The sequence below is a fragment of the Euprymna scolopes genome, chromosome 3 (genome assembly GCF_053919585.1).
Source record: "Euprymna scolopes isolate OS-2025 chromosome 3, ASM5391958v1, whole genome shotgun sequence".
NCBI lineage: Eukaryota > Metazoa > Mollusca > Cephalopoda > Sepiida > Sepiolidae > Euprymna > Euprymna scolopes.
The window spans coordinates 56,324,337-56,468,515 of NC_136484.1; the positions used below are offsets into that span (position 1 = coordinate 56,324,337).

At 33.6% G+C, this 144,179-nt stretch overlaps 1 protein-coding gene and 1 pseudogene across 2 annotated transcripts; one reads left to right on the top strand and one right to left on the bottom strand.

The window, feature by feature from the left end:
- Positions 1–42,951: 42,951 nt before the first annotated feature.
- Positions 42,952–116,702, bottom strand: LOC145255568 (transitional endoplasmic reticulum ATPase). 2 transcript variants are annotated; one of them, XM_080114025.1, is made up of 18 exons: positions 116,364–116,702; positions 106,621–106,723; positions 87,157–87,329; positions 86,230–86,310; positions 83,433–83,625; positions 82,998–83,129; positions 78,998–79,100; positions 78,139–78,408; positions 68,593–68,705; positions 68,298–68,462; positions 65,512–65,634; positions 65,205–65,417; positions 64,968–65,052; positions 45,627–45,720; positions 45,289–45,418; positions 45,032–45,190; positions 43,980–44,140; positions 42,952–43,665 (listed from the first exon to the last, which is right to left on the bottom strand). In XM_080114025.1, the coding sequence occupies exons 1-18, from the start codon at positions 116,378–116,380 to the stop codon at positions 43,554–43,556; spliced, it is 2,427 nt and encodes an 808-aa protein (XP_079970151.1). In that variant the 5' UTR covers positions 116,381–116,702; the 3' UTR covers positions 42,952–43,553. The 2 variants fall into 2 exon arrangements, with proteins under 2 accessions (XP_079970151.1, XP_079970155.1); XM_080114029.1 differs by lacking the exons at positions 42,952–43,665; positions 43,980–44,140 and adding an exon at positions 44,655–44,756 and having other exon boundaries at positions 116,364–116,520.
- LOC145265171 (U2 spliceosomal RNA) lies at positions 75,177–75,310 on the top strand (annotated as a pseudogene).
- Positions 116,703–144,179: the final 27,477 nt, after the last annotated feature.

Here is a 144,179-nt window from a genome sequence, read left to right on the forward strand (position 1 = left end):
CATCGTCTTTCTGTTTATTCATGAACCACGTCCCAGCTGACTTACTAGCATTTATTAATCTTACTTTTTCAGTTAATTTACCTTATATCTTCTTTCATTTTTTGTAGAAAGTGTATTAAAGTTTTCCTCTATAATATCTTCACAAATATAAAACATTAAAGTTCTCTGCCACTATCTCTTTCTCTGTATCTATCTATCAATCTATCTATCTATCTATCAATATATATATATATATATATATATATATATATAGAGAGAGAGAGAGAGAGAGAGAGAGAGAGATATAGATATAATGTATATATATATAATGCATATATATAATGTATATATAATGTATATATAAAATGTAAATATATAATGCATATATATATATATATTATATATATATATAAGATTGTCGATTTAGTTATTTTTTTTATAGGCGATTCTGTGGTATTTTTTCATTCTCTGGGTGCTATAAAAGGAGAGGTTATCTGCCCTTTGTTAATATTCTAGTCGCCCCACATTTTTGGGACGTATATATAATTTTATGCACATAAAAATATTTAATAGATATTTAAATTATATATATATATATATATATATATATATATATATATATATATATATATTATTGATGGGACGATTCCAATATTTTCCCCATTCCGATACAATTACTGATTCCGATTCTATTTAAATTCTGAAATATAAAGTTGTTTTTGTTGGAGAAGTGTGGGATTATCGCAAGAATCTATGTAAAAGTTCATATATTTTCTCACATATAAAAATACACTTATGATTGCGACATATATTAGGTTGGTGCCCAAATAATATCGTTTTTGGCATAAACGACATTATTTTTGCACCAACCTAATGTGTTTTATTTTTGCTGAGAGTATAAATCTATAAATATTTATCATTTCATCATTAATCCAAGACACGGAGAATTAAACAAAAGCAAATAAATAATAACGATAAAAAATAGTTTGGGGCATCGGAAAACAAGTATAACATGTTCTGATAAATCAAAAAAGTTTTTTTTTCGATTCCCGATCCTGAATAATTGTCTCAACATTAATATATATGAGTTGGGTATGTTTCGGCGTTGCTGTTTCGGCTTGGCCGATCCTGCGTAGCAGGAGGTGGGGGGCGATTTGATTATATTAGCAGGGGCGCCCGGCGTTGCCTGGTCGTAAAATACGTTTAAATATGATATTTTCATTTAAACAGATTTCGTATTTATTATTATAGTCAATTCTCTATCGACTATTTCATTTTGTATTGTATCCAATACATAATTATTTCAAAAAATAAAAAAGAACGTATGACTTGAATGCCATCAGCTAGAATCGAAATCGAAACCAAAACTCAACAAAACATAGTTTTGTTGAGTTTTTCTTTTTTTATGTTATGCCTACAAGTTAAGCAAAGTCTGAAGTTTATTTATACTCGATATGGTTGGACTGTGGAAAGGAGTGTGAATTTTATTAAATGCAAGCTGGTTTCCATGACAACAATGTTTTTGATAGACAAGATGCAAGCAAGGGCGGTCGGACGGTCCACGGGGTTTTATAATTATATAGATATAAAATAATTTCGGGTTTTCCTGTATTAATAAACTTACATTAGTTTTTATTTGATCATCTTATTCTGATTGTTTTCGAAACTCCCATAAGATTTCTAGAAAGGAGCCCATCATCTTTTGAGTTATGCACATATCTGTTTCGTATGCTCTTCTTGTCTAGAGCTCAAAATGGCCGCTTTATATTCGTATTAAACCTTAATTTATGTTTAGGAAATTGAATAGCATTTCAGAAAGAAACCAATTAGATTGGCCATTTTGTCGATTATGCGAATTCATTTGTGTTATTTAAAACTAGTCAGGGGTGATGGCGTGTGTGCAGGCTGTGAGCTCGGCATGCTAAGTTCGAGTCCTATCAGGACTACTGCATCATTTATTTTAACACCCTTAGTAAAGGTATGAATTCATATATCCTCTGCCATCTATAGATTAAATAGTAGCGTAAACTAGACTCTCAAGTCTTTTCTCTGATTATTCTGGCATTATGTTTTAAGTCGGCCTGGACTTCTTCTTGGCACTGGACTCAACTAACACCGATTCGGGAGAGGTGAGCTTGGGAATATTCCACAACCTCTGCTTCAAGTTGAGATAACTTTTGACGAACAGGAGCTCCTATAAAATTACCATTCTTTTTTTTTTTTTTAATACATAGTCTGCACGTTTTGGCGCCATTCATTTAATGTGTAGATTTCTCTAAAAATACTCCATTCAAATATATATATATATATATATATATATATATATATATATATATATATATATATATATATATATAGATTATTCAATTTTCACTCCAAACAAGGTACAGTGCCACTTTTAAGTAGGGGGCTACTATTGGGGATATAAGTTGAAGGGAGATGAGTAGCAAGATGTCTGTTCATATTACATTTGAACTTCTGCATGTCAGTACAGTTGGGAAAGCAGAATCCCAGAAGGGAGTTCCAAAGTCTAGCAGTTATATGAGTAGAAGGATGAGGAAGGATAGAAGAGATATTCTAGGTTTTAAAAGACCAGACCCGATGTTATGAATTTCAAAACATAACAGAGCTGCATCCAATTCTTAAAGTTATAATTTATCCCACAAATTCAAATATTACTACGGGTTGTATACCCCCCCCCCCATCCCAAGAATACAAGCACAAGTCACGTCTGAAGAACTAACTGACAATTGTCTTTCAAAGAGCATGACATCCTGTGTAATTGGGTGACGTGTAGGGATGAATTCTATATTATAATACATCTTTTTAGTATTATATTTACGTTATTAATAGGGTTTTCGTCGATAAATCGGACTGAACATTGAATTAGCATTTTCGTCTGTCTGTTACATGAGTTTGAAAAAGCATTTTGTTAGTCTGTAATACTCATGTTTGAAATAGAATTTTCGTTGGTCTGTCATAATTAAATTTGAAATCGTATTTTCGTTGGTATGTCATAATTAAATTTGGAATAGTAATTTCCTTGGTCTGTCATAATTAAATTCGAAATAGTATTTTCGTTGGTCTGTCAGACTTAAATTTGAAATAGTATTTCGTTGATCTGTTAAACTTCGGCTTTAAATATCATTTTCGTTAGTCAGTGGTACTTTGGTAGGTCTGTCATATTTAAGTCTGAAATAACATTTTCGTTAGTCTGTCATAATCAAGATTAAATTAGAATTTTCGTCGTTAAACGCACAGATTAAATGGATGCATGTTAATTATATTCGTTTTTATTTATTTATTTATTTATTTATTAGGGGTATTTGATCTATCTGTCAATTTTACGACAAATAAACCCTATTAGGGTGTTCTTATACATCGGAACACAATATTATTTTCAACAATCATTGTATACGATTAACTGAACATAAGTTGCTATTTTATTGGTAGCCGGGAAAATTGCAATTTCAGACCTTTACCAACAATATTCCTACATACACAACTGCAATTGATCCAACTGTATTTGAAGTTGTCATCGTCCATGACGGTATCTATAAGATGAATTACGCATCCTAACCACCCAGGTCGGTTATTGTTAAACCATAGTGGAGATATGTACCCCCTACCCACAAGTAATCTCGTTTCTTCTGTTTTTCTTCGTTTCGTTTTAATTCCATTTATTAATCACACAAAAGAAAAGGGTACGTCAGGCATCGGCGGTCCATATAGATGACTTGGACTGGAAAGGAACACAATAACAAGACGAAACCTACGAGAGTTTTGGTTGGGGAATCAAAGAAATTATCAAAGATGAAATCTAACCGAAATCAAAAATGTATTCATGATAATTGGTGGCCAGGGAAATGTCCACAAATCTGTTTTCAGAATAGAGAAACAAACAGAAATAGCAGGTCAGCTAGAAACGAATTGAAACACTGTATTAATCACGATAAGTTGTGAGAGTTCGTGGATGGCAGTGCTTGCTTTATAAATAAACTAAATTGGGTCGCACAAATATATCAATGCAAACATTTATTTATGAAAATCAAACGGTTTTAGAGGCTTAAAAGGAAGACCCTGTCCTATTATATAAAGGACAGTCGTTTGTGTGTATGTGTAAACAAAAAATAATTAAAAATAAATCATTACAACTTTTGTTTCAATAAAAATAGCAGCGAATGCTCGTGCGATCGCAAAAATTATCTACCAAAAATTAATTCCAAAAACAATTAAATGAAATTTTTCGTCATTTTATATTTCTAATATAAAAACAATTTAATTTTTCATATTTTGGGGTTCGTTTTGTTTATAAAATTGTTGGATGAAAGTAAAGAATGGTCTCATAAAAAATAATTGTTATTTTATGATTTAAATGTAATTCCCGCCCCACCACCAAAACAAAAACAAAAAAATGTATTTGTCATGTTTTGCCTTCCCCCCCCCCCCCCCCCATCGATCGATAAACTTGAAAAAATGCCAGAGATGACATGTCTCGTTGAACACTTTGTAGCCAAAAAGTGGGTGCTTACGTTAAATTTATAGAGAAACGCTAAAACGTTAATTTGCTTCTTCTTTTTTTTTTCAAAATTTCTTCTTTCATATCATTTATAAAGACTGTTTAAACAAATTAGGCCCCAAAAAAGTAGGTCTTAATTTTTTTATGTGGTAAACGACGCTGGGTCACGTCGTAAAAAGTGACCATTTTTAATTTAAGGTATTAAATAAATTATTTTTAAAAATCTCTTTCGCAGGCTATTAAACACACTTGCTATGGTATAATTATTATAATAAATCCTGGGCAATGATTGATATAATAATTAAGTGATTGATTTTGCGCTATGAAACAGATACTGTCAAGAATTGTAAATGTCAACTGAAGTAAAGGAATAAATAATAAGATGGTCAACATCATGAATTTTGGAATATAGTTTTTTGTCATTTATTCACTATATTGTTCTGTAATTACATTGAGCTTCTTAAATAAGAATTGGTATATATTATAAGAATATATATATATATATATATATATTTCTGTAGAAATATATTTTCTTATAATATACATCAATCCTTATTTAAGAAGCTCAATGTAATTACAGAGCAATATAGAGAATAAATGACAGAAAGTTATATTGCGTAATGGAAAAAGGTATTTACAGTCTCTCTTCCAATTTTCGGATTTTAATCATGTCAAATCACACTTTTGACGGATTGATTGTTGCTATTTTTTCTGATGAGTTAAGGGCATAATAGATTCACTGATTGATATAATAATTAAGTGATTGATTTTGCGCTACAAAAAAGATACTGTCAAGAATTGTATCAGTCAATTTAATTAAAGAAATAAATTATAACATGGTCAACATGATGAATTTTGTCATTCATTCTCTCTCTCTCTTTCTCTCTCTCTCTCTCTCTCTCTCTCTCTCTCTCTCTCTCTCTCTCTCTCTCTATATATATATATATATATATATATATATATATATATATATATATATATATATATATATATATATATATTATACTCATAGTCAAATTGAATATTGAAATGCTCATATCTTTGGTTCTATGGGACAAAACTACATGAAAAGTTGCAGGCTTTTTGAAGATTATAATACTTTTCTATGGTTAAAATTTTATGACAATTAATAAAAAAAAAACAACCTATATTTTCAAACAAATAAAATACGCCCAAATTTGCCTGCAGAAAAAGATTATAAAAAAAGAAACACGTGGCTCAATAAAGACAGAAATAGACGTGTTAATACACACGTGACACGACAGCGACGGAGAAAGACGTGTCCTAAACATAACAGGACAAAGACAGAGTACCACATATATAGTGTCCTGGCTGACCAGCTTTCGTTTTGCTGCTTCTGTTGTCTCCCCTGTGGCCTTGCCATGCCACTAATATATATATATATATATATATATATATATATATATATATATATATGTATATATATGTATGTATATATATGTATATATATGTATGTATATATATATGTATATATATGTATATATATGTATATATATGTGTGTGTATATATATATATATATATATATATATATATATATATATATATATATATATATATATATATATAGGCAAGTAAGCTACACAGAACTGTTTGTTCTTTATTCGGCGAAGGAATTCGTCCGGTTAACTGATTCGTTATGGAAAAGTAGTTCTTTGAACGAAAGAAAATCTTATATTTATGTTTTTGATAACTGTGATGAATTCAGATTAAAACAATAAAGCGATTCTTTTTTTTTCTTCGAATATTTACAATTCAAAATTCCTAATAACATTTCAGCTGATTTAATTTCTCGCGTGATTGTCTTGCAGAATGCCTCACATTCGAAAACTCAGCATGTAGCAGATACACGATATGTCCATTTCTTTATCACTTTTTTTCGTATTGCAAATATTACTCGCCCGCCTTTACAACGATTTTCTGCCCTCTATATGTCTACTAGCTGAATTACTCGTCTTTTATATAGATATACATTGTTTTAGTAGTTCATTTATTTTATTTGTTTATATCTTTGTGTGTGTGTGTGTGTGTGTGTGTGTGTGTGTGTGTGTGTGTGTGTGTGTGTGTGTGTGTGTGTGTGTGTGTGTGTGTGTGTGTGTGTGTGTGTGTGCACGTAATATCAAAAAGAATCATCTATTATGCTTATTTGCTTGACAGAGTTCAATACAATTGCAACAGAGCGTGGACGCGCCTATGGCAGCAGCAGCAGCAGCAGTAGCTGTACGACAGCCAACATATGCAAATGACCGAGCTGTGTACGCGGTGACGTTATACCGAGGAAGAAAGAAAATAAAAAGATTATAAAAAACTAAACACGTGGCTCAATAAAGACAGAAATAGACGTGTTAATACACACGTGAAACGACAGCGACAGAGACGTGTCCTAAACATGACAGGACAGAGACAGAGAAAGACGTGTCCTAAACATGACAGGACAGAGACAGAGAGTACCACATGTTCGATACGGAAGAATCTTGTTAAGCACACTGGAGTGCGAGAAGACTTTTGAACAAAGAGACATTGCATTATTCTGGGAATACCTGTAAATAAATGCCTATTGATTCAACAGAATAAGAGTGAGTCGAATTCTTTTCTTGTTTTTGTTTCCTTGCGACTATCTGCATACAACTTGTGGGTCCAGAATGTTGACATGTTACGACGACGTTGCATAATGTTATCATTGCAGTAATTATAGGAGCCACCGGATTTATAAAAAAGAATTCCCAAAACTATCTATCAAATATACCCAGTGAACCAAGTGCAAGAGAGATAAAAAAAACAGTTGCACTTAAAGAGACGGTTAAGCTCTTTAACAGATCTGTCGGTTAGAATGTATGAGATAGCGGGTGAATGCCTGGCATCTGGGATGCCCGCAAGTCAGCTAGAACCAAATAATGAGATCATTTTTTTTTTTTATGTTTTAATGCGTAGAAAATTCAGCTCCTGTAAAAGGGGAGCTCTAGATCGATACAAAAATATAAATTGTTTTAAGCTGTAATGATTTTTCTCTTGCCAAGTAAGGATCAAAAAAGAAGTGCAGCATCAGAACAGATACTACACATTGCTCCCAGCTAAAATATTAAGGAATTAAAAGATTAGATTGTTACAAATTCAATAATTAAGTATCACTGTCTGCGGTTTAATATAGCAAGTAAAATTTACTATTAAATATTTTTATGTTAATTCATTTTGTTAATTCATGTTACCGATCACATATTTTTGTCCTCTTACTGCCTATATAATTTATAGTTGCACTTTTACAAAATGTATACCAAAGTATATACACTCTGCTAACTGGGTTTTGTAATCAAACAACTCGTTAAATCAACAAAGTTTTATTTACATTACAGTGGTAATATAACAAGCGAGAAAGTTCGGATCAGTGTGTGGCGGCGACGGCAGAAGAGTGTCGACTCTCTCTCTCTCTCTCTATCTCTCTCTCTCTCTCTCTCTCTCTCTCTCTCTCTCTCTCTCTCTCTCTCTCCTGTATGAGTGACTGCTTTTATTTTGACATCGTTTAAATCGTCCCACATTACTAGATTGGAATCTAATTGTTCGCTTATTTTGACCTTCGATTTAAAATTTCGAATTGTTTTGCCTTTTAGCGATTTCAATCCAGTTAAAATACTTTCTCTCGTTGTTTCGTGATTTTGATTCTCAGATCGGAATGTAGGGTCGACATTATTGACAGCAATCCGATGTACATATTGTTTTGACCGGCTCCGATATTTTCCAGTATTGTTAGTCACCTATGCAACACTTTCAAATCTAAAAGTATTGTGGGGTAAAAATACCCCCCTATTTTAGTACTAAGTGGAATCAACCAGTCCTATGAATAACACTGGTTACAGAGACTAAATGGAGACATTCATTTCATGTCTAACCGCATGTTGTGAATTCTTTCCCGGCAATTTTCTAATTTGCTACAAATTTGTAAAAGTCATACCCACTTGACCACTCGTTGGCCATTTAAGGGCTTTTCTTGTTTGGCTATAGGGACCGACCCCTTTTTTGGGTGAGTGGTCCCTTAAGCACTGTTTTTGTTTACTTGTACCCAATTGGGTTTGTTGTTGTTTTTACTTATTGTTGTTTTCCATTCTTTGCAGATAGTCCAGTGTCTGGACCCAACTTAAGCAGCCGGCAAGGCTAGGGGAAACCGACGTGCCTTTTTAGGCGAAGGTCCCCCTTGTTTCCAAATCGGCGGGTTGGGAAAGGGCACTGGGCCAACACTTACGAGGGGAAGACCTCTGCCTCTTCACCATGGGGGACGCCCCTGGTGTAGCGATCGTGAAGGGTTTGGGGGAGGTGCCGCTCCGAAGGGCACCCCCAGTTCGAGAAGGGATACCGGGATCACCGCCCCATCCGTGAGTTCGGTTGGTGCGTGTTCAGAGGTCGCCACAACATTTGGAGGAGCGCTTCACCCAACTACCGAGACTCCGCGGCCAGGAGTTTGGCAGCTATTTAGCTGGCTTGCCCCGCCTTATTGTGGCCCAAGCAGCTAGCTGCAAGGGGATGGTTACGGAGCATGAGATCATTACTGCATTAAAGCAGGTTGGCTATAGCAAATCTCCAGGGCTCTATGGTCTGCCCTACGAACTGTTCTTGAGGCTGTCGCCCATGTTTATGCCCCTTCTGAAGGGCGTGTTTAACCACTGGTTTGCGGAGAGCTCGATCCCTGGGCAGGTTACCAAAGGAATGGTCACGCTTCTGAAGAAGGGAGAACGGCATGGTGGGGGGAATCTAGATGACATCACTTTGCTAAACACAGAGTTAAAGATTTTGTCCCGCGTTCTTGCAAACCGACTGCAGGTTGTTATTGGTGACTTGGTCGAGCCGGATCAGAACTACGATGTGAAGGGTCCATCGATTCAAAACAACTTGCACTAGGTGCGCACAATCATAGAGGGTTTATAAGCTGACACAGAAGCCGCGCTGATCAATTTAGATCAGTCCAAGGCGTTTGGTAGGGTCGACCATAGTTTCTTGGAATCTGTTATAGAGACCGTCGGCTTTGGTCCGGACTTCCGCAAGTGGGTCTCTGTTCTGTATCGTGATCCCGCGGTAGTGGTGCAAGTAAATGGTAGGTTGTCGGAGCCCTTTGGGGTCTCTCGGTCGGTGCGCCAGGGTTGTCCACTGTCGCCTGGCGTTGAAGCCCTTCCTTCTCAAATTAAGGGACGAGGCGACGAGACCAGTCCTGCACAGCATAGCTCTACCTGGCGGCAAATTTGCCAGGGTGTCCGTGTACGCTGATGATGTCACCGTTTTCACTGCACAACGAAGCAATATTAGAGCGCTGATGGAGGCGATCGCTGAGTATAAAGTTGTCACAGGGTCCGTAGTCAATCGCAGCAAGTCCGTTGGCCTGCGGTTGGGCGGCTGGACTGGGGTAAACTCGCTTCCAGGTGTGTTCGGCTGGACGGATGGCCTGGTTAAGATCCTCGGGGTGGGGTGCAGGCCTGGACTCCAGCTGGACAAGAATTGGTCGGAGGTACAGACGAAGGTCGAGTCGTCGGTAGGGACTTGGATTCAGAGGAAATTGTCCTTGAAGGGTCGTGTGGAGGCATGTGCTACTTATGTGTTTCCGCTGATTCTTTACCGCTTGTCTGCCTGTAAGGCTTTAGAGGGCCTCCTGTTTAAACTTCTGTGGAAGGGAGTAAAGCCATATGTCTGTAGACAGGTCTGTATGCATAAACTTGGTAAGGGAGGCTTAGGAATGCCTGACCTGCAAAGTCATAAGCACGCTGAAAGATTGGCGTTCCTGTGTCGGACACTGTTAGAGGAAACACACTGGGTACCAACCGTGGAGCAAGCCTTTCCACGGCTCATATCCACCTCTGCCACTGAAGATCGCAGAAGATCGGTGGGGGAATCGTGTTTCCTCACTGAATGCCGAGCCGCCCTTTGAGCATTGCCAGGGTCCAGTGACCTTGCGCGGTTTAGGAAAAGGCTATATGAGGGTTTAGTGATGGCAACCGCAAACGATCTGCTGGTGGAGCGGCTACATCTGTCGAGGGGGGAAGTTCTCTCGCTGGGGAGTTGGGCACCAGCCAGTAGTCATATCAACAATTCAGAGTTTTCCATCACATGCCTGGGACGCGCTGCTACTCTTTGGCAGACTAGCCAGGGACTGCAGGGATAAAGAATATTATTATCCCCCCTGCCCACGCGGGAATGATGAAGAGGAGAAGGGGACGAGAGAACATGCGTTCTTTCATTGCAGCAGAGTTCGGAGTCTCTGGGAGTATGTCAGAGATCTCACAGCTCGCATCGACCCCGAACGGTCGGTGCCACTTGGTTTAGCATACGTAGTCGACAATGTGGACCCGCCGTTTGGTGGGGAGAAACGGTCGGTGTTTCTAGCGGTCCTAGCCATAGCTAGGTTAGTGACGTGGGTTTCACGCCGAGGCATTGTCTATGAGGGGCAATCTGTTTCGGATCACGATCTGGTTGTTTATTTTAAGCATCAACTTAAAATAAAGATCAGATGTGATTGGGAAAGATTGCACTGCATAGACTTTGATAGGAGATGGGTGCACAACACTAGTTTGTGCATCCAACGAGGCGCTAGGTTTGAGTTCATTTTCCCACCCTAGTAGTCATTGGTTGGATGGTGCTGGAGTCCCTATTTTTTCGGAACCCAGCCCCTTGATGGACAAAAGTCCCTCGGGTAGAGAGTAGTTAGGCAGAGTAACCACCCAGAGTGGAAAACAAATTCTTTATTAGGGCCTAGACTAGGGTAAGAATGAGTGTTGATCCTGTTCTCAACCGTTATTTTTCATCAGCACTAGGAGAGCTTCCAAAGATGCCCAGTCCACTTGTTTGTTTTGTCCCCGGTCTATTTTAACCCCTTACGTATTATATCTTGGAAGACGCCGTCCATCCCCGACGACCCCAACCCTATGTTATTTTCGCGGAAGTGCTGTCCCTTAGGTCCCTCACTCCCCATTAGGGAACGGCTTGCTTGCTGGAAGACAGTGGGCGTTCCATTTGATGATTAGCGAGTAGGTAGGCAGAGACCCCTTACTAACCCGCCCCCATAGGCATTTTGTTTAATTGTTTTATTTTTCTTTCTTTTTGGGTGTTTGCTAGTTTTGCCCCCCCTCCCCTTCATCTCACCCCATATATATAAATAAAAATAAAAAAAAAAATTAAATATATCCCTTTGTTTTGTAAATATTAATTTTTTTTTTTTTTTTTTGTAAATATCTTTGTCTTTTTCAACAGTATGAATGTCGCCTGCCATCCCGTAAGCTGGGGAGTTATACTGCTTTTAAATAGGTCCATGGTAAGAATGAAGGTGTTTTAGTATGATAGTGATTCTAGTGTATGAATAAACTAATAAAGTACTTGTTTTCATGCAAGTCTAGCCTAGCTTAGCAAAGACCCACGCACACCCCACTTCTCCCTACTGGCCCTGGTGCCTAAGCTGCGTCGGACCCCAAATGAGGCCTTGGTAGCAGATAATGCCAAGGCCGGGGCCGACGGGCTAAATAAACATACCATGTTTAACCGCATGCTACGAACACGTTCCTCTATACAACTTTAGTGGCTCCTGTATTTTTTATGATAAATACATATTATATTTTATACACTTTACACTACTTGTGGTTTCTTTCATTTGTAACCCCTAGCATGGGTCTACAACAAAAATATATTATAATTAAGAAAGAACAAAAGAATACTTCTCTTTTTCACGTTCGTAATGGAATTTTGCAATTGTCATTATTATTATTTATTTGATGTTACGTCAGATGTTTATTTCTTTCTATTGTTGCGTTGCATTCTTTTGATGAAACGAAATATATGTGTGGCGTCGTATGCAAATCAAATAATCATAAACAGTTCAATCAAGCCTTGTGGCTTCAGCGCTCAACCATAACCGTCCTCTAAGATTAAGGACACTTCATCTAATATCGTCTCTCGTCGTCATCTTATTGCTATCTGCATTCTCGCCTTGGAACCAAAGTCGAGACAACAATGTAACGTTACACACGTAGACTCAACACGTTGTAGCAGAATACATCGCAAGGAACATAAGACAAGTAATAACTTGACTCTTATTTCTTTTAATTATTTATTATAACAACGACATTTATTATTCAATTAACTGAGATGAGTAATTTGTATTATTTATCCATTTATTTATTGCAGACTATCATCCTCATTTCTAGTTGTTGTTTCACGACGTTTCTGCCAACTATTCCATGCCCGTGACGCAGGGGATAGAAACGTTGAATCTCTACGATTTCAGGTGAGCATTGTCTGAAAATAGCGGTTTCAATCATACCCAAAGCTGGACAGAGGTTTAATTGGCCAAAACGTGGTGAGATGACAACAACTATGGAAGGCAGTAATTGCTGAGAATGCAGTTAGGAGATTCAGCGTTCCTATCCCGTAGCGGTAAACCACCTGATGATGGCCAGATAAATAGTTGGCCGAAACGTCCTGAAACAACTACTAGAAGATAAGGATAATAGTCTACAAATAAATAAATGAATTAATAACATTTATTTCCGAATACTTTCGCCGAACAAAACGTAATCGTACCCCACCTCTCTGACCTCTGTCCTCTCGAACGTCAGTTAGAACACGCTCTCGAACGTTCTCTTCTATCTTTGCACACGTTCTTTTTTTAACGTTTTTTTTTTATTTTTCTCTACCGTGACGTAATTTCACACACGTCTCTGAATTTTCATACACGCGTCCCCACTCTGTCACAACAACACAATAAAAAAAATAAACCTCAAATCTAGACAACGATTATTTAATTAGGCTGTTGACGCTGCCTTCGTCTCTACTAGTGGCTGGAAGAAAGAATTTCTGGTGTTTGGCCTTTTCGTTCATAATCGATTCTTAAGTGATGTCTTATCACGTCTCGTCATTTAAAACTTTCAATTCAGAGTCATTACTTTTCGTGCCTATCCTATCTTATGTGGCGTTATTTTATTAAGAATTATGAAAAATGATGAAATGTGGGTTATTTGATTGGTGTGTTTGTAATGAAATTAACAGTCTGGCAATGTCTCAAAGTTATTATTTTAGTAAGAGGGTGGTGATAATGTAGGTTAAATCATAAAAATTGATTGTCGGAATTAGTAACATATCCAAGAATTATGAAAATTGATGAAATGTGAGTTATTTGATTGGTGTGTTTGTAATGAAACTAACAGCCCAGACAATGTATCAAAGTTATTATTTTCGTAAGAGAGGAGCGATAATGTGGGTTAATTCATGAAAAATGATTGTCGAAATTAATAAGATATACAAGAATTATGAAAATGATAGAAATGTGAGTTATTTGATTGGTGTGCTTGTAATGAAATAAACAGCCCAGACAATATCTCAAATTTATTATTTTAGTAAGAGGGTGGTGATAATGTAGGTTAAATCATAAAAATTGATTGTCGAAATTAGTAACATATCCAAGAATTATGTAAAATGATGAAATGTGAGTTATTTGATCGGTGTGTTTGTAATGAAACTACAGCCCAGACAATGTATCAAAGTTATTATTTTAGTAAGAGGGGGGTGGCGATAATTTGGGTTAAATCATAAAAATGATTGTCGAAATTAGTTACATATCCAAGAATTATGAAAATTGATGAAATGTGAGTTATTTGAATGGTGCATTTGTAATGAAATAAACAGCCCAGACAATGTATCATAGTTATTATTTTAGTAAGAGGGGGGCGATAATGTAGGTTAAATCATGAAAAATAATTGTTGAAATTAGTAACATATCCAAGAAGTATGGGATTCAACGAGATAGGTCCAAATATATACTAGTAGAATACCCAGAGTCACCCGGGATTGAATGAGATACATGCAAATGTATGCTAGCAGAATACATGGGCGCCTGGGATCGAATGTGATAGATGCAAGTATATACTAGCAGAATACCTTGCGTCGCCCAGGATTTAATGAGATTGATGGAGATATATACTAGCTGAATACCCGTCGTCGGCCTGGATTGGATTAAATAGGTGAGAATATATACTAGCAAAATATCAGGCGTCGCTTGGGATTGAATAAGATAGGTGGAAATATATATTAGAAGAATACCCTGCATCGCCTCGAATTGAACGAGATAGGTGGAAATATATAGAAGCAGATTACCAGGCATTACCCGGGATTTAATAAGGCAAGTGCAAATAAATACTAATAGAATACCTGTCATAGCCTGGGATTTAATGAGATAGGTACAAATACAGAATAGATAAATACTTGGTGTCGCCCTGGATTGTTGCACATATACGCTGACATAATACCCGGCGTTGCTCAAGATTGAATGAGATAGGTAAGAATATATACTAGTAATATCCCCGGCATCGCCCGGGATTGAAGAAGATTGATGGAAATATATACAGGGTGACCCAAATAAAACTGGCCCCAACTCTAATTAGGCCCCGTTTCTTAGTGTTTTGTCCGAATGAAATGAAACTTTGGTCATAACTAGTTTATTATATTCAAAACATCGCATCAAAACACTAGGGTCTTTGGCCTTTTTGTCTCCGTTGTCTGTAAAATGCTCAGAAAAACAATTGAATGTCCTCTGTTTTTGGGGGGTCACCCTGTATTAGCAGAATTCCTGGTGTTGCCCGTGATTGAATGAGATAGGGGCAAATATATACTAGCAGATTAACCAGCGTCGCTCTGGATTAAATGAGGGTGGTAGAAATAAAGTCTGTACCGGAAAAAGCTTAAACAATTTTCTATCTCAAAATTACTTTATTTTTTTAAGTCGGTTCCGGATATGGCTTAAACAGTTTACGATCTCAAAATTAGATTAATACATATATATTGTTTGTTTTCTTTGAAAGTTTACAATTTCTGTAAGGGGTGATCTATATATTTTTTTTATTTTTTATGTTATCATCCGGGAATGATGTGATTTATGTTAATTTTAAACGTGCTCTTGAGTTCTCTTTTTGGGGGTTGGGTTGGAGAGTGTAATGTCCGTTTTGGGGTCAAAAAGTATGTGAAAGTGTTTCATATATGTATTTAAATTACCTTGCTTAGTGTACGTAAAATTATTTTAAATATGTGTTGTATATTACCCGTCCTTGCAAAGGTAAAATTATTTCATATACATGCTGTAAATTACCTACCCTAGGTAAGATACAATTATTTCATACGTGTAATACCCGTCCTAGGTAGGTAAAATATTCTTTTGCTCGAAATAGGAAATGATGTATAGACATTAAAAATTCCTCTCTCCTAAGAATAACAAATATATTCAAAATCAAATTCAATTTTCTCATTGTTCATACGGTCTCGAGCAACGCCGGGTAGCCCTACTAGTCTATATATATAAAAGGCAAAGTGTGTGCGTGTGTGTGTGTGTGTATGTGTGTGTGTCTGTGTGTGTGTGTGTTTCTGTGTGTGCGTGTGTGCGTGCGTGCGTGCGTGCGCGCGCACGCGCGCGCGCGCGCGCGTGTGTGTGTGTGTGTGTGTGTGTGTGTGTGTGTGTGTGTGTGTGTGTGTGTGCGTGCTTGTATGTGTGTGCGTGCGTGTGTGTGTCTGTATGTCTCACAAAAACGTTCCACGCAGGCGACGGATTTTTACGCGATCTGTATCATTTTCAAGATCGAACCTTCGGACGACAAATATCGAAAAATTGGCTAAAAACATTAATTCTTTCACACTCAACGAGACACTTTTCTGCAGGAAGGGATAGTAAAAAATGGTTCCTTCATGACAATCTAGCCAAATACGCATACACAAAAGACGTTGCTCCTTGAATTAGTTTAAATATTATAAAAAGCAGCCTAAATGCGCTCACGCGATCATGGCACAATGGTCAAAGTGGCAGCGTTGTTATCTTTATATTGCAGGTTCGATCTGAGGTATCAGATAAATATTTTTTTCGATTTTTAAAGTTTTAATATTGAAACAGGGATATTTATGGGATTTTTTCTCTGTTTTTTTTGTTTGTTTTTTTTTTTTGCTTTTGTTTTCCCGATTCTTTTAAGAAGTTTAACATCGTTTTTTTTTTTATAATATGTAAACAGTGTTATTACTTCGCTTATTCTTCAGTTTCCATTTTGTTTTGATTTACCCTCTCCCCCCCCCACACACACACCTCAAAACACCCGGGCAACGCCGGAGACACCTTAATCTATAATATAAATCTCACGTGTCTGTTTAAAATGTATGTATTATGTTTGTATGTCTCGCAAAACTTTCGACAGAAGCGACAGATTTTCATGATATCGGTATCATTTTGAAACGCGGCCCTTCGGACGACAACAATAGAAAAATTGGCTAAAAACATTAATTATTTCGCCCTTAACTGGGCACTTTTCTACAGGGAGGGGTCGCTTTTTTTGCTGATTTTTTCGAAAGTCATCGCCTCTTTTCGATTGTCTAGCCTTAATTTAAAGCTACGTCACTTCCGGTTTGGCGACTGGTGCAACAACTAACGCTTATATATATATATATATATATATATATATATATATATATATATATATATATATATATATATATTCGTTGGCTGTCATGGCTCTATTGAGCTGCGACGTTGTTTGGTTGTGGAAATTATTATATAATCTCTCACATTCTTAATATTCTATCACTAATTGCTCGCTAGGTTAGCATTGTTGGATGGCATTGTCCTTGTGAGTTAAAATTCCTATTTTTGAGACATCGGATTGAGGTTTTTAGCTGGTTGGATGACCGCGTTCGTTTGTCGAGACAAAATAGGTTCATTTCACATTCGGATTTCGACGCGGTTTGCTTGACCTCTGTTAGTTAATAGAATTTATTGTGTACGGGGCGTTTGCCCATTTGGCAGGGCGCTTGCCTCGAATGAGCCCAAATGAGGGCGAAACTCGAGTCTTGGACTTCCGGTTCGTTGGCTGTCATGACGTTTGTGGTCTGCGGCGTTGTTTGGCTGTGGGAATTATATATATATATATATATATATATATATATATATAGTTCAGAATTTAAGGAATAGGGATGGAGAGATGTATGTTTTGGCTTCGATTCTAGCTGATGGCACTCGTCATATATATATATTATATTTTAGTTTTGATCATATAAGGTTTAATATAATAATAAATAGAGAATAGTTCTTATAATAATAAATACGTAATTTGCATGAATTAAAATATCATATTTAAGCGTATCTCACGGCCGAGCAACGATGGGAAGCTTGCTAGTATTTTTATATTTCTAAAATCTGACACATTCCAAGAGCGGAGAAAATCTTTTGGGGCTAAGAAAGTTTGTTTAACTTTCTGTTTTTTTTTTTTTGTTTTTGTTGTTTTTTTATTTATTTATTTTCATTTTTTTTTTTTTTTTTGGTTTTGTTTTTTTTTTTTACTTGAGCCTTTCATTACATCATATTGTTGTTTTATTGGTATAAATATTCCACTTGTTTACATACGAAAAGCAGATTTTTTATGGAAAAACGATTATAATTCTATTTTGCAACAATAAAGAAAGAAGAATAGAAGGTTCGAACTATTTTTTGTTGTTGTTTGTTTTTTGTTTGCTTTTTTTTTTGCACAGGTATTCAGAGTAAAGAAGAATAAACGTTTAAATTTTAATTGTTTTTCCCCCTTTGTTTTTTGTTTTTTTGTTTTTTGTTTGTTTTACTTCGTGTATGTTAGTCTCCCTAATAAACAGGAAATACTTTCTTATTTGAAATGATTTAACATCCGTTCTCATTACCAACGAGCAGAGAGAATGCATAAAACATAAAAGAAAACGATCGAGAGAAATAGAAGACAGGGGGGGGGGGACAGACGTCAGTTATCTGAAAAATGGTTTTGCTTCCTCAGTGCCGTTTACTCGTTATTAGTTCCGTAATGAGACTGGAACTGGACGTGACACAAGTACGAGCGCAAAGATCCATTAGAATAAGGGGAAAAAGCTACTACTACTACTACTACTACTATTATTACTACTATTACTACTACTACTACTACCACCAATAATAATAATAATAATAATACGCTGTTTTTCTTTGTGTGGGTTTCTCTATCTTCTCTTTGTAGAAGAATTCACCTGTTTTTTCACTTGGGAGTCCTGTCTTGTTTTATTTCTGGTATTCACTCAAAAAAAAAAAAAAAACGGCAGACGAGAATAGCGGTAAAGAAACGTACACAGAAAAATGCAACCTTCATTTATTTATAACATCTTTATTCTCGGTATTCGGTATCAGCCCCGTGGTTACAACTCTGGAATCGGGATTAAGGCTCGGATTAAAAGTTGCAGTCTTGATAATCCGTTCCTTATTTGAGAACGCAATCGCTTTGAATGATTTCATTTCTTAACCAAACTCTCTTTCAGAGCAGGTCGTTTAATCAACTTTAGTGGTGTATTGATTTTCCTCCCACCATGGGAAGATGCATCATAAAGCCGGAAAGTAGAGATCTAAAGGCTAACACTAGATCTCCTAGAAAAAGAATAGCCCCGTTGGTATTGTAATAGTTACAAATAAAGATCTACTTTCTCTTGTGAATCAATGGCCTCTTCCCGCTGAGTGATTCGGACAAATGCTGATCAATCAGCTGGGAGAGCGCATTGATTCGTTTGTCCCATAAGGAACTCTTTTAGTCCCTTTGGAAACCTCGGTCAGTGAACAGAAAGAACCCGGCAAGCAACAAAGATAGACTCTCTCCGTTATCTTCTAATCTTTTTCAAAACGCCTAAGCAGGGGGTGATGTAGCAGTCACAAATAAAGATCTATTTTCTCTTGTGAATTAATGCCCTCGCCCCCCCCCCTCCCACTGGGTGATACGGACGCACACTGACCAATTAGCTGGTAGAGCATATTGATTCATATATTCCCATGAGGAACTTTTTTAGTCTCTTTGGAAACCTCGGTCAGTAAGCAAAGTGAACCCGGCAAGCAAGAAAGACCGATTGTCTCCCTTCTTTTCTCGTTTCCGTCCACTGGACATTCCAGCATTTGCGATTTTCACTAAAGATAACTGTTGGTCAACTTGGGACTCCACGAAATAACTGTTACCTGACCGACACACCCATATAACTTTCTATTCCTTCTTTTTTCAACCCGCAGAGTCCAACCTTCGACTTTCTGCTGTCTAAATAATCTTTTCGTTGTTTCCCTTTTAAAAGAGGTTTTATTATTTATCCCGTGCTTCGTGTTCATCCATTAATTATTTTATTAGATGTGCTAACAAGCAATCGCCTAAAGTATTCTCTTGTAGAGGCACTTCAGGTGACTAGCAATTGATTAACCACTTCTGAAAGCGAAAAATTAAAACTGTTGAGGGTGTAACTCCTAAGACAACATAGAATCATACCTCGGCTCGTTAGAGCGAGACAACTGGTACAGCAGCGGCCCATCCTGTCGCTCTAGTTCGAAATGTGAAAAACAAACTTTTGAATCCGATAATCGACTCTGATAATCGTAAGATTATAAAAAAGTAAAGTATAAAGTAACTCCAGCCTAGAATGTGCTTCGATGAACTATTATCATTTGTGCTCACCCGACGTACATACTCCCGACTAACTCGACAAGCAGCAAAATCACACCCCTTCACTGTTGAGGTCCCCAAATATCGGAAAGCATCCTACTCTAATAGTTTCTTCCCCCAGACTGCTAGACCTTTGAATTCTCTCTCTGTTTCTTGTTTCCGTTGACTATATTAACAGGCAAGAGTTTAAATGTAACGCAAACAGACATCTTGCCAACCCCCCCCCCACATAATCCCCTGTTAGTTGCCAAATATTAGCTCCTCATGTTCAAGTGACAATATGCCTTGATTGGGGTGAAAAGGAGCAACAAAAAATATTTTCTACCAATAAACAATCACTTACACCATATAAAAAAAAGTCTCATGTTCTAAATAATCCATTGTGTGTGTGCATGAGAAAGAGAGAGGGAGGAGAGTATTCAAATATCCTTAAACCCTTTATAGGGTATTTGAATATAGTTTTATTTCAAATAAAAAAATTTTATTTTACTCATATTCTAGTTAATACGATTACAAGACGCATTTATATTTGTTAAACTGTAGCCGACAAAAGTACGAAAAACACGCACATTTGAAGCTTTTGCTGCTAGCTCCGAACGCTGTACAGTGAACATATATCGTTTTGATTTCGTTTTCTTTCCACAGCTTGCTTCAACCCGTTCTAGGAAAGTGAATATATACTAATCCTATCTATCCATGTTGGGGGTGGCAGTGATTCAGTGGTTAACGATACCGAATGACAATCTGCGTGTCCCAAGTTCAAATCCGGCTCGTTCCACAAAAGTCACTTTAAGCTAGGATGTTGGCAACCTTCACCTGTAAGTATCTGATGGCTGTTTTTTTTTTTTTGTTTTTTTTTTTTTTAGAAATAATCATGACTAGACGAATGCCAACATTATAATCTTCGGATTCATACGATATGATCCTGATGATGATCTATCCATGTGCATACGCCAGAGATCTTCGCCATATGCTTGAGAGCAAAACTTAGAGGAGACGATTATTTTGTTGTGTCATCAGATCTCGGCTTATCAGTTTATGCTGAATTACTTACGAAAGACATCTTCAGGATTGGATGAGTATTCGACTTACCAAACTTGTGCGCTTTAGACTTTTTACACTGGAGAAGTGTACTTTCCTGACATATGAATGGTCTTCCCTGAAGTTGCGATTGTTATCGAAGCATACGTTTGTCGATGGTCACTCCAAGAACTACAACTACCCATCAAGAATATGATTTTTGTTTAAAGTTTACTCCTGTAGATCCGCCGTGTTCTGCCTATGCACATGCATAACTTGGTAAAGGCGATCATTCACTATGAATATACTATATTTTGTGCACCACATAGTGCTGTGATAATAAAATAATTAAGGATGTGGCAGATGCCTTCTTCTCTTCCCTGTGGCTTTTTTTCTCAAGAGAGGTTGCCAACCTTTTTCTGCTCTTTCCTTGTTTGCATAGAAAGTGCTCGACTGAGCTCTGAATCATGGTTTTTCCTGTATATTTTACGGTTATCTACTCACTGGAACAGTACATCTTCACGTTACTATAAAAATGGTTTTCCATGAAGCTTTCATGTCCTCTCTGTCAAAGTATACGTTTATCGATAGTCGCTACAGGAACTACAACTGCCGGTAAGAATAAAAGGAGTTTTGTTTAAGGTTTACTCCTCTAGATCAGCCATGTTCTCTACGCCGATGCATATTAACAGGCTAACCTCGTGAACTATTTCCTGCTGCCTAATCAAACACACGATGTTGAGTTTTCTATTAATTTTTTTCTTCTCGCAGCATAATATTGTGATGCAGTTTTTCTATCTAAGCAAATAATTTCTAATTTTTCTGAGGAGTATATGTACGAAAAGAGACAATATTGACATGATATCCTTATCATAATTCTGCATAACGAAACGGATCTGTAAAAATATACCGAAATTTTAACATGCTAGAGAAGCTGTTTTGCATGAAAAAAATATTTGGATCTTGGAATGTAATTATACTGTTATTCTTTAATATATATATATATATATATATATATATATATATATATATATATATATATATATATATATATATATATTACTACTATTATACTATTATATTACTACTATTATATAAAAGGAACTTTGTCTGTGTGTGAGAAAGAGGGTTCCCTATGGACTTGAAAATAGCTGAGTCAGTTTTTATGAAATTTTACACGAAGGTACTTTATGCGGCTGGTAATGTTCTTAGATAAGTTTTGTATCGGAATGCCTTGGATAAGTATCGATAATCGATTTTGACCAAAGTTACCTTACACAGCCTAACATCACAAGTGCATTTGAGAAGTTTTATTACCACATAAGCCGAAAGGCCCGATATATAAATTCAATAGTAGGTTCTTTGATATGACAGGGGCGCGTTCGAAATAGATGTTTCTGTTTAAAGCACAATTGACGTACGATACTTGACGTTTTCCTTTTAAAATATAAATTCAAACTATTATCACTGCACAACCAGTAAAGCCAGACATAAAATCAACGATAGGTTATTTCATATGACAGGTGCGCGTTTGAATTCAATTGAAGCATGATACTTGACTTTTGCATTTGAGATTTTAATTCTAAGCTATTATATATAAAAATAATTTTATAAAATCATCAGTAGGTTCTCTACACCGTCACTGCGATGATGCATGTGAAGCTTCATCGCGGTGCACCGCGGTGGGTCCCCAATTAGAACAAGCAATCAACCGATTCGATTGAAAAATTGGCAATTTCACCGATTTCGATGACAATAAAGATATGGGAGTGTGAAACATTCGTTGATCATTATTCAATACCGGGAAATATCTGTTCTCCCTACTAGTATATATATATATATATATATATATATATATATATATATATATATATATATATATATATATATATATTTGGTAAAACTGGTAATTAGTAAAAAAACTGAAGAGAGTGCTCAATACTATTGCAGAGCAAATATGTGTTTTATTTTTTTATTACCGTTTTATCTGTTTGGTTACATATATATATATATACATATATATATATATATATATATATATATATATATATATATATATATATATATATATAAAGCTGAATGTGTGTGTGTTTCTCGCTCCATTAATCCCATTATACACCTGTACATCTCTCACGCACATAAAACGTTATTGTTCCTATTGTTAAACATGCTTCATAATTTCTGTCTCTTTTCACAAATTTCTAATATCCGTTTTATTCTGCGCTAATACATACTAAAAGGCTAACCTCGTGAACGATATGACTTTTCACCACGCAGCGACGGCCTTTCACTACGGATAAGCTGTATTTTGCCCATAGTGTTGGAATACATGGATGCCACAAATAGTCTATATTGGAAAATTATACAAACTCTTCAGCTCATATATATATATATATATATATATATATATATATATATATATATATATATATATATATATATATATATATATATAATTATTTTTTTACTATAATAATTAAATATCAGACACTTTAGGATATTGTTTGGTAGGCATTTAAGTTCTCTCCAGTAGATATTCAAGCTGGTGTATGTATGAGTGTACATATATTGATGCTAACGCATGAGATTTTTCTCTATTTCTTCTCTTTTGTCACTTTTTAAATCTGAACATAACATAAAATCCTTTCACTTTCTTCGTTTTCCTGTCTTTTATCCCTTTCCTTTTGCTTCTGCATTTTTTTTCCTCCATTTAGCTATCAATTATTGTGGCTAAAGTTTAAATGAGACCGGTCGCGATTGGTGGGGTCGGGGGAGTCTGAGTTTTCTTATATCTAAATCAAAATGGATGGAGAAACGGACCCACCCGTGTGCCCGACACTAATGGAGAGTATGCAATTCTCGTAGACCTTTTATTTACAACTTACCCGGAACTGTGCTCGTCCTCCATTCTGTCTCCACCGAGATCTTCCGATCACTCGGTTGTCTCAATTAAGATAAAAATAAAATGTTATAAGTCCTCGGATGTACCTCTCCGTCCTACAGTATATCATTGATATACTCTATGGCTGACTGAGATAACATCCGAATATTTATATCAGATATATCTTTGTGTTCCATGTTTAAAAAGAACATGTTCTCTAGAGTATCAAACCTGAATCACTGGTTAATTGTTGGCATAAAACGTTTCATGCCCTCCAAGAAATTCCAACAAAACTAAACAACCAGCCATGGTTTACTCGAGAATGTGCCGCTGCTATTGCGTACGGAAACCGCTATTTCCATTGCTTTCTTCGAAATATGTATCTTTTAGGACCGCCAGCAACCACAGCAAAAGAGTAATGAAGAACGCGAGAGTTTCGTATACTTAGTCCATCAAGTCTAAAGTAGCTGAGCAGCAGCTTGATTCCCACGAGTTTGTGCGAATGACAAACAGAGTCATGAACAGAGGTGTGTCCTCTATCCCAACCATCATCAATGGACTTGGAGTAATTTTATCAACATCTAAGTCAAACACTTTCCTAAGAACGTTACAACAAATTGTACTCTTTGAGATCAGGGTTGCTTACCTCCCGTATTTTCTTCTGTTACTGAAAACACGCTATGCGACCTACATATATCTATGAGTGATGTTGCCAAACTTATCAAAAACCTTGATTTCAATAAATCAACTGGCCCTGACGGAATTCCAATCACCTTCAACCGGAACTAACTCCCATACTTACAAGTCTACTTAAACGTTGCTTTAAGGAGAAATGCTTCCTAACAACTTGGAAAACTTCATCGGCCTGCCCTCTATTTAAAAATTCAGATCTGTCATCTGTCTCTTAGTACAGACCAATCAGTCTCCTATGCGTCATGAGTAAGTTGCTGAAATTTGTGATAAACAAAGAAGTGCTCAACCATCTCAGCAAAAATAACCTGCTCAGTGACATGCAGTATGGTTTCCGTTCTGTTAGATCTACAACTAATGTGTTAACTGTAATATCACACAGGATTAGTGAATCTCTTGACGAGGGCTTCGTTTCAAAGGCAATTGATTTTGATAGGGTATAGCATAACTGAAACTGTCCTCTCCATTATTAAATCCATTCTCTTTGATAAGACTATAAGAGTAACCGTTGATGAGCTGAAATTAGAAGCTCATAGTATCAACGCTAGCGTCCCTCAAGGTTCCATCCTTCCGGATCTTCATCAATGATCTTCCAAGCAACATTCTTAGATCATTTATAGGTATTTACGCAAACGATGGCAGTACTTCAAAGGCCAGCAATGACTAAGATCTTTTCTGACTCTGATTTCTCTCTCTCTCTCTCTCTCTCTCTCTCTCTCTCTCTCTCTCTCTCTCTCTCTCTCTCTCTCTCTCTCTCTCTCTCTACCTTGACCTTGAGCACGTGGTGCAAAAGGTGACTGGTTAATTTTAATGCATCTAAAACCAAATTTCTCTGTTTCCATCATCAACGCTCTGCCCCCCACCTGACCCCACATGAAATGAATGGCCCTCGTCTTCGGAAAGCAACATGTTCTGACAAGCTCCTACGACTGACCTTCACTCCTGATCTGAAATAGAACAGATACATCAATTACGTTGCCATTCTACGGCTCCAGTAGATATCTTACTGCCGATGCAATCCTCTACCTGCATAAAAGTCGACTACACGCTAAGATGAAGTACTGTTGCCACATCTGGAGAGAAGATGCTCAGAGCATCTTTTCTTGCTACAGCTACAAAATCTTTTCTCCTCTCTGCTGCTTCTTTCTCATAAAGAGACGTTGTGAGCGTCTCTCTGCGCTATCGTTATTTTCATGAGAGGTGCTTGACTGAGCTCCACTTTATGGTTCCTCGATTGTAAGTCTTTCGCGGAAAGCACTCGACTAGCTACAACAACTATCAACAATTTCCCTTACTCTCTGTCTGCGCCTAAATTTAAGCAAACATTCCATGAGCAAAGTTTTTTTTTACAACTGTTCGTCTGTGAGACACAATACCACAGAGCTGCTTCACAGCTGACTATAACACGGTTGTTTTCGAGTTCAACGTGAACAGGTTTTTGAAGAGCCATCCTCTAAAATAAAACAAAGTAACAAATTTCCATTACGGTATACCCATTAACCCTTATTCTTGAGTGGCTGCAAGCCTTCATGAGCGGTGACTATATGAGGTAAAAAATAAATAAATAAATAAAACTAAAGAAGCTCTTAACTTGAGAACTGAAAATATTGAAAGATATAAGAGGTCGATCTATCTAAGCGAACAAATAACAGTTATACAATAAGGCCATTATTCGAATAGAATTATGTAATAAAGTAAGAAGCGCATTGAAACATGTGCACTCTACGCCGCAGACGTCGACAAATATCTTTCGTATGAAGCAAAATACTTGCATTTGTTTATCGGAAAGCAAATCTGTCAGGTTTCTTTATCGTCCTATTTGGTGACTAACTCTTCTAACCGGTTTCTAGCTTTCAGATGTTATCGGCGTGTAGTGGGAGGAAGAGTGGAGGAGGGAGGCAGAGATTCGGATTTCGAAATATTTCCTCCTTCTCGGGGTTATACTCTAGAAATTTTTGTACCTATTAACACGTATTGGCTTTATAAAGTAAACAGTCCAAGAATGCAAAGACGCTTTTAGGTTGTTTTCCATCTTGATACACGATTCCTTTGGATTGAAGTTTACCAATGTGGACTCTTGTTTCATACCAGCGCGTTCATTATCAGAATTAAGATACAGCAATTCAAATTTAGACGATTTACATCTGGGCTAAGGGTGAGTTCATTTGAGAAAATCTATGTTAATATAGCGTATTCAAAATGCTTACCGGTGTGGGAGTCTATGATCGCAACGAATAACATTTAATCTTCTTCAATCCATCCATCCATCTATCTATATGTCTATCTATCTATCTATCTAAGTTCAGTTTTTTTCGCTCTGACATTGATATTAAAAGCCTACTTTTTCTATTTAAAATTATTAAAACGAATTTAATATACTCAGTCAGAGATATGTGAGCGACTACATAAAGGTTAACTAATTTGCTTATTCCTTTGAAAAACAGGCGTTGATTAATTACTAAATCTTATTTATGGTTTCTTATTAGATAACTGGTTCCATTTCACTATTACGCTGAATTCTATTCATGCATAGTTTCTACATTCTGCATAATTATGTGGAATTTAAGATGAAAACACGATAGCACACGGATATATATATATATATATATATATATATATATATATAGAGAGAGAGAGAGAGAGAGAGAGAGAGAGAGAGAGAGAGAGAGAGAGAAGCTTGTGAGGAGGAATTTACTAATCAAGAAAAAGCAAATTCCAAACCCAATATAAATATAGTTATTCATATTTTAATCCCAACCAAATGACTATTTCATCGCTAACAATTTTTTGCCTCTGATGACAAGAAAGAGCATTCTTTGAAACTCCGCGGATTAAGGAGCACCCAGCTTTGGAGTATTCTGCCGAATAATAAAAACATCTTGTAAAATTCTACTTTACAATTCTGTTCTTATTATATATATATATATATATATATATATATATACATATATATATATATATATATATATATATATGAACAAATGATTAATAAAACATGTTAAAAAAACATCTTGAAAAAGAGTTAAAAACATATTTAATTTTAAAAAGAAAGCACAAGATAAGTGGATAGTCCTTAATCCGCGCAGTTTCGAACAACTACTCTACTTCTCATTAGAGAGCAGGAATTAGCAAAATGCGGGATCGGATTTTGCATGTAAAAGTATTTAATGAAACCACAAGTAAGTCACAGATCTTACTTGGTTAAAAAAAAAGTTGAGGTACGGGGAATCGGAGGTAAAAGAAAAAATGATAAAAAGATTTCACATGAATGGATAGTCCGGTGAAGGGTAAAAAATCCAAGAATGGTAAAATCCAAACACGGTCGAATTAAAAACTTCCAATCCAACAGGTAAGTTCCAAAGGAATCGCGTAACTGGAAGATGGTCCAAAATGATCCAAAAGGCAGAATTCACTTTACTTGTAAATATTAACTCTTTAATATTTATAATATATTTTAAGTTTACCATTTTGATTACCTTGGTAAACTTATTGTAATTTTATTTACACACACACACACACACACACACATATATATATGTTTGTATTTGTTTTTGTTAGCGATACTTTCTTGATTGAATTCAAGTATTTATACGAAAGTGCATTTTTACCTAAATGCTTGTTTGGAATAATTTTCCCATTGACCAATCTGGTACCCCCTTTAATGAGGAGCGGCATATATATTATTTTTAAAATATAATTATCCACTGACACGTGTTTCGTCGTCCACGACTCATCAGAGTCATTATTATTATTATTATTCATTTTTATGGTTTCATCAGAGTCATTATTATTATTCATTTTTATGGCTTCTTGTTGAATGATTATATTTTAAAAATAATATATATATATATATATATATATATATATATATATATATATATATATATATACTATCAAAAGTACCCGTCGTTGGCTGGGTTCAAAAACAGCCTACAGAAAATGGACTCTGATTTATTAAAGTATGATAGGTTATGAAAAGGAAGGGTTTTAAATAGATAGCTTCGAATTTAGGGGTATCAAAACCAAAGCAAAATATGATGAAAGTAAAAATAAGATAACTTAATGAAACTACTCAAGCTCAGGCTGTCTGAAGATACCGGCTTCATGTAAAAAATGAAGAAAACATTGATGTTGTTTTTTTTTTCCTTTGCAAAGCTCAATCATGTTTTGCAAACTCTAGAAAAACAAAACAATTTTCCTCTACAAAGCAACCAAATTAAATTTTCTTCTACAAAGCAACCAAATTAAATTTTCCTCTAGTTGTGGACCGGAGTGTTGTCCTGCAAGAGGAGGGTACCTTTGCTGATCTTGCCCCGCCTCTTGATTTTGATAGCTTCCCTTAATTTCCTCAAAAGTGAAGCATAATAGGCTCCTGTAATTGTGGTACCCTTTGCTAGGAAATCTATCATCACTACTCCGTCCTGGTCCCAGAAGACTGTGAGCAGGACCTTGCCAGTGGAGGGCTGCGCCCTTGCCTTCTTTGGAGGTGGTGAGTCCAAGTGCTTCCACTGCATTGATTGGGCTTTGGTCTCTGGATCATAGTGATGGTCCCAGGTTTTATCCTGTGTAATCAGTCTTTTGAAAAACTTTCGCTCATCTTCTTGGCACATCTCCAAATTCATCCTCGAGCACTTAATGCGTTCTCGCTTCTGAAATGGTGTGAGCAACCTGGTAATTCACCTGGCAGACACCTTATGCATATGCAAATGGTTATGAATGATAGTTTCCACCAGACCCTGTACTAATCTTGACATCTTGGGCTATTTGGCGAATAGTAACGTGCCGATCTTCCAAAATGGTAGCCTCAACTTGACGGACAGATGCCTCATCAATGGCAGAAGGGGGGCGACCAGGTCTGGGAGCTGTTTCCACAGACTTCCGGCCATGTTTGAATTCACGATGCCAGCGTTTTACAAGGTCATATGATGGGGCATTATCACCATAAGTTTCTTTCATTTCATCAAAAGTCTCCTGTAGTGTGCGTCCTTTCAAATACAAAAACTGGATCACTGCTCAACATTCAACAGGCTCCATTTCACACCTGACTCAGTTCAAACACTTGTAAAATAGAAACCACAATTAGTTCAGAGCTGTAATTTGCCACATAACCTGTAGAGATATAAATCATTGCACATGCAAAATTTCAGCTAGATCAGACAACTGGAAATGGATCAGGGGCATTACTTATTGCACGCCCCACGGATATAAAAACGACATTATTTTTGCACCAACCTAATAAAAGTCACGAAGCAGCGATAGGGACCTTAAATGAGTGGATTTTTTACGGGCCGTCCTTTTATGGGTCTTTAGCGGTTTAAAACTGTTTTTAAGGGGTTAAAAAATCGTTAAACATTTTGTACATTCATGTTAGTTTATTTTTAATTTTTAATCAGTTTATATACGTGTCACATTGGTACAGTGGTAACGTCACCAGCTTTAAATACTACAGTTTCGGTTTTGATTCTAGCTGATGATACCTAAATATTTTTTTTTACTTTTGAAATCACGACTTTATAATACTACTAGCGGTTCAGCCCGGCTTTGCTCGGGCCCTATATACTGTTCATAACTTTATGTGCATAGGTATATAAACATTAAAACGTTTGAATCATGTCCAAGTAACCTACATCTAAAATTACAAGTGTTTAGACACAAAATTAGTGGAGGAGTTTTGTAGAGTCTGTAAAGGTCAACTCTTTCAACTTTGACCTCTTGGTAGGCAAATTTTCGCCCAAAAACTGATAAAAAAGCTTGTTGCATTTCTGAATACCCTTTATGTAAAATTTCAAATGTTTAGACCAAACATTGGCTGAATAGTTTGCTAGAGACCACAAATGTCAAATCTTTTTAACTTTGACCTCTTGGCAGACAAATTTTCGGCCAAAAACCGATTAAAAAGCTTGCCCTATATCTGAATACACTTTATGTAAAATTTCAAATGTTTAGATCAAAAATTGGCTGAGTAATTTGGTAGAGACCGCAGAGATTAAATTTTTTAACTTTCACCCCAATTTTGACCCCTTAACATTTATTGTTTTGGGCTTAAATCAAATTAAAAAGTTTGATCCATGTCCAAGTAACCTACATCTAAATATTCAACTGTTTAGACTCAAAATTGGTAGAGGAGTTTGGTAGAGTTTTTAAAGGTCAAATCGCTGAACTTTGACTCTTTGACAGCCAAATTTCTGGCCAAAAAACGATTAAAAAGATTTTCATAAATCTCAATACTCCTTATGTTAAATTTCGAGTCTGTAGACTGAAAATTGACAGAGTAGTTTGGTAAGGAAATGTATACACATACACACACAATTTTACTTTTATAGATATACTAGCATGGGTGGCCAGCGTTGCTCGGGTGTTAGGGGTGTGTGTTGAGCAAAAAAAAAAAAAAAAAAAAAAAGTGGTAGTAGGAAGGCAGGCTCGAACCCGTACCGCGAAGGAGGAAAAGAACGGGGAAAAAAGTGACGTCTTTGCTGTTACGACCACTGGCAAACTGGAAGTGATGTAGGTTTAAATTAAGGCTAGACAATCGAAAAGAGGGGATGACTTTCAAAAATATTGGTGAAAAAAGCAACTCCTCTCGGTAGAAAAGTGTTCAGTTGAGGATGAAGAAATTAATGTTTTTAGCCAATTTTTTCAGTATTTGTCGTCTGAAGGGTCGAGCTTCAAAACGATACTGATCTTATGAAAATCCGTCGCCTCTGTCGAAAGTTTTAGGCAGACATGCAAACATACATACATTTATATATTGGTATTTCAACCCAAACCGATTAAAAAGCTTGCCCTATCTCTGAATACCCTTTATGTAAAATTTCAAATGTTTAGACCAGAAATTGTCTGAGTAATTTGGTAGAGACCGCAGAGGTCAAATTTTTTTTAACTTTGACCCCTATTATGACCCCTTAACATTTATTGTTTTGTAGGAAGAGTTTGGTAGAGTTCTCAAAGGTCAAATCGTTGAACTTTGACCCCTTAACAGCCAAATTTCTGGCCAAAAACAGATTACAAAGATTTTCCCTAATCCCTGTATATCAAATTTCGAGTCTGTAGACTGAAAATTGACAGAGTTATTGCGTAGGGAAATGTACACAGACAGACAGACACACACACACACACACACACACACTTTCACTTTTATAGATATATAGATAAATATACAAAATCTGGAGAAATTAGAATATCATATTTAAGCATATTTTACACCCATGGAAAGCAGGGCGGCCCCCTACCCCGCTAGTATAACAATATATTTTTATTATAAATACAAGTCAACAACTTTGTTGTGTTTCCTTCTTTAGTTATTAATCTGTGGATTTCACGTGTGCTCATTCACTAGCCAAGATCGCCTTTCACGTTGTGCCAGGCCAAAGTTGCTCATCGATCCATCTGAAAACGCTGCAATGAAGGAGTCCTCACACCAAGCAAAACCAAAAGTCCGGTTTATAAACAAATAATAAATGTTTATTTATTTATACTTTTTTTTTTTTTTTTTTTTTTTTTTTTTTTTAAGTTTACAAATGGTACCCGTCTACCTTGGTGAATGACAGATTTGCAGCACTGAATCTTTGCTTGGCCAGATCAAAACACAAGTCCCATCAACAAAGAGCCGCAAAAGGACCCAACCTGCTTGGTCGAACTGTCTTGTAGGTTCAACTCTCACTCTCCCCCCCCCTTTCTGGGGGGGGGGCTGGCTATAACCGCCTCTCTTTCTATTCTCTTGAGATCTCTTCACCTTGACTAATTCTGGCCCTTTGGTCAGTGTTCATTTTCGCTAGGGTTAGCGGATCTAGATATGTACTTGAGATAATAAGACAACCTCCATTCTTACTTCTTGGCTTACCTGCAAATAACTGTGGATATTGTTTGTCACACAAAGGCGATTCTAATCAGACGTTTTCCCATTCATTGAAGTACTTATTTTCCAAAGAGAATATCTTTCGAGTGATCTTGCTGGTCAGAGACGTTTTCAGTTCTCTGAATACCCCCTCTTCCAATCATTGCAAGGTGTGTCATTAGCATACACTAACAAAAGAAAATGTCAGATTGCATATTTTTACATGTGCATCTTTTTATCTCTACATATAAACACCCTCGTATAGTTAATGCTTTCCTGAAAATTGGCGAGACATATTTCATTACTAGAAAAATCATCGCCACATGGATTGGTATATAGTCCCAATGTACAAAGAACATCAATATGCTGTCCTGTTATGACCAACTACATAACAACTAGAATGACATGTCCGCTCACAAGAGTGAACAGATATATGTTAGTGCCAGGGTTGATACGGACTAGGAAGGTGCATTGTTTATACATGGTGTCTATTATTATTTTATCTTCATCTGAAAATGTTTCAAAATCAAAAGAATGGTACTATTATTTATATATTGAGCTACAAATTTAATAAAAGTATTGTGTGTGTGTGTGTGTGTGTGTGTGTGTGTGTGTGTAAGGCTATATTCGGCGCTTCTACAGAATTAGGATGAGATTTTTGGAAATCGTAATACTGAATTTCACATGAAAACAAAGGTATCTACATATTCCTTGTATTTTTTAAGATGATTATATCAAAAAAATTGCGAAAATTGATAAGGTAGAAAATTATTTATTAAAGAAAATAAAAAAATAGAATTTGATGAAAAACGATCGTAAAACACGGAAGAGTTCAACAAAAAAAAAATTGCCGGAGATAATTTTCCGTTCAAATTAAACAAAGATGGTGGCAATTTTTCACCTGCTAACACGATTAAAGTTGTTTTATTTAATAATTCAGTAATATTGACAAAAACAAATATCAGTAGGATCATAAGACACAGGAGAATTCAAAAGGGAAGTAATTTTCCGTTTTGATTTAGAACAAGATGGCAGCAATTTTTCATCTGCTAACACGATTAAAGTTGTTTTTTTTTCATAATTCAGTAATATTCATGTAATTTCGACTGCATAATTTGGAAGCTACCATGGTAATTTATTTGAATTGACAAAAAAATCAGTTGAAATCATTATTTTTTATCTGAAAACTCCATCTATCGACTACAAAATTTTGTCCCAATAATGTAGAAGCACCCTTTATTCTGTTCAACAACTGCATATCTAAAATGGTCCAGATGTGCCAAGTGGACATTGTACAAAACATTAACATCGAGTTCCTCATATCCTTGAAACATGCTCAAATATACAGATAGTATAATCTGACAGTGAAACCCTAAACCTTTCATAACTTTAACTGATGTAGGTCGTATAGTTTCTATAGAAATACACAAACCCCATTAGAATATGTCACTAGTTTCAGAAGAAAATTTGTGTGCCAAACAGTAGATCCGGTTTCTGTTAATATCCCTGGCTTTCAAATACATAGGTCTTGGGATTTGAAAATTATCAGTGATCGTTATCGGCCCTGTTGCTATTTACTTGTCTCCTTACAAGAGAAGTGTTTAACATAGTCGGTTTTTAATGTAGAGAAAATCTAACCTCCCCAAAAAGGGATCCCCTGGGTTGAGGGGAAAAAAAATTGCTTTAATTTAAAAGAATTTCTCTTTCACTGACCCAAAGATATAAATGATGAAATACAAGATTGGAACAGATACTACACTTTGCTCCTATGCGAAGGATTTGAATTATAATCTTCGTCATTGTTTGATGAGAATTTAAGTTTCTGTTCTTTTCATGCAATATTTTTTCTTCCAAAATGTTGAAGTGCGAGTAGTAGTGCTTATTTGAGTAGTTTGTTTTTTTTAGTTTTTTTTAGTTTTTTTATTAAATTCTGCTGCTATGTTGCTATTGACCATTTCGTTTTTATCTGTAATTTTTTCTCCATGTGGTTTAGTAAAATGAGCAATAATAATTTTTATAAGATTTTTCCCATTAATTTTTTTTTTTCAATAATTTCCTTGCTTTTATTTATTGATGTTTTATTTATTAGTTTCATAATGTAGTTTTTCAAAGTTCCCCCCCCCCTTTCTTGCTTCAGCTTGTTGGTATATTTGTTTGTGGTTCATGTTTAAATCTATTGGGCATCTTTTTCTTGACTTTTACTGATTGTCTGCCGTTTTGTTTTGGGATGTGATTTAAGGATGAGGATGTCTAGAAAATGTTTGTTTTTCCAGCGTGTTTGTAAAAGTCGTTGGTTTTATTTTAAGTATTTCTTTGTTGATTTAACGATAAGCAAAAATTCCATTGAATTTAGTCCTGTCAGCTTTATCAAGTTGCTATGTTTTTTGTTTTTTTTAATCAAGAAAATTGGTGAATTTTTGCTGCCACAGTGATCATTGTGAACTTCTCAGTATAAAGATTAACGGTTAAGTCAACGTTTTACCACAACTTGAATGCAGATGTGGGTGTTTTGTTATCAATGATTCAGAGTTCAATAATTCCAGCAAAGATTCTATGATTTTCTCAGTTTCATCGAGGTTGTTACAATGCGATATTTTGCTGCAAACATTGAAATCTCCATTAATCAAAATGCAAAATCAAGTTGATCAGTTTTAATTTCTATTTTATTTCAGCTATATTTTTGGTGATAGAAATTAAATTGTTTATCGTTGAGTAAAATGTGAAACTCACTGTTATGACTTGAAAATCAGTGTGCAATTGTAATGTATCATGAGGTATTAGTTTTTGTTTGCTTTTTAAACTATTATTAGAGTGTCGCTGATGGGCCTATGGTCTGTTGCTGATTTATTGTTTTTTTATTGGTGGCATGTATCTATATATCTATAAAAGTTAAATTGTCTGTGTGTGTATATGTGTGTACACTTCCCTACCAAAATACTCTGTCAATTTTCAGTCTACAGTCTCGAGATTTGACATAAGAGGTATTGAGATTTTGGAAAATCTTTTTAATCGGTTTTTGGCCAGAAATTTGGCTGTCAAAGAGTCAAAGTTCAGCAATTTGACCTTTGAAAACTCTACCAAACTCCTCCACCAATTTTGAGTTTTAAACACCTGAAATTTTAGATGTAGGTTACTTGGACATAAATCAAATTAAAAAGTTTGATCTAAGCCCAATACAATAAATGTTAAGAAATCAAAATTGGCGTTAAATTTTTTTTAATTTGATCTGTGCGGTCTCTACCAAATTACTCAGCCAATTTTTGATCTAAGCATTTGAAATTTTACAGCAAGTGTATTCAAACATAGAGCAAGCTTTTTAATCGATTTTTGGTCGAAAATTTGGCTGCCGAGAGGTCAAAGTTAAAAAGATTTGACCTTTGTGGTCTCTAGCAAACTATTCAGCCAATTTTGGGTCTAAAAATTTGAAATTTTACATAAAGGGTATTCAGACATGCAACAAGCTTTTTAATCAGTTTTTGGGTGAAAATTTGCCTGCCAAGAGGTGAAAGTTGAATGAGTTGACCTTTGCAGATTTTACCAAACTCCTCCACTAATTTTGTGTCTAAACACTTGAAATTTTAGATGTAGGTTACCTGGACAAGAGTCCAACTTTTTTATAATATATATATACACTTATGCACATAAGGTTATGAACAGTACATAGGGCGTCAGCAAAACTGGGCTGAACTACTAGTATATTTTAAAAGTCATGTTGCCAATCTTTTAAAAATATTTCTTGCAGGTTTGGGTTGCATTCTGTCAGAAAACGTTTAATTTCTTCAGGGTTTAGTTTTCTGCCTTTTTAATTCATTATTTTTGTCAATTTGTTAGTTTCTATTGTTTATTTTCAGTAATTTAAGTTGAATTCAATTGTGGATGCATTCATGCTTCAGATATTTCTCATTTGTTTTTAACTTCTTGATTGTTTGAGGGATGAGGTGTTTGACTTGAAATCTTTGTAATCTTTTGTTTAGTTTCCAGGTTTCGTTTTGGGGTTATTTTACTTTCATTCTCATCTTTTGTTTACATATTTTCAAGCGTTTCAAATTTATCAGAATTTCAGATCTTGATTGCGTGATTTCACATTTGCTGGACGATCCTCTTAAATCATTCATTTTGTTTTATTAGTCTTGGATTTGAATGGAGAGTTTGAGGATTCAAAGAGGTTTAATCTTAAATTTTCATAGGAGGTTTTTGTTAAGTTTTTGATTTCATTTTGGCTACCGGAATCTGTTTTAAACCCAGTCATGGATTTTAGTTTCTCCAAAAAAATCTTCCAAGTTGAGTTTTTTTAATTCTTTTTGTTGGTTTTCATTGTTTTATCTGTTTTTGTTGGCATATAATCATTTTTCGTTGCCGTCTTTCATATTTCTGAGGACTTGTTTTATTTAATTTCAATCTAATTTTTGCTTTTCTTGCTTATATGCAATTTTTGTAATGGGCAGATTGTGTTCAAATTGCCTAAAGAAACAATCTCATTTATATAGCTTGAAGTAGCACATTTTTCACATTCATTTTTACAGTTGTCTTTTTGTGCTGAAATATTTGGTTCAGTATGTATTTAATTTATCTAACCTTAGTTCTTATTCAGTCTTTATAACTTTTTTCATATTTGGAAATTGTTCAAAGTAGATGTTGATATTTATTTATCCTTCATTTTTCCTTGAGTTTTCTGACTATAGAGATAGTTTAAATTTTCAAATTCAGATTTTTTTTTTTCCTAAACAAATTTAGTTTTAACTAAATCAAAATTAAGAGCGACACAGAATGCACATGTAGGAGAAATGGTAAGATCAGAAGAAATTCTTTGATAAACAAGGTTATCCAACTCAATACTTCATGAATTGTTTGAAATCTTACATTTTACGGAAAAAATAACATTTGTTTTCAGAGAAAAAAGGAAGGCAAGAGGAGATGGAAGAAAAAAGAAAGAAAGTAATAAAATTTAGCCTAATAACAATGAAAAATAAGGAAGAAAGTCTATCAATTTAGCATAAATCAGATTATATATATATATATATATATTATATATTATACACACATACCTATAAAGTTAAAGTTTTTGTTGCACTTACATTGATATTAAAAGTCCACTTTTTCTATTTAAAAACTATTAAACAAACTTCTTAATATACTCAGTCATGGATATGCGAGCAATATAATAAAGGTTAACTAATTTGCATATTCCTTTGAAAAACGAGCGTTCATTAATTTATTTATTTTTTATGGTTTCTTATTAGACATTAGTTTAATTTCACTATTATACTGAATTTTATTTATAGTCTACTTCTGAATTTAAGAAAAACGTTTTAGCACACAGAAATATATATAAGTGAGCTTGTCAGAGAGTATGCGAAAACTCTACCAAATTCCTCTCTGAATATTTAATCTACAGAGTCAGCTCTAGTCGACCACCTCACAGCTGCTAAAATTCTGTCTGACATACAGTATGGGTTTAGACAAGCCCATTCTACTGCAGATATCCTAATTGTAATCTCTGAATGTATATACCATGCAATGGAAAAAGCAAGGGAGGCTAGAGCAGTAGCATTAGATATATCTAAGGCCTTTGACAGGGTATGGTATGAAGATCAGATCCTTTGGTATTACTGGACAAATACTTAACATAATTAAATTCTTGAGTAAGAGAAGAATCTAGGTTGTCAATAATATAAATCCGGATGTAACTCAGGGGTCGATCCTTGGACGTTTATTATTCCTGATATTCAAGAATGACCTCCCTGATAAAATTGTCTTAGAGATGGGTAGATTTGTTGATGCCACCACGCTCTATAACAGATACAAAGGAAAAAAAAACGAATGAACATGTATCCAAGGTAATGGTGTAGACCATAGAGGAAGACCTCCAGTCTGTGGTGGAATGGAGAGGGAAAAAAAAAAAAAAAAAAAAAAAAAAAAAAATGGATGGTCACATTCATTGCTGCCAAGACTAAGCGCCTTTCCTTTAATAACTACAAGAAACCTTCTTAACCACCAATAGCCATGGCTAATGATACATTATCTGAAAGTACTTCGTTCAAACTCAGCTTAACGTTCACAGGATACATTGCAGCAGCCTTGCCAATGCACTCAAAGAAAGTGGACTCTCTACCGTGCTAGAAAGTTGCTTACGCTTGAGAGTATCCTGTACCTTTATAAGGCCACTATTTGCCCATGTATAGAGTATTGTTGGCACATTTAGGCTGGTGCCTCTGCTACTAGTTTTTCCCTCTTAGACAAAGTTCAAAACAGAGTCGCCAATCTAATAGGTCCCGCACTATCAGCTAGGCTTCAACTGCTGTCCATCAGAAAAATTCTGCATCCCTCTGCCTGTTTTACAAATACTTTAATGGTGGATGTTCCAACGAACTACAAGCCCTTGTAGCCCCCTCCCCCGACGTAAATACCCCGACAAACTCATCAAGCAGCAAAATCCCACTCCTACACGGTAGAAATCCCTAGCCTTCTACTCTAATAGTTTCTTCCCTAGGACTGTTAGATCTTGAAATTCTCTTCCAGGTTCCTGTTTCCCCTGACTGTACTCACAAAATGTGATGTAAACAGACATGTTGCTGCTCCTACATAGTACGTCTTTAAATTATGTCCCAAATGGTAGCCCTCTACATCAAAGTGTCACTGTGCCTTGTTTGGGGTGAAAATACAATTAAAAAATTTGAACCTGTAGCACACTTTTGATTTGGTTTTTAGCCGGCGAAAATTGCTGCTAAGGGATCAAAATTAAAATAGAGTTTACCTTGGCAGGGTAAGTTAAATAAATCATTACTTCTGTTACTTTTAAGCACATGCCTAAAATTAAACATTATAAGTCGCTTAACATTTTAATTTCCATATCCATCTGGCGGTAGCTCAGACGGTAACGACACTGGAGAGATATATAACAACTAAGGCCAGAGTGCTAAACGTTCTAGTTCAAATTCTAGCGGATGGTACCTAAGCCAAACTGTTTTATAACTTTTGAAATCATTACTATATATTGAATAATAATCAATAAAGAACTGGCTCTATAATAATTAGTAAAAGATCTGCATGAATTAAAATATAATGTTTATGTGTATTTCACAACTGGGCAACCTGCTAGTATCTATATAAAAGTGACGTGTCTGTGTATGCAAAAAGTCTACCAAAATCCTCTCAGAGCTTTTGGTCTCCAGACTTGAAACTTTATATATTGGGGAGTTGGACCCATGAAACAAATTTGATTTTAGTCTGTAAAAACATCTGCTAAACAGTAAAAGGCCAAAAAGAAAAACAGTTGACCTTGGTGGAAGCAAGTCAAATAAAGCTGATATTTATGCTATTACTTCTGCACATGCATAAACATTCATAGCTTACTGTCGCTTTATTTTAACCTTTCGAATGCATCTGTTGGTAGCTTAGACAATATTGATGCTAGAACACTAAATAACGACCAAGGCTGGAGCACTTTATTTTCAGTTCTAATGGATGGTCCCCATGCCATATTGTTTTTATAATTTGAAATCATTACTATATATATTGGATAATAATCAATAGAGAATTGTATGAATTAAAATATATTTATGCGTATTTTACGACAGGGTAACGCCAAGGATATAAAAATGATTTCAGCAGAAAGTTTAAAAAGCTGAATTCTGGAGAACTAAGCTCCTGTTCTTGTGCAATAACCAAAACCTAAAAACGAGTCAATTACAATAACTATTAGGTCAGCTTGACACAATCTTTAAGAAAATGTTTTCAAACCTACTTATTAACATAATGTGAACGATTCACGTAAGCGCAATCATGAAGCAGTTGACAAACAGGTAAAAATCCGATAACTCCCAAGTACCAATTTTTCGATTTTTTCCTCCTTGGCAGCTCCTTTTTTTTCAGATGAAAACCAATTAAAATATTTTCCACATGTCTGAATACCCTATATACCAAATTTCAAGTCTGTAGATCAAAAATTTGTTGAGTATATAGGTTGAGAATTGTCCTCATACACACACACACACTTTTATAGATCAGGGAAAATGGATTTGATAAATGCAAAGATATTGCCAAATTATTCCATTAGCTAGCATGTGAAACAACTGTCAGACGCTGTCAACGGTCTTAAATGTCAAGAGCTATTACCCTAGAAGCGATTCTATTCAATGAGTCAGCAGTTGATTTTACAGAATGAAATTCATATGGTTTGCCATTAAGTAGATTTTGTTTGAATTTGTAAGTTTTTAATAAGCTTGGCAAACAATTTGCTCATGATGCAGATGAGACTCAGTCTATACTTAGATACAAAAGACCGACTTCCAATTTGTTTTGTTTTTTTTCTTACATCCAATAAAATTTTTAATAAGATAGAAAGCATTTCTCTTTCACGCAAAAACTGGAATTACTTTATAAGGATAGGGGCAGGTTCTTAAGTAAAATGATTGGAATATTGTCAGAACCTACTTGCTAGTATGAAGGTTAATTATAAGTTTCGCAACATCTCAAACAGATATAAAATATTTTAAGCCATAGAGGAAAATATTGGAAGTAGGTGTTCCTGATCACAAAGGATAAAATTTAAAGCAAAGTTCTTTACAAAAATATTTGGCTTCATCAGATGCTGTGGAAAGTTTTTTTGGTCCAATAATAGTTGTGATAGAAGTACTAGATCTGTTTGTTTTCCAAAACCCAATTCAAAGCTTGAGTTTCCAGACATCTATTTTGATTTCTATTAATTAAATGTTGCATGTGGAATTCGCAAATATTCGCTTATTCTTAAAAGTTTGGGAAGGTTCCAGAAGCTTACGTCTACATAAATCTCCTTCAAGATACTCTTTTCAGCCAGTGTTCGCTCTAGCAGACATGCACTACAAATGCTTCTAATGTGCATCAGCAAACTGTAGGAAAGGATCTATTTCACCATTCTTTTTTTGGTAGGATTTTGAATGCCTTACACATTCTGATGGTTTTACCATATTACAGCATACAATCCTTGTATAAAGTACATAACATATCTGGATACTCAAAGTATTTAAAAAAAAAAAAAAAAAAAATGGTAGATCAGGGAAAACTGGCCAGAGTGTGTAACAAATTGATTTAACTGCATGCAACATGATTGATATCAATGCTTTGGATCTGACCACACTGTAAGCAGATGTGAGACATCTAGTGTTGCCCACTATATTCTTGGACACGTGTATCTTAAATATCAAAACCAGTGCTAGATTCAATTAAAATTAAATCTGCAAACCCAATACATATATAGCTATCCATATAAAAATATATACTTTTATTTTATTATTTAATCCTTAAAGTTTCAGGCTGGAGAGAAAACATATCACCGTTTTTCAGATATGCAAGAAAATCATTTTATTAGGTGGAGCAGGTAGCAACGCAGCAGTTTAGGATTGGTGCCATAGCAACTCAAGCAAATAGCAGTGTCATCTAAGAATATGTTTCACTTTGTAGGATATATTTTGCTAAGCAATCTTTTGTATTTTTTTTTTTTTGTTACTTTGATTAGAAACTAAAAAGAAAAATTAATGGAAATTTTAACATCAAAATGACAAGTCACAAATATGTATTTTCAAAGGGAGAGAATTGTAAACTTCATTTTTTTGCATATATGCATATTGTTCTTTTGTTTATTCATTTTTTATGGTTTCTTATTGGACGATTGGTTTCATTTCACTATTATACTGAATTTTATTTATAGTGTCTACTTCTGAATTTTAATTTTGTTTATTCCCTGCATTTCAGAAGTAGGTGGAAGTAATTTCTACTTTCATTCCAATCTTTTTCATGGAGCGGTTGTATCCTACGAAAACAATTTCCACATTATATCTATTACTTACTGGTGATATAACTTGCCACAGAACAGACCTTCATATTTGTGTCACTGATTAGAAATAATTGAAATATGGAAATATTTTAAACACATCAAAAATACATTTGTCCACAATAGCTTCCAACTTTTTTTTTATATAATGCATAGTAAATGTTTGCCATTTTAATGAATTACTTCATGAAGTGCTTTTTTTCTTGCTCCAAGTTACTTTGCTATATCTTATATTAGTAATACATTCACTTCCAGGCTATATTGGATAGGAACAGCTAGTATATAAGATGTTTTTAGAATTACACAATTCAGTCTGTTGATGAAACTAATTCAAAATAACCAGTAAACAATAATATATAGTATTTGATTCAAAATCAAAAATTTAACATGTATTCTTTAGAATTTGAGATATTAAAAACACTATTCTACAAGTGTTAAAAAATGAGCATTAAGTTTTATTTTAATAATGGCTATTAATTACTAGTCAACTTTTATCAAATAAAAAAAAATTTTAAATAAAAATAAAATCACTGGTAGTAGGTTGGTAAAATGATTTTGATGACACAACCAAATAGAATTCTGAACTCATCTAAATTCAGTCATGACAAAAAATAACAGCCGTTCTGAACAATTGAAATTCAGATGAAAAATAGAAATTCAAGTGTCATGAAAAATAAAATAAAAATAAAGATTCCTTATGAACAAAAATATATACACTTCATACAATACACAATGGAGGTTTTGGGTGTCATTTTTATACATATTTTATTTAAACGCAACCAAATCCTGTGAGAGCATCAGCTCCCACAATAACATTGCAGTTAACAGTTCCGCACTGAGAATATTTAGATTTTTTTTCTTGCCTCAATTTACTTTGTTTCTGGCATTTTAAATTTTAATAATTTTGAATTGTGCTTTTTCTCCTCAATCACAGAAGAAAAAAAAAAAAATAAGAGTCAGAGTGAAAGTTTCAATATTAATAACTTTAAATGGAAGCATATGTTTAAAAAGAAAGTCAAATAAAAAAAAAAAAATGAAATTTTTTTTTTTCCTCCCAGATGACATGTTTCCAGGATATTTGCTTAACGTACTGTGGCACGAAGTAGTCCCTGTTGTAATGAACATGACATAGCATTGAAGTGTGATATGATAGCCAATATTTAATAAGTGAGGCAGAAAAGTAGCTCTACATTAGTAACTCTAGTGAAATGGGAGATTGCTTAAGGAGGAAGGGAATGTGATACCATCAAATTCAACTGCAAATCTGTTTTTTTTTTTTTTTTTAGGTGGTTGACATTAATAAGTAATTAGGATGATTAAGGAATATATTTAGTCTTGTGGCAGCACTCTAATCATAAAGATCTTCCTCGGCGTCATCAGCAAATGCACTGGCACTATTCGGATTGGAACCAGCTGGTTGACTTGGACCGCCAGTTGAGCCACCAGTCGGACCTGGGAATCTAGAAGAAATAAAACAATTTTTTGAATTACAGCAGAGAAGCACAAGTGATAGGGTTGTTTATCTGTATTAAATACAATAACATTCAGTATTAGATATCTAAATTTACAAAGTAAATAGACAAATTTTAAAATATGCAAATTTAGCTCTAGTTTTTAATACTTTTGCTTTCTTAACCTTTACAAATTCAGGATTCAAAAAAAGACCGAATTCTAAAGAATTTCTTAAAATTCAAACAAACTGACAAGATCGCTAGCTGTTTTTGTGTCCCTAACAGAAAACATAGTAATGGTTGCAGAAAACATTCTAACTTACCTGAAATCATTTCCAAATCCTCTGCTCTGTTGCAATGTTTTCCCAAACATTTCATATTTCCTGACATCATTTTCATTTACTGAACGACGAGCAAATTTCATGGCTTCTTCAAAATGGTCTCTACGAATTTCAGGCACCGGATCAACATCATCTTCCACTTCCTAACATTATAAAAAAGTATGCAAATTAAATATTGATCAACATCATCTTCCACTTCCTAACATTATAAAAAAGTATGCAAATTAAATATTGATCAACATCATCTTCCACTTCCTAACATTATAAAAAAGTATGCAAATTAAATATTGATCAACATCATCTTCCACTTCCTAACATTATAAAAAAGTATGCAAATTAAATATTGATCAACATCATCTTCCACTTCCTAACATTATAAAAAAGTATGCAAATTAAATATTGATCAACATCATCTTCCACTTCCTAACATTATAAAAAAGTATGCAAATTAAATATTGATCAACATCATCTTCCACTTCCTAACATTATAAAAAAGTATGCAAATTAAATATTGATCAACATCATCTTCCACTTCCTAACATTATAAAAAAGTATGCAAATTAAATATTGATCAACATCATCTTCCACTTCCTAACATTATAAAAAAGTATGCAAATTAAATATTGATCAACATCATCTTCCACTTCCTAACATTATAAAAAAGTATGCAAATTAAATATTGATCAACATCATCTTCCACTTCCTAACATTATAAAAAAGTATGCAAATTAAATATTGATCAACATCATCTTCCACTTCCTAACATTATAAAAAAGTATGCAAATTAAATATTGATCAACATCATCTTCCACTTCATAATAAAAAAGTATACAAGTTAAATATTATACCAAAAATAATCTTTATTATATAGAATAAATTAATTTCTGTAATAAATTCACCATCAAACAGCAGATATATGAAAAATAAATACCTAAATGTACAGTATATCAAATTATTTTTAAAATTTTAATTTAAAAAATTAAAAAACTATTAGGACAAGAATTCAACAAGAAATATTAATGATTATATTTTACCATGTCATTATCAGGGTTCTGGTTACGTTCCTTTTCTAATCTAATTTCAGCCTCAATGGATTGTCTAATGGCCAACTTGCAAGCACGTTGACAAATCTCAGTCAAATCTGCTCCACTGTAACCATTTGTCTTTTTTGCCAGAAAATCAACATCAACATCCTATAAAGACAAGAAAGATTTTTTTTTTATTTTGTTTTTAAATAAAGAGAAATGGCAAATCTTTAAAAATAAGTATGTTTTAGTTTTTAAATAATTACCTTGGCTACTGGCGATTTTCGAAGAGTAGCTTTCAAAATCTGAACCCTGGATTTGTCATCAGGCAATGGAATATATATCAACTGATCAAGACGACCCGGTCGCAATATGGCAGTATCAATAATGTCGGGTCTACAGAATATAAAAAAAAATGTTTTAAATAAAAATTTAGAGATTTTCAAGGCCAATTAAGATCTATTAATTTATCATTAGACAAATATTTTCAAAAGAAAACATTAAAAATTTCATTTACATTAAATGTTAAATATCATAAAATCCTTAAATCTTTTAAAATATGTTTAATAGAAGTTGTATATTAAGTACTATTAAAATTGCTCACCTGTTGGTAGCGCCTATGATAAATACATTTTTCTTGGCATTCATACCATCCATTTCTGTAAGCAACTGGTTTATAACACGGTCTGAAGCTCCGCCTAAAATAAGAAAAAGAAATAAAAAAGTTTCACTCAAGCATTTTTCTAAGTATGAAAGAAAAAAAAAAAAAAATGGGGTATAAAGTTTTGATTTAAATTTAAACTTACAAAGAGGCACATTGATAAAATAAATAATTACACATAAATAATTCCCACTTCTGCAAGCAACTTTTAATGAAAAACATTTGATGAAGTCTGAAATGGAATTCATAGAAAATAGATAAATTTTATATCCTTCATAACATTCTTCCCAAAAAATCTTTTCAGGTTTCATAAGTTCACAATTTGTATGTGCTCCATTAATTGCAGAGCTTTTACCACAATCACAAAAACTGGAGTCAATTCTTCTCTAATAAAAAGGAGCTCATTTATCTCCACCCTTCATAATATAACTAATTTTAAAAAATGACTTAAAAAAAATAAATAAATAAATAAATAAATAAATAAAAAATAACCTTTTTCAAATAAGACACTGCATGATTTCCAAATGAATGATCATAAAAGGTGAAAAACTTCAAGGGGACAATGTTTTATAGACTAGCAAAATTATATGACCAAAGGCAGCAGATTTTTGCCAGTATACATATAATTTTAAATGTTTATATAATATAACAAAGTTAAACTAACGTAAATTTGTTTAATAAAAAAAAAAAAAAGTTAAATTGAAAGAAAAACACTTTCTTTTACTCAAACATTTTGTTAGAAAGAAAAGAATGTTTTTCTCATAGAATGTTTTATATTGACATTTCTTACAACATTAAATTGTTTTTAATGTCATTAAGTAGCTAAACCAAAATAAGTGGTTTTGGACTATTAAAATAATTTTCAATGCTATTGATAATGTTTATGCATTCATTTGTTTGAATCAATGTTTTGAAACATGGCATAACAAATGTATGGCATTATACCAAAGCTATAGTTATTTGCTAAGGAAGGTAATGTTTTAAGCTTTTTATTTCCAAATAGATCTGTTATAACGTTAGATTGAAGACCAAGGTTTTGGTTTCAATTTCCAGTCATGGCATCCCTCTATTTGTTGGTAATTTATTATTTACTATGAATAGAATATTCTCCATAAAAGTAGTTAATATCTGATATTTCAAAAGGAGAAACTCTGCAATGTATTAAGTTTTCAAAATTGTGACAGACAAACCAACAAAATTTTTACATATAATAGAATCTAAAATCATCTCTTTATTTTTTATTTTAAAGTAAAATACAAAATTTGAATATCTAAATCCATACTTGACATCAAAAAAATCTGAATGAAGCAAAATAAATAAAATAAAAAATAATTTAAGAAGCATTAAGGTAGCACTTCAACAATCACTCCTTGCCAGACACCTTTGTTGATTTGGCAATGAAAACCCCAGGTGAAGCCATTGACCTAGCACCATCGTCAGGCTGAAAGAAGTGCCGCGGTGGCCAACTCAAAACCTGGCTTATGAATGGCTTACGCTCATAACGGAAACAGCCTCAGACCATTGCACTTGGTCATACGGGATGCGATGAACTTGTTGATTAGAGCCAGCTCAACCGATCCACGGTGAACGCCACAACATATGCAAGTAAGGTAACACTAGATTTACTTCAAAATGAGAAGGAAATTGCATGAGAGCAAATTCATAAACTTTTAATAAAAACTGCTATAAATGTATTCCTATCAGATAAACCATTAGAGTTAATTTTTATTTGTAAACATAAAACTTTTATTTAAGACTAGCCGGGTGACCCAACGTTGCTCGGGATTGAATGATGATCAATGAATATTTCACACTCCCATATTTTTATTGTCATCAAAAGCGGTGAAATCTATTTTTCAATCAAATCGATTGTCTGCTTTAGTTGGAGACCAGGAGAAAGCTCACATGCCTCTTGTAGTGACAGTCCACAATAGATTTTAGTCTACATTGCACTGTAGATTGTTTAAAATTATTTTTCTATATTAATGGCTTAAATTAAAGTTTAAAATGCAGAAGTCAAATATACTTTAATTGTGCTCTAAACAGGAACATTCATTTCGAACAGGCCTATCATATAAAAGAACCTACTATTGATTTTATATGGCAAGCCTTTCAACTTGTGTAATAATAAAACTTCCCAGATGTTAGAGTGTGTAAAGTGTTAACTTTGGTCAAAATTGCTTGTTCCTTCTTTTATCAGATTATTTTGATTATCGATACTTGTCAAAGACATTTTGATACAAAACATATCTAAGAACACTACCAGACACAAAGTACCTTTGTACAAAATTTCATAGAAATTTGTCCAGCTGTTTCTGGGTCCATAAGGAATGAACTCACAGAGATAAAGTTTCTTTTATATAATAGAAAATAAAATAAGATCATAACTTATCTTTAAATGGTTTATAAAAAATTAAAATTCAAAAAAACAGGGTTTATACAATTTTTTATGTCCATTTTTTAGAAATTTTTCAAGGTTTTGTTCAGACAAAAATTCAAGTTTTCAAAACAAAACTTGATATATAAAGAATACAACCGAAAACTTAGTAATTGAAAGAAAAGGCCACTTTCATTTATTTCATGAAGTAGTTTTAAAGGAAGTTCTCTACAATAATGCACAACTCAACTATTTACAATGTAAGCTCACCACTACACTATCATGTTTGAAGCTTTTCTTTAAGCTTAACCAGTTTTTTTCACATGTTAACTTATTGAATGTATTTGACTCTCAACACAGAATTCTCTGCTTCCAGGTCAAGGTCATCTGCTAACGAAGTCAATGACATCACTTTCCAGTCTCATTTTCTTATTATACAATTCTACCTGTTAAAGGTCTTTCTCTTGAGTTTTTGTTTCTGTCTCCTCTCTTTGCTTTTCCAGGTATATTTCATACCTCTGTCTAGCCATGGAGCATGAAACAATAAAGGGGTTGGTTACTGGCACTATACACCCTTCTGTACCACTAGAGTCTAATCCTTCATGTTCTCCACTATTTTCTTGTTTATTGAGTATCCTCTCAATACTGGCCTGGCCATGAGAGAGTACCAAAACAGTTCTCAAAACTTAGAGCAGCTTGCTATAACAGGGAATAGCTATGTCGGTTGTAAACAGTTGGTCAAGCCGGTCATCTTCACTAATAACATCAAAATTTATATATAAGAAAAAAAATTTTTAAAATAATTTACTGATAGAAATTTTTATCAGATACATGCATGTTTTTATATATAACTTTATAATTAAAGTTCTACAAAATTTTTATTTAATAAATTTGCTTTTCTTTATAACGAACTGATAATTTTATTATAAAGGATTTATCACGGGTCATGTGATAATCTTAGTTCTTCAACCTTTTTCTCCTCCCATTTATTTTGTTGATTAACTAGACATTTTCTTCCCTTTCTTTAAAACTTCTTCCTGAATGTGCTTTAACGATAAACCCTAAACTTTCATGCAAATAACAAAAAAAATGGCTTCACAGTTTATAACATTGTTAACAAAAAATAATTAAGTTAACTACTCATTATTGCCATCACAACCAAATATAAACTTCCCTATTAAAAAAAAGTAATAAAGCGAACAATGTGACGCAAATTGTTGAAGAATTGTAAAAAGTAAAAGTTTTATTTTGTTTCGTAATGATGCAAGTGTTAAAACAAAAACAGTTTACAAAATAAGTTTATTTTTTATTGCTAAAAAAAAAAAAAAAAATTTAAAGAAATGTAAAAATTAAAGTTTATTATTTCTTTAATAACACAAGTAATGTCAAAACAAAACGATTTCTTGAAACAAAACACCTCTACATCGTTACACTTTGCACAAAAAAAATGGAGTCTTTCAATATATTACGAGGGGCATGTAATAAGTAATGACCCTGACCCATTTTCAGTTTTTTTATCTAGCTGAAATTTTGCATGTGCAATGATTTATATCTCTAAGGGTTATGTGGCAAATTATAGCTCTGAACTAATTGTGGTTTCTGTTTTACAGGTGTTTGAACTGAGTCATGTGTGAAATGGAGTCTGTTGAATGTCGAGCAGTGATCAGACTTTTTTATTTGAAAGGACGCACACTACAGGAGACTTGATGAAATGAAAGAAACTTATGGTGATAATGCCCCAACATATGACCTTGTAAAACATGGCAGGAAGTCTGTGGAAACAGCTCCCAAACCTGGTCGCTCCCCGCCCCTTCTGCCATTGATGATGCATCTGTCCGTCAAGTTGAGGCTGCCATTTTGGAAGATCAATGCATTACTATTCACCAAATAGTCCAAGATGTCAAGATTAGTACAGGGTCTGGTGGAAACTATCATTCATGACCATTTGCATATGGGTTATTCCAGCCCAATTCATCCAGCCCCGACACACCCCCTCTTGGATTTTTTTCATATTTACACCATACAAACTTTGGGTTAAAACTAAGAGAAATCTGCAATTTCAGCCCAGTTGGATTTGAGGAACATATTTTTTTTCACAGTCGGTTTCGCCCTGGAAATCAAAAATTGCTATCTCATGACGTAGAATTTTCGACCCCCAGCGTTTTACAAAATTTGCATTTTTGTTGCAAAGAATAAAGCTCTGGAGCTAAATATTCACACAGATAAGGTTTTGAGGGCAAGGAATCCAGAAATCATGGTTAGAAAGATGGCAAATGAGAGGAAGTACCTTATTTTTACCATTTTAGGTGGTACCGCAGCACTTTTTTAGAGCTTGTTTGGGGCGATATTTTGTTGAGAAAAAAACATAACTGTGGTGCTTTGCCAGACTTCTCCTTTGGATTTTTAAAGTGACTTTGGGTTGGAAATTACAAAAATCAAATAAAACCTTTCGGCATATTTGACATTTCCAGACACTAAAGCCTCAAAATTGGCATTTTTATAAAAAGTTAAGGACTTTTTGGTGAATTTGGCAACAATCTAATCTTAAGCTATGATCAATATCTAGAGCTGAAAAAAGACTTGGATCGACCCATTAGAGCCCATTTTCATAATAGAATGTCAAATTACATCATATAAAAGGATATGGACAAAAAATAGTCGAAAATAAAAGACTGATGCATAATCTAGTTTATCGTAAGAAAAACTGTCAAACGAATATAAAACAGACATTTGTTATAACTCCAACTATCGACTTAATCTGTCAAAATAGTCCTGAGTCTTATTTTTCTCCTCCTCGGTGATGAAATATGTTCTACCATTCACTGAAATACTTGGGGTCTGCACTCTCATAACGACCTTGCTCAGTGGAATATAGCCTCGATCCCTATTAGTTGGCCAGTGGAATTTATGTGATGGTCCATGTGGATGCAGGAAGTTGCAAGTAAAATCTTTCTCTTCCCTGTTGTCACTCTCAATCAATGCTAACCACCAATATCCATCAAAAATGCAAGTAATGTAGTCATTGCATTTGAGCAACTCCAGAGTTTCATCTAGCGGCGTAGGCATGTCCAGGAAAGAATGATCGATAAAGATCGTTGTGTCAGCACTCAATTGCTTGCCCTGAATATTAAACTGAGAAGCTGGTTTGAAATAGTGACAGCTCCTTGTACCAGGCACAGTATCTCCCAGTTTATATCTCATTTGAAGTTTCTCTCAAACTGAAACCATGTCTTCTTTGCCGATCTTTAGAAACATGATACCAGTGATCGATGATCTGCAAAAATCTGCAACAGCATGAAAGGTGAGTATTTGGTCTTTTATTGACCTTTGCAAGCTGGCACGGAGAACTTTGCGTTTGACAGCCCCACCAATTCCATCACAGGGTGATTTGCCATGGCTAGTTGCAAATAATGCCCAAGTTGCATCAATTCCAAAATCTGATGAGTGATGGCAAAGGTTAAGAAATGCTTTGAAGTTTTTATATTGGCCAGCGCAGCCATCGCTGAAGTACTCTACACTCTTGATCCAGGGAAATTTCTCTTTGATGTACAACATCACCATTCTTTGCAGTTCATGCACAAAACAGGTGTCATGCTCAAGGTCATCTGAAATGATGCATAATGAGATCTGTTGAAGTTTCCCATTGTTATCTTAGTAATAAATTACCACTGGATGCATGGTACACTGGTTTTTGTTCTAGTGATATCCCTGGATCTCATCTTGCACCACGTAGTGATAATTTTCTGCAAAGTCCAGGAGAAGGATACATTCAGTCTCAGTTATTTCTTCTCTTTTTTAGATACTGAGCTTGGCGTTTTGCTGTGAAGGAATGGGTCGTTAGATTATCAACATTGTATACCAATATCTCTATGAAGTCATCTACATCAGCCATCTGTGTCCATAGCATTGTTCTATCCACACTCTCCCACCGATTATATGACATCTCACTGTCAATTTCCAATTCAGGGAGACCTGGGCATTTAGGACAACGGTGGACCATACATTCAAGACTATCGGTGTCGCAAACTACCAAGGCCATCAAATCTTTGTAAGTGATATTAAAATTGGGACTTTCAGTTGGTACATTAGCAGCACTCATCTCTGGATTCTTCAGCTTTCCTTCTGAGCTGAGTCTTGACAGTTAAAACAAAGCAGTCAACAAGCAATTTGCTGTTTTGATGGTGGGTGCAAACACAAACTGAATGAGAACCTGATGTCAAGATGGTGACACACCATTTTAGACGGAGCTCACAGAACTTTGAAAGACCTATTTTGTGTTCAGGATAGCTTTCTTTGTAAACTACATAAAGCTCTTTAAGATTGCATAATAGGAGCTGTTTCTGGACATGAACTTTGTTACCGATGCTCACAAAATCTTTCCCTCGAGGCATTAACCATGAAAATTCATCGTCCTCATAGAAAGCCAAGACAGAATTGATAACCTCTTTTGAGAGACCTCTCCCCTTCTTCTGTGGCAATGAAAGAATACCTCGATCCTTTTTCAGTTGCCGTGCTTCACGTACTATATATTCAGAGACATTGAAATATTCAGACACCTTTTTTCGAGACCAACTTTCCGGAGCTAAAGTCATCAACTGGATCCTCTCACTGGTTTTCATTTCTTTATTCTCAAGTTTGGCCTTCATTGCATCCAACGATCATCATCCTTTGCCTTTGCCACTAAATCCATTTGACTCGTTTGGCTGCTAATAGGGCTTCCTAATTCAGGGCTAGAGATGTTAAGGACTTTGGCAGCTGCCTCTACTTGCATTTCATAGCTTCTTTCTAATTTCTCTCTGACAATATTGATTTTTGTGTGCTTCTGCATTCTACCGGTTTTTATAGGGGATATATCAAACATCATTAGACTGTCATTCAGTTCCTCTCTCTTTTGCTCAATTTGTGACTTATTTTCAAGGTCTTGATTGTCACTTTCTTCTGTTTCACTTGGATCTTCTAACTTCTTGGCAGCTGCTTCACAGTGACGGCAAAGCTTCCAGCCAGGAACAACATGGTAGCCCTTCTGCTTTAGCATCTCAGCCATGTCTAACTTGATAGCACGATCACCCTCTATCTTCTTTTTGTGCTTCAAAAAGATGTTGCAGCACTTTGTATATTTTTTCTCAAAGTAATGCCCCAAATGAGGTTCGTGATACCTGCAAATGTTAGCAACAGTTTCATCAGTGAGTGTGACACCAGCTCTTAATTTGAGCACAGTTCCTACATCATGCTCTAATGCAGTTATTGGTGTTGAAAATGGCTTCAGATTGTGGTGACATGCACTCTTCATTAGTAATCCAAACGAACATTGAGGAGCACTTGTCATGGATGATGTATATCCTCCCTCTCGTTTCCTTGATTCAGAAGACATTCTTAATTTATTGCTCTGGAATAATTATTACAATCTGATAATAAAAATTATAATAATTCACAATGAGCAGAATATGCAATACTCAACTGCAACATTAAGAGATTTACAGACAGTATAATACACAAATGATGTAACAGTAGCACATTCTTGATCAGAAACAAAGGCACTGTAATCAAAGAAATGAAATTTGCAAAAAGTAATATTTATCTTCTTAGTTTCTGACCATTCAAATTTGATAATGAAAAAAGAATTTCTAAAGTGTGAAATTCAACTGTATGTATTTCAAGGTGCTACAGAACTGCAATTCTGGGGTATAAGAAATTCTATTTTAACCATTATTATGCCTTGAGGTAATAATTTAGTAAGAAACCATAAAAAAGTGACAGGAAAGAATAAACTTGGATTATTGACAAACTTAGAAGTTCACACCAAAGAATGCATTATTAGATCAATGCAACAAGTAAATAGCCTGAAAGAGAAGAAAATTAATCATAGCAGCGATGAAATATAACTATGAGACTATCATAACTAGCTAAAGAGACACACCCATTTATCAAAAAGGGTTTCATGTGAAAGTGTTTTTATGCTGAAGATTACCCTTTACAAATATATATCATGTTTTTGAGAGCCACAAATGTTGACTTCCCTGTTTGTCTTTGACAGTATTTAACATCACGCTCAGGTAATAACTCTGAACAAACTGTGTTGAAAATGTATCACCAGAAACAGAACAAAATTGATCAATAAAAACAACATAACGGCAAGAAATCATAGCATGAATTCTCTACTTCACAACTAAAGTAATGCCATTTTGAGTGAAACTGATCAAGAAAAAGTATATCGATTTGAATCAACATGAAACAATCAGAACTGAAGTCAATGTAGTGTCTTTTGAGTGAAACTGAACAGGAAAAAGAACATTTAAATCAACATTTGAAAAAAGAAGCATAGGACATTATTCAGGTATCATATCATAGAGGAATTTGCTCTGACACTCAAACTTGATTACTCAGGTGGACATGATTCTGAACAGCTTAAATGCATTGATTGAAAGGATTTGCTGATTTAATGGTTTAGAAACCATGATCCAACTGTCCAAAAATTATGAACTGCATGGCACGATTGTATGATGTGTGCCTGAAGGTATAAATAAAAAACACAATATCTTATTCCCACTGACTTTTTGGTAAACTGAGTCAACTCTACACTACCCCTAGTCACAATTCATCAACACATACAAATTAAAGAATACTGTTATCATGATCAGTGCTATTCTACTGCACATTTTTAATTAGATCATAAAAGAGAAAAGGAAAGAGAGGGTCAGCATGATAATGAGCAGAATGTTATGCTTCAAATGAAAATGTGACTTCATTCATATCTGAATGTTACCTTACATCTTTCCTCTAAATTTTAAGCTGTTGCTATCTGCAAATCAAAAGATAATGGCCAAAAGTTGTTTTTTTGAAAAACTCAAATGTCCAAAACTTGTACATAATTAAGATTGCTGTCCATATGTGTGTCAAAAATCTTTTATTTTCGACTATTTTTTGTTCATTTTGACTGTGAAGTAGGGGTCCATATCCTTTTATATGATGTAATTCGACATTCTATCATGAAAATGGGCTCTAATGGGCCGATCCAAGTCCTTTTTCAGCTCTAGATATTGATGATAGCTTAAGATTAGATTGTTGCCAAATTCACCAAAAAGTCCTTAACTTTTTATAAAAATGCCAATTTTGAGGCTTTAGTGTCTGGAAATGTCAAATATGCCGAAAGGTTTTATTTGATTTTTGTAATTTCCAACCCAAAGTCACTTTAAAAATCCAAAGGAGAAGTCTGGCAAAGCACCACAGTTATGTTTTTTTCTCAACAAAATATCGTCCCAAACAAGCTCTAAAAGAGTGCTGCAGTACCACCTAAAATGGTAAAAATAAGGTACTTCATCTCATTTGCCATCTTTCTAACCATGATTTCTGAATTCCTTGCCCTCAAAACCTTATCTGTGTGAATATTTAGCTCCAGAGCTTTATTCTTTGCAACAAAAATGCAAATTTTGTAAAACGCTGGGGGTCGAAAATTCTACGTCATGAGATAGCAATTTTTGATTTCCAGGCCGAAACCGACTGTGAAAAAAAATATGTTCCTCAAATCCAACTGGGCTGAAATTGCAGATTTCTCTTAGTTTTGACCCAAAGTTTGTATGGTGTAAATATGAAAAAAATCCAAGAGGAGGTGTGTCGGGGCTGGATGAATTGGGCTGGAATAACCCATATGCATAAGGTGTCTGCTAGATGGATTCCCACGTTGCTCACACCATTCCAGAAGCGAGAACGCGTAGAGTGCTCGAGGATGAATTTGGAGATGTGCTAAGAAGATGAGTCAAAGTTTTTCAAAAGACTGATTACACAGAATGAAACCTGGGTCCATCACTATGATCCAGAAACCAAAGCTCAGTCAATGCAGTGGAAGCACTTGGACTCACCACCTCCAAAGAAGGCAAGGATGCAGCCCTCTGCTGGCAAGGTCATGCTCACAGTCTTCTGGGACCAGGACGGAGTAGTGATGACAGATTTCCTGGCAAAGGGTACCACAATTACAGGAGCCTATTATGCTTCACTTTTGAGGAAATTAAGGGAAGCTATCAAAATCAAGAGGCGGGGCAAGATCTGCAAAGGTACCCTCCTCCTGCAGGACAACACTCTGGTCCACAACTCACATGTCACCAGATCAGAAGCATGGGCGTGTGGTTATGAAATCCTTCCCCATCTTCCCTACTCTCCTGACCTTGCACCCTCTGACTTTCACCTCTTTCCAGCCATCAAGTTGTTTTTGAAAGGAAAGTGTTTCCCAGATGATGCAGCCTTGATTTCTGAAGTCAGTCGTGGTTGGAGGACCAACCTGGGGTGTTCACCAAAAACGGTCTCCAGAGCTGCATCAAACGATGGGAGAAATGCATAACTCTGGATGGTTCCTATGTAGAGAAAGACTAATAACTGTGCCAAGTTTCGTTGCTCTACTGCTATGGGAAGTGGGTCAGGGGCATTACTTATTGCACGCCTCTCGTAACACAAGAAATGTTGAAACTGGGATAATTTTATGAAATGGGGTGTTTTTGTACGGGTTTGTGCTTCGTTTCATGTGTGGTATTTGCATCAACTATATCTATTTCCACCATTTTTGTTTTTGGGAACGCAATTGTTAGAGATTGCCAAACACTGTATACCAAAAAGTATTGTAAAATTATGCATATAAGAAACCTACACTTGCTTTATTTTGCATTTGACCACACTGAGCCACAGCAACACATGGCCTGATACAGCCACTATATATAAATATAATTAGCATTGAAATTGACATTTTTTTTATTAGTATTTACAATAAACAAAAATGAAGAAAAACATTTTTTAATTTTAAAATGGTCTTTCGTCTCATTCCAAAAGACATCCACAAATTGTTGGGGACCAGATGTGAGATGTTCCAAAATTCATTCATTGGAATTTCTTTGACTGAAAAGGGAAATAGAAGTATTCCCTCACATAATTATTGCGATCAGTGATCAATATGGGATTTAATTTTTTTTTCATTACTTTGCAAATAAATTTGATTCTTGCAGTTTTAACACTTTCTCAGTGTTACAGTTTATTTACTTTTGGTTTTGTGTCAGTTAATTAACAAGTGTAATTATCTTGTTACTTAACATTGGTTTATTTTTAATTTGCTAATTAACTCGTCTCTTATTTCAATTGAATAACTCATAATTGTTCAGGTATAGAATTTGAGTATTATCATTGCTTTTCATTTTTAATTTGTTAGTCAATTTGTTTCATTTTCCTAAATGGTTTTGGCAATTTTCTGGACTAACAGTTCTTGAAGATTATGGTTCAGGTATAGTATTAATATATTCATTTTTTTTTTTTGATTTTATATATATATATATATATATATATATATATATATATATACATTTTAATTTGTTTTCTTTTTGTAAACTGCCTCAGCAATTTCCATGACTATGCTTTTGTGGCGACATGGTCTTGTTTTTACTTAAAATGGTTTCATTATTCGCTGGATTATTTACCAAATTATCTTTTGATAAAATGCTTATTTTTGCATAGTTGATGCTAGTTATCCCCCTTGCATAATCGTCTGGAACTACTGAATTTCTGTAATTTTTGGATATTATTTTTGGCATGACAATTAAGTACATAATATTGTTTCAACTTAAAACGACATATTTAAAAAAAAATAAAAATAAATAAAAATAGAAATTTTTAAATTCGATTGTCAACTGCGATAACATTTCACATTTCTTGTTAATTTTATTTTTGCACTTTTCTAGATCAGGGCCAAATTTGTTATCTATAAAAGTGAAAGAGTCTGCCTGTATGTCAGTGTACATTTCCCTATGCAATAACTGTATCAATTTTAAACCTACAGATTCGAAATTTGATATACAGGGTACATTTTTTTTTCATGCTCTTTTCCTCCTTCGCGGTACAGGTTTGAGCCTACCTTCCTACTACCACTTATTTTTTTTGCTCAACACATCTCCAAACACCCGGGCAACACTGGGCATGCATGCTAGTAATAAATAAGAAATTACCAAATATTCAGAGAGAAAGAGAGAGAGAGAGAGTGAGAGTGAAATATGAATATTTGTTTTTGTTTCAAACAGCAATATTGAAAATGTATACAAAAATCCATGGTCTGTTCCAAAGAATTGCAATTGTAAAATAAAATATAAAATATCAATCAATAATTTTCATAATGAGAAAGAAAAAGATAACCAACTGGCCTTCCTTGACATACTCATACCACGCACAGAGCATGGGTTTAAGACATCCGTATATCGCAAGTCTACCTTCACCGGACAATACCTAAACTTCAACTCCCATCACCCATACAGTATCAAACATGGAATCGCACGCTGCTTACAACATCGAGCAGAGACAATAAGTAGCGACACCATTACATACCACCAAGAAATGGTCAGGTTGAAGAATACCCTCCGTCGTAACAACTACCCCGATAGCATACTATCCACCAGATGTGTTAATAGTATAAGAGAGGAGAATGAAACCCAAAAACCTCCAACGGTCTGCCTACCATACATACGAGGCATCTCCGAAAAGATTCAGAGAATATGTGCTCCCTACAACATCAGGACGGTATTCAAGAGCGAGTCAACACTCAGACGACACCTGGTACGAGTGAAGCCCCGCATGGAGGAGAACATGACCAAAAACTGCATATACTCCATCCCATGCAGTTGCAGAAAGGTTTACAAGGGTGAAACATGCCGCCCCCTTAAAGTAAGGGTGGAAGAACACCGAAAAGCGGTAACTAAAGGGGAGACAGAAAAATCGGGTATAGCCAACCATGTCTGGATGGAGAGGGGGGGACCATCGCCCCCTATGGGATGAAGTAAAAATAATAAACAGAGAGACCCACTGGAAAGTGAGAAAACTTAAAGAAACAGCTCACATGCTCGGACATAACAACCTACTGAGCAAACCAAGCATAGAGCTGAATGCAATTTGGACACCTCTGATAGAGAGAGAATAACAACATAGGTTTAACATTAACAAAAACCAACTAAAAATTGTCCAAGTGACATATAGCCGAGTGGTCCTAGACGTATCAAAGTTTACAGTTACCCAAAGGTGCTGAGTTCAATCCTGAATGAAGGCAGTGAAAAAGTAACATTCAAAACAGAGAATCAGCAACTATGTCCCAGAGCCTAGCTGGAGTCCGAACACAGTACCCCCGTAATAATAATAAAGGGTTGGGTTCGAGACTCCTAACAAAACACCTGATGAAGGCCGGAGGGCAAAACGGCCGAAACGTTGTGACGTTAACAAACAAGATGAGGAAGTCAGTCCGACAATCTCAATCAATGAAAACAACTCATCTCAAAAATACAGAAAATTACTATGAAAATGCTTTTTTAGTAATCTAATTTCAGTAAATTTATAAATAAATATATAGCTGTTATTCCTCCCCCACCTCTATGATTTTCTAAGTATTTATTTTAGACAAGTAATTTTGGCAGAAAGAAAAATATATTTCAGAGTATAGGGATTAGTTTCATGTACAAATGTAACATAAAATAATATCTCATTACCAGACCATTCCAATTTTTTAAGGAAACTAACTAATCTGAATGGCAATGACATAAAATGATATATAATAGCTTAAAAAAGTAGACAGTTAAAAAAGAAGATTATTTTTATTACAGCAACAGTTCAAATAGCTTTTGTAATCAACATCTTGCTGATTCTCTCACTTCTGATTGTGAGTATGGAGGTGCAAGGGGGGAAATTAGCTTGTTAATTTTAACCAAACCTCTCTGCTTTTACTACCAATGCTCTGATCCTTTTTTCAGTTCCAGTTAAAATCCTAGATTCATACCAGATCTAAAATAAAAGGCATGTATCTAATCTATTTCTAAGAAGAAAAAAAAAATGGATGATCTTTCTACTGCTGCAAAAGTATAAACTTATGCAATATGCTAGCTTTACAAAACTCATATACATCCCAAGTTCGTGCCATTTCCAAATTGGAGAGGTGTCACTTAGAGCATTTTTTTTTTATTCTTTGACAGAGTTCAAAATCAAATCCATAATCTAATGGGGAGGATGATTTATTTGCAGCCCTTTTCTCACAGAAGAAACCTTGCTAGTCCCTCTCTACTCTATCAGTATTTTTATGAAAGGTGCTAGATCAACCTTTGGTTCCTTCCTGTCAAACATTCATACAAAGAACATATCTACTAACTCCAAAGAATTTTCCTTTTTACATCAAAGTTTTCACAAGCAGAGTTTCTTTCCAAGAATTTTCCATCTGTGAAAAATGTTACCACAGAAATACTTCCGTTTGGGTTACAACATAGTCGTCTTTAATTTCAATGTCAACAGACACATATTCATAAATAAACAAATTTTATTCATTTTATTTATTTCAATCCACCTACAGTATCTTTAACAAATAATTGCATTAAACATTCTAATTTCATGCATGATTATATAAACATTCATTGGTTTCATTAACACAGTCTCAAGATATCAATAGTACATAACTACTGAAAAGAATGAACCACTAACTAAAGACAGGTTCTGCATTCTAATTACATTGACTATCTTTGGCAGTTAGATTAAAAAGATGAAAAAAGCTAGATCTGGGAAAAAGTAAAAATTATAATTTGCAGAGTATTTGGAAAAGAAACAGAAAAGCTTATAAAATATTCAATAATTTTAAAATTACCAGAAGAAAATAGAACACATTTCAATGCATGGAAGAAAATGGATCACATTTCATACAAATGAAATAAATCAAGATTGTGTAGCAATCAATGAGTAGTATAATTCCTAGAACTTGACAAAGCCAAGCAAAACTGAATAGATTAATTTTTGTCAAATTCATTCACAACTGAATAATTGAAACCAAACAAATAATGAGACTGAAAAGTTTCAAAGACTTTGTGAAGCAGATACAAGAAATGAATGGTGTTGATACTGATACATAAAACAGGATATTTAAAACAAAAGTCGATTAAAAATTTCCTTAATTATGTTAAATAGTCCTGAAATGAAGTCATGGATGACCTTGACTATGTGAATGACATCTCGATGTCTTGTCTTGTAGAGTTAAAATGAGTGCTCCATAAGGAAACACAGACCACAGCACCAAGCAAAAGACACTAATCATAAAATTACACAACTTATTACACTCAAATTCAAATCCTCTATCTTTGAATCAGAGAAACACTATTAGATAAGTTACACCTGTATTATGGCCACCAGACACAAATTTGCAAAAGGTTGAAAAGACAGTACTCCACATTTTATATAACTTTCTTGCATGGATAGTTAATGCATTTGAAGTTTTCACAAGACATTTTTAGCTTCTAATAGATGGATATTAATGGCAAGACATTTAGTATGGTTGTCCAATATCTGTCTAGATCTGCACAATTGATTGGTTAAATGTTTGGAACATTGTGCTTCTAACTCAGTTTTAAAATCATGATACAGTGGAAACTGAAATCGAGATGAATCGCAAAAAAAAAACATCTCTTCCATCCACTATTCAGACAGGTATTGAAACAACTTTGATATGCAACAATAATGATTTGGGTGGGGAAACTTTTTCTGGAAATGAAACGACTCACAATAGAAATGGTATGATTATACAAAACAATGTATATCCTATATCAATTAAACAAAGTTCCTATAATATTTCGGGCATATCTCTGAAAAGAACAAGAAAAAAAAAAACAGTGAAGCCACTAAAAATATATCGGGTTAGACACTAATTAGTCTTCATACAAATCCAGATATCCATCTCCCTGATTGTCGTGGTAGGAAATTAAGTTCCAAAGTTTAATGGACTTAATAAAATGCTCTACCAAATGTAAACAAATTAATGTAAAGATGTAAACACTTATACATGTCTACAAAACAAGATACAATGCACAGATATGTGCAAATGCTATTAAATTACTGGAAACAATGCTGTAAAAGATGATGTCACTGATAAAGACAATGATAGTTATAATGAAGTGACATAGCAAATAAGGTTTCTTAAATAAAATATTACTTTAAGTAAACTGCCATAAATGTGTTTCAATATTATCAATAAGATTGTTTAAAATCTGTGTTCTTATCTGTAACTTTGAGAATAAAAAAGAAATATAATCTAAATTTCTTTTGAATAAAAGTTGATAACTATTGTACATTTGGATGAAGGAACCAACTTGAAAATCACGCGAGAACACAAATATATCTAAAGTTAAAATGGCGCTTATGCACAACAAGAACACAAGTTGTAAAACTGCTTGACAAAGATTAGCCAAAGTGTTATCTGGATCTTATGACTCTTTATCATCAAGTTATACCATGAAAAATTAGGTAACACCAAAGCTAAAAGATTAAAATTTTAGATAGTGATTGCCGTTACAAAATAGCATCAGATTTATATATTAAAATTTAAAACATTAGGAAGTGAAATACCACAAAATTTTCAGCTTTAATGAAACTTTTCAAGGTCGCCGTATTACATGGAGGACTTTTATTAGCTACAATTTGGGTAAAGCAATGAGTCTCTATGATAAATAAAGAGAACCAAAGTTATTGCCCAAAATATGACTTTCCTATGTTCTTTAACTTTGGCGTTTAACCTTTAAACTAGATATCTAAAAATTAAATCAGCTCTAATTTGGATCATGATCAATATTTTGACCAACTTTAGTGATGATTGGTCAAGCAATGTGAACTACAGATTGTACCAAAATAAACAAACAGTTATAAGCATGACTGAAAACATAACCTCATCAGTAGAGGTTAAAACAACTATAATTTTGTGTGACAAGCCATATTACATGAGAAATATAAAAATTTAACAAAAAATCTATTTTTAAGTTATACATATAAAATATTGAAGCAGTATTACAGAAAATATCTATAAAAAAAAAAGATTTTCTACAAATATTCTCAACTGAAATAGACTATAAGGATTAAGTCCAATATCAATATAATAAATAATGAAGAATTTAACTGGGAATAAAATGCACTTAACTACATGTTTGTATGTTTATTGATTTAGGTGCTACTAGGGTTTAAGCAAGTCATCATGTTGTATTTAAATGATTGTCAGCCATCTTTAAATATGGCTGCCATTCTCATGAATGTGCAACATTTATGCTAATGAAAAAATAGTATGATGTTCAGGAGTCTATTAGCATTCATTTGCCACCATTTTTTTCTTCCACCCCAACAGAGGTCACAGAATCAAAAATCTAGAGGGATTTTGACCTTTGGGCCCATAGCCTAAAAATAGAGGGAGGCTTGAATGCTCCACCCCCAAAAGAAAAGAAAATAAATAAAAGCAAGAAATTTTTTTTTGTGATAATGGAAAACTAGGTCGGCAAAAAAAAAAAAAAAAAATTACATCCCTTTATAAAGAAACTACCAGTATCCACAATACTATGCAATTTCAGAACAATGTATTTTGATTTTTTTTTCCAATTTTTGTAAATATTTTAATGGTATTTTCTTAGTATCTATAAAATAATTTAATAATATTTATTTCGATTTTATTAATATTTTGACACCAGTTTTTACTGGATATAAAGAATTTTCAAGGTGCTTTCAAAAGTTTCCATATTTTCAAGGATTTTTCAAGATAATACAAGAAATAAGGCCTTTTCAGGGCAAACGTCAAAATACAAGGACTTTTCAAGTTTGCACAAACCCTGATATACATATATTGGCAAGATGAAATGCCAACTGTTCATTCCAACTTGCCAACATTTTTATTTCTTTCTGCACATGCCCAAATTGAATTAATTTCTTCAAGTAATTTAATATTAAATCTTTCTTACCTATATCTCAATAGCTACATTGGCAGGAGACATGGCTAAATGATTTGGTTTTGATTCTTGCTAAAAGTCTTTTTTCTTTTTTTCTTTCTTTTTTTTAAATCACTACTATACATTAGTTACAATATAATATTCAATAGAGAATGGGTTCTGTTAATAAATATGAAATCTGCCCCCCCCCCCCGCCACTAGTTGAAAATAAGAAATTTTAGCATTGTGATAGCTATTGATGTTTAAGAGTGATACTTTGGAAAGTATTTTATATATATAACACAGAAAGAATGACGTAAGGGAGGCATCTTGAATTATGATTCTCATATATACTCAGACTAAATTTGTTTATCTAGAAATATAGGTTTTTCTTTTTTTGCAATTTTATAAAAAGAAAGAGCCTAAAGTATGACAACTAATTTACAGTAAGTTGAAAGTAATAAAATATGTATTAATAACGGAAATTTTTAAAACATTGAAATTTATTTGCTTCAATACTAACTAAAATTTCACTAAAAAGTAAGGACATCAAAATATTTTTAATGAAATTTGAATTTAATCTTATTTTCCACCTGTTTAATCAGCTACAGAAAAAAGATTAGTTCTATGAAATATGATTTGATTGAAAATTTATGACAAGAATTGAAAGTTCTAATAAATTTATTGGTTTTTTTTTTTAGGGGGGGTCACTAAAAACACCTAGAAAATGCAACTATTGAAGGACAAAAGAAAATCCCAGAAAAGAATTGTTCAAAGATAAAACTTAAAATGATATCCGCAAGTTAGAAAAATTAAGTCATTTTATTGACTATACTGAAAATTCTTTAATTTTTTTATACTTAATTGGTCTTATTTTTCTGTACATTTAGGATTTTTCTAAAAAAAAAAAAAAAAAAAAAAGTTTGTTTTATTTGACAAAGTTTTGTATCATCCAAGTATTAAATGCTAATAAATTAGTACACATATTCCAAAGTATAATTTAAGCATTGACCAAGTGGTAGTGAGCAAAATATTGAAACTTCTACATCAATTTGGCTTTAATAGTTTTAGGACAGTAAAAAAATATATTTTAATTTCAAATAAACTTATAAACCAAGGGACGTTTCTCACTTAAAAGTAAAATGGGGGCTAATTCATAAACACTTAATAGAATTGTTAACTCACCTCCATCACCAACGTTACCCCCACGTGATTTGGCAATTGAATCCAATTCATCAAAAAACAAAATACAAGGAGCTGCTGAACGAGCCTGTAAAAATTTTAAAAAAGGTGTTAAGTACATATTGAAATATAATAAATTTTTAAAACAATTCTTTATGTATATTTCATTCAACAATCAAAATAAAAAGAAAGAAATGAGGGCAATTATCAGTTATGTCCAACAAAAAGGGGTTTCCTTACCTTATCAAAGATATCACGAACATTTGCTTCAGATTCACCAAACCACATAGTAAGCAGTTCTGGACCTTTGATGGAAATAAAGTTAGCTTGACACTCATTTGCAATAGCCTTTGCCAGCAGTGTTTTACCACAACCAGGGGGCCCATAAAACAACACTCCTTTAGATGGGGTTAATCCAAACTTGACAAATTTATCAGGATGTTCCACTGGGTACTAAAAGGAAAAATAGCCAGGCATTATTAAGAAAACAGAACCAACAGCCTTTTAGAAATATTTTTCAAAACTAGATATCTCAAAATGTACTTACCTGAACAAGTTCTTGTAATTCTCTCTTAACATGCTCTAATCCACCAATATCATCCCAGGAAACAGATGGAACTTCCACAGAAGTTTCTCTAAGAGCACTTGGATTGCTCTTACCAAGAGCCCACTGTAAATGAAAAAAAAAAAAATGTTACAATGAAATTTTTTATACAAAGCAATCGTGTTCAAGGGAGACAATCGCGTCCACGGAAGACAATCGCGTCCACGGAAGACAATCGCGTCCAAGGGAGACAATCGCGTCCAAGGGAGACAATCGCGTCCAAGGGAGACAATCGCGTCCAAGGGAGACAATCGCGTCCAAGGGAGACAATCGCGTCCAAGGGAGACAATCGCGTCCAAGGGAGACAATCGCGTCCAAGGGAGACAATCGCGTCCAAGGGAGACAATCGCATTTGCACTGAAAACTGAGAAATAAATATAACTGATTATAAATATTAAACATGAATCTCAGCTCGTTAAAAGGTTTTAAATAAAAGGAAGAGGAGAACGAGGTTTTATTTAGTACAAAAATGAAGTATAATTTAACCAGTTTTTAGCATCTTTTCTGAAAGTAAGTAATGTCCTTATTTGTTGCAAACGCAATTATGTCCAAGAGTTGAAAATTAAAATATTTACTTCAAACAGGATTGGGGAGCAACTCCATTATAGAGTAAGTGTTCAGAAAAAGTTAAAAATCGAAATTTTTGAGAAGAGATGGATAAGAAATCTCTGAAAATTGAGTGCCAACTACAACCGATTGATCAAACGTCAAATTTTGAGGAGTATTGAAAGATGTGTACAGCCTTAAACTGAAAATAATTTATGAATTAAAATAATGAGAAAAATTTTTCAGCAATTGTTAAAATTTTATAAATTTTGTAAAGATCGTTACCAAGAAATATTTTAAGCATGTCAATATTCAATCATTGTATTTTTACACATAACAAAAGGGAACTGATGTCCACTGATTTTTATTCTTTCATTTTCTTTTATTCTGCAATGCATTATTTCCAATTCTTAATCTACTGTAATGAATTCTTTATGTTCAATAAAATACAAAACTTATGGTTACTTATCCGAAACCTGTATATTATGGTATAAAGCAATTACAAACTGTATGAAATTAGAGGTATACATTTGCAATTGAATGTTGAAACTAGATACAAAACTACTTATCTGATATATGAAAAAGTTTACTGAAAAGTATATATATACAAAAAAAAAAGATTTTGTTTTGTGCGTTTTTAACAAGATTGACAAAAAAAATAAGTTGCTAAGAGTTTCACTCTTCTAATTAATCAAATATTTTGATTAATTTCTCCAAAGTCTTGTATAAAACAATTTTAGCTTCAATCTTTAAAATGTCTTGGACAAAAAAAAAAAAAAAAAAAAAAAATTATTATATATATATATATATATATATATATATATAGTTTCTAACTTAGTAATAAGGATGATAAAACAAGGTGGGGATAAAAATAAAATATTTAAACAGTTAAATAAAGCATTTGTTCGTTCTCCTGATGCTTTTGAATCGTTTAAGATTAACCAGACTATATTAATAAAGTAAATCCAAAACTATATCAGCAATGTATAAAATGTATCTATAATTACATATAAAATTATTAAAAAAAAAAAAAAAAAAAAAAATGTATATATGTAAAAATATTTTTAACCTTTATATATCTAATTTTAAATAAGAATGTAAATATACTAAATACTAATCATAGTGGGGGTGATAAGTAGTTAAATGGATTAATCCGTAATCTTATAAATACAAGACTGATAAATTAAAAAATATATCAATTTTAAATGTGGAAATTAAATCACACAGGTAAGAAATTCATTTTTATAGTATGAAAAGGTTAGTAACTGCAATTAATAGGAAATTGGATCAAATGTTTGTAACATGTCTTCTTCCTAAGATTAAGGGTGGTGGTGTTTGATCAACACTGCTGGGGAGCCATGATGTAATATACTGTTTTGTTTTTAAATCTCCGAAACAGTGTTTCATGGTAAACAACTGATGATCCCTTGAAAAATAAATTATTGGTACTATAGTAAATTCGAGCGCAAGTTGATGCAGTGATTGACTAGATGGTTTTCTAACGAATGATAAAAAATATTTTTTTGTATAGTTTTAAAGGTTAAAAACTTCAAAGACTATATATATATATTACAGGATGAGACATATGTATAGAGAAAGTATGTTACTTTATGGTTCCAAATTTATTGGAATTGAACCAATCGTGAAGACACCTTAAGATTTACGTAGATTTGCCATGAAATTTTAGCTATATTATTAAAAGGAACAAAATGAGTTTTTTTCCATATCTAGTTTGCTTTACATATGTCTAACAGCAACTATATTGGAAGTTGTTAGGATATGGACCAACAAAAAAAATTTCAGACAATGGTTGGGGTTTTTTTTTGTTTTTCTTTTTAAATATTTTTAACTCCCTGTATCTACCGAACATTACTCAGGAGTTTCAATTTTGTTTTGCTTGTTAACTCTATTTTGCCTTTGCTCGTAATTTCTTGTAAAATATTTACATATTTGAAAAGATAATTTAATGAATAGATAGGCATTTTTTTAAATCATTTTCGCAATAAAATTGATAAGACATCTAAAATGTTTACATTTTTTTTAAAATGAAATTTTTTAACTGTTGCATACTGAACAAGCAGAGTTTGTAACTAATATTTTATTAAATTTTTATTTCACTGGTTTACAAGTAAAGAAACGGCATCTTTTAAGGACTTAATGTTTTTTATTTTTTATTTACTTACTCTAAAATCTTCCATTGTTACTGCCAGCGAATCAAGGACACCAGCATCAATGGTTTCATCATCCAAATCAATCAAATCCATTTTACCTCTGATTTGTTGAAGGGCAGCTTCAGAGCAAAGAGAAGCTAAATCAGCACCTACATGGCCATGGGTTTCTTGTGCGATCTGAAAGAGAAAAGTTTAAGTCATCAATACCACTAGTTACATGTCGAAGCATTGTTAGGAGCTGAACATGACCTCACCCACTTCACTACAAACATTTCAATTCAATTTAATACATTCGATTTGTACTCACCTGTTCCAAGTCAACATCATTGGCTAACTTCATATTTTTGGTATGAATCCGCAGGATCTCCAGACGGCCAGTAGCATCTGGGACATTGATGTCTACTTCTTTGTCAAAACGACCTGCACAAAAAATAAATTTAATAAAATAAAAAATCCTTTTATTCATAGTTTTGAATCAATATTTTACAAATTACAAACATTTTTTAAGTATCATTATACATTTAATATTGTCATACTCTTTCAGGCCCCCCCCCTCAACACCGGGTCTAGTAACAGTATGAAAATGCTTGCCGGGGCAAGGCGAACGGCCTGGAAGAACCTTACCTCTCTTATATATATATATATATATATATATTTTTTTTTTTTAAACAATAAAAAATCAGGAGAGAAAAAAATATACACTTATCCGTTCATTCCATTCGGGGTTCTATGGATAAAAAAACATCTGAATTAATCCCAAAAACCAAAAAATTGCAAAAAAAACATTGTTGGTTATCTAAGCGGCCCCAGAAGCAAGACCCAGATGGAGCACCCAACCAATCCCCCCAAATAGCTCGTTGTGTAAGTAAAAGTAGTACACCCAGGTATTTTCAGTCAAACTGGACACTCCCATTGGACCCAACGACAAGAAAAAAATAAATAAATAAAAAATTAAAAAATCGAACAGTACATGGTGTGAAAAGTGGTTAGAACACACAGATAAAACTCAGCGAGTTGAAGTTGCACTAAAGCTGATAATAGCTCTCATTATCTTTCAGTAATTTCTGTCCTTTAGTTGAAACTAGCAGGGCTACCCGGCGTTGCTCGGGACCGTATAAACAATGAAAAAACAAAAGCAGATATTGAACATATGTTTGATTCTTAGGGGAGAGGAATCTTTCATCTCTATGTATTATTTGTTTTATCTACCCTAGGACTGATATTGTTCATGTTTTATCCCTAGCATAGGTAATTTACAGCATGTATATGAAATTGTTTTACCTTAGGGAGAAGAGAACAGGTAATATACAACATAATGTGTCTATATTACATCCCTGGCAACGCCTAGAAACCAGCTAGAACATGTATTTCAGTCAATCTTTATTATATCCTGGGCTATGCCGGGAAACCAGCTAATCTCTTTTTAGTGACTTGACCACCAAAATACCTCCCTAAGTGTGTCCTTTCTTTTGAACTTATTAGATATAGGTATCTAGAAATGTGTGTGAAATTTTGTTGAATGCATTGTTCACTATGATTTTCTTATTGTTCTACACAATATCAACTGTAGCGAAATAACACAGTAAACTTAGTGTAGTGTTAGAATAAAGAGCAAAGGAAAAAATTAGAATCATATTTTGTAATTGCAAATCTAAATTTGCTAGCATGTACCAGTATTTGCCAGGTTGTGGAAATTTGGAACTTATAACATATGTAGTGGCCTTTTCCTAGATACCTATTGCTAAAAATTATACTTTCATTTTGTTAGAAAAATCTCTCTTCAGATGCCCTGCATCATTCAAAATAAAAACAAATATTTTTATAATTGTTTCAGTATATTGCTACACAATGTGAAAGTTTTTAACGTTTGTAAAAAAAATCATGAATGTGCTTATATTGCAAAAAAGAAAATATCAGTGCACAGTATTGAAAGTGTTTGAGATTCAAAAGTCTGTAACATTTCTACTAACTTCATAAGATGTCATGTGAGAAACTGAATTGAATATCAAGACATTATCTGAAGCGTTTTTATTTTGGTGTAACATGTGTTTACAGTGAACCTTAACTTTTAATAAACAGATTGGTATGCAATGACATAGGCTAAGAATCTTTAAAATATATATAAATTGGAAAAATGTGTGAACAAATGAAAAAAAAATGATCCGCTCCACTTGATGACATCAAGCACAGTAATATTTTAGTGAAGAAAATATGAAATTGATGTTCAGTGATTAGTTTGGATGAATGAGAAAATGTAATTGTTTGATGCATAAAAATAACTCAGTTGCTGTATTTGATATTAAGCAGCAAAATATAGTGATTTGAATATTTGGGAAAACATCAAACCAGATTATGTAAAAAGAAAAAAAAAAGATGAAATTAGAAAATATATATTTTATGTTTATGAGTTCTGCCAATCAAAATTTTGTGGCAGAAATTGGGTGATTACCATGCAATTTTATTTTGGTAAAATTCTTAAATTATTAGAATGTTTATTATAATTTCTAATTAGTGACTTGTTATAATCAAAATCCGCCCTAAAGAGTGTCCTTTCTTTTATTAGGTATCAGAGTAGGTATCAAGATTTCTACTTCTATACAAATGTGATATTTCAGATCTGTACATAAAAAATTTGTTGAATATATAGGTTGAGAATTGTTCTGTGTCGCTCTCTCTCACACACACACGCATTCTCACTTTTATAGATATAATAGATAGATTACTCTAGATATATTTCCATATGTCTGAATACCCTATATACAAATTTTCAAATCTGTAGATAAAAAAATTTGTTGAGTATATAGGTTGAAAATTGTTCTCTCTCTCTCACACACACATTCTCAATTTTAGAGATATAATAGATAGATTATGCTAGATATATTTCCATATGTCTGAATACCCTATATACAAATTTTCTAATCTGTAGATCAAATATTTGTTGAATATATAGGTTGAAAATTGTTCTTACTCTCTCTCTCTCTCTCTCTGGCTACCTCACACACACATTCTAACTTTTATAGATATAATAGATAGATTATGCTAGATATATTTCCATATGTGTGAATACCCTATATACAAATTTTCTAATTTGTAGATAAAAAATTTGTAGAGTGCATAGGTTGAGAATTGTTCTCTCTATCTCTCACACACACACATTCTAACTTTTAAAGATATAATAGATTATGCTAGATATATTTCGATATTTCTGAATACCCTATATATAAAAATTTGTTGAATGTATAGGTTGAGAACTGTTCTCTCTCTCTCTCTCTCTCTCTCGCTCACACACACACACATTCTCACTTTTATAGATATAATAGAAAGATTATCCTAGATATATTTCTATTTGTATGAATACTCTATATACACATTTTAAAATCTGTAGATAAAGAATTTGTTGAGTATATGGGTTGAGAATTGTTCTCTCTCTCTCTCTCTCTCTCTCACACACACACACACATTCTCACTTTTATAGATATAATAGATTATGCTAGATATATTTCCATATGTCTGAATACCCTATATACAAATTTTCAAATCTGTAGATAAAAAATTTGTTGAGTATATAGGTTGAGAATTGTTCTCTCTCTCTCTATCACACACATTCTCACTTTTATAGATATAATAGACAGATTATGCCAGATATATTAAAATATGTCTGAATGCCCAATATACAAATTTTGAAATCTGTAGATAAAAAATTTGTTGTATACATAGGTTGACAATTGTCCTCTCTCTCACACACACACACATTCTCACTTTTATACATATAATAGATAGATTATGCTAGATATATTTCTATATGTCTGAACACCCTATATACAAATGTTCAAATCTGTGGATAAAAAATTTGTTGAATGTATAGGTTGAGAATTTTTATCTCTCTCTTTTTCTCTCTCTCTCTCTCTCTCTCGCTATCTCACACACACGCATTCTCACTTTTATAGATAAAATAGATAGATTATGCTAGATATATTTCCATATGTCTGAATACCCTATATACAAAGTTTCAAATCTGTAGATAAAAAATTTGTTGAATATATAGGTTTAGAATTGTTCTCTCTCTCTCTCACACACACATTCTAACTTTTGTAGTTATAATAGATAGATTATGCTAGATATATTTCCATATGTCTGAATACCCTATATACAAATTTTCTAAACTGTAGGTAAAAAATTTGTTGAGTATGTAGGTTAAGAATTGTTCTCTCTCTCTCTCACACACACACACACACACAAGTTCTCACTTTTATAGATATAATAGATAGATTATGCTAGATATATTTCTATATGTCTGCCTACCCTATATACAAATTTCCAAATCTGTGCCCAAAAATGTGTGGAATATATAGGTTGAGAATTGTTCTCTCTCTCTCTCTCTCACACATATTCTCACTTTTATAGGTTATATAGGTTGAGAATTTTTTGCTCTTTCCATCACTCACATTCACACTTTTATAGATATAATACATAGATTATGCCAGATATATTTACATATGTCTGAATACCCAATATACACATTTTCAAATCTGTAGATAAAAAATTAGTTGAATATATAGGTTGAGAATTGTTCTCTCTCTCTCTCTTTCTCTCTCTCTCACACACACATTCTCACTTTTATAGATATAATAGATAGATTATGCTAGATATATTTCCATACGTCTGAATACCCTATATCCAAATTTTCTAATATGTAGATAAAAAATTTGTTGAATATATAGGGTGAGAATTTTCCTTCCTCTCTTTCTCTCTCTCTCTTTCTCACACACACACAAGCTGAAAATTGTTCTCTCTCTCTCTCTGACTCTCTCTCTCTCTCTCACACACACACACATGGTCATTTTATAGATATAATAGATAGGTTATGCTAGATATATTTCTATATGTCTGAATACCCTATATACAAATTTTTAAATCTGTAGATAAAAAATTTGTTGAGTATATAGGTTGAGAATTGTTCTTTCTCTCTCTCTCACACACACATTCTCACTTTTATAGATATAATAGATTATGCTAGATATATTTCCAAATGTCTGAATACCCTATATACAAATTTTCAAATCTGTAAAGATAGAATTTGTTGAATATATAGGTTGAGAATTGTTCTCTCTCTCTCTCTTTCACACACATTCTCACTTTTATAGATATAATAGATAGATTATGCTAGATATATTTCCTTATGTCTGAATACCCTATATACAAATTATCAAATCTGTAGATACAAAATTTGTTGAGTATATAGGTTGAGAATTGTTCTCTCTCTCTCTCTCTCTCTCACTCACTCACTCACTCACTCACTCACACACACACACACACATTCTACCTTTTATAGATATAATAGATTATGCTAGATATATTTCCATATGTCTGAATACCCTGTATACAAATTTTCAGATCTGTACATAAAAATTAGTTGAATATATAGGTTGAGAATTGTTCTCTCTCTCTTCTCTCTCTCTCTTTCACACACATTCTCACTTTTCTAGATATAATAGATAGATTATGCTAGATATATTTCCATATGTCTGAATACCCTATATACAAATTTTCTAATCGGTAGATAAAAAATTTGTTGAATATATAGGGTGAGAATTGTACTTACTCTCTCTCTCTCTCTCTCTCTCTCACGCACACATTCTCACTTTTATGGATATAATAGATAGATTATGCTGGATATATTTCCATATGTCTGAATACCCTATATACAAATGGTCAAATCTGTAGATAACAAATTTATTGAATAGATAGGTTGAGAATTGTTCTCTCTCTCTCTCTCGCAACCTTACACACACAACCACACGCAAACATTCTGACTTTTATAGATATAATAGATCGATTATGCTAGATATATTTCCATATGTCTGAATACCCAATATACAAATTTTCAAATCTGTAGGTAAAAAATTTGTTGAATATATAGGTTGAGAATTGTTCTCTCTCTCTCACACACTCACATTCTCACTTTTATAGATATAATGTATAGATTATGCTAGATATATTTCTATATGTCTGAATACCCTATATACAAAGTTTAAAATCCGTAGATAAAAATACGTTGAGTATATAGGTTGAGAATTGTTCTCTCTCTCTCTTACGCACACACACACACACACACACACACACACACACATTTTCACTTTTATAGATATAATAGATAGATTATGCTAGATATATTTCCATATGTCTGAATACCCTATATACAAATTTTCAAATCTGTAGATAAAAAATGTATTGAATATATAGGTTGAGAATTGTTGTCTCTCTCTCTCTCTCTCTCTCTCTCTCTCTCTCTGGCTACCTCACACACACACACATTTTCACTTTTATAGATATAATAGATAGATTATGCTAGATATATTTCCATATGTCTGAATACCCTATATACAAACTTTCAAATCTGTAGATAAAAAATTTGTTGAGTATATAGGTTGAGAATTGTTCTCTCTCTCTCACACGAAACTGTGCGCTCGGCTTCTTCCCCCCCTTCCCACCCCAAATGCTTGGGAAACTGTGCACTGTTTTTGTTGGTTTTCAAGCTGCCTCTTCCCCCCCCCACACACACACAGTTTAACAGTAGTAGGAGGTCAAGAGAAAGAGGGTGAGAGAGAGTGAAGAGTAAGTTGGTGAGAGAGAGAGAAAAGAGAAAGAGGGTGTTGGTTTTATATTTTTATTATCGTCTAATATTTTGAAAGCTGAATTTCTAATAAAATGTGCATCTGTAGGAGATAATGCCTGGGAATGTGTTCCTCCCCCCCACAGTTTAACAGTGGTGTGACGTCAAGAGAAAGAGGGTGAGAGAGAGGGAAGAGTAAGTGGGTGAGAGAGAGAAAGAGAGAGAAAAAAAAAGAAAGACGGTGTTGGTTTTGTGAAAAAAGTTGTTATTTACAATTGTTCGCATTCTTGGCCTTTTGGTCAAGATCAAAGTGTAGTATCTGTTCTTCAGATGCTGCACTTCTATTTCTTGTTCTCTTTCGGTGGAGGAGAAATCCTCCACGACTGAGACAATTTTTATTTTTGTACCTTTTCTCCACGTTAAAAAACGACCCTGGTGTCTAACTCTGTCCCGTGGGGAGGCATAGTAAATAGGTACAATTGTTCGCCATTAGTGGATGTTGACGTCACGTCACGTGACATGATTAAGCGTTTTTTTTTTTTAGTATGAATAACATTTTTTGTTTTAATTATAAAGTCTACACTTAATTTTATAGAAAATGATGTATATATAATAGAAAAAAAAAATTACTGGTTTTGTTGGATTCAAGTGGATCCCCCCCCTCCAGTTTAAGAGATAGCAGGTCACGTGGTAATATACAAAATGGCTAGCGTAAATATAAAGATCGGTTTTTTTATCGACGAATATTTTGAAAGCTGAATTTTTTTTTATTCCTGTACATTTTTTCCTGATATTTTTCGTTAAAACTCTTGTATAAATACTATTTTTAACCAGTTAAATACGTTGGAGACATTGTCATGGAGTTTAATAATCTCTAGAACAAAGCAGAAGAGAAATTACAAAAGTATCGGTAAAACAAAGTGTTTGTTTACATTTGTTCGCCATTACTGGATGTTGACGTCACGTCACGTGACATGACTAAGCGTTTTTGGATTATGTAATATTAACATTAAAATGACAGGTTTTTTTGGGGGGCCCCCCTAGGAGAGAAATGATCAGTTCACCCCCTTTTAATGGTCCGTTTGGTGTGGAATTTCGATATTTGTCATGCGGGTGATCAAGGTTCAATATGATACATAATTTGTCAACTTTGGTTGTGTCTGTCAAAAGTTTGAGCTGACGTCACGTCACGTGACACGTATTGAATAACGTTAAAATGACAGGTTTTTTGGGGGGCCCCCCTAGGAGAAAAACGATCAGTTGACCCCTTTCTACTGGTCCGTTTGACGTGAAATTTCGATATTTGTCATCCGGGTGATCAAGGTGCAATATGATACCAAATTTGTCAACTCTGGTTCCGTCTTTCAAAAGTTTTAGCGTTACAAACAAACATACATACATACATACATACATACATACATACATACACACCGATTTTTGCCTTTTATATATATAGATGTACCATCCGAGTGTAGAAAGATAACAAAAACCAGCAATAAAGTGAAGGTTTTGTAAAGGTTTAAAATTGTTCAGCGTTTTGTTAGTAATAGTATAAATGGTGTTAATATAGTTTGTTGTTTTTGTTTTTTTTTACTTTACACATGTTTTATATGAGGAAAAAAGTTCTCCAAGTTTTAATTATTAACGAAGTGGGCAGCATAATAGCCTCTTTTTCTTTTACAAAAAAAAAACAAAAAATAAATAAAATAATACTCTTCAAGCATTCAATAAAACCGAATTAATTCAAAATCAGAAGAAAATTGCAAAATATCTGTTGGTTCGCTAAGCCACAGATGAAGCACCCCACCAACTCCCCAAATATCTCAGCGTGTAGTTAACAGTAGGTACACCCAGGTATTTTCAGTCGAACAGGATGCCCCCAACCGGACTCAACAACAAAGCCATCAAATCCAACAGTATAACACTTGACAAAACAAAATTAAGTAATTCTTTAAATGCTATAAAAAAAAAAAAAAAAAAAAAAAAAAAAAAAGGTAGAACCAAAAAGTCTAACATACAAAATTAAATGTTTTTCTTATAAGACTAGCTTTTGGTGGTTCACATCCCACCAAGAATTCCTCACCTCTCCTTTAAGTCAACTTGTTTTATTTTTTATCCCACGCAGTGAATTTTTTTTTTTTTTTTTTTTACAAACGATTCTGGATAAAAATCTATGTGGTCCAATTGCTCATGAGGAAACCTGGGGACCTAGTTAATTCTGTCTTTTTCCGACATCTTCAGAGATTTCCAAATGTTCTGTTAGCCGTTGTTAATAAGTCCACTCAGAAAAAGATGCCATTCATTAGAGTTGACAATTTATGAAAAAAAAAATTACTTTCTCCATCAAGGATAGTTAGATATCCTTTTCACAAGATCGGGCCGGTTGCATTAAAACCATTAGTTTTTGTTTCCTTCGAACATAAAGTGTAGAATAAATTTGCGTTTGTCCGACGTTGAAATCCACGGCTCCTAGTTCCTAAGAAGCAATGCTTTTTATTTCTTTTCCTTTTAGCTTGTTTGGTCCTCAGTTTTTTCAATGACGGTGATGTTAAAATGCTGTTCTTTCGGCATGGTTGTCGTAACAGGTAACAATTACGGTTCTCTGATGTAACTGTCTTTAGAACTTCCTAATGAATCCCCGAAATACAGAAGGAGCACCTTAGCCATTCAGGGGACGGGTTGGTGTGTAGGTAACAGGAGTACATTAAGGCATATGTTCAGGTGAACAAGACATCCAAGCGGACTCAATCTAAAGACAGCCACTGTAAGTTTGACTGCATGAAGAACCGGTTGAAGATGTCTGTGGGAACCTCCATGTTGAGAAACTCGATAATGTAAAGGTCATCAGCAAAAGAGGGAAGACACATTTCTATTTTGCAAGGTGTCAGAAAAAAAGAAAAAAAAAAAATTCTATTAGCGACCCCACAACCGGGTCTAGTAACAACAGTATGAAAAATGTTTACCAGAGCAAGTCAAGTGGCCTGGTCTAGTCGCCACAATAACTAATATTGGACACGGCAGGGAACGGAAAAACCTCTTTTATAGGTTTAAAACCACCTTCCACCCGTTGACCATAAACTTCACTCATGTTGGTCCCTTTATCCCCGATCGATGAACTCACCCAACATAAGCATCCCCCCCCCCTTTTTTTTTTTTTTTTTTTTTTTTTTACAATATATAGCAACATAAAAACATGTTAATAAAGAGAATTTTAAAAAACATTTTCTTAAAAATGCTTACCGAAACGTCTGAGTGCAGGGTCAACACTGTTTGGGCGGTTAGTGGCTGCCATAACAACAACGTGAGAACGTTGTTTCAAACCATCCATCAAAGTTAACAACTGAGATACAATACGTCTCTCAACCTCTCCATGTGTCTTTTCCCTCTTTGGCGCAATAGCATCAATTTCATCAATGAAAATGATGGCAGGGGCATTTTTCTCCGCTTCTTCAAATGCTTTTCTTAGATTGCTTTCAGATTCACCAGCCAATTTACTCATTACTTCAGGACCTACAATCACAGAAAACAGCACATTGGATCAGTTTTAATGGAATAAAATATATCAAATAGATTAAAAATAGGGTTTGCAAACAAACTTGACAGATTACAAAACAATCTGATATAATCATTTGTAGTTTCCCTGAAAAGTATTTAAAAATAAAAACAGTTGCCAGATTTTGAGTTACTGTATTCAAATTCATTCTTATTATTAGATTTATTATGTATTTGTAGAAATTATAGTTACACAAGCATTAAAATAACTTGTTTCGAAAATATATTCATTACATTAGTGTTTCGTTGACAAATGTGGAATGTTCAATTACTATAATACTTTTAAAAAAAAATTGAAAATAGTTTTAGCAAAATATTTAAAATTTGTTATGAACACAAATTTTTTTTTTTTTCAAGTGAAAACATTTAGCATACCTATATTCAAATTCATATTTTATAACTTTTCTAAATGTCTGTGACAATTGCATGCAACTGGATACAAATTATCTGTTCTTCTAAGTTCAGTAAATCATTTTTCATGACACAAAATTTAGCAAATACTGACAGATTTAAATTCTAATGTCATTGCTGAAATTTGAATATTTACCATTAATCAAGAAAAAGAAAGCTCCAGTTTCATTAGCAACTGCTCTGGCAATCAGAGTTTTACCAGTTCCCGGGGGACCATACATGAGAATTCCACGTGGAGGCTTGAAAAAAAATAAAAAAATAAGAAAATTAAAGTTTTAAGAAAAACTTGTAAGTAAAGAAAAACAGTTTGAAGAAAAGATTATTAAAAGTCGCACAAATAACATTATGAGAAATGGACCATCATCAATATTAGCCGCTGACACAAGGCATCAAAGTGCAATAAAAACATTCAAAAGGTTTCCACTCTTTCTTTGAAAATCATTTTTAGAAGTTTTCTAAAATTCCAAAGCAACATTTGTTCACATGTTTTCTAATAAACAATTGTGACTGATTAAACATTTATGAAGTGTTGAAATCTTTTTTTTTTTTGCCTGATATTTTTAATTTCTTTATATTCTAGAAGTTCTGTTATTTTGTTACTTGATTTACATAAGTTCACCCCACATAAATACCAGAAACAGAGTCACCCTCTCTAAATGTTCATAAACATTAAAAACTATTAGTCGTTAAATCAGTATCAGAGAGGACATGATTAAAACTTAGTAAGAGATATGGTCACATGGCAAATTCATTGCAAATAGTTAAATTAAAGTAGAATTTCTTTCAAACATAACTAATTTTAAAAATGAAGATATATTTTAGTATGTATTTTATGTGTTTAAGTTATATATACAGGAAAAAAGCCCTAGAAAAGCTAAGGTTGATTAACTCAGCTTTAATGTGTGTGTGTATATATATATATATATATTACACACACACATTAAATGAGATTGATTATCGATCAAATATGTTGAACATAATTGATGTAAGATCTTTATATTTTTGCTTTTTCAATTTGCTTATAGTAAAAGAAATTCTGTTAAACTAAAAATTGAATAATTGTTTTTCTTGATATAATAGCTATAGAATTTTTTTTAGAATAACATTTACATAATTTTTTTCCTGTTTGCAATTGTTAGTTTTGTTGTCATTTTGTTGGTACAAATACATTGTTAGTCCCATCCAAATAATTCAGTTTACTTCCATACAAAACATGTTCTGGAAAATTGTGACTGTAAAAATACTGATAAAACAGATAATGCAAAGCCAACAAAAGAATTAACACAATACTTTCAATATAAAGCAATAAAAAAATTTTTTTTTTGTTTTTTTTACATAGGCATCACCACTTATCAAGGCCCAGAGACCATTCAAGGATAAGGGTTAAGAGTGTACAGTAGTCAATTGGACAATATAGTAATCGTTTGCTTTAGTTTTTACAAAATAAGACAACTTATTTTTAAACTAATTTAAAATCAGTTTTCAATGCAAAAAAAAAAAAAAACTCATAATAGTAACTTCAAAACGTAAAAAATATTAGTATTAAAACTATAATAAATAATAAACAAGGCTTTAAATTATAGAAAAACTCATATCTGGATTTAGTCAATAGCCTAGATAAGTTTAAATACAAAAAGTTATGCATATATAAAAAAAAATTACATTATTTCTTTTGTTTTTGCAAAACAAATTCTGAATACAATACAGAATTTTAACAAAAAGAACAATTTTAATTATTGAATGTAATTATATGGTGCAATTCAAATAAATTCCATGAAAAAAAAGTGAAATGCTGTTGTAAGATGATTCCTCTAATGTAACAGTTAATTTCTTCATTTTGTTTTCAAATATTTTCAGTGAGAATTTTACACAATACATACATTATGTAACTTTCAAAGTTAAATATTGGACTTTTCTGGGTGTTTTTAACTTCTCCAAAATCAATCAACGTTTTCTTGCTACCTTACATTTCTTTATTGCCACCAAATTCTAAATCATAATTTCTTAACACAAGTTTCTTTTTCAACATCTACTCATTAAAATCCATTTTGTAACATCAGAATTGAAACCAAGACTTTTTTTGATAGCAAATTCTAAAATTTCATTGAGAATCTGTATACCTTCTATCAAATTTTATACTGACATCCTGTTTAGGTAATAAATTTGTTTCAATTTCATTGGTTGAAGAAATTGTTTACATTTACAAACGTTGCCAATTTTACAGAATGACACATCAAAAACTTAGAAAAAAAAAGCTGCATCTTTAAAGTTAAAATTCCATTGCAATTCTAATCATTTACTAAATTGGCTCTTGTGATAAGATTTCCCATTTGCAATAACTTTATAATGTTTAAATGATATTTACATTTGCTGAGAAGTAAAAAAGCTTAAATATTTCTGCAGTCCGACACAGATGTCCCGCAGATAAGACTTGGAATTGTACACGAGTAACAAAACTTGGTTTCTGCTTCACTCAATTTCTTAAGTTTTCAGTCCAGCCAAACATTGTTTTTGATTCATATTTCACTGATAAATGTTCCAATCATCTGAAAGTTCAAGGATGTGCAGATTTTCTTAAAGAATTATTCTCTCCTTAAATTATGTTACCTATTTTTCTTCCTTACCTGTCAACATCTTCTATTCGGCACTTTCAGTTCAACCCCATCTCATCAAAAGTATATATGTGAGGAGTAACCTCCAGTTTTCAATATCAATGTAGAAAACTTAGTCATTGCATTGTCAACAGATTTAATTTCTCCAGTCTTCTATAATTGTCTAATTTAAGCCAGCCTTTGGAAATTGCAAATTTAATTCAAATTAAAGTCATCATTTAAGAATTTAGTTTTTAAAATGAGAATCAGTCTGCAAATAGACATGCCATCAGAGCTCTTTGAAGTTTTGCATCAATAACATCAGATGTTATATTTCCCATTTCACTGTGGCAGTTACATGAAGCATTCAGTAAAATGGCCTCTTTTGAACATTTATATCATGAAAAGTTAACTTTCAAAAGGTTAAAATATTTCCATTTGTTAGTTCTAATTTCAATTTCTTGAGAAAACTTCAAACCAGATTTTTTCTGCTTCCTTTCATTATCTTGTCTATTAGCACTAGCCATTTTGGATACAAAAATTGATTGGAAATATTCAAATTAAGGAGGTACAAGTGCTTGTAGTCTGTCAGAGCATACACCACTAAAGTACTTGTAGAACAGACAGAGGGATGCAACATTTCATCGATGGGACAGAAGCTGAAGCCTAGATGACAGTTCAGGACCTATCATGTTGGCGACTCTTTTGAACCCTGTCAAGGAGTGAGAGACAAGTAGCAGATCCACCAGCCCAAATGTGACAATAGTACTCTATACATGGGCGAATGGTGACCTTATAGAGGTACAAGATACTTTCAGATGTAGTTTTCTAGCATGGTAGAGAGAGCCCATCTTCCTCACAGCAGCCTTGGCAATGTTCTCAATGTATCTATTCCAGTTCATGTTCCCTGCAAACGTTAGAGGAGTTCGAAGGAAGTACTTTCTGGTAATGTGTTTTTGGCCATTGCTGTTGGTGGAAGAGAAGGTTTCTTGTAATTATTGAAGGAGACAAGCTTAGTCTTTGCAGCATTGAATGTGACCATCCATTTTTGTCCCCATTCCACTACAAATTTGAGATCATCCTCTAATGTTTCTGCTATTTCCTTGGATATGTGTTCATCTCCTTAAAACTTCAAATATCTATATCTGATTGAACTATCATGAACTATATTATAGATAGGGAGGTCTTAAGTAACCTGGACAAAGAAATTTAACTAAATTTTAGTTTTACTAATATTTATATATAAAAGATAATTAAAATCAGATAACTAATGTGTAAATTTCTTTTTAAAACTGAGGAGGTTTTACATCTTAAAATTATCATAATCTGAGCATTCCAAATATGATACTTTAAGCCCCAAGTACCTTTATGAAACTTTATTTTCTTACCATTCTGCAATATGAGATAAAAATATTTAACATATTTACCATGAAATAAAATTGAATACAAAAATTATTCTGTATACACAAAACATAAGTTATGAAATTAATCATTTTTCATGAGATCATTTATATAAAGAAACAAAAGAAAAAGTGTAAGATTTACCTTGACACCAATTGCCTTAAAAAGTTGTGGATGACGTAAAGGCAATTCAACCATTTCCTTAATGGCAGCCAGTTGTTTCCTACAGCCACCAATGTCATCATAGCCAACCTCATTCAACGCTTCTTCCTCATCCTGTAAATAAAAATATGAGTTTGGATCATGGTATAATTTTAAATATTCATTATTCTATATAGAATATTATTTTAATCTAAACTAATCAATAACTATATCAAATAGATGGGGAATCAACTGAAAGTCAAAATATAGTCTAGTCTTATTTTAAAAATTTTTTAAAGATTTTAAAATTTTAGTGTTCTTATTTTAAGCAAATACTCAACTCTACCGATAGTACAATCAATTTGAATTAAGATACGTACAGGCAAGAACCACTTGTTTTATTAGAGAAATTTCCAAATTCTACATGCAATATCTTACCTCTCTTTTAACTGGATCACCATCGCAGTGAATGACAGTTGCTGGAGCCACAATGCAGTAAGGACTGGGATCTGTAGCTATTACTTTAAATTCCACAGCACGCATATTACCACGTACCAAAAATATATCTCCTTTTCTTACAGGTCTATAAGCTTCCAGGAAGTATGGTTTAAGGTAAACTTCAAAGAGATTACTGTATAATAAAAAAAATAAATAATATTCAATTGCAGTAAGAGTAAAAAATATAAAATAAATTTAACTCCTTACTCTGAATTATTTCAAGATTTTATAGTATTTAAAGTGTCAGTAAGTTCAGCTATGGACTGGATTATCTCCCTTGAGTTCACAGCAACTTGCCTTAGATAGTCAGACGCTTCTACACTATCAGAACAAAATTTTGGAAATCATAATACCGAATTTCACATGAAAACAATGCTATCTACGTATTCCTCGTATTTTTATTATATCCAAAAATTACGCCAAGTCGACAAGGGAGAAAATTATTAAAGAAAATAGAATTTCAAGAAAACAATCATATTTGCTTATGTAAGACACAGGAGAGTTCAAAAAGTAGGTAATTTTCCGTTTCAATTTATTTTATTAAAACAAGATGGCCACAATTTTTCACCTGCTAACACGATTAAAGTTGTTTATTTTAATAATTCAGTAATATTCAAGTAATTTCGACTGCATAATTTGGAAGTTAACATTGTAATTTATTAGAATTGACAAAAAAAAATATCAGTAGGAACCATTGTTTTTTATCTGAAAACTCCATTTATCGACTACAATATTCATTCTAATATTTAATGATAAATATAAACAAATTAAAATCAATAGTTTTTTTTAGTAAATACACCAGCTGAAAAAGTTCAAGCACAATTTTATTAAATTACCATTTTCTTTTTAAAAAGAAAAAAAATCAGTTAATCTAGAGTAAAACTCAAGATAGGATAGTAAACTAAATAAAAATAAAAATCTTTTTTTTTAATTATATTATTCCCACCCTTCCATACATTCCATCAATATTGACAAATTGCAAATATCCTCTATGTAGAATTATCAACTTGATGCTACAGAAAAGGTGATTAAGCAAAGTTTTTAATTTTTGGATAGAAAATTAAACGTATTCAAATTTAAACTAATATAGCCATGTTATTTTAATAAAGTAAATAGAAATTCAAAATCGCTCAGAAATTTCACTTGAAAGATTTCTTCAATCCTTTTAAAAAATTTTAACCTTTGAAATTTGGTATTAGAAACAATTTTCTGAAATTAAAAATCTAAATACATTTTGCTTTTTAGCTTTGCAAATATATTAAGATAAGCAATTTAAAATTTTTAGTATTTTTTGTTTTATTAAAAAAGCATATTTTTAGATTTACAAGGGTTTCCTAATTGTTCTTGAATTGAAATTGAGATGCAAAAGAAAAATTTTAATACATCTTGATACATCTTGACTGTTTAAGTAAAAAAACAATTTACATTTCACATCATAATGCCACAAAAATGGACAGCCAAGATAATCAACTAGGATTCAGATTTGTTAATTACTCTATAATTTTATGGATTTATTAATAAGAGTGTTTACTACATCAATTAACTTCTATAATGTACAAAAGATGGATTTTTTTTTTTTTTTACAAACGAGTGACCACTTATCAAAGCCAGGAGGCCACTTGAGGATAAGAGTTAATGACTATACAGTAGTCAATGGGAAAATTTCAGTAATCGTTAGTAGTGGAAATTTGGCAAATTGGATTACTTAAGAGGATAGCTCATCAAGAATTTGTTCACGCTGGACTTGAAGACGACCATATTGTAGTCAGTTGGAACTACAAAATGAAAGAGTTCCACAAGCATGCAGTTCTAAGAGAGAAGATTTGTTCATGGAATCTTTCTTTAGGTTTAGGCACAGATAAAGAGTGGGAGAAATTATTGATAGTGGTTTCAACTAGACGAGTGTTTTTCGTGAAAGTCAGGCCACCGGGGGGGGGGGTTATAGATTGGAGCTCAGACGAGCACTTGCCATGAAAATAACAATAAAGCAGAGATAGGCGCGCAACATCTTTTCTGTGGGAAAGAGGTTGCAGGGAAGAGAAAAGGGCATCTCCCCACTAGGCTACAAAGTCTATTTTGAACTTTGTCAAAGCAAGATAAGTTGCTTCTAGCAGCTCTTGTCCAAATGTGGCAACAGTACTCCATCCTTGGGCATACTTGGCTCTTATACAGATAGAGAATTGCATCAGCAGTGAGATATCTACTGGGGTGGTAGAACAATCACACCATTTTTCCAGCAGCCTTGGCAACGGATTTGATGTATGTGTTCAATCTCAGATCACGAGTAAAAGTCAGACCCACATGGAGCCTTGTAAAGATGAGAGCCATTCATTTCAATTGACACCAGATGGGGATCAGAGCATTGATGATGGAAAGATAGAAATTTGGTTTTAGATACATTAAAATTAACCAGTTACCTCTTTCCTCATTGCACCACGTGATCAAGATCAGAGGAGAGAGAATCAGAGAACTTGGTTGTTTATGGCCTTTGCAGTGTGGCTATAGATGGTAGTGTTGTCAGCACAAATGTCTACGAATGATCTTTACCTATCAAAAAAGTAAAACTACTACATAATCAAATACAACTTTTAAATATGTTTGGAATAAAAAAAAATTATGATTAAATTTATTGTCCAGTTTGCTTTGACATTAATATAGCAATATTAAAATGCAACTAGAGATCTCTAAAAAGGTGACATAAACCATATGTTGAACAATAAAAAGAGAATTCACTTACCCAGTAAGGCCTTCCACGGTATCATCAATGGGGAGGACATGAATTCTTTTACCATATTTCACATCTTGACAAGACTGGATGCTAAAATAAAAAGAAAAGAAGATTTATATTATCACCATATTCGGTTTAACATACATTTTACATGCTGGTATGTGTTGGATGGTTTTTAGAAATTGACTTCCAAGTTGCTAAGCTATCTGCGACTAGGTCTTTATTTTTTTTTATTTTTTCAATTCCATTGTTATCACTTTTTTTCAATGTTTTCTTTTGCCTTCCTCTGTGAACGGACTGCTATCTCAATTGTTAGACATTTACTAACCCAGGAACTTATACTTTCATTCAATATGATTATACCATCGAAGTTTCCTGTTCTTCACATATTTCTCTATACTATCCAAATTTAATCTTCCTGAGGTCATCAGATCTACGTGTTTTTAAAACTGGCATTACACATTTATAGCATTCCTCTCTTTGCAACATGCTCTCAACTCTCACTGGACACGTTTCACTTCCATACATCATATTGTATACATATGCCTGATAGATTCTTTTAATCAACAGTGGTAACAATCTGCTGGTTAATAATGACAAAAGTTTCCTGAATTTACCCCATCCTCTCCTAATCATAGCTATCACACTAACATCAACTGCATCCTGTGCCCCAATGCTATCACCAAGGTAACAAATTACTGAACAGCCTTAATAACTTTTCCATCCAGTTTCTCAGAATTCACTTTTGTTCCTGTTGTCTTGCACACAAACTAGACGTCCCTCTCAACCTACCAGTAATTCAACTGCACTTCTTGTATATCCAATGCTTACAAATACCACAGAAAACGGAGTTGCATTTAATTCTCTTATCTATAGAGGGAACATTTTGAACGAGAAAGTAATTTATAGATAAAAATTTCTGCCATTAAAACTTACCTAACTACGTCTCCAAGACGAACTCTGAGATTATTGCGAACACATCTATTGATTCTAATTTTCTCATCAGACACAGTATCGTCAGAGAGTACAATTACAACAGTTTCTCGGCGTCGTTTGCCCTTCAAAAGAACAGTGTCACCACGAAACAGCTGCAACTCATCCATTTTTGTCTGAAAAAAAATAATAAAAATTAGAATTTCTACTTTTTACAGAATTAAAAATAGTTAAAAAAATAAAAATAAAAAATTTAAAAAAATTTGACTAATTTTTACAAATTAAATTCAAATATCAACAATAAAAATGTGTCAATTGTAAATAACTAAATCATAAGTGTAAAAAGTGACAGATAAGAGAAAAAAAATTTATTATGAACAAAAAAGTAAGCCTTCAAATGTCACCATTTCTCATTGAACTTGGTATTTAAAAAATAAAAATAAAATAAATCCAAATTTTAAAGATTCAAATTTTACTCAACATAAGATGTTAACAGATCAAAATATCTTAACTTCACATATTTCTTTGGTTAGAAGAAAGACCTAAACTACAATCCCTCTATTTATCTTACATATATGCCTTGAAAAGAAAATAAGTTAATTAAAATAAGTTGTGTAAAAAAAAAAAAAAAAAAAAAAAAATTCAGTTTAAAAGTACTTTTTGTTTTACTTTATGAGCTATATCTGATAAAATTTTAAACCTATAAAATTCCTAATTAGCAATACACATGAAAAAGTTGAAATGGCTTAACATATTTCAATAATTGCATACATTGAAAGAGATTGACAAGTAAAGAATCATTTAAAATTTTTGAAATCCAATTAAAATTAAGAACGTCATAACTATTTTTGTGCCTTGCACATTTGGCTATTTTTCTCTTTAAAGCTATATGCATTTTGTCACATTTTTTACACTACGTTTTCAGTAAAAATGTTATATCTTTGTTAAAACAAGATTAAACAATGAAATTTCCATACAAGAGTATTTTTGTACAATGAATCAGAATATGCCACTGAAAATCTCCAGAAATTCATGGTTTCTAAATAATCTGCAGCAAGTGCACATAAATACAGTGTATCACAAAAGTGAGTACACCCCTCACATTTCTTCAAATATTTAAGTATATCTCTTCATGGGACAACACTGAAAAAATGATTTTTGGACACAATGAAAAGTAGTCTGTCTGCAGCATATATAACAAAGTTAATTTATTTTCACCTCAAAATAGTCATTAAAAGCTAAATCCCTGGCAACAAAAGTTAGTACACCCCTTACGAAAAGTTGTTAATTTTAACAATATGTCAACTCTCAATATTTTGTGTGACCACCATCATTATCCAAAACTCCCTTTACTCTCCTGAGTATGGAGTTTACCAGAGCTTCAAATGTAGCTACTGGAATGCTCTTCCACTCTTCAATTACAACATTGCAGAGCTGGCAGATATTTGAGACTTTGCGCACCTCCACCTTTTGCTTGAGGATGCCCTAAAGATGTTCTATTGGGTTTGAGTCTGGAGACATGCTTGGCCAGTCCATCACCCTCAGCCGTAGTTGTCTTGGATGTGTGTTTTAGGTCATTGTAATGCTGGAACACTGCTTTGCGATCCAGTTTTCTGGAGGGAAGGAAATATACTCTGCTGCAGTATTTGACAGTACATGTTGGAGTTCATGTTTCCCCTCAACGAAATGTAACTCCAATACCTGCAGCACTCATGCAGCCCCATACCATGACATTTCCACCACCATGCTTGACTGTAGGCATGAGACACTTATCTTTGTACTCCTCAAATTCGTGTGCATAGCTATCACCCCAGAAGGAAGCCTCTTCTGAAGGCAATACACAAGAAAGTCTACAAACAGTTTGCTTAAGACATGTCAACAAAGCCCATAGTTTACTGGAACCATGTCCTATGGTCTGATGAGACAAAATTTAATTTGTTTGGTTCTGATGGCTTTAAGCATGTGTGGCGGCAACCAGGTGAGAAGTACAAAGATAAGCTTTTAATGGTTATATTTTGAGTTATTTTGACATAAAAATAAACTCATATGTTGCAGACAGACTACTTTTCATTGTGTCAAAAAAATCATTTTTTCTGTGTTGTGCCATGAAGAGATATACTTAAATATTTGAAGAAATGTGAGGGAGTGTACTCACTTTTGTAATACACTGCATACTACAATTCCTTAAAAATGCCATGTATCCATTAAAAGAAAAAGAAAAGTTAAAAAACTCAAAGCTGAATCATAATGCATTTTATGTACCATAAACTGAAATCTAAATCTAGAACTGTTTAAAAATGAATACATTGCAATATTTCTTTGGTATTATATAGTAAATTAATCCCTCTGTCACCCCTCCTCATCTGACCACCTCTCCAAAATATGTGATTCAAACTTTGTAGACAATTACGTGCAAACACCTTGAAAAATTTTAATGAAAGATAAAGAAAAATTATTTTAGAATTTAATGTAAAATGATTCCCTATTTTGAGAGATTCCAGCATTTTAAAGCAGTGTGGCACAATGGCTAGCCCCTTTTTAAGGGAGCTGGGGGCTGCTACATGAATAACCCCTATATCTAGCTTCTAACCTTGTGCCTGACTTTGTGATGAAGTTAAAAACGTTTCATGCAGGTGTTTTGTGGGTTTGGGAACGTTAGATCATGTCGGTTGGGTTTGAATGACAGGTGTTATGAAACTTTTAAAAGGTCAGACTTACACGCGGATATCTGAAGTTGAAAAATAAAACATTGCGTGAAACGCATATTTCTCTCTCTCATTCTCTCTCTCTTTCCTTCTCTATTTCTCTCTCTTTTAATGGAGAAAGAGAGAAATGAAATAGAATTTAATTGTTTTAAAAACAGTTGACGCTTGGCTTCTTGGGTCGGTGGACGCGATCTAAGCATGCATTCGATTTCCGCTGTTTTTATAAAAATATGCCTCGTATTTGTTAAATCTATATATATATAAAAGCGAAAATGTGTGTATGTATGTTTGTATGTGTGTGTGTGTGTGTGTGTGTGTGTGTGTTTGTATATCTCGCAAAAAGTTTCGACACGAGTCACGGATTTTTGCCAGATCATATCATTTTAAAGTTCCAACCTTCGCCCAACAAATATCGAAAAATTGGCCAAAAAACGTTAATTTCTTCAGCCTGAAATCAGCAGTTTTCTACAGAGGGGGGGGGGTCAGCAAAAACCGTCCTCTCATGACGAGATCGGTTCTACGCATGCACAAATGACGTCGGAACCTGATTTAGTTTAAAGATTTAAAAAAAAAAAAAACACAATCTAATTTCGTGGACGTGATCTTAGCTTCGTTGCTTAGAGCGCAGCCTCATTATCTAAACGTTTTGGGTTCAAGTCATGGTGTGAGATGTCTATTTTTTTCTTGATTTTTTAAATTTTAATATTGAAGCAGGCTTATTTAGGCCATTTTTCACGTGTTTTTCAGATTTTTTAACCTTTTTTTCTGGGTTTTTTTTTTGCTTATCCTTAGGTTTTCATTAACACCCCCCCCCCAACCCCGCACGACCACACACACCCAAAAACACCCGGGCAACGCCGGGTACCTCCCGGGGTTATTTAAGCCATTTTTCACATGTTTTTTTGGGGGGGTTTTTATTTTTCAGATTTTTTAAAGAAGTTTTAACATTCGTTTTTCTGTTTTCTTTTTTTGTTTTTCCGATTTTTACATTTAATATCATTCGTTTGCCTTACGTTAGTTTTTTTGTGTTTTTTTTTTATTTTTTAAAGTTTTAAAATATTTACTTCGCTTATTCTTATGTCTTGATTAACACCCCGCCCGAGCACACACACCTCGAAACACCCGGGCAACACCGGGTATCCTTCCCTAGTCTTAAATAAATTATATATATTTTTATAAAAATGCATTTGTTGCTGTTTTCATACAAGTGTTCGATTTCAGCATACAATTAATGCCGACGACAGAAAGCTGCCTGTAACGATATATACAAGCGACGATGGGAAGATGCCTGTAATGACCACACATAATGTGACCCATGCCAGACAGTTATAGCTGACGACGTATCGACCCGTTTTTGTTGATGTTTCCAGCCTGTGTATCGTTTAGATATCCTTGGATATCGTTTATTCCCCGAGGAGCTGGTTGCGTTCCCAAGACGTTCCCCAACCAAGTAACCCTCCCGGGGAGGCGATAGTACCACAGCAGTTAAGTATTTTTTTCTATGGAGATAAATCCTATGTTTTTTTAAGATGATTGTGTGGTTTTAAGAGAGTCTTTGTGCAATTATGGGATGGTGGGGAGGTTGCCACTGATTTTGAGTTAATGTTAGAGCTATGGGAAATTATGTGTTAATATCCTGAAGACTTGGTAGAAACAAAGCAAAAACAATTTTAGAATTTAGAGTGGGGTTGGTTTCACATAAATTTAATGTAACCTTGAGATTACATTAATGTAATTTTGAGACCATTCTAACATTTTAGGACAGATGACCAATTTATTTTTTTATGGGAGAGAAATCATGTGCATTTTTCTTTAAGGAAAGATCTCTTGTTCTTTTTTGACGATATGTAAGCTTGCCACTTGGACTTAGCGCTATTGTTAGGGCTAAAGAAGGTAGGTTTATTGTTAAGAAAGACGAAAATAAAAAATATAGAGGGGCGGGGGGGTACCACTTGCACATGTGAACCAAAAAAATCATTTCACATTTTTCGCTGTTCAAACCAAAACACTTTAATTCAATGTTAAAAACTAGTGCATGCAAGTTATACATTTAGAACCCTTATTTTCTTCATTTTTCAATTATATAAATATTTTTAAAATTTGACCAGTGGTCAAATTTTAAAAATATTTATATAATTAAAAACAATAACTAAACATGTAAGATCATTTTTTGGTCTCCTGACAAAACGTGTGTGGACCTGTAAATTCACCCCTGTCCGTTCGTCTGTTCACACTTTTCTCAATAACTATGCCTCAAATTTTTAAAAAAATTTGCACAAATATTAAACATGATATGAGTAAAAAAGTACCTGAATGGATTTGCCGGGAAAACGTTGGTTGTTCCTGTAGGGGTGCTTTTCGAGTTAAAATGGCTAAAATTGATACTTGTGCTTAGTAAAAAAAAAATTTTTTTTTTTTTAAAATTGATGACTTGGATTTTTATAAAACTTTCTAAAAAGTTGTAACTGATTTCTATATAATTTTGTTTGTCTATACTTCGCGATAACTCTTGGGTGTGCCCCAGGGGTTCTTTTAGGGCTAATAAAAACTCCATTTTTGGGACTATTTAACTATATTTGTCCAAAATTTTCTGTGTACGTCTATTTAGCAGTTTTGCATGCTGCTGAACTCAAATTTAAATATGTTAAGGCCTTGGGGACTTAAGGGGGGGGGTGAACTTAGTCATTTCAGATCAAGTAAAGATTAGATATCCCATAGCAGAAGACAAAGATTGGCGAACATTTCAAGTGACACCAGTTGTTTGACCTTGACATTGCCATTGGTCGTTTGTAAACACGTCAAATAGCAGACATGGTCGAATGTTCGCGAGCAAGATTTTTTTTAAAATAGATTTACAAAACTTTTAAAGATTTAAAAGAAAAATATATATTTACAAAACATTTTCTTTAATATTAAACATTTACAAAACTTAAGGATTAAAAAAAAAAAACGTTTTTCTATTTACGCAAAACAGTGTAAGTAATAAAACGAACGTATTTAAATAAATAGTGCACTTTTTATATATTTACAGAACTTTTTAATAAAACTAATAATAATAATATGAATAAATAAATGGTAAATTTTTACGACGTGCCCCAGCGTATTATAAACACTCCAACCTCCCTATGTTAAGAACAGCTTTCGGAATAAACACCTCCAACTTCAAAAGCCGTTCTTAACATGGGGTGTTGAGGGTGTTTATACTACGCTGGGGCAGGTCGTAAAATAATACCAAATAAATAAATAAACCAACGTTATAACTGAGAATTTCGGATGATGTCAATTAAAAAATACATAATTAAAAAAAATTTTTTAAATAAAATTATTATAACGTAACTTTTTAATGGCAGAAACAAATATAAAATAACTGACTTGTTCAGATTTTTGCGACCAAGATTAATTTTTATGTACAGTTTTTTGGGGTTATTTTTTTATCTTTCTTTGTGTGTTTTTAATACAATGTAATATTTATTTAAAGTGTGCTGTATGTAGGTGGTCAGTGAAGGAAAAATCCTTCTAGACAGAGGCAATTTTTATGCATAATAAAATCACAAGTATAAGCAAAACAATCGAGATTTTAACAAATATATTTTATTCACACATCTTTTATAACTTATTTTTATTAAGATGAAGTGTAGTATCACAACATACAAATCTTTTTATAATTTTCATAAAAAAAAAGATAAAAAATTTTCAAGTAGTTATAAGCTTCGAAAGATAGGTCGAATTATTCAAGTTTTTATCACGCATTTTTAATGGAAATTTCTGACACTAGTGTTTCACCACTGTGCTGACTTTAAAAATATTCCACGGAATGTGTTCCAATAAACTTACTACATGTACTTAGTCTAAATATCGACTCACCTGTCTCACAAAATTCAGTCCCATCCACTTTACATATCCTTAAATGCTAGATCACCTCACTTTGGAACTCTTCAGTTTTTTTTGTTTTTTTTTGGGGGGGGGGAGGTTAGTCAAACATTTTATTTTCGCTTATTTTGTCAGAGGTTTTCTTTAATAATTTTTTTTTTCTACCTTATTGCTTTTCATAATTTTTGGATATATTCATTACTGTTGCAATATTTTGGTGTTATAATGGGGTATGATCCCACACAGTCGGACGATTCTATTTATAAACGATGCTGCTAAGAACTGACAAATCAAATTAATTCACGTTCTGCTACCAACCAATCAGAAACCAGAATTGCTTCATAAATATTAAACCTTTTCTGGAGCAATTTCATATGTTCTTTTCCGTCTCGACACAGTAAGAATATTTTGTTCTGTGGAACTGTCTACTACAAACAAGTTACCTCCCAGGACTTGTGTGTAACAGTGAACCATCTAAAACTGTTCTGAAACTAAAAGTGACTTACACTTCTAGAGGTTATGGGCCCAGCCCTACAATATTCCTAATATCAAAAAGTTGCCGACTGTAGTTGATGGAATGCAAATACAAACATCAAAAAACTTCAACTGCGACGTCTGTACGCAAGGGAAAATGACAAACTATCAAAACAAGATACCAGACAAATAGGCCAAAAAAATCCTATCAATGGTGCATTGTGACTTGAACGGTCCCGTAGAACCGATGGCCAGAGAACATTATAGATATGTGTTGAATTTCGTAGATGACCATTCAGGTTTAATAATGGTTTACTTTTTAAAGAACAAATCTGATACCCTGCTAGCAACTAAGAAATATCTAGCCGACATGGCCCCCTACGGTGAAATCAAGTGTATTCGCTCTGACAACGGTACAGAATTCACCAATAAATACTTTGAACTTTTACTAATTAACCATCATATCAGGCATGAAACAGATCCTAGATCGACACACCAAAACGGGACTGCTGAACGTGCGTGGCAGACACTTTTTGAAATGGCAAGATGCCTACTCATTGAATCAAAACTCAATAAAAACCTCTGGCCGTATGCACTTATGGTGGCAGCCTATATACGCAACAGGTGGTTTAACAAAACACTATCTAAAACTCCATATGAATCTTTCTGCGGTAAAAAAACAAATTTAAGCAGAATGCATATATTTGGTTCAACTTGCTTCACATATATAGAGAAAAAAAGTAAATTGAATATTAAAGCCGACAGAGGTATATTTCTTGGATACGATAAAAACAGTCCAGCCAATTTAATATTTTTTCCAGAAAAAAATAAAATAAAAAGAATCCGATGTGTAAAATTCACAGACACGTTTAATTTTACAGACGAAAACCCGTCATATGAAGATGAAATTATATTACCTCAAATAATTAAAACAAACGAAAACAATAAAAATGACGGAGACGAGTGTCCATGATGATGATGATAAAGTCGAAAGATATCCCAAAAGAAATAGAAGGCGACCCGATTTTTTTGTGGTCGACAATATAAAAGATTATCAAATCGACTATTGCTATTCAATGGAAAATGCGCCAAAAAGCTTCAACCAAGCAATTAATTCAGAACATTGTGATGAATGGAAAATTGCCATGAAAAAAGAAATAGACGCCTTAACCGAAAATGATACCTATACGGTAGTGCCTCTCCCAAGAGATAAACATGTTATTTCTGCCAGATGGGTCTTTACAAAAAAGAGTGCAGCATCAGGCGTAGAACAGTACAAAGCTAGATTTGTTGCTAAAGGGTACTCTCAGATTTACGGTATAGAATATTTTTCTACGTTTTCACCGACCACAAACCTAACGACAATTAGAATTTTACTGCAAGTCGCATCACAATATGACCTAAACATCCATCAAATGGACGTAAAAAATGCTTATTTGAATGCCCCAATAGACTGTGAAATTTATATTACCCCTCCAGAGGGATTTATAATGAAAAATAAAAATAGCGTGTGGCGACTTAACAAGTCATTATATGGTCCAAAGCAGAGTGCTCAGTGTTTGAATACAGTATTTCATGATTATATTATTAAACAACAATTTAGAAAATGTGCTGTAGACCCCTGTTTATATACCCAACACAAAGACGATAAACTACTGATTTTGGTTTTGTGGGTCGATGATATTTTAATCGCATCAAATTGTGACATAATGTTAACTGATGTTAAGAACAAATTAAGTAAAAGATTCAAAATGACCGATCTTGGCAAAATATCCTGGTTTCTGGGGATAGAATTTACTCAAAGTTAAAGACTTGTTACGATGACTCAATCGAGATACATCGACAAAATACTATTAAAATTTGGAATGGGAGAGTGCAAGAAACGCTCTACACCGGTCGAAAATGATATTAATAAAAATATACACACAGAATCTGAAATAATAAATGACACAATATCGCAAAATTATAGGTAGTCTTATATATTTAATGACTGCAACCAGGCCCGACATATGCTATACAGTAACAAAACTGTCACAAAAATTATCACGACCGACAATGAAGGATTCAAACAGAGCTAAACAAGTCCTGCGTTATTTAAAAGGAACTAAAGAACAGAAGTTAGTATTTAGAAAATCAAGAAATCCCCTAAAATTAGGTTTTTCGGATTCAGACTGGGCAAACGACGAAGATCGCAAGAGTGTATCTGGATATTGTTTCAGACTCTCAGAAAATGAGCCTATTATTTCATGGAAATCTAAAAAGCAACAGATTGTATCTCTCTCTCTACGTGTGAAGCAGAATTTATCGCGATCACACACACGACCCAGGAAGCACTCTACCTTAAAAATATCCTAAAGACTATTTTAGAGCCAGAATTAATTAAAAGCCCCGTAGTAATTAATTGTGATAATCAAGCCAGTATAGTCTTAGCACAGAACATGATAATCAACCAAAGATCTAAACATATAGATATAAAATACCATTTCATAAAAAAAAGATAAAAAAGGAATCCATTATTTTGAATTACATATCTTCAGAACAAAATATCGCTGATGTATTTACGAAACCTGCAACAAGGATAAAGTTACGTTTTTTCTCAAAACTTGTTGGGGAATTTGACTGAATAATTTTTTTTCACTGCCCTGTATGTATATAGATTTCTAATAACAAAAAAAAAAAAAAAAAAATTAGTTCTGGACAAGACGTTAAACTGTATCCATTTTATTTGTATTAACACTTTAACCTACTAATGCGTAACTAATACTTTTGCTGAAAAAAAAAAAAAAAACTCTTTGTAATTTTCCTTTTTGACATTTAAACACAATTAAAAATGGCATCTTTTTAAATGCTAAAATTCTAAGATCCAAATGATTTCTAATTTTTGTTATGTCTAAGTGAATATAAAAATATATATTTATTTTTGAGCAGGACAAACACAAGGGTCTTCCCCATTATAAAAAAATAGGGAGGATGTTGCAATATTTTGGTGTTATAATGGGGTATGATCCCACAGTCGGACGATTCTATTTATAAACGATGCTGCTAAGAACTGACAAATCAAATTAATTCACGTTCTGCTACCAACCAATCAGAAACCAGAATTGCTTCATAAATATTAAACCTTTTCTGAAGCAATTTCACATGTTCTTTTCCGTCTCGACACGGTAAGAATATTTTGTTCTGTGGAACTGTCTACTACAAACAAGTCACCTCCCAGGACTTGTGTGTAACAGCGAACCATCTGAAACTGTTCTGAAACTAAAAATGGCTTACACTTCTAGAATTACTAAAAACAAAATGTTGAATTATGCTATTATTTTGGTTACCCCTGCACCAAAATAAGTGTGCTGCTGCTATTCAGTTGACCGAGAATCTAATCATTTTTATTTCTCTTACTGGACTAAATATTAAATATAAAGCATAATCTATGGGGAATAAAAAAATTTGCAGTATATGCTTGCATAATGTTTTATTTGTACATTCATCCCTCGATTTATCGGAGAGGGACCTATGTTTTCAGTGGTGTCTGTGCGTCCGTTAGTCAGGACGATTGCCAAATAACCGTCTATTAGTTTTTCCTGAAATTTTGCCACAAACTGTATTGCATTAAATATATGTGCACAGTAAAAATATTTTTTGCGAAAATTCCCATTGCGTCTTCAGGGGATCAAAATAGGTTAAAAATGCCCCAAAATGATATGTTTTGCCCCATGGCTTTTGATCCATCCATTAGATTTTTCAGAAACTTGGCCAAAATATGGAGCCCATTGTTCTTAATATAAATCCAGTATGGGTGACCCTGGCAAAATTCTGGTTCGCGTCTCCAGGAACTTACAGTGCTAAAAACTCCGCTTTTTGTTGCTCTTGTTTTCATATTTCTCAACAAAAACTTGATTTGTCTGACTATATAGTAGTTTTTCACAGTGGTCAACTCAAATATACATGTGTTAAGGCCTGAAACTGCACTGTTATCCATTTACTGGGATTCTGCATCAAGGGCTCAAAAGAGGTCAAAAATGCTCCAAAATGGCTAAAGTGGGACTTTTTGCCCTTTGATCCATTAGATTTTCCTAAATCTTGGCCAAAATGTGAGGCCATTGTTCTTAATATTAATTCAGTATGGGTGACGCTGGCAAAATTCTGGTTCGCATCTCTCTGGGACTTTTAGGGCTAAAAAAGACATGCCTTTTTGGGGCTCTTATCATATTGCTCGAAAACTTTATATTTATGTCTTTATAGTAGTTTTCCATGGTGATGAATTCAAATATACATGTCTTAAGGCATGAAACTGCACCGTTTTTCTATTTTCACTGGGAGTTGGTGTTCCCAGGAGCTCAAAAGGGGTCACAAATGCCTCAAATTGCAAAAAATTACACGTTTTACCCCATAACTTTTGCTCCATCCATTAGATTTTTCTGAAACTTGGCTAAAATGTGAAGGCAACACTTCTCACATTCATCATTTCTTCACTATTTTTTGTGGCATCATCTCACATGCAGCACAAGAGGGGGACCACACGCGCACGGTTTGTTTTTATTTTAAGCTGGTATTTTATAATGTAGTTTTCTTTTAATTAAAATTAATTTGTTGACTGCCAATTTTTGCTGCTATCTAGTAGCATTAAAAGTGTATGCTGTATTTTCATGGACCTCGATAATACTACATATCTAATGTGCTTCAACAAATCGTATCCGTTTACTTTTGGGTCAGTTTTTAAAAGAATTACATTGATGGAAAGAGAATAGAATAAACATACTAATGATGTTAATTTATTTTGCTTTTATGCGTTCAATGTTTTTATGCTTCAAGTTAAAAATGAAAAAAACGGTAAAAAAAACGACAGCAAAAAGGGAAAACGTTTTTTCAATATTTACATTTCATACGTTACGCTTGTGAATTTAAACATGGCCGGAAGTTCAAATTTGATTGGATATGGCTGAAATTTTACAGGCTATATAAACAAAGAAGTCTATCTCTACTGGTCTTTGATTTTTACAACCACTGGAAGCAAAGTTAGGACCTAGCAAAGTTGACAAAGAATATTCAAAAATTGATAAGAAATCGGTATATATCATCCATTTTCATATAGGTAATAGTTTCAGAATTATTTTCATGTACGAGGGGCGTGTAATAAGTAATGCCCCTGACCCATTTCCAGTTGTTTGATCTAGCTGAAATTTTGCATGTGCAATGATTTATATCTCTACGGGTTATGTGGCAAATTACAGCTCTGAACTAATTGTGGTTTCTGTTTTACAGGTGTGAAATCGAGCCTGTTGAATGTCGAGCAGTGATCAGATTTTTGTATTTGAAAGGACGCACACTACAGGAGACTTTTGATGAAATGAAAGAAACTTATGGTGATAATTCCCCATCATATGACCTTGTAAAACGCTGGCATCGTGAATTTAAACATGGCCGGAAGTCTGTGGAAACAGCTCCCAGACCTGGTCGCCCCCCCCCCCCTTCTGCCATTGAGTAGGCATCTGTCCGTCAAGTTGAGGCTGCCATTTTGGAAGATCAACGCATTACTATTCACCAAATAGTCCAAGATGTCAAGATTAGTACAGAGTCTGGTGGAAACTATCATTCATGACCATTTGCATAAGATGTCTGCCAGATGGATTCTCACGTTGCTCACACCATTCCAGTAGCGAGAACGCGTAGAGTGCTCGAGGATGAATTTGGAGATGTGTCAAGAAGACGAGTCAAAGTTTTTAAAAAGACTGATTACACAGAATGAAACCTGGGTCCATCACTATGATCCAGAAACCAAAGCCCAGTCAATGCAGTGGAAGCACTTGGACTCGCCACCTCCAAAGAAGGCAAAGGTGCAGCCCTCTGCTGGCAAGGTCATGCTCACAGTCTTCTGGGACCAGGACGGAGTAGTGATGACAGATTTCCTGGCAAAGGGTACCACAATTATAGGAGCCTATTATGCTTCACTTCTGAGGAAATTAAGGGAGCTATCAAAATCAAGAGGCGGGGCAAGATCAGCAAAGGTATCCTCCTCCTGCAGACAACACTCTGGTCCACAACTCGCATGTCGCCAAATCAGAAGCACGGGCGTCGGGCGTGTGGTTATGAAAACCTCCCCATCCTCCCTACTCTTCTGACCTTGCACCCTCTGACTTTCACCGCTTCCCAGCTATGAAGTTGTTTTTGAAAGGAAAGTGTTTCCCAGATAATGCAGCCTTGATTTTTGAAGTCACGTCGTGGTTGGAGGGCCAACCTGGGGTGTTCTACAAAAACGGTCTCCAGAGCTGCATCAAACGATGGGAGAAATGCATAACTCTGGATGGTTCCTATGTAGAGAAAGACTAATAACTGTGCCAAGTTTCGTTGCTCTACTGCTATGGGAAGTGGGTCAGGGGCATTACTTATTGCCCGCCCTTGTATAATATGTAAATATTTGATAATTATTAATTGTGCAAAAATTTCTTTAAAATGTTATCTTTTATAGAAATTACAGAATATGGAATTTAACGGAAAATGACTTGCTATGTACTAATGCGTTGACAAGCCAGCGTATTGACGAGTTTCGTTTTGTATTCACTTATAAATAGAAAACTTTTTTCTGCTTTCAAAACTAAAAAAAAAAGTTTCATTTTTTATTCAGAGTTTGTCAATTTAAAAAATAATTTAAATTTTTCAAATTTGATTTCCAAATACTATTTTATTGTTTTTTAACGATTTTAGTACACATGTACTAAAATCGTTAAAAAACAACAAAAAGTACTAAGTACAAGCGTTTCTGTTATCATTTTTAAATAAAATGACTTTTATTTATAATTTTTATTTATAACTTTTATTTATTACTTCTTACTTGTACTAAAAGTACAGAGGCACATTGCCACTTTGTATGTAGGGGACTACTGTTAGGGACATGAGTTGCAGGGTTACTATGTAGGAGGTTGAGCAGCAAGATATCTGTTCACATTACACTTGAACTTCTGCAAGTCAGTATAGTTGGGGAAGCAGGAACTCTGAAGAGAATTCCAAAGTCTAGCAGTTCTGGGGGAAGAAACTAATAGAGTAAAAGGCTTTGTTAGATCTAGGGATTTCTACTGTGTAGTGATTTGTCTAGAGTATGTTGAGACGGTACAAGGGCTAGTAGTTCGTCAAAGCATCCACCATTAAAATACTTGTAGAACAGGCAGAGGGATACAACATTTCGTCGATGGGACAGAGGTTGAAGCTTAGATGACAGTTCAGAACCTACCAGGTTTGCGACTGTCTTTTGAACCCTGTCCAGGAGGGAAAGACTAGTAGCAGATGCACCCGCCCAAATGTGATAACAATACTCCATACATGAGTGAATGGTGGCCTTGTAGAGGTACAGAATACTTTCAGGCCTAAGAAACTTTCTAGCACGGTAGAGAGAGCCTACCTTCTTCGCAGCAGCCTTGGCAATGCTCTCAATGTATCTATTCCAACTCATGTTCCCTGTGAATGTTAAGCTGAGGAGTTTGAAAAAAGTACTTTCAGGTAATATATCTTTAGTCATAGCTATTGGAGGTTGAGAAAGTTTCTTGTAATTATTGAAGGAAACAAGCTTAGTTTTGGCAGTATTGAATGTGACCATCCAGTTTTGACTGTATTTTTTTTTTTTTTTTTTTTTTTTTTTTACAGAGGAAAATCAAATTTTAATGAGAGCAATCATCTCAGTTGGTCCCCATTTCTCCTTCACTCCTCACATTAAAAATCGGCCTTGTGCTTAATTTGCTCGGTGGGGGAGCAAATAAATACCCTTATGTTTGTAACTTTGTGATATAAAGTAGGAGATCACTTTTCTGTATTAATTTAATGTAAAATGATCACCCACTTTACAACCAGTAAGTCTCAAAGCCATTTAAATCATTCTCCAGATCATTCAAATTGTTTTTGAAGGATTTCAGTTATATTTTAAGCATTCAAGTCATTCTTAAGGTCATTCAATTCATCCTTAAGTTCATTAAAGTCATTCTAAGTCATTTACTTTTTATTTATTTAAGTCATTTCAGCCCATTTTTCGGTCATTTTAGTTTATCTTTAAGAATTTCATGTCAAGCCTACATTCACGAATTCATTCATTACACGAGAGCACGCGACTAATGGCTATCGGCCTTGTTAAGTCTATATGGCGCATGCATAATAACCGCTACACATCACATAACAATCTGTCACATTTTTATTTAAATTTCGGGTTACGTATGATCTTCCGTCTCTGTTTTATTGATTCTGGAAGTGTCCTTCAAGTCTGACTGCTGCTGCTCTTCTGTTTCAAGACACTTTATTTTGTCGACTGAAGAGAACGATTCATTATTTGGTGGCATTATTCTTAGAGGGTCACTGTTGATCAGTCACCTCTAGTTCAGAGCTATTTGATGGGGTAGAATCTGGTGGCTTGCAATGGTCAGTGAAGGCAGGAGATCCCAAGTTTGTAAAGGATGGGTCAGTGGTAGGAGTGGGAGCTAGGTCTTCTGTCGAGACTTTACTGACGGCTGTCAGGGAAAAGAATTCTGGCAAAATTGGGAGTTGCAGATATTATTTCTACTGGTTCCACTAGAGAGTCAGACTTGTGTTGACAGACAAACTTTCTAAGGAGAGCTGGGCCTCCTTGCAACCACTCAGGGAGGCTGTATTCAGTATCCAACCTTCTTGAAAAACTGAACATTCTCTCATGCTGTACAAAGGAGAGATCAAATAGAGTGCAAAGCAATGTCTAGTACTTGTTGCCAATGACAATCATCCAGTTGTCTGGTTTTGAGGGCGAGTTTGATGGTTTTCCAAATTGTATCATTTATTCTCTCGCATTGTCCATTGCTGATTGGATGGTATGGAGTTGAATGTGTTATCATTGCCAGAGAAACTCTTAATTCACTATGGATGGAATCTGGGCAACCAAAGAAGGTAAATAAATTCTGGAGACATTTTATGACAGTTTTTGTTGATATATCGTGGCATGGATAGACAAAAAGATAACGTGAATATTCATCTATGATCAAGAGTAGGTATTTGCAATTATTCGTAGATGGTTTTGGACTCATGAAATCTATTGAAAGGCATTCAAAGAGGGATCGAGAATGGATTAAACGACCTGAGGAGGTTTGAAGAATCTTGGTTTAATTCAGCACGTTTGACATTCAGTGCAGGTATGTTTAACATTCTCTATAGAGAATGGTAGATTCTTCTGTCTCACAAAATGATTCAGCCTCGATACTCCTGGAAGACAGAGCGCTGCATGCAGATCTTTTAGGGATAATGAGCACAAAGTAGAGCATGAACAAGAAGTATCTGCAGAGCTACTAAGGGAACCTGGTCTATATAAGAATAGCTGGAAAGTTCAAGTCTCCATCGAAATAGTTTATCATTTTTAATGCGGTTTGGTATATGAGTGTTGAACATATATGAAGTGGTCTGTTGGTCAGTAATGATGGTAAAATGCTGACCGAGTAAGAAATCATGCCATTTACGCACAGATTCGACAATGGCTGCTGATTCACATTCTACTGCTGAGTGTTGACGCTCCGACTGCGTCAGGGTCCTGGAAAAATATGCTACTGGACGTCTATTTTGAGAAAAGCAGGCTGCTAATGCCGTCACAGATGCCTCCGTTTCTATTGTGAATGGAACTTCATCCTCAATGGTTGCAACTGAAGCCTTACAAATTTTATCTTGTATTGCTTGAAATTGATTTTTGAGTTTTTCAGTAATAGGAAATGCTGTAATGTTTAACAAAGGTGAAATCTGATCGGAGAAATTCTCTACCCATGGTGAATAGTATAAGAGACCTAAACCTCGTTTGAGTGACTTACTACAGTTCGGAATTAGTAATTCTTTTAATGGTGTGAGTATATCTGGATCAGGACTGATTGTTCCATTTTCCAATAGGTGCCCTAAAAACTTGAGTTTGGTTATACCATATTCACATTTTTCAGGGTTCAGTTGCAGATTAAGACAATCGGCAACTTTTTCAAATGCTTTCATACAAGTTTTTCCTCTGATGGCAATGTGATCTATGTAGGCAAAGGTACCTCTGAGTTCGTGTTCTTGGATTATATTGTGCATAATGCGTTGGAACACAGCTACAGAGTTTGTTAATCCAAAAGGTAACCAAATAAATTCGTAAAGGCCTCCATCAGGTTCGAATGCTGTATAAATTCTTTCATCTTTACGAATAGGGCATTGGTAATAGACTTCAAATCTAATTTACTAAAAATTTTATGTTGTGATAGTTGACATAAATATTGAGGGAGTGGAAAAGCATCAAGAAATGTATATCGATTAATAGTGGTAGAATAGTCAATGACCATGCAACGCTTATTGTGGGTTACCAAGACTTGGGCTCTCTATGAGGAATTAGATCTAGTTATAATTCCTTCTTTTAAGAGTTTCTATACTTCATTCCGAATAAATTCACGATCAGATGCAAAATAATTCCTGCCTTTTGTTGCAATTGGTTTACAGTTATTTGATAAATTGGCAAAAAGAGCAGGTGGCTTTATTTTCATGTGTGACATTAGATTTGTAAGGGAGGTATTTTTTCATTAAAAAGGAATTCTACAGTTATGTAACTGTATGAATTCTTGTCCAAGTATAATAAGACGCACGGGTTGGGTAAAAGAGAAACGCACATTAGGATATATTTGTCCATTAATTGTTATAGATGCAACACAGTGACCTTTGGTTTTACTTATGAGGTTTAAGGCAGCCATACTTACTGTGCCAGAAGATAGTAGACAAAGGCCGAGTGATCTCACAACGTTCATTTTTATGAAGTTATGAATGCTTCCGCTGTCTACCACAGCTTTCAGACAAGTGCTGTTTACTGTTGCCTTTACAATAAAATATTGTGTGCGAGGTGTGCAAAGAGATGAAGCTGTAGCAATATAAGCAGAGCTAGTTCTTATATTAGGAGATGTCTTATTTCTTTTAGACCGGCAGACTTTAGAGAAATGACCTCTCTTTCCACATGTAAGACAGTCTTCCTAGCAGGGCAATAGTTTCGAGAATGATTTTCATACCTACAGAATTGGCATTTAGTATAGTGAACTGCTTGATTAGTTCTCAAAAAGGCAGCACATTCTTTAGTTAATTCAGACGTAGGATTATTTTTAGATTCTTCTGGATACATTGATACTTTTGCTACAACTGACGAAGTCTCATAAGCTGCTGCATTGTGTTGAGCCATTTCGAGACTTCTTGTGGTTGTTACCATATTATCCAAATTAATTTCACAGCGTCCTAATAGTCTTTGTCGTATCATTGAGGAAGTGAGACCTGTGATAAAGACATCTCTTATAGCTAGTTTGGCATGCTGAGAAGCAGTGACGTCTTCGAACTTACAATCCTTGGAAAGATCTTTTAAAGTTAAGAACTGAGCAATTGATTCACCTGGTTGCTGCTTTCTAGTAGCGAGTAGGTGACGAGCAAAAACTGAATTAACTGGTTTGATGTAAGTAGATTGAAGAATACTTATAGCTTTCTCAAATGTTATACAATTTAATATCAGGGAATTAGACTTTAGGTGATACATAATAAGTATACTTAGCTTATTCGGAGGATTTTAAGGTTGAGCCGCTGTCAGGGAATCTATACAATTGACGAGGGTACGATACCAGTGGTTCTATTCGTCAACGGTTGTTTCCGACAATCCTTCAAATTTACTAGATCTCAAAATCATTTATTTTTTTATGTTGAATAAATTGTAATAAAAATGAAGACCTTTTTAAATGAGTAAAAAGGTTTTATTCAACATAAAATACAATCAGTAGGGATGCATAACAAACGAAAGCGCAAATTTCCAACATTATTTTTCAGTCTATACGGTGCATGCATAATAATGCTACACATCACATCATAACACTAAACAAGCATAAAAACATTAAATTTCAGTCTTTGAATACCAGCAAATAACTAAACAGGTTTATAAATATATATTTAAGATTAAACATACCTTTTTCTTTTTACTAGTTTGATTAATAAAAATAATATATATTTCTCAGCTTAACATAATTAAAAAGATGAGGCTAGATTTGCAATCTGCATCCCAATGCATCAAAAATCATAAAAGATTGCAGTAATTTCCATGTATAATCCAAAGACATTTTCTAATGGGAAAAAGTACACTGCATGCAACATGGCCTGTAACAGTTATGAAATAGTCAAGGCAATTTGTTCTGTTATTAAGTAAAACAATAAAACAAGGAGATCAGTCCAATGATGCATCCAGGCTTAATTTAAAACGTAATTTAAGTATTTCAGTTGGCATAAAATGAAACATGTCAGAATAAGTAGTCTTCCTGACTTTGAACCCAACTACACAAACCATCATAATCTTAATCAATGTAACCTGCATTGAGCAATGAAGATTCTTAAGGAATAAATTTAAAAATCTAAACCATATTACAAACAGATCGGAAAATGATATATTTACCTGTGACAGACAAACAACAGAGTTGTCTTCATTGGCAGCTTCTTCAACTATGAGCCGATTGGGACGCTCTTTATCTCGTAAAATTGCTGTGGCCAGATAATCACTGATAAGAAAATGAAAATATGGAATTTAAAAAGCAGTTTAAACAATTCAGCTATATATTGAAATTCAGTGTAGGTCTAGAGTTATCCAATTTCAGTTTTTAAATACTAAAAAATGTGAGATTTTACACACGACAATTATCACTAACATACTGAAAGAGAAAGTTTGAAATCCACATGAACATAAAAGAGCTATGCTACCATGTACCTCTGCAATCAACTCTTATTTCAATCATATAAGTTGAATAATCTTTTGTTCAATTTTGAGGAAAGACTGAAGATTACATTCATAATTGTGAAACATTGCAGTTTTTGCTAATTTTTCAGCCTCCTCTGGGTCAAATAAGTTTTCCTTGTATTATTGTTTAGCAATTATAACTTTTGGTAGTTCTTCAGCAAAATCTAAAAACAACCTTAAATTGTAAAAAAATGTTTAAGACATTTACTTAGCCAATCAGTGAAAGACAAACCAGTTTTCCCCCAAAAAAAACTGTATATTGATGGTCATGTATTTGATGCAAAAATTGTTAACTAATTTTGGTAACATCTGAAGACTTATAAAAAAGCGAAAATGTGTGTGTGTGTGTGTGTGTGTGTGTGTGTGTGTGTATATATGTATGTTCGCTTTTGTGTATGTCCGAGAAAGGCTTTTTTCCAAGAAGCGATCGGTCGACTCACTTCTTAAAACTTTTTATATCACGTCTAAATAATATCTACAAGTTAACGAGTGGGGGGGGGGTCGCCTGTCTATTTAATTTGCTCGACTTTGAAAAGATAAATATTCAACCTTTCTTGATCGCCGCATGTGCATTAAACTTTTTCGTATAATAAAAGCAAAACTAATTCTGGCGGCATTTTTCCGGTTGCGATCGCCAAAAATGTCCGAAAGCAATCAGCTTTGATCAACGTGGAGTTTCTCCTTATATCAGACAATTGCTATTCAATTTGGACAATCCCCTTTTTATGGGGAGCTAATTTTCCCCACAACACCTTGGGGAAACAAAAAAAAAAAAAAAAAAAAAAAAAAATCCTGCCCCTCAGTAAATAAAATACTGCCCCACAGTCAAAGTTGACCTCATTAAGTATGGGCACCTGCCAAGTTTAAATCTATATATATAAAAGCGAAAATGTATGTGTGTATGTATGTACGCTTTTCCTCGATGTCCACAAAAGGCTTCTTTCAAAGAAGCACTTGCTCGGTTCACAACTTCTTAAAACTTTTTATATCATCTATAAATTGTAATATCTCAGAGTTATCCACGGAGCTCGCCTGTCTATTTAATTTTATTGACTTTCAAACGTTAATTATTCCACATTTCCCGCATCAGCACGCGTTACATTCGGTTTTTGGTATAAAAAAAAGCGAAACTCGACTCTAATCACAGGCCGAAAGCCAGTTGTCTCAAGAGAGCTAAGTAATGTTTGTTCAATGTCGACTTCGTCATATCAGACTGTAGCTTTCATTTCGCTCCTCCTAACAAACAGGGAGCGGGTTTTTAAAAACAAACAAACAGATTTATTCACCTCATTCAAAACTGTCCTGCACAAAATCGTAGCTGCTGAATACCTATCGCTGTCACGTCAATCAAAAACGCGCACCTGTTTTTTTTTTTAACACTTTACTATTTTCCAACTGCGCGTCATGAAGGCTTCGTTTTTTTTTCACGGACACCTGTTTTTTTTTTCACATTTTCGGGTTTTTTTCACATACCCCGAAAAACACCCGGGCAACGCCGGGTACCCCCTCGCTAGTACTTAAATAAATTCAAACATGTTTCCGTTACTATTTCGTGGTGGCCCAGTGCTTAACGTTGTTTTTTTTTTCCAACTTTAATTTCCAACTTCGACTCAAGTGTTCGATCCTTCATACTTACCTACCAGAACTTCATTTTTTTAATTTTACTCCCCCCCCCAACACTCGGGTGTTTTGATTTACCCAAAACCACACTCGCCTCCAAACACCCAGGCAACACTGAGTACTCCCCACTAGTATATATATATATATATATATATATATATAAGGCAAAAGTGGTGCGCGTGTTTTTGTATGTCCGCGAAAGGCTTGGGGAGGGGTTCAAGAGGGTTACTATTTTCGAGAAATTTTTATATACTCCCTAGATTATAATATGTACGATTTGTGAATGGACGTCGTCTCTACATTCATTTTGATTGACTTTTATAAAATTCCCTCTATTCCATCATTTCGCGTGTTTGTTGGTCTTTTTCATATAAAAGTGAAACTAATTGGAGCGAAGTAGGCACCACCCGGCTTTCCGGCCAGGACTCCAGAAAGGCAATTAGCTTTGATCAATGTTGGGAAAACCCTTCATATCAGATAATTGCTATTCATTTGGAGAGGTCCCCCTTTTTTTTTGGGGGGGGGGCTGGTTTTCCCCAACATCGTGAAGAAGCAGAAATTGGCTTGCAGCCAACCTTCATTTTTGCGCCTGCGTGATTCTTAACTTATTCACTTCAAGTCAACTTTTTGATAAATTTGAATGCTTTTCACTTCCTCTCGCGTCTTAGTGTAGCAGTAAGGTCTCAGCTTTCCTTTCACTTTCTTTTCCTCCTTCGCGTCACGGGTTTGAGCCCGCCTGCCTACTAACACCCCCCCCCCCAAAAAAAAAACACCCGGGCATCTCTGCTAGTATAGAATAAATGTACAATAAGAAAAAAAATTTCGTGATTAACATCAAGCGGCCAATATTTTATTCACCATCAATATATGGGAAAGGGGGAGAGTACAAATAGTTCTTAAAATTTTAATAATTCAATTTTGCCCTCAGAATTATTCTTTTGTAACAATTATTTTCAATAATTATTAAAGAAAATTAGATCACTCATGACCTATTAAAAATTTGACAATGTTTTCATAAATATTTTATATTTTCTTTGATCTGTATAATACAAATAAGATTGTTTGATGAGGTCATAAAGGATAAATAATAACTTTATGATGTCATTCATTTTCATGTAAATATGTATTTACTTGATAATCATGTTTTATCAATTACTTTTTCTTATTAACACTTTATGATATTCAGTACACAGTGAGAAACATCCAAACAAGATCCAGAATTTTAACATTATACTAGCTGGCTTGTTATCTCTTCACAAAGTTCACTACTGCTTTAAAATAAGTATTTCAGAAAGACAAAAATAGAAAGTCGAATTATTTAGATAATAAAAAATAAATCTTCTGAAAACATTTTGTTAGTCAAATTAAAAAAAAAAATATCTTTAAAGTTTGGTTTTCAATTTTGGAAAGAATTTATATATAAATTTTGATCAATGAAAAATACTTTGAATGTAGATTTGCTTTACTAGATTTAACTTTTTGAAATTATATCACAATAGAAAAAAAAATATCCATTAATATACGCTGCATTCATTCTGTTATCCACTTCATTAGATCTAGTATTCCTTTCTGTATATAAAGAGATATTGCCAGTTAAATATTGCAAGTTTTGAATCACTTCACACAATAGAATTAATAAAAAATAATATCAAGAAATCTTCCTGTAATGATTTGGGCATTACTGTCAGCAGCAATTTGCGTTGCACAAAGCATATCTAAAACTGCCAAGAAAACCAAAGGTGTCTTGGCATTAGTCAACTGTAACAGCCATCACCCAGGATGGATGGAGTTGACTCCAAATGAATTTCACATCTCACGTGAGGGTGGTCCACCCCCACCAATCGGCAGCGGAGTCAACATTCAACCATTCCCAGTTCCAGCATTGAAAGTTTAGTCATTACTTTTATGTGTGCTCTCACTGTTCCTAGAAAAGTCATCAATGGGCTGCCTCTGTGCTTCTTCCAGTCAGCATGTGCAATTTAGAGCTACCAACTTGTGCATAAATTCCTCCTCAGAGCATTGAAGAACATGACAACCCAGCAAAGTCTACTTTTTCAAAGCGTCTCTGATGCTGGTGGTGTTTCATCTTGCATGGATGGTGCAGTTTGGAATATAGTCAGAGACAGATGCATCAAAGGCAGTATATGTCGAAAACCTTGAGTGTATGAAGATCTTTTTTGCAAGAGCAAGATTTTGCAGCCATACAGCACTATTGAGCTTATCAGTGCTGGAAATATCTTCAATTTTGTTGAGAGAATTATCTCTATCTACTTTGGAAATGACCAAAGGTTGTATGAGCATGATCGATACAGATTGTAATCTTTTCCTTACTCTGTTCAGTAGCTGTAAAGGTTGAGCCAAGATACATGAACTGCTTGACTTCCTCAATGATGATGCTATTGACAATGATATAGACTTGTGGAAAGGGGGTAAATGGCAGACAGAACCTTTGTTTTTGAGCAATTGATCATCATACCTATGCATTTGGCAGTGGTATTGACATTATTCAATGCCTATGTTTCACTGAGGATAGCAACATTGTCTATATAGTCCAGATTAGTAATGGAACAATCACAGCTAACTTGCATTCCAGTGAAGTCAATGCCCTGATCAAGGATCCTGTCAATAATATAGTTGAACAAGATGGGGGACAGAATACAACATTGGTGGACACCAGTATGCACATTAAAGAATTCTAATTCCTCTCCCTAACAACATACTTTTGTTTGGGTGTGTGAGTAATAGGCCTTCAGCACATTAAGCAGCTTTGGCGGAAATCCATCAGGGTTCATTTACTACAAACTTATGCACTCAACAGGTGTAAAGTCAATGAAGCATACAACGGTTGCGTACTGACAGGTCCGGCATTGTTTCAAAATTTGTCCAAGTGAAAATATCTTATCAATGCAATTCCGACCTCATCAGAAGCTGGATTAGTTTAGTTGGGTTCAAGGTCCTATGTTTGAAAATACCGTACGAGAATAATTGAAAAGATTCAATGCAATATCACTTATTCCACGATATTGCTGCATGTACAGAAATCACTTTTTTTTTTTTTTTAGAAAGGGAAAATTACATCACTCCAATTTGCAAAGACTTTTTTAGTACCAAACACCTGTAAAAATACATCCTTTATAACCGTTATGCTGCACAAAATTAAACATGGACACAAACACATGACTTATACACTGTTTATTTCCCCTTAAGATTGTACATCATTCATTTACTACACATACACTTTTCAGAAAGTGTAGTGCACCTGAGAACTGCACACATTGATTTCATTATATGAAGTATTGATGCTTAATCTGAAACTCTCAGAGATCAACTGGCTAGGATTGGTTTGGCTTGTACGTTTTATAGCATATAAACATATTGAGGATTATTTAATACAGAATCAATATTATTTGTAAATAACTAATTGAGCATTAAGAATTATTTAAACTCTACAAGTTTTTAGATCTAACAGCATTAAGAAAATATCTCATTGGATTTGAACTGCCAATTTCATATCAATTAATATCCATTAAACCATGCATGCTACCAAGATGTTTCAATAAGTGCTTAAATTATGTCAAGCTTAAAATTGACATAATTACTTCATAGGCACAAAATAATGCTTATTACATATCCACATATTCTAATGTCAACAGGCTGTGCAAAATCATTGTTTTGAACATGTTTTGTTATATACTGTCTGACACACATGGATTAATGCTTATCAAAACATCAGTATATGTGCTGTCTAAATTCTAGTAACAGTTTGATGCAGCAAGTTCTTAAATTGTGTAAATTTTTAATTGGGGAGTTTATTTTATGGGAACCATTGAGTTATTTAAATGTAGGATTTTTTTGTGTGTAGAAAATCTTTTTACAACTTAAAATCATTAATGTCTTTAATAAGTTATTCATAATGTGAATACCACCAGATGTAATTTCATGCAATACTCACGATAGATTTTATTCAATAAATAAAAATAGATAAATAAACCTAACAAATACTACTACTTCATATATATATTCATGTATATAAACCCAAAAGCAATGACAACTCTTGGGAATTTCTCAAAGATCTCCTATTGGAGTAACTTCAAATATAAGAACATTCTGACATTTTTAAATTCAAATGTATTAAACCTTATAATTTTTACAAATCTAACTTAGAAACTTCAGCAAGTAATCAACAAGAGAAACTGCTGGCTAAATACTAACAAATATTGGATAGTCTGTAGGCATAGAATTGAATGAAAAAGAAGAGTGACTCAATGGTTACAGAAAAATCAACTGTCCAAAATTACACTTTGAACAAAGAATATAAACTGCAACTAGGTCATCAAGGAGTTTTTATGAGAAACTGTACTTGTTCAGAAGTAAATAAAGAAAATAGGATCATAAAGACAAAACGGCAGTTATAAATACTAAGAAACTACAGAGCCATTTAATAGACAAATAGTTTATAAAAAACAAAGATTCAATTACGTTGAACAAAAGTTAAAGATGCTAACTTTTTAAAAAATTAAATTTTGAATTTTATTAGCACATTAGTTCTGTACCAAACTAGTTAAAGGCTACAGCAATCATAAATCTAGGGCGGGAGATACAAAGGGAGCAACAGAGACCGGGGGGGGGTACAAAGGATATTGGAGTAACTATTGATCTATACTTATATATCAAACGTCATCTATTAAAACTAACCGTACATAGATGACGTCAACCATCAAATCAGGAAGAGAGGAAGGGTCACGGTTCGTCTAACATGAATCGTCTGTGAGTTTATTTATAAAACTGAATCTTCCTAATTTTTGTTTGCAGAAATTGTGCACATTTGATGACGTCACAAAAGACGTAGTATATACTGGATGACAACATACATTAGGACTGGGTGGGAGATTATGACATCGACATGATCCATTAAAACAGAGGAAGCCGACATCCTTTATGACGTAATTAAAGGCAATTGATAAGTAGGAGGGGAAGGGATCGAAATAGAAAGAAATGGAAAGGAGCAGGAAATCGAATTATTACTATCAAGATATATATTATCTGAAAATGGAAGACGGCGTAATAGGGAGGAACGGGTAGCATAGTATAAATAGGTGTGACGATCTGTGATCTGTTTATTCTAGATGATCCTATAGGTCACAGGTTGTTCAGAGAGGCTAAACTAAGTCGTCTAATACACTAGACATCTTAGCGTGTATATTTGAAAGCAGCAGCAACATGCAAGTTTCAAACATTTATGTAAATATTTTAGAATTTCCAAATATATACAACAAATACTAAATCAATTGGTTACTGTTGGTTTAGTTATTAATCAGTTCTAATAATTACAAGCATTCATTGGCTAATGAAAATGATCGAAAATTTTTCAGTCCATAATAAAATATACTTTTTACTGAATTTTACTAAATATCCAAAGACCGGGCCGAGACTAAAACAAAACGGGATTTTTATCCTGGGCCCCCAAAATCAATAAAGATTAAACCATTCCAGAAATGATCCGGTCCCTGTTGATTTTGCGGTTGGGTGTTAAGCTCTGTACAATTCTAGGAGGTAGGTCCACCCTCGCAGGTTTCTACGTCTTCTCTCTTTGAGAAGGGTTTTATTGCTAAACGACTGAGGCGCCCTTACTGGGGAATGCCGACGGAACTGTCCAGGCACTTCTTGCAGGTCCCCTCCTGACCGCGGCCTCAATCCCACTTTCCGACACTGGTGTTGTTGGAGTTATTGCAGTAGGAGAGGACTAAACAACTTATATATATATATTATTTATTTATTATATACATGAGAGAGAGAGACTTATTATTGATCATTATCATAATACTGCAAGGTCCACGGGTTCATTTTACAACTTCTCTGAACACGCTTACATCCGAAATACTGAGGAAATGAGTGAACGAGTCGCACCCTGGGGGATCAGAGTTCAACAATAGAAATGATTGAACTCAACACGGAGAGCGGACAGCTGTTGAAGAATAAGCAAGTCATATTATAGATGACAAAGAAAGTATTTAAAGCGAAAGTAAAGCTTTTGTGCTTTTATCCTTTTTTCCCCCAAGATTAAGAACTGGATGACGTCACCATTTTTTTTTTCTCCGCTTTCTACCAGATGGACCGAAGAAAAAGAAGCCAAGCAACAAACGTTGATCATACCTTTTCTTTTTTTTTAATAGAAAAAGAGAAGAGAATGATCTCAACTCATTATTGAACCAATAGCTTACCACGTCCGCTTGTGAAAGGAGAAGAAAAAAAACACGTCATCCAAATATATTTTAACACATTAATACATAGTTTTGTTCATAATTTATTTTCACTTAATTTAAACAGAACCTTTACGAAAAAGATTTTTAATAATTTCAGAGATACCTCCCCACTCACCCCCAATAAATAACAATCGGAAATGGACATTATACACTTTTTAATGCCTATAGGAAAAAGGCTAAAATAAAATTAGGTTAAACAAAACATTAAAAACAACTTAAGCTTACCCTTTATTTCTATAACTAAAATTTCTCTACAAAAATAGGATTTGTAAACAAAAATATTAATAATTAGGAAAAAAAAAAAGTAATTACGTCTTCTTAAGTTTTTTTTTTTGTTGTTGTTGTTTGTTTGTTTGTTTTTAACCGGCGTTGCCCAGGAATATTATCTTTGCTTCGTTTTTTTTTCTTTTACCAAAATATATTTTTTAAAAAATAGCATTTTAAAAGTTAAATTACGTAACTAATTAAAGTATTAATGGAACCAAATTGTTATTACAAAACTATGATTAATTTTTTAATGGTAATGTTTTAATCTCTATTTTTAAGACTGAATATAGCTTCCAAACTTGCGATCTTTCGTAAATGATAATTTGCTAAAAACTTTAATGTTAGAAATGACTTTTTATTCGAAAGTTTAAACGCTTTCAAATTCCGTTCAAATTCTGAAGGATCACGCAGAAAATTTACTTTTTTTTTTTTTTTTTTTAACTATTAATAAAAAATAAAAATGGCCAACTTGTTTACGAAGAAGCCAAAATGCATTCTGGTGGATTTAATTTTATAATGAAATTAAAACTCTTTTTAAAAAGTTCTGTTTAACGTTATTACTTGGGCTAATTGAAAAAAGAACAAATAAACTTAGAAGGAATTTTCATTATTTTTTTTTTATATTACAAAAATTAAAGTATTCGCTGAAAATCATTAAAATAGATTTTCTAATGAATTATTAAAACTTAATTTAAGGTCCATAAAAGAAGGTCTAGCTAATCGATTGATCCAAGTGACTTAACGCACTTATTTAAACGATTTCTTTATTATTAATTAGATTTTTATTTGAACTCGTTTATATTAACAGAATAAAATTGTAAATATTTTTAACATGGTTGAAAACTTAAAATTAAACTATTAAAAAGGGGGATTTGTTTATAGTAACTCTTTTGTTGTAAACCGAACCCCCATTATATAACCAACAAAAATATAATAAAATTTTAAACTGTTGAAAATACATATTTGTACATGTGAATAAAAAATTTAACACTTCATTATTTCTCATTTAAAACTAATAATCTTTAAAAGGAATATATATTTTAAAATATAGACATGAATCTTTTTTTTTTTTTCAGAGAAAAAAAAATGAAAAATTACTAAAACTGTTTTTTAGTAAGATTCTGCGTTTCGTTTATAATTTTAAGTCCGATTTATTTAATCGTTTTTATGTTTTAAATTCTTCAGTATTACTTCCAACATTCAAAAGAATTCGAAATCATAGTTTTTTCTTTTCCTACAAATGAATAAACTTACTTTCCTTTGTCGCCCATTGTTATTGAGACGTATGTACGTAGCGGTCCTGCTTTCTCGACGGCAAACTGCTGAGTCTTATTTCCAAAATGGCCGACAGTAAACTCACGCTTAAAGTCTCGTTTAAACCACCATACAATGACAAAGCAGAAAAATAAAGTTGCATTCTTATTTATTTACAAATACATTTTTAACTTCATTTTGCAAATCTTGTTCTGAAAAAATAAAATAATTTTAAAAAGATAATAATATTGAAAATGCAACACGGTACTTGATTACGAAAATAGGATTCGAACCTTGACAATCCTAGTTCATTTTTTCCCCCTCTAACATTGCTCTTGTGATTTTGTGAGTCAGTGAGTCACTAATTCTTAGAAAAACAGTTTGTTTTATTTTCATTTTTTATCCAAATGTTTTTGAAAGAAAAGAAATCCCACAAATTTAAAGTTTTACCTTATCTGCGCAATAAACTGATGTACTAACTTTATTTTATTTTTAATTATTTATTTATTATCATATAATTTTTTATTTATTTTTAGTAGAAAAATTTTTTAATAATTTTTCTTTTACCTGGACTTTTTTCTTTTTTTGTTTTATATATATATATATATATATATATATATATATATATATATATATATATATATATATTCCTTTGTGTATATTTGATCTATTTTTGTTGATTTTCACCAAAACTAGATAAAATTGCTTGTTGGGCTTATACTCGCCTCTCAAAATTAACAGAGATTAAACCATTCCTATAATGATCCGATACCTGTTGATTTTGCGGTGGGGGTTTAGTTTGTACAATTCTGGGATGTCCACCCTCCCAGGCCTTGCCTTCTCTCTTTGAGAAGGGGTTAGCTTATTGTTAATCGCCTGAGACGCCCTTACCGGGGAATGTCGACGGAACTTCGCAGGCACTTTTTGCAGGTCAGAGTGCCCTCCTTATAAAGCGCTAACTTCTCAATCCTACTTTTCGACCCTGGTGTCTAATGTAAGTGGGCAAGAACTAAACAACTTCTTTAATTATTGTTCTGATATCAAAACTGTAATTTGCTTTTTAACGTATACAAATTTGATTTTTTTATTCCAAAGATACTCTCTATGGCGGCGATATTCACTTTTGAGAAATATTATTAAACTAGCCTGGGTGCCCGGCGTTGCCAAGGTGGTTGGAGGTGTGTTTTGAGCAAAAAAAAAGTGGAAGTAGGCAGACTCAAACCTATGACGTGAAGGCGGAAAAGAAAGTGAAAGAAAATCTGACGTTTTATCGCTACTCCATGACGTGACTAGAAGTCTAAAACATTCAAATTAAACGTAGTCAATCACAAACAAAAGATGACTTGCAGAAATGGTGTTGCTCCCATGAAAACAAATTAGACACAAGGTCGTTTTTAATGTGGGAGGAAAACCAGCTCCCCAAAAAGGGGGCACTCTGGCTGTCTCAGTACGAAGGGTTTCCCCTACATTGACCAAGGACCAATTACAAATTGAACAGATACTACCCGGCCTTTTGGCCGGGTGTTTGTGTTCGAATAGTTTCACTTTATTTATACGAAAAAGACAAACAAACACTGGAGACGACAGCACAGTGGGATTTTTTTTTAATTCAATCAAAAAAAAAAAAGGAAAGAAAGGACGTCTGTTTGCCAATGCGAGATATTACGATCTGGGAAGTATGCGAAAACTTTTTGTGGAATCTAATCGATGCGAAAAACCTGATGCAAAAAGCCTTTCATGGATATACACAAAAACTCACGTCCATTTTGCTTCTTATATAATAGACTAGCCTGGGTGCCCAGCGTTGCACGGGTGTTTGGAGGTGTGTGTTAAGCAAAAGAAAAAGTGGTAGTAGGCAGGCTCGGACTTGTACCATGAAGAACGTGAAAAAAAAAGTGATGTCTTTGCCGTTGCGTCCATCGCCAAACCAGAAATGGCAAAGGTTTAAATTAAGGCTAGTCAATTGAAAAGAGGGGATGACTTTTGAAAAGATCGGGGAAAAAAGCGACTCCTCCCTGTAGAAAAGTACCCAGTTGAGGGTGAAGGAATTAATCTTTTTAGCTAATTTTTCGATATTTGTCATCCTAAGGGTCAAGCTTAAAAATGATACTGATCTCATGAAAATCCGTTGCCTTGATCAAAAGTTTTAGGCAGACATACAAACATACATACATACATAAATACATACATTTAAACAGAGAGTGAGATTTATGTTATAGACTAGCGAGGGGTACCCAGCATTGCCCGGGTGTTTGGGGGGGGGGTAAAAAAAAAAGTAAGTATGAGGATCGAACCCGAACCCTTGAGGCAAAGTTGTGAAAAAAAAAACGTGCGACATTAACCATTGCCCCACCATGACATGCTTATGGAAACACGTTTGAATTTATTTAATTAGTTGGATTTAGCAGGTGCTCGTTTTAATGAGTTAATGAGGTCAGTTTGACTGCGGGATTTCATTTACTGCTGAACGCTTTTTTCCTCGCCCCCAAGATATTATAGGAAAAAGACTAACCCACATGCGGCGAGCGACAAATATTGAATATTTATCTTCCCGAAATCGAGCAACTTAAATAAACAGGCGAGCTTCGTTGTTAACTGTGAGATATTACAATTTATATGTGATATAAAAAGGTTTAAAAAGTTGTTAAGCGAGCGATCGCTTCTCTGAAAGAAGCCTTTTGTAGACACACAGAAAAAGCGAACACACATACATACATACATACATACATACATACATACATACATACATTTTCGCTTTTATATTTATAGATTATCGACTACTATGTTTTAACTTTTTCAGTATTTTTGCTTTTAAATTCGTTAAATTCTGTTATTTTTTGTGTCAAAAAACGTTTACATTAAACTTTTTTTTTAAATTCAAAATATGTTTTTATAAGATTAAATCAATAAAAAATAAACATGGTCGTCAATGAATTAAAGTTACATTTTCAATAATTCAAAAAGTAATTTAGAATTTTACTTCAAGACGAATGAAGCAGGGTCACCAATGTTGAGGATAAGGTGATATTGAAGAAAGAAGAACAATGTCTATCCATACATAATATATCAATTTTATTAACAACTTGTGAAAACAATCAAAAGTAAAATGTTTATAAGAGAATGAGAATTCAGAGTGTCCAAGAAAATTTGTGTTTCTTTAAGCTGGTGCCATGTTCGTTTGAGTAGCGAGACAAAGAAGTGATTCCAAAGAATGCTAAACTGCACATAGATCTAATTGCTTACCCTCTTTCTGTCTGACTCACCAAAACAAGAGAGTTTTCACAGAAACGTGTGAACTCAAAACTACTTTTAACGAATGAAAAATTTTTAAACTCCAAAAAGTAACACATACATGTGAAAATAGTAAACCAGTTGAAACTTAGAAACTCTTATAAGAACGATTCAACAAAATCAGTTTTTACTTGAAGGCACCCAAGAATGTTGCTTAACAGCACTCTCTTATATTCTAAGGGGCTGACGGAGGCAAGTCACAAAAGAAAAGAACAATGAGTCACATACCAGCATTTTCTATATCGTGAACACATGCTAACACACTAACGAGTCAGGTGAACAGGAACAAACTACTATTCACAGATATAGATGCACTAACAAGAAGGTAAACTAACACACATGCATACACAATACCACGCTGCCACATACTCACATACGTATATTACTTGCATGTCCATATAATGACACTATGAACATTTTGACTTGTAACTACTGACACATGTGTTTGTATAAATGACTTAAAGTACCATCGTTATTCTTATTTTTTGTATAAAAATGTTTTGTTATAAACTTTCGTTTTCCTCAATCTCTTAATCCCATAAGAGAAGATTTTTTAGCCTTCAGGCAAAGATCAAAGTGTAGTATTTGTTCTGATATTACACTTCAATTTTTTGCTCTCGGTTAGTGGAGGAGAAATCCTATACGACTGAGACAATTTTTTTATTCTTGTTCCTTGCTCCACATTAAAATTAATGTGAAGAAAGGAACAATAATAAAAAAAATTATCTAACTCTGCTCTCGTGGGGAGACAAAGTAAATAGGAACTACTTGCCAACTGATGATCCTACTTTTCTCCTTATGTTTCTGTCATTTTCATTTTCTAAACATATATATATATACATATATATATATATATATATATATATATATATACACAGAGGTGGCAAAAAGAAAGTCCGCACTTGTAATTTTTTCAAAAACTGCAAATTTAACTAAATTTAAGGTACTCCTGCAGTATTTTACCCACCGATTTCACGATCTTAGCCGAGCGTTGATCGACATCCGTCGGAAAACGCCGGAACATGGCGAGCGGTACGATACTCTATCAGCCAATCTGGGCGCTTCAAACGAACGCGCAGCAGACGAATAATTTTCATTGAAATTACACACATAGCGTTTCATTTCAGTTATTTTATTGTTCAAAGTAAAAATACACAGCCTTTCATTTCAGCTTAGCGATAAAAAAAAAAACCGGGAGCTGTTGGAAACATATTTATGCGAATTTATGTGGAGACAAAAATTTGGACACAACCCTTTTGTCTCCATAATAAATCAAATCGCGGAAGGCTACCCGGTTGGGAAGGAGTTTCTTTCCACATCCTCTGAAAACCCTTTGCCCCCTACTTTGCCTCTACAGTCAGTAGAAAATCTTCCAGTCGGAACTAAAGATAAACAGTAATTGTTGCCCCCCCCCCTACAAACATTACTGGGGAAAAAAAAACAAAAAAACATTGTTGTTACTGTTTAATAACGTTTTGTTAAAAACAAACAAAAAAAACATTGAAGTGTTTATTACTGTTGCTTACCCCCCCCCCTCAAAAAAAAAGCTATCGGAAAACAAAATGAACCAAAAAAAAAATATTCAACAAAATAAATTTATTCTACTTTAAAAAAACTTACGGTAAGTGTTTGTGATTTATTTTATCCAAATTTTTTGTATTAATTTTATCCATTTTGTTGTGTGTGTAATATCTTTTCCTTGTAATGTTGTTGCTATTCACATACTTTTAGCGTTCTTGCACCGTAGCTCCGAATTCTCGGCTTTCGTCGGCGTTAACGCCGAAAGCGTTCGTCAACGCTCGGCTAAGATCGTGAAATCGGTGGGTAAAATACTGCAGGAGTACCAAATTTAATGTAACTGCTTAAACAAACTATACCTCATTTGATTGGCATTTTATTCTTCTATAATTTTGCCTGTTCATATTTGACTTTTAATTGAAATATTCTAGTGTTCATGTCAATTTAAAAAAATAACTTTCAATTGAGGAGGCAAAAAGAAAGTTCGCACAATGGAAAATTGTTATTTAAATGTAACTTTAGGACATTAATGCAATACAAATACAACAGGAACACAATGAACTAGTTAATGTTTAGTAGTATAGCCCTTCTGCAATTTGACAGCCTGCAATCTTTTGGGAATTCCTTGAATTAAACTGTAGCAATACTCTGGGGAAAGGACATCCCACTTTTTAAAAATTTTTGTCCCAAGTTCTTCCAAATTTGAAATTTTATCATTGCGTAGCTGTTGCTTGATGTAATGCCATACGTTTACAATAGGACTGAGGTCTGGAGATTATGCAGGCCTATCCAAACAAGGAATATCATGCTCCTCCAGGAACCTCTTGACATTACCAGTTGTGTGAATGGGAGCATTATCCTGCATGAAGATGGGATTATCATCCAAATTCCGACCAAAGAAGGGTAGAAAATGCTCAGTCAACATATTAATGTACTTGGTCGAATAAATTCGACCTTGTAAGCGAACTATAGGCCCTGAACCATTGGTACTAATGATGCCCCAGACCAAAACTGAACCTCCACCACCTTGTAGCATTGAAACTGAGTACCTAGGATTAAATTCTTCATCTGTCCTTTGATGGACGTACTGCCTACCATCACTGCCTAGCCTACTGAACTTGCTTTCATTGCTAAAAAGCACTTTTGACCAATATGAAGAGTCATGATCTTCATTGCATCTGACAAAGTCCAGACGTCGCTTTCTGTTCTTTACAGAAATCATTGGCTTCCATCTTGCAACATATCCTCGCAAATTAAATTCCTTTAATATGTTCTTGACAGTAGAAATACAGCACTTTTTAACAAGATTGCACTCTTGTTTGATTTGGGGAGCCGTTTCAAATCTGTTACTCAGGCTGCAGATCTTGATAGAATTGTTTTCCCTGTTAGAAGTAACTCTAGTATGATCAGATTTAGGGGCATCACGAACACTGCCAGTGTTTTGGTGCTTTTGCAGTCTTTCGTACCGTTTTCTCATCACATTTAAATCTGTGGTCGATTTCTCTATTGGATAAACCAAAAGGTGAAGATTAATGAGCTCCTGACGATCACTAAGAGAAAGTCGTGGCATATGGACAAAATGGTATGTTGTATAACCTGGAACAACAATAATTACGATGAGAGATGCTTTGTTGCCTGTTGGTGGATATTTTAAACTGATTTAGGGGAGATAATTTAAGCTGGTTTTAAGTGAATTTGTTGGTGTGGACTTTCTTTTTGCCTCCTCAATTTGAAGTTATTTTTTTACATTGACATGAACACTAGAATATTTCAATTAAAAGTCAAATATGAATAGGTAAAATTATAGAGGAATAAAAGGCGAATCAAATGAGGTATAGGTTATTTAAACAGTTACATAAAATTTAGCTTAAATTTGCAGTTTTTGAAAATATTACAAGTGCGGACTTTCTTTTTGCCGACACTATATATATATATATATATATTAGTGTTGGGACGATTAATCGACATCGGAAATTGGAAAAATTGGAGCTTTTTGGGGTATCAGAATCGGTATTGGAACCAGAAAAATTTTAGCCTACTTTCCAATGACAAAACTGATTCCTTAAATTATTTTTTTTTATTTGATTTTGGTTAAGAAACATCTTCCACTGCTTGTAGTAAAAATAAAATAATAAATATTTATTGATTTAAACTTCCAGTAAGTCTAAAATCTCTAGATCATCAAGAGTATTTTTACATTTGATAAAATATAGGCACATTTAAGATGTGTTCAGGACAAAATAATTTTTTTATAGTTAAGTATTTAGACATTTATAAAGAATCGGAATCGGAATCAGAATCGGGAATTTAGTACACAATCATGAATTTTGTACGTACTGACCGGTGTCTTTCAATCTACACCCATCCACACACATACATGCAACACACACAACACACACATACACAGACACACCCACACACTCACGTTAATATACAGACACACCCACACACTCACGTTTATATTTAAAAGTGAATATATGCTGTTCATTTTATTTTACTCAAACACACGTACTGAAACTAGGCAATAAGTATAAATTAAATAAATAACGTGAGTGTGTGTGTGTGGGTGTGTCTGTGTATGTGTGTGTTGTGTGTGTGTTGCATGTATGTGTGTGGATGGATGTAGATTGAAAGACACCGGTCAGTACTTAGTGACCATAGCAAATGTTCTTAATTTACAGACTCCAAGACAAAAAAACTAAATTCTCAAGTACCTTATGTCATAAAAACCAAAAGATGGGTTGGATAAGGGAAGGGAAATGAAAAAGATGTTTATTATCTTCAAAGACCTCACTTGTCCTCTTATTTTATGACTCCCACCCAGGTTACATTCTAACTTGACAAACGAAATAGGAAAATGTATTTGGTTGAAATATCAGTTTCGACGGTAATTCTTGGCCTGAAGACGTAATCCTCCAACGCGGGTGATTACAGAAACATGTATGCACATATGTAGCCATTAATGTTTGTATAAATAAATTTTATATATATATATATATATATATATATATATATATATATATAAAAGTGAAAATGTCTGTCTGTCTTTACTCTATGGTAGTTAAGGAAGACTATTATACAGAAAGGCATTACTTTACATATTCACACTTTTTAATATATACATATGCACATAACCTTATGAACAGTACATAGGGCCCGAGAAAAGTCGGGTGGAACTGTTAGTATATATACATATATGTATATATATATGTATATATATATATATATATATATATATATATATATATATATATATATATATATGTATATGAACAAATGATTAATAAAACATGTTAAAAAACATCTTGAAAAAGAGTTAAAAACATATTTAATTTTAAAAAGGAAGCACAAGATAAGTGGATAGTCCTTAATTAATATATATATAAGTGGAAATGTTTGTCTGTGTGTCTGGTAGTCTGTGTACATTTCCCTACACAATATCTTTGTCAATTTTCAGTCTACAGACTCGAAATTTAATATACAGGGTACTGAGATTTTGGAAAATCTTTGTAATCGGCTTTCGGACAGAAATTTGGCTGTTAAGGGGGTCAAAATTCAACGATTTGACCTTTGAGAACTCTACCAAACTCCTCTGACAATTTTGGGTCTAAACATTTTAATTTTAGATATAGGTTCCTTGGACATGGATCTAACTTAATAACTTGATTTGAGCCCAAAATCATAAATGTTAAAGGGGCATAATAGGGGTCAAATTAAAAAAAAAAGATTGACCTCTGCGGTTTCTACCAAATTACTCAGACAATTTCTGGTCTAAACATTTGAAATTTTGGGTTTGTATTACTGTACACATAGATTCGAAAAAGTTGTCAAAAAACAAATATATAACAAATAAATGTTATCAAAGGCAAGATAAGTTACTTTTCTGCCAAACTGGATATATTTTTTGTGTTTTTATTCAATGTAACATATTTATTCAGCTCGAAAAACATACAGTGTTTACCGATGTATTCGAAAATTCAAGATGGCGTCTCACACCCTCTTTAACACCGTAGGTATGGAAAAAGGTGTTATAAATAAAAAACTATACAAAATACTATTAAAAACCCGCCGAATATATGTCAACCTATGTCACGGTAACATATATTGAGCGAGTTTTTAGCAGTATTTCATCCGTTTTTTTATTTATAACATCTTTTCCCACACTTACCGTGTTAAAGAGAGAATAAGACGCCATCTTGAATGTTCCAACACATCGGTAAACACTGTATGGTTTTCGAGCTGAATAAACATGTTACATTGAATAAAAACACAAAAAATATATCCAGTTTGGTAGAAAAGTAACTTCTCTTGCCTTTGATAACATTTATTTGTTATATATTTGTTTTTTGACAACTTTTTCGAATCTATGTGTACAGTAATACAAACCCGAAATTTTACATAAAGAGTATTCAGAGATAGGGCAACCGTTTTAATTGGTTTGGGTCGAAAATTTGAGCTACCAATATATAAATGTATGTATGTATGTTTGCATGTCTGCCTAAAACTTTTGACAGAGGCGACAGATTTTCACAAGATCAGTATCGTTTTTAAGCTCGACCTTTCAAACGACAAATATCGAAAGATTGGCTAAAAACATTAATTTCTTCACCCTCAACTGGGCACTTTTCTACAGGGAGGGGGTCGCTTTTTTCGCTGCTATTGTCGAAAGTCATCCCCTCTTTTCGATTGTCTAGCCTTAATTTAAACCTACATCATTTCCGGTTTGGTGGTGGTCATAACAGCAAAGCCGTCACGTTTTTTTCCCATTCTTTTCCTCCTTCGCGATACAGGTTCGTGCCTGCCTTCCTACTACCACTTTTTTTTTTTTTTTTGGCTCAACATACACCTTTAAACATCCAGGAAGAATTCGAGCGAGCAAGTTGATGCAGTCATTGCCGGTGATTGAATGACGTACAGACTAAATGGTTTTTTAACGAATGATAAAAAATAAATCTTTTTTTTTTTTTTATAATATAAAGCTGAACGTCTGTGTGTGTGTCTGGTCACAAATAGGCTCCTATATGGTTGACTATTATAGAAAACTGATTACATATAATGATAGAAGATGTATCGAGACACAGGAATGGGTATGTTTGATCTGGCATAATGATGATTCATTAAAATTGTGGGGTCTGCGTACGCGCCTGGTCCACAAAATATGTAAATAAAAAATTTAAAAATTAAAAAAAAAACGTTTACAAGTGTTTTTGATATAGATGTACATAATAATACTTTGATAAGTATGTTTTAACTTACATAGGGTATAATAAAATTGTGAGATCTGCGTTTGCGCCTGGCCTCCATAGAATGGAAATAGGCAGAAACTTTAATAAAGACTTTTCATATCTATCTTCGTAAGTATATTTTGATAATTATGTTCCAGTTTGAAGAAATATGGTACAATAAAATTATGGGGTGTTCGTTCGCACCTGACCTCCATAGAATGGAAATATGTCACAAAGTTTAACAAGGTTTTTTAATATAGATCCACAAAATATTGTGATAAGTGTTTCAGTGTGAACAGGTATCGTATCATAAACTATGGGGTTTATCTATTTTATTTTTACTTTCATCATATTTTGCTTTGGTTTTGATACCCCCAAATTCGAAGCTATCTCTTTACAACCCTTCCTTTTCATAACCTATCATACTTTCATAAATCAGAGTCCATTTTCTGTAGGTTGTTTTCGAACCCAGTCAACGACGGGTACTTTTGCTAGTATATATATATATATATATATATATATATATATATATATATATAAAATTATTATATTAAATTTTGTAATTAATTTATTTTATTTCATTTTAAATTACTTTATTAATTTGTTATTGTTTAGTTTTTTAATCTATAATTTATTCAACTAAAAGAGTGGTAGAATTTATCGTGGAAACTACCAAAAAAATCTAAAATTTCAAAAGAGACCAAATGAAAACCTATTAAAAAATCTACAATGATCTAATTTTTCTAAATTAGGTGAAGTATAATTTATTAAATTTACAGAAGTTAACAATAATCCATAAAATGTATATGATTCTATTTTTATTGAGCTTAAATAAAAGCAGCAATGTTTGTAAAATATGTTGAATATATACATTGAAAGTATATATCTTTACTATCAAAACGTATATATATATGTGTGTGTGTGTATATATATATATATATATATGTGTGGGTGTGTGTGTGTGTGTATATATATATATATATATATATATATATATATATATATATATGTACGTTTGGATAGTAAAGATATATACTTTGATAGTAAAGATATTTATGTGTGTGTGTGTGTGTGTGTGTGTATGTATATATATATATATATATAATAAAAACAAAGGGATGTAGTGTTTACCTGATATACACAATGGTAAACTTCAAACTAATATAAATAACAGTATTTATATATAGAAAATTTAGTCCCAACCGAATAAAAAAGCTCAATAAGCAATAGAGAGTAGAGCGTATTATTTTTATTTTCTTACATATATAAGTTTTGATAGTAAAAATATATACGTTGATAATAAAGATATATATATATATATATCTTTACTATCAAAGTATATATTTTTACTATTAAAACCTACACACACACACACACATGCATACATAAATGAAGTAAAAATAAATGAGCTAAACAAAGAATATTTTCTTTATAAAGCAAACCTATCAAGATGGTAGAAGCTCTATCCGGTTTATTCATTAATTAAATTCAAAAGATGAGGAATAAAAGTTACATAGAACTTTATTCAATGATCAGGTCAATAAGGACAAAAATGAGAAGAAAAAGGAAAAAAATTTCAGTCTCAGTGAGATGCACAAATGAAACAACTTTTTCTTCATCTAGAATGTTCTTGGACACTATGACATATACACTGCCCCGCAAAAGTTTACAATACACATTTGTATTTCTAGCTCCCAAATGGTAATGAAACGTTTTATAAACTTAGAAAATGTATTGAAACTAAGATAGGAACAGTGGGAAAAATAAAAAATAGCAATTTAACATAACGCGAAGAGAAAACTGAATAATTCGCAACTCAAAAGTTTACAACACATATCAAATTCATTAGATTTCTCAATAATCTTATGACAGTTTATCATGGTAAAATGCTTAGAAGCTTCTAGAATGTTCAGAAATATGCAATAGCGTTATAAGACCGGATATCACCCCCATAATGGACTCGTCCAGATCCTATATAATCAGCTCCTAAGGCTAGTATGGTGTAGCGAGATCTCAATGGGGAGCGAGATCATACTGATACCAGCAACTACTACTATTCTCTTTATCTTTCTCTATATCATTGTAACTTTCCTTAATACACTTGTAAACCACCTACTACGTGTTTTCCCATGTCATTCTTGTGGACCTAACTCCACAACTAATAGATATTGAAGTAAGCAATTAGTAAAAGTATTGCGTCATTCTTTATCTAATAACCGTATTGTAAGCAACCACATCATGGGAAAGAATAAACAGATTGGTCAAGAGCTCAGAAAACGAATTGTAAGTTTTCATCAAAGTGGATTGAGATATAAAACAGTATCCAGACAGTTGATGGTTCCATTGAATTCTGTTGGAACAATAATTCGGTACTGGAAGTCTCACAAATCAACCCTTCCTTTGGCCAGATCAGGTCGTCCTCGAAAAATAACCAAACATGCTGAAAGGTTATTAACAAAGAAGCTAATGAATTTGCCTAGAATTACTCTTGGAGAGCTACAAACGGACTTAGAAAACAGTGAAATTAAAGTTAGCAAGGACACAATCAGTAGAACCCTTCACATTAAAGACATCTTCTCTAGATCAGTGAGGAAAACTCTCCTTCTTAAGCCAAAGCATGTTCGTGCTAGGCTTGATTTTGCAAATGAGTATGCAAGCAAGCCTCTAGAGTTTTGGCATAACATGCTTTGGTCAGATGAAACCAAAATTGATTTGTTTAGCATTCCAAAAACACTCAAAGTTTGGAGAAAAAAAGGTACTGAATACCAGTCAAAAAACACCATTCCAACAGTAAAATTTAAAGGAGGATCCATTATGATCTTGGGTTTTTTAGTGCAGGAGGTTTAGGAAAAGTGGAAATAATAAAAGGAAAAATGAATAGAGCATTTATAGGAGTATCTTGGAGAAAAACCTTAAAGAAAGGGTGAAGTTGCTCGAATTGAAATCAGACTGGATCTTTCAACAAGATAATGATCCAAAACACACTGTAAAACTCACACAAATAAAGTGAATGTTTTAAAGTCAATCTCCCGATCTCAACCCTATAGAGAATTTATGGGAGAATAGAAATTACGGGTGCAAAGAAGAGAACTTTCAAATCTGTGAGAATTGGAGAGAATTTGTGTGGAAGAATGGAATAAAATAACACAAGACACATGTAAGAAGTTCGTAGATTATTCAAAACGTCTGCATCAACAATCATGGTTATGCTACAAAATGCTAGATATTATTTTGTAAATGTATTGTAAACATTTGTGTTGCTAATTATTGAGTTTTCTTTTCACGTTGTGTTAAATTGTTATTTTTTATTTTTTCCACTGTTCCTATCTCAGTTTCAATACATTTTCTATGTTTATAAAACGTTTCATTACCATTTGGAAGCTAGAAAACCCAAAAACTGACAGTTTCAAATGTGTATTGTAAACTTTTGTGGGACACTGTACAGACAGATATATATATATATATATATATATATATATTTGTCTTCAAAGTGCACTTTTATAAATTTTACAAAGTAAGGTATAAAAATTTAATTTAAATTGAATCCAAAAATTACCTTGAATTTATTTTATGTAATGTACATTCTGTTGCACTTTTTAAAAAAATCATTGAAACTTTTATATCTATATCCATTAATTGCTAGATGAAAGATAATGTTTTTAAATTGCAACAAAATGTACATTATATAAAATAAATCCAAGGTAAATTTTTTGATTCAACTTAAATCAAACTTTTATACCTTACTTTGCAAAATTTATAAAAGTGTACTTTGAAGATAAATAAATTTCAAATTGAATCTTTTACCTTTATTTTTAAAGCCTATAGTAAAAACATTTCGTTTAACAATTTTCATGCCTTGGATGAAATGCTTTTCTAACTTGTATGTTATCTTTTTAAGATTATATTTTAAAACTCCCCTTCTCTCTATTTCAGTTTGTATTTCTCCTCACACCACAACTCATTTTTGCTACTCCCTCTTTGTATTATTACAGGTCTGAATATTCTCTCTGCTTCAGTTTGTATTTCTCCTCACACCACAACTCATTTTTGCAACTCCTCTCTTTGTATTATTACAGGTCTGAATATTCTCTCTGTTTCAGTTTGTATTTCTCCTCACACCACAACTCATTTTTTGCAACACCCTCTTTGTAATACAAGTCTGAATAATGAGAAAATCTGAATTTTTTTAACAAAAACTTTAGAATAACTTTTTTAGATTAAATTTTTTAAAACTTCTTTCAGAATAGAAAATCTTTAAAATTTAATAAAGAAGATATTTCATATAGGTTTCATTAACAAATATTCAGTACATAACGAGAAAAATAGAGATGAAAATTTCCAAACGACTGTATAACTTGTTACGGTCAATAGTAGTCCTCGCCAGCGAAAGTCTTTGTTATTGTTATTCTATTATTATTATTATTTAAAACATTTTGTGTCCTGTTCTTTCACGTGAGGACTAATATATATATATATATATATATATATATATATATATATATATATATAGGGAAGATTAATTATGCTCTAATAATGCAGGAGAAGCTAGAGCTGTAGCTCTTGATAGATCCAAAACCTTTTACAAATTCAGGTTGTCCTTGATAGTAGTATGTCTAAACAACATGATATTAATGAAGGTGTGCAACAGGGTTCGATTCTTGGACTTTTAATCTACCTGATATTTATAATTGATCTCCCTGATAAAATTGTGTCTGAGATGGGTATATTTGCTAAAGATATCACACTCTATAGGACATGAGGAAAAAAAGGAATGTACACAAACCTTTGAAAATAATCTTCAGTCTGCAGTGGAAAGCGGGCTATAAATAAATTGTAACATTTAATGCTACTAAGGCTAAGGTGTATGTGTTTGGATTCTTAATCCGGCAGGGGGATGTGATGCATCTAGTGTGTTAGGTATAAGTTAGTGTTAAGTTCATGCTTGCATGCCTTCTCACTTCCAGCTAACACTGCTGGCTAATCTCACAGTTAAAAGGGAGCAGCTATGCATAAGTCTTCCTTGCCAGTACAGAGCCTCTCCATCATCAAGACTCCTACAGTACCTCCACATTGGCCACACACGGTAACTGGGTGCCTTGCAGCCCCAGGCTAAACCTGTAGGAGATCTTGGAGTAGTAGGGAACCTTAGAAGTAGTGTGTTATGGCCCACCGATGTGTGGACATAACCTGGCACACTACCAACCTCTACCCCACTCTTGTGGGTGCCCTTGATTGGGCGAAGACTAGGGGAACCAATCCCAAAATCAAACACCACTGCCTTGTGGGCCTTATCACAGCAAAATGCTAAGAGATGGAAACTCTGACTTCAAATCCTACTGCTGCCTTGCAGTTTTCCTTAAAAGGCTATGGAATGTCATCCAGAAAGAAAAGGCATAGTAGCGGACACAATAGGGCGACTATCTACCTGACTGAGATTACTTTCGGCCAGAAGCTGTGGCCTCCTCTGCTGCCAGTCATCGCAGGTTTGCTCCACTGGAAATGAGCATTGGAGGTTCAGAGGGTGTTTATCTGATGCACAACAGATACTAGACCTAAACTGCGGAAGCAAGTTAGGAGCCAAGGTGGAAAGTCCTGTACTGAAGGATAAAGCACTGATGCCTCGACTGGTCCTCATCAAGGCTGATGGACTGCATGATGATGATGACTAAGGTTAAACTTTTTTCCTTTAACAACTAGAAAAACCTTCTCAACCATCGATTTACTATGACAACTAACACCCTATCTGAGAGCTCATCCTTCACACTCCTCGGCCTAAAATTCACAGGCAACATGAACTTTCCTATATTGATCATTGAGAAAATTGCCCAGGTGAGCTCCCTTTACTGAGCTAGAAAATTACTCACACCAGAAAGTACCTTATATCTTTACAAAGCCACTATTTGGCCATGTATAGGATATTGCTGCCACATTTGGACTAGTGCATCTATTATTAGTCTCTCCTGCTTAGACAGGGTCCAAAAAAGAATCTTAAATCTGTTAGGTTCTTCACTATTGGCAAAGCTCAAACCTCTATCCCATGTAGCAGTCGAATCTTGCTACAATCACAGGCAGGAGCTAATTCTCACAGCTCGAGATTTGAAATCCATTTTCTCCCTGGCTTGTCTAATCACAAGCCAGCTCTCAATCACGTGACCAAGTACATAAAAGGCGAAATCGCAAACACTCTCCCCCTTTCTCCCTGGCAGCAGACATTTGCCTGGGCCTTTGACTCCAGGCCTCACATGAGTACAACAAGCCAACATGGCTATCATCAAAACTTGCTTCCACGTGCACTTCACGCGCATACTCTTTTCTACCACGAGACACTAACCCTTTGTCCCATCTCTACTATCGGATGCACGCCCCTACATACGTAAATACATTTAACACTTGTCCCTCTCTTTCAACAGGCTTGTCGGATATCTAATCTTCACTCCACATCAGGAACTCTTTTGCAAGCACACACGAACACTGAACTCTCCTACTAACCCATTTCTCTCTTGTACACATTACTAACAAAGATAACAAATAAATATCTATAATATAAATAATATAATAAACTCCTTTTCGTTGTCTCTTATTCTATATCCATCACCGCATCCCTGTGCTTGTTTTACAAGTACTTTAATGGAATGTGCTCTGATGAACACATAGTACTTGTGCCTCTTTGACATACATACTCTCGGCTAATCCCTCTCCCTTCACTGTTGATGTCTCTAGATGCTAGAAAGCCTTCTACTCTAATAGTGTCTTCCCTTGGACTGCTATACTTTGGAATTTCCTCCCTGTTTTCTGCATCTCTGACTGTACTCACCTGCAGAAGTTTAAATCTAATAGAAACAGACATCTCACTGCTCAACTCCCCACATTTCCCTATTAGACATGATTCCAAATAGTAGCTTTTTATGTCCAAGTAGCAATATGCCTTGTTTAGTGTGAAAAAGTAAAAAAAAACAAACAAAAAATAATATTACAGTTACAGATCTGAAGTCAATGCTGATGTTGTTCGTCTGAGGCCGGTGATAGTGACAAAACTCTTGAAGGATGGTAGTCGCTGTGGCATCTCTTCATGTCTGATTCTCGTTGCTCTGGTTGTCACACTCTGCTTTCACTATTGCCTCTTGACAAATCTGCAGCGGAATGATTCTGGACATTCTGTAAACAGATGGCAGGCTGGTTGATTTGAGATTGCTGGTCATCATACTGAATGCCTTGTTGAGCTCGACATCAACCTTTGCAATATGAATATAATGAGACCATGCCATTGCACAGTATTCTGTGGTCAAGTAAGGCAGCACTAAAGTTGACAGGCGTTACATCTGTGCCTCGTATCCCCAAAAGCTATCAGTCATCCCACTATTTGTTCCAGCACCGACGGACATGCAGCTACCAGTTCCAGCACCCATAGATGTCCAGCTACCAATTCCAGTAGCACCTGTCCAACACCAGATCCCGTCTGCACAACCTAGACCAATCTGAAGCATGTCACCTTACCTCAGGAATGCACAAAATTCAACCCTGTGACACGCTGTTCTTACTCCAAATAATATAGATACACGATTTCCATTGCCTCATGCCTTACCTTTTTCCTGTGATAAATAAAACACTATATCTATCTCATTTTTACCCTTTCATCTGCGTTTGTCATCTCTTTGTTATTGCCATTATCTCTTTGACTTGTGTCTAAGTTCTTAGTTGTATGGTCGATTGGCACCTTCCTCAATTCAACCCTATCCCACTAATACCAGCTCCTTCCAGTGTTCCAATGGTATTACCAAAATAACAACATTTCTGAAAAAGTTCAATAGCCTCACCATCCAAATATACTTTCTCCATATCTGTATTCTCATTTGTCTCCACTTTCCCACACTTTTTGTTATATTATGGTTATTACTTATTATTATTGTCACATGCCAAAAAAGAACCTCCAATCTGTATTAGTTTATACTGTAAGGAATTGAATATAAAAATTAGGATAATTACCTAATGTAGTATTGTTTATTATTAAATCGGTTTCCACATTACTGTAAAACAACTTATTTTTTTACTTAAAATGATGTTTTGATAAAAAGAATATTAAACAAGTTAATTAAAACAAGTTGACATGTACATGTGTAAATAAAAATTGGTCATACTAAAAAAAAATCTACTGTTGAGTCCTAAAATATTTGGAAAGATTACAAGGGAGATAAATATGAAGTTTCTAAAAAGGGAATAGTACTTTGAAGTATTGCAGATACAAAAGTATATAGTAATAAGTAATAAGGATGTAAGCAATGTAGAAAGGTGAAAGAAAAAATGAATAAAAACAATATATGTGATATTTTTCTTCAAGATACTTATCTATTTATTTTTTAGTAAATCTTTTGTATAGTGTTACATTAAATCTTTCACTAACTGTTAATAGAATCTGGAATGGTGGAAAATATTTTGATATTTCGGGAAAAACTTCCTACCTTCTCAATAAACAAAAATAATCATTTTTTTTCCAGAAAAGAAATGCCCCAAGATGGCTGTTCATTAATGGATACTAGGTTTGCAGAAAATAGAGGTTCATCTGAAAATATAAAATATTTTATTCCTTTATTAATTTATACTTTCTTTTGCTATTTTCTAATAATATATTTTGTATGCTATTCATTTGGATTTTTGGAATATGACCAGTTGAAAATGGATTTTTTAAATAAAGTGGCGAAGGTGAAGTTGAATTGCCATTGTGACAATATTTAAATTATTAAGACAGGCTCCTCCAGTTTTTGACAGACCATGGATACCCACGAAGGGATGGCTGCATGTGAAATTTTTGTGGCAGGAGGTGCATAATCTCCAACCGCACCTCTCCTAAATCAACATTGTTAAATACCAGTGGTAAGTGAAGTGTACGTACAGGACGACTGAAAACAAATTCCAAGAGAATACATACAGTACATAGAATTCTCAAAGGATCACCTATCTGCTACTAACCAAGCTCAATGTTACTTTACTTTGGTGATCTGACGACAACCGGTGTGTTAACACGATTATGCTGCATATTTAAGCTGTAGCAATTCTAAATCAAAACGTGGATTCCATGAACAAAGCTTCTTTCTTAGAACTGCACGCCTGTGGAACTCTGTTCCGTCTGCCTGCTTTCCACCTGACTACAACTTGGATGTCTTCAAGTCCAACATTAACAAATTCCTAATGAACCGCCCCCTTAAGTAAACACTTCATCAAATCTCCACACTAACGTAATGTACTTGCAATAACCCTTATCCCTGAGTGGCTTCCGGGCCTTGATAAGTGGTGATGACTGTGTAAAAAAAAAAAAAAATTAGGTTGCACAAAATAGGGTTTGAGAATGAAAGTTATGTAATCAGGAAATGAGTAGTGACATAATTAACAGGAAGTCACTGTTGTATTTGTTTTTGTTACTTTTATCTCTTTGCAAAGGAAAACATAGTGGTTGAGGAGATATAGTCAAGAAATCGATTTTTTTTAAATATCGTTTTAAGCACAAATAATATTACATACTTAATTGTCATGTTGAAAATAATCATATATCCAAAAATTATGAAAATTCATTCAGTAGAATAACTGCTATTGTGTTTTTAGTAAAATAAAAAATCTATCATTATGAGCCCAAAATATTGCATGCCATTACAGTGTAATCCAAAATATGCATTTCGAGTTTTGTCCCCTGTGTGTAAACTTTTCACTGTCTACTTTATAACATCTAAGAAAAATGCAATTTTAACAAGTTTACCGTAAAAATTACTTTTAACAATAAATAACTATTTACCCAATGAATTTTCTTAATTTTTGGATATATTACTATTTTCACCATGACAATTAAGTATGCAATATTTTTTTGCTTAAAATGACATATTTTTAAAAAATCGATCCGTCAACTATATCTCAATAAGCACCAAACATATATATGAAACTCAACACCATAGAGGAGGACACAGAATAAAGAGAAAATACATGCAAATACATTTTTTTTATTACATTTTCACCCCAAACAAGATACATTGTCACTTTGATGTAGGGGGCTACTATCAATGACATAAGCTACAAGGGTGCTATGTGGAGAGTTGGGCAACAAGATGTCGGTTCACGTTACACTCGAACTTCTGCATGTCAGTACAGTTTGGGAAGCTGGAACCTGGATGGGAATTCCAAAGTCTAGCGGTTCTGGGGAAGAAACTACTGAAGTAGAAGGCTCTCTTACATCTAGGGATCTCTACTGTGAAGGGGTGGCATTTAGCTGCTTGTCGGGTTTGTCGGGGGTATTTACGTCGAGGGGGTATGAGTGCTTGCAGTTACATTACACAAGTTTTATTAACACATCAGCAAATGTAATGAAAACAAGCAACATAGCATAACAGAACATACAATGAAAAGGTCTACTCACTCTCGTGATGGTCTCTACCATACGAGATAGGTGTAGTCTAGAACAGAGTCTTGTATTCACTCATGTAGAATTTGGCTCACTGTGTGGAAAACATGCTTTTGTTTCCTGATGTCCAGATCTTTCTTTGGCCAAGAGGAAGTAACCCACCAGCGTTTTACCCACTGGTGTTCTTCTTTGTTGTTTCCCTATATCACTTTCAGGAAATGACGTAGAATAGTAAGATCTGACAAAAAGAAAAAAATAGTCAATTACTCTTTGTTTCGATCTGTCAGACGAGGTAAACATATTTTTGGAGGACTTTTCCCCTCCCTTGTCGGGGAAGGAGAGGTCGTTCTAGATTTCGAGAAAAAAACTTATAATCTATCAATTTGAATAATTCTCCACAGAGGAAATAATTCTTCACAGAGGAATGCAGAAGAAAAGAAAAAAAAAACCCAAAAAACTAAAAAATATTATGACTTCATACTTATCTCCCTTGAATTTTACTTCAAAATTTTATGACTCCATATTTAATTTTTTGAATATGATCAATTTTTCTTCACGGTTTCATGTGTAACTGTCAACTTGCTATAACTAACTTATTTAATGTTATTATCTATTTATTTGCTAACAGCATGATTTAAGTAGGCAAATAATAAGTTGTTTTTTTTTTTACTGCACAAATAATAAGTTATTTGGGAATAATGCTAAAAACTTGTAAATAATAAGAGACCAAAAATTACACTGTTACCAAAATTAGAGTAAAAATTTTATAAGTAGAATCCTGTTCAAATCTATTATGCATGGAGATTTGGGATTTGTCTATCTGAAGTTAAAATTATACGATTACTATCTCTTAATGCTCAATTTATTTAACTATTTTAGAAGAGGAAGAATAATTTAATATCTATTCTGTTGTCATGATACCATCTTCCCAGGTATTAATACATCTTTTGGGAGGGGGGGTGTAGTCTAGCATCGTTTTTGTTTTCATGACTCCATTCTATTAAGCATTACCTTCACCTCTTTTTTGGAGCAGGTTAATCTAGTATCTTTTCTGTTATCATGAAACCATATTTCCAAATATTACATCTTGGTTTGGGAATACTGTAGTATATGTTAATTTGTCATGATACCAGCTTCCAGGTATTACCTCCTCATTTTCCGGGTAGTCTAGTATATGTTTATTATATATACTAACAAAAATATGGGTGAAATTGGAATTCCTGCTCTTAAAAAACAAAAACAAAAAACTCTTGAACATTTTTTAAAGAGGGAGTTGAAACCCAAGGTCAAGAACATAAAAGTTGGTTGGAAGACTTAACATACATATCAAAAATGCATATCATCGATCGATCAATGTATTATTTTCACATTTTTCTATAATAAACTAACTCACTGACATCCATGGGAAGTAATGGGGCTTGGTTAATGTTATCAATCAGTTAATAGTTTTTTAAAGTGGATTATCATAGTTTAAATTTTTCAATCAAAGAGTGAATAAATTATATTAAGAAAATATACGTCTATAAGTCTATTTGAAAAATATTAATGAAAAGGGCAAATTAATAACGTTTTAGTTTAATTGTAAAGATAGTATGTTTTTGTTGGCTTTGAGGTTGTTGACTCCTGAAAGAGAAGGGAGATAATACAGAAAATAATCGGATAAATTTCAACTCGTAAATTTTCTTATGATATATATTTTTTAGATTTACTAAAGATTTTTACATTAAAAAAAGTAAATGAAATGTTTTAATAAACAATTTATATAAAGTAATAATTAAAAAAAAAAAATAAAAAAAATCATTCGCCTCGTTTTGACTTACATTTCTTGTGTACATTATTTTCAAGATGGCCGGCATCCGAGGTGAGTCTTCTTTGAAACCTTTTCCTCCCACTCGAAATAATAATAACAAAAAAAAGTCACACCCTTTAAGATGAAAAAAAAAAGCAACAACGTTTGTTTCTTTTTTGCTTCGCATTTTAAGGTTGTTTATTTATTAAATAGAATATGCTGTTATCAGATTTTCAAAAAAAAATACGACTGTACTACAAAGACTATACAAGAGCGAGTTTATTTCAAATTGTCAGAAAGAAAACATTTGTTTTTGTCTCGATTATTGAATGAAGGATTTCTAATGTTTATTATTATTATTTGAGGTTTTGTTTTATCTGTTGGAATATCAAGCATTTATAATTAGCATATTTATAGATAATTTAAAAAAAAAACAATCATAAGAGTTGTTTGAGCTTCTTCACAGTTCTCAGTTTGGTGGCAATCTTAGGAAGCAATTCTTTTCGTTAATATACCATATTTATTCTTTAATATTTAGTTTGTTTTTGTTTTTTTAATAATAAGAAAAAAATGACATTTTTTAAATTCTTTTCGGACATAAAACTAAGTTTCTGTTCGATATTTTTTATACCTTTTCTTTTCTTAATTCTAAAGCTAATATTTATTATGGGAAAGAAACCTAGTCTCACTTACTTCACTTATTGTGTGTATACTGTATCATCATCCCAAATTCTTTTTTTAAAAGAACCCATTCTATACGATTATTTGATGTGTATTAGAAATAGTCATAAAGATTTCATTAAATGCCGATTCTTTTTTTAAGCGAACTTGATAGTTTTGTTCACTTTAATATTAGAAAAGTAAACTTATGCAGTTTACAGACCATGCTATTATTATTATTATTATTATTATTATTATTATTTTTATTTTCAAGTTAAATTCAATTCTTGATACTTATGCAGAGAAGGTGCCGTGCTGAAATAATAACGTCATTATTTAGAAACCCATTCTTAACATGGTGAGGGAAGGGTACTTTGGGTTAAACTGGAGAGAGAGAGAGAGACAGACACACACCTTTCTAATGTTGATCGGGGTCTATGAAATCGGTATGGACAGCCAGAAGTGTTATAAAATCTTGGTTGGATTACATTAGAAAAAATATTTTTTTAAACTTTTACAAACAGAAAAACGGTCTTTATTTAAAGGTGTGAATTTTTTGTTTAATTTCTCACTTTGAAATACTGGCGGACCTGAACGAGCCCCCTGCCCTGCCGTAAAATTAATTCCTTTTCATGTTTTCTTATTTTTTTTCTGCGGATTATCATCGATAACAGACTTTCATATTAGCAGACATTTTTTTTTTTTAGTTTATTTAATGACTTTTAACGCGGGCATCACTTTTAAATCGTAACGTTCTATTAGGTTGATGCAAGAATATTTTGTGACGTAATCTAATATTAAATTGATACCCCACTTTTCGGTCATTCAGCAACACTCCTTATTATTTTTGTAGTGTAAAAGAAAATTTTATTAAAAAGTCATAATCTAAAAGTGATTCCCCCACGTTCAAAGTCATTAAATAAACTTTTTAAAAAAAATTGGTACTTGTACAGTTTAATCAAAACATTAAAAAATGAAAATATCGAAAAAAAAGTTATATTGTACGTATCCGTTTCGGACTGAAGTTCCCTGAAAAAAGAATTCACTTAATTTGACCGAGTAGTTTTTTTTACAGTGGAAAAATACGGTTTTATGACAGCGCGCTCAAGGTAGCCGTGTGGCCCGTGTTTGTATTTTTAGAACACGCCACGGGAAGATAACTCGGCCTAAAGCGCCGACGCCCCCCCCCCCTTCCCCATGTTAAATCATAGCTTTTCTTCTTAAAAATCGAAACATGGCTACCTTTTGATTGGTATCATAAATTGTTTTTCTGCTGTAAAAAACAAAAAACTACTTGATCAAATAAGGTCAATTTGTTTTTGTACTAGTGCAGTGCACTGCAGTCAGTACAGTGTGCACAAGTAGTGCACTTATTGATCCGTGCTGAAATAATAACGTTATTTAAAAAGCTATTCTTAACATGGGGAGGGGAGGGTGTTTTATACCTATTCTATACCTTACAATTCAATAAAAAGACATATCATAAAACTTTAATTAAACTTGGAAATACGATTTTAAAAATAGAGCGGAAGTGCACGTGCACGAGCACCTTTTTTTTTTTTTTTTTCGGAGAACTTCATTCCATAACGGATACGTACAATATAACTGTTTTTTTTCATATTTTCATTTTTTTATGTCTTAATTAAACTGTACAAGTATCAAAAATTTTCCTACTAATATGAAAGCTAAGTCTGTTATCGCCAATAATAATTTTCAGGTAGGGGGAAAGCTCTTTCAGGTATGCCGAAATGCTTTTTAGTTTAATAGTGTTAATTTTTTTATTCAAACACCATAAAAAACGCATCCAAAACAAAATATTTCTAAAATAGTTTTGTTTCATTCGCCGTCGCTAGAGGAATTCTTGCAGATGACCATTAAAATTTGTTTTACTCATTGAAATCGAAAAAGAAATTGGTACTTATGCACTTTTGTTATCATGCTGAAATAATGTTATTCTTTAGAAAGCCATTCTTAATATGGGCAAGGGAGAATGTTTTCAAACTATTCTTTACTTTCACTTAACAATGTAATATAAAAGGTGTTGTAAAACTTGAATTTAACTTAAAAAGTAAATCCAAACTGACAACGTTTGTCTTTTATACAAATCACATTCACTTGGAATCACAATTTTTTTTTTCCGTACTGGTACAGCTTTTGAACTAGAAACCAAAGAAAAAACTGGGTTTTTTTTGTTTTGTTTTTTTACATACGTTAAATTTGCCAACTGAATTCTTTCTTTATTTCAGTTGGTGAGAGGGGAACCTATCACCATATTTTTCCCTAAACAAATCAATTGAACTTCTACTAAGTAGAATACTTATTATTATCATTTTTTTTTTTTTAATGGAGAGTAGACAATACATTGTGGATATGTTGTTGGCAGCTCCTGTAACTCTTGCTTTTCCTAATTTGTCTCTCGGTCATTTAGAACGAGTGATTTTTCTGACAAAGGAAGAAGAAAAAGCTGTATTCTAGGTTGGCAGTACTTTTGCGTGAGTAGTTGCTTGAGATGTCGGAAATTTTCTGTTTCTATTTCTATCCTTGTAACTATGTCACTAATAAGGATGCTGGAGGTAAATGTTTTACTGGGCTGACATTATCCACCTGATAGGGGCCCGAACCTTGGACTAACCACTAAGGAAGCTGTCCTATCAGTAGGTGCAAAATACTGGGGCTGCTGTATTGCCATTTGGTGAATGGATTCTGGACTATGCAGTAGCTTCTGGTGGGCTTCTCGATGCCATATTAGTGGGTAATTGTTACGGCTTTACCTTATCATGGTCTACAAAAAAATTTCTTCATTTCATTTTCTCTCTTACTTTCCCTCTCTGCCCTGCTATAACCAAATCTGTCGACCTATTCCACAAATTTTAAAACTCCCATCATGAAAAGTTTACTGAAAGAATATACAGATCTCCAACTTCAAATGTATGCCCCCGATACCATATTTCCTTCTCCAATATCAGGAGTCTACGTTCCAACCTTCCAGAGGTTGAAATCTAATTTCAGGAGACCAAACCAGACCTATTCTTACTATTTCCCTAGATGAGTTTGTAATTAAAGGATATTTTAATTCAACATGCAAATCTGACCCCCAAGATTGCCATGGGCATGGAATATATGCTTACATTAGAAATGGCTTTCCATGTGGTAGGGACATCTCCAGAGAAGACTCTAAATTCCCCTATGTGTGCATCCGGGTTGCGCTTGCTCAAACCATTGTATTTATATTTGCCCTCTATTGCCCCCATAACAGCGAAATTACTGTCTTTAAGAGCATGTCTAAGAAAATTGACCACATCCTGTCAGCTAATCTTTCGGCTAACAACATTCACATCTGTGGAGATTTCAATGTTCTTAATACAGACTAATCAGTTTCCTGTGCGCCATCAGTAGGAATATGACAACAGCATCTTCTTTTCCTTGTTTGAATTCTCAGGTATATATCCATTGAAATCTTATATGTTTTTATGTAGAGTGATGTGATCCTTGGTTGATTGTTCTGTGTCGAATATATACTCCAGAGTTAAAACAATGAAAAGAATATGTTGTTGTCATAGCCCTAGTCATGAGTAAGTTGCTGGAATGTATGTTAAATAGAGAAGTAGTCAACCACCTCTGTAAAAATAACCTCCTCAGTGACATGCAATATGGTTTCTGTTCTGCTAGATCTACAGCAGATGTGCTAGCAGTCATATCTCATAGGATTAGTGAAACTCGACGGAGGCTTCATTTCTAGGGCAATTGCTCTTGACATGTCAAAGGCCTTTGATAGGGTATGGCATAAAGATCTACTCCACAAAATCTCCAGCTACGGTATTGCTGGAAATGTCTTTTCAATTATTAAATCATTTCTCTCTGATAGATTCATAAGACTAGGGATTGATGGGCAGAAATCAGAAGCTCATAATATTAATGCTGGAGTTCCTTAGGTGTCTATCATGGGCCCAACTCTCTTCCTGATCTACATCAATGATCTCCAAAATCACATTTTAAGATCATTTGTGAACATTTATGCTGACGACACTGCCATCTATAGCTACACTTCAAAGGCCGTAAACGTTTGTTTTGACAGTCTCTCTTAAGTACAGGCAGAAAAAAGATAGGGGGACATAGTTTTGAATTTTGATTGTACTTGAAAGATTAAAGCCTAAAATTAATTTCCAAAATGGAAAAAAAATATTTGTACAGGTGAAAAAAAATGTTATAATGAAAAATGTTTTCACCGCAACATTCAGAAGCTGACAAGTTCAGCTAAATTTTGAAGTTAAATAAATTCATTGTAAAAATCTTTTGAAAGAAAAATATTAGTTTTCTGGGTCTATTTCAAAGATAACTAGTAAAGTCCTAAGATACTGAATTAAATTTTAAAAAGAAAACATCTTGTTTGTACAAAAAAGTAGCTTAACTAGCCCCCAAAAGTGAGAGATTCTAGCTTTGCTTAAGCAAACACAAAGTCATCTGAGTGAGAATTCTACGGAAACCCCAAATGTCAAAAAGTCAAAAAAAATTTCCTGAAAATGACGTCAGCTAGTTGGAGGGAGGGAGGTAGAGAGTGCTGGTTTTCTTTTTTTTCCCCAGCCATGCATCCATACATTCCTATCATGAACGATTGTATAATTTTTACCATTTTTTATGTTCCTGCTTTTAAATTTAAAAAAAATATTTTTCAAGATTATATAAAAATTATGTTACACTGAAAGTTTCACATTTATTCAAGCAAGGAAAATATTAGAATCTTACATATATAAATTACATGAAACATGTAATCTTAAAAAAATGTAGAAATATTTTTTGCAATTATAATTTTTTTTGGTGAAAATATTAAATAAACAATGATTAATTCAATGATAATATTGGTAGTTTGAGAAATTAATTTTTCTTAGTTGTATCAAATTCCTTAATACGCACTTTAGGGGCTTTTTTTGTAATGTTGCTGAAAAAGATTTTTT

Coding starts and splice junctions, on each gene's coding strand:
- LOC145255568 (XM_080114025.1), bottom strand. Junction 68,463..68,592: donor ATGATGTTGACTTGGAACAG/GTGAGTACAAAT, acceptor TTTCTCTTTCAG/ATCGCACAAGAAACCCATGG. Junction 65,635..68,297: donor TAACAATGGAAGATTTTAGA/GTAAGTAAATAA, acceptor TTTCATTTACAG/TGGGCTCTTGGTAAGAGCAA.